General features: G+C 39.2%; 1 protein-coding gene across 2 annotated transcripts; it reads right to left on the bottom strand.

Annotated features, from left to right (window-relative positions):
• Positions 1 to 5,350: 5,350 nt before the first annotated feature.
• MAOB (monoamine oxidase B) lies at positions 5,351 to 118,439 on the bottom strand. 2 transcript variants are annotated; one of them, XM_021673282.2, is made up of 15 exons: positions 118,243 to 118,439; positions 80,438 to 80,532; positions 76,406 to 76,543; positions 38,737 to 38,841; positions 37,611 to 37,702; positions 32,662 to 32,803; positions 31,284 to 31,433; positions 29,190 to 29,349; positions 19,732 to 19,828; positions 18,641 to 18,694; positions 16,998 to 17,055; positions 13,867 to 13,964; positions 8,043 to 8,154; positions 7,385 to 7,447; positions 5,351 to 6,339 (listed from the first exon to the last, which is right to left on the bottom strand). In XM_021673282.2, the coding sequence occupies exons 1-15, from the start codon at positions 118,286 to 118,288 to the stop codon at positions 6,187 to 6,189; spliced, it is 1,563 nt and encodes a 520-aa protein (XP_021528957.2). In that variant the 5' UTR covers positions 118,289 to 118,439; the 3' UTR covers positions 5,351 to 6,186. The 2 variants fall into 2 exon arrangements, with proteins under 2 accessions (XP_021528957.2, XP_021528956.2); XM_021673281.2 differs by lacking the exon at positions 118,243 to 118,439 and adding an exon at positions 91,832 to 92,006.
• Between the last annotated feature and the right edge of the window lie 4,259 nt (positions 118,440 to 122,698).

Genomic DNA, 122,698 nt, shown 5'->3' with positions numbered 1-122,698 from the left:
CCGACCCCTGGGAAGCACTGGACATATTTGGGGTTCTCTTCCCTCCATCAGCAGGATCTTGAGAAAGGAAGCAGTCACCCACTGAAAGCACTCCGGAGGAAGTCAAGGAGAAACAGGAGGAAGAGCTGACATAGAGGAGGTAGGCAGAAGAGTTCAGAGGGTGATGAGGAAGGAAGAATCATTGAGTTTCCCAATATCCTGAAGTCACCTTGTGCTAGTGTTGCCCAGAATTTCATCTTTGGAGTAAACTTTTCCCCCGAGGTAACCACAATTTGATAAAGCTTATTCACACTTAAGTGAGATGTGCCAGGAATCCATTTGGTGGGCCAAATGTGCATTTTGAGAGACCCCAATGTAAGAGATTTCTGATGTAACATTTCAGACAGTGTGACAAAGTGAAACAAAAATATTTTCAGGCCTTGGTCAATAGGTCTTTGCTGGAGTCCCTCGGATTCCTTACCTAGACAGCAGCTGGCCTTCCCTGTGCCCACCTGCTTGTCCACCTTCTCCTCATCGCCTTACTGCTCACACACCATCTCCTTTTGTTTTGTTTTGTTAACTTGGAATTTAAATGTGTTGCTGGATGTTGTCTCAAATTCTCTGGGAAGTAGCAGACAATAAGCAAATACATAAATACAGCAGCAGATTGTTTAACCAGGTGTCCAAACACGAGAAATATAGAACAGAAACGTTTTAAAATTTTTTAAAATAATTATTACATTTTTACATCAGCTTACTATAATCACTAAAAAGCTGCAATAATGGAGATTATAATGAATGATTACAGTGAAATCACTGTAATCTGAGTACATAATTTGTCATAGCTCTTAGATATGTATTTCCTTTTGGGATCACAGCTGTTTGTAATTGAGTAAATAGATATTGAACATTTCAAATTTAATGATTGAGTGTCTCAGGGCTTATCTTCAAAGACTTCTCTGTTTACATTCAATCCCATAGCTTACCAAATTATAAAACCAGCCCCAACCTCTCCCTTGAACTCTAATACGCATAGCCAAAAGCCTACCCAACACCTCCACTTGGATCTTCATGGATCTCCATGGATCTGCATCTTTATTACTCGAGATCACGCCAACAGAACCTTTGGCCTGGACAACTAACTTTCCAGGCCTCCTAGCTAGTCTCCTACTTTCACTCTTACCACAAAGCAGCCTGCTCTCCATATCACTAAGTGTGTCGCACGGTGAATTTTCCGGGAAGCGGACTCAGTGATGGAAATTTGCATGCAAGAAACTTATTGGAATGTGTCCTTGGGATCAACACCTGTGAAGAAGTGAGGGAAGCAAATTGGGCAGAGGATGAAGCAGAACTCTGAGGCAATTGCAATAAAGGCTTTAGCTGATTCCACAAGGAGCTCTGGAACTAAAATAGTTCTTTGTACCCACTCATTGGATTTGGACTACTCCTAGGAAGGGGCATGTTTTGGGGCAGGGGTTTCCTTCAGCCTGCAGAAAGGGACACAACTATGAGCTGTCAGCCTCCCAGCTTCGAGCAGCTGGGTGAATGAGTGCGTCATTTCCAAAGGAAGATTTGGGTAGCACACTACAGTATCAACAACAGACTAATTCTTGTAAAACTTTGACAGACTGTCTACTCCCTTACTAGAAACACTCTAGTGAATTGTCCTCACACTTAGAATAAAAGTCAAACCCTTTCCTGTGACCTAAGACTTCATACCTGATCTGGCCCCCGTCTATCTCTCCAACCTCATTTTCTGCATTTATTTTCTGTTACCATTGCTCCTGCCACACTGGCTCTTTTGCTATTCCTTTAATACTCCGGTCATATTCTCACCTCTGGGACTTGCAATTGCTGTTTCTTCTACCTGAAATGCTCTCCCTGCAAGTAGCATCATGGCTCATTTGTTTACTCCATTTAGGTCTCAGTTTAGTAAAGGTTACTTTCTCAGTAAGGCCTAACCTGACCACTCAATCTACTATAGCCATCCCCTGCCGCCACATCACTCTTTATCCCCTTGCTTTGCTAACTTTTTCTTGATGACATTTCTCATCAACTGAAAGTATAGTTTACACTATTTATTTATTTATTTATTTATTTATTTATTTATTTTCTATTCATTAGAACTTAAGTTTTATGAGAGAAGGGAGTTTCTCAGTTTTGTTCACAACTATATTCCCAACACCCACAAAAATACCTGAAATAGAGCGGGTAATCAATATATATTTGTTAAGTTATTGTTAAATGGTTATCATTCTTTAATTCTTATAATGGAACAGGCGAAAGACCGTATCCAGAAGATATTGGGGCCATATTAGGTGGTAGAAGCAAATGAAAATATGTTTTGGATAGAAAATACCTAAGTTTTGGAGATAGCAATAACTTAGAAAGATCAGGTGCTAGGTGTCTTGGATAAGTAATCTTATAAGGCTGGCCCAGGGAGTAGAGACAGTGAAAAGAACACGCAGAGGTTTAGAGCAACTCTCATCTGGCTTTGAAGGCCAGCTACACCTCTCACTGGTTATGGGACCTTTGCTGTGTCTCTGAGACTCAGACTCCTTATGTGGAAAATGGAAGTGATGGGAGTGGAATCAGGATAAAATAAGATGACGTATAGCATCTTGTAATTAATGTGTAATGAAAGTAACTATTGTTATAATAATATAATTAATAATAAGCATTATTATTATCTAAAGGCAGTCTTATAAGAAGATCTTAAAATTTTGTCAAGTGAGGTGGATGTTTTAAGATGTTTTGGACTGTAACAGAAAACCTATATTGAAAATCGTTGAATTTATTTCTCACATGACCAGACTTCCTAAAATTGGGTAGGCTGGGAGAAGGCAGCTCTCTCTAAAGAGATCTCTTTACAAATATGCCCCTTTGAGAACCCTCTCCACTCCTGTTAGATCCTCAAAACTGGTAAGGGGTTACAACAGAAAAAAAAAACATGTATTTTTTAGATCTTTCCTTTGAAGTTTTCTATTTTTGTCTATCTCAGGTCTCACCTTGGTAACTGATATTTAATGTAACTTGGCACTGAGGGAATGTGCTCTCTTTCTGGGTCCACAAGGGGGTATAGTTTTAAGGGTAAGAACTTCCCAGTGCCATGCCCCTCTCCCATCTCTCTCCATCTGGGAGACAACAGTCTCTGTTTTGATTTTCGCGCGCTGGAAAGGGTCAAAAGTCAATCACTCCAGCGGAATTTTAAGGGAACTCTTTTCATTGGCCAAGGGGTCTTGGAGAAGGTGCGGTTCCTCCCAGGTTCAAAGTCCCCTTCTTCCACACCCCTTCAGACTCCATGTTTGGATCCCCTTCCACCCTCGTGGAAGCTGTCTCTCTCTCTCTTGGATTTTTCCCTCTGGAATCCCCTTCCACACTCTCTCGTGGAAGCCTGTCTTCCCCTCCTAAACTCCATCTCTTTCTCTATTCCCTTCCACTCAGTGTGGAAGCTGCTTTCCTCTCCTAGATTCCGTCTGTCTGGTTCTCTCACTGTGAGACTCAGCTTTTTCTTTCTCTCTCCTCCTGTTTCTCTTTCTCTACTTAAATAAATCACTTTCTACAAACACTTTTGAGTCCAGTATTTACTGTGCACTGTGCTGTGGTCTCCTCTCCCATTCGTGGGGGAGTGATAGACCAAGAACCTGGAAAAATGATCTCTCAGGGGAATTGAGGGCTCCCCTGAACCCCAAAACCCAGAAACAGCACCTCAGTCAAATCATGTAACTTAACAAGATGACACAATGGCAACATCATGCGGTCAGCACAGGACAAGAGGTCAATGTATGTGACATTGGGAAAACAAAGAAAAGGCACTCCTCACTCAGCTGGAGAATGAGTGATCTAGGAGATTTTTGGAGAAGGCGATTCTTTTTTTTTGAGACAGTCTCACTCTGTTGCCCAGGCTGGAGTGCAGTAGTGTGATCTCGGCTCACTGCAACCTTTGCCTCTCAGGTTCAAGCAATTTCCTGCCTCAGCCTCCCCAGTAGTTGGGACTACAGGCACGCACCACCATGCCCGACTAATTTTTGCATTTTTTGTAGAGATGGGATTTCACCATGTTGCCTAGGCTGGTCTCCTGAGCTCAAGCGATCTGCCTGCCTCAGCCTCCCAAAGCGATAGGATTACAAGTGTGAGCCACTGTGGCCGGCCATTGACTCTTTGATAACAGATGCATTATAGTTAGCCATATGATCAATTTTTAGGGAGACTTTTTTGGAAAAGATGCTCAAGAATACTCCCTCATGCTATGTATATTTTTAGACAGTTTTAAAAAAAATGATTACAAAGAAAATCTTGGTGGGTTCTTTAATTTTCTCATTTAGTCTCTGCTATGGATTGAATGTATCTCCCAAAGTTCATGTGTTGGAACTTTGATCCCCAGTCCAGTGGTGTTGGAAAGTGAAAACTAATAATGAAAGATGTTTGGACCATAAAGGCACCACTTTCATAAATGTGTTAATACTATTATCGTGGCAGTGGGTTTGTTATCACAGGAGTGGATTCCCTATGAACGGATGACTTTAGCCCTCTTTTGCTTGCTCTCTCTCACCCATGTGATGCCTTCTGACACACAGCATAAAGGTCCTCACAAGATGACGGTTCCTTGATCTTGGACTTCTCAGCCTCCACAATCATGAGCCAATAAATTTGTGTTCATTATAAATTACTCAGTTTCTGATATTTTGTTATAGCAATACAAAATAGAGTAAGACAGTCCCTAAATTTCCCATAAATTCATATATGTTAATGCTGCTGTAAAATCAGAAACTCTATACTATTATTATTCATCTTGGGAGAGTTCTTAAATTTCACTTGTGCTAAGAATAAACTTCATTTTTTTAAAGAAGAGTATAAGAATGGCCATTTATGGATTTAAAAGACATCCCTATGGAAACTGACTATGGGAGTCTAGAGGCGTGAGTGCTTTGAGATGATGATATCATTTAAAAAGTAGTCCAAATAGGATTTAATGCACTGTTAAACTGTAGTTTTAAATTAATGAGTGTACCTAGTAAACAGCTTTGCGCCAAGAAAGAATATGAAATGTCAACCGAAATATTGTCATTAGCTTAATAGTTTAAACATCTTGCTTATCAATATGTCATTTATTTTGACAGGTATTTTTTGGGGTAGTGAAGGCAAGGAACTGTATCTTTTAGTGTTCTTACCATATCATTATAAATCATTTACAACATGCTCACACATATGCCACCCATGATGGATTATGCAAATATAATGCATGCATCATCCAGGCTTCAAGGAAATTTTGACTAAATGCTTTAAAGTCACAATTATATACCTAATACTGGATCTTGACTTGATCTGTCCAAAGCTTGAAAGTCATTACCCAAAAAGAAAGGACAGCAGATATGGTCAACCAAATTTTATTTTTAATTACCCAAGTGTGTACTGTACTTTATATGAAGAAACAATGGAGGATACAAAAGGAAGAAGAGATCAACTTTCTACCATCAAAAAGTTAAAATCAGCTGGAGACGCACTGCACAAAACAGTAAGACTTAAGGCTATATACTGAGTAGCATTTGAGTAGTGTAAGACAACTTAGCACAGAGTAAACCCACACAAGGGGACACCATCGGTGACTACCACAGGGAGTGAAGGAGGGTAACTGGGGAATACATTCAGGGAGGTGGGAAAAGCATTGGCTTTGTGTTCTAGTCCTCCAGATACCAGTAGCTTATTGTGGCTCTTAGGTCATTAAGTTCCACCTCTATCGGCTTCAGTTTGCTTAACTCTAAAACAGAAGGTGAGGACTAAATGGTCTTTAATGTCTTTCAGCTGTAACAATACAGTGTGCTAAGAACAAATGCAAAGAACTTTGGAAGGTGAGGCTATTACAGGTAAGAGGAAGGACAAGTACAAAGCCACAGTGGTAGGAAAAAACTCATTGCTTGTGCATGGGCTAGGTATGTTGCAGGGCAGCAAGAACCTTAAACAAGCCAATTTAACTATTCTAAAGGTTCCGAGGGCAATACAGAACACTAAGCCAGGTAAGGGACACTAAGCAGGGGCCACAATGGAGAAAGAGATACCATGTATTTTACAGTCAGAGTTGGACTTATCTTCACGCTCCCCGACTCACTCCACATTATTTGTCTTCATGGAACTTGACTGCAACTCCTTCCGCAAACCCATACCCCAAATACAGCATGAAGAGAGTCTGATTACAGACACGCTCTCTCTTTAGACTCGCATGAGAAGCCCCCTTTTGTGGGCCAGGAAGCCAAGAGCCGTTGCTGAAAAGATGGTGGTCAATCCAATCAGCCTGAGCAGGCCTGGCACGGAGGGCAAATGTCGCTCCAAGAAGTTTGTGGTGATGGGCTGCGCAGGGACATCCTGGATTCAGAGAACACTGGGTGTTAGTATAGGGCTTGTGCACTTTAGAAAGTCTGTACTTCCTCCAGCTCTCTGAACATGACCCATTCTTGCCAACCTCTAGGCCATTAAACACAATGTTCCCTCTGCTTATACTGTTTACCCCGTCTTCCTCACTGGACCCTTCACTTCCTCAGGGAGGCTTTATTATTTCCTGGGCCCCCAGCCTAGGATGACTTTCTCCTTTTGCATTTTTTTCTCAGTATGCCTTCTTCACTGTTCTGTACTTTTTGATTATCATTTGCATTCTCCACCAGATGTTGAGCTCCACTAAAATGCTGCTGTGCATTTACCGCAATGGCTGATGCAGAACACGTGTGCCATAAATGCTTGTTAGTAAATGAATCCATGGTCCCCACAGCCTACAATCCCATTCCTAGCAGAAGCACTAAGAGAATGACTTTGGAGTGGCGGGCCTATTTTCTTTGACTTCACACTTAAAAGGATAGAGCAATAACTTTAACCTTTTTGACCTTGTCCTCTACAGTGTGTTTTCACTCTAACCTCTATGCATCCCTCATTCCAGCCAGGAAAACTTTCTAGGATTTTATTGCAAGAATGATAAGTATGTTAAAAATAAAATTTTAATCTCAATATTCTCCATTTCATTCCATCTGTTTGTCCCTGGACTGGAGATGCTAACACACTTTCCTTTCTTTTCCTACCTCTTGTTGAGAATCACCAGGCTAGATATTTATTCAACAGGCGTTTATTGAGTTATTATTTTTAGAACTCTCTGAGAAATCTCTCCCTCCTCATCAAAAAATATTTTTTCCTAATAATCCGTAACGAAAGTGGCAGCTACAAATTTATCAAAGTTTGTCTCAATCTCTCACCTCTGCCCTAACCCACGATATTTATTTAAACATTCATTTTTAAATCACTTAGGTAAATCACTTAGTTGAATCACTTAGGAAAAGGTATATGTGAATATATACAAGTGTTCTTGCAAATAATGGGTTTTAGAGAAGAGACATCTAAATTCATGAAATAAAACATAGCCTACCACAGACTCTGGTTCCGACTGCCAGATTTCATCCTCTGGAATCTTCCCCATAGCATGCAGGATCTGAAATGAAAGAGCATATTGGCAAATAGCAAAAGTGACACCATCTTTCTTCTAATCTGTTCTCTAAATAAAGGACTAAGTAACAGTTTCTTGAGATATCCATCAAAAACACCATGGTAAAGGCCAGAACACTCCATTCAACCTTTAAAAGGCACCAAAAGGTCTTTCCACTCTGGTATAAGAGGTTGCAATCATTAGGCTTATCATAAATTTTAATAGTTGTGAACACACCTCAAATAGGCATGAGATCAGAGGAACTGTCGGAAAAATCTTTCCTGTGAAATGAATTGAATTTTGAGTCCTAATAGAAGCATGTTTGGTCCTAGAAGATCAGACCTGGGTTATCTTTCAAGTATAGTCAGGTTGATCATTTGCTCCATGAACTCTTTTTACCTTCGGTGACATGTTAGGTATTTTCATTATGACTTCGGGCTAAGGTGTTCACTTCACCTGAGACAACTGTTCAGATGGTATTTTATGAGTCTTGAGATGGGGGTTACTGGCGAGTTGGTCTCCAGGCTCTGAGATATCTTTGACCTACATGTTAGGACCATGAGTTTCCTCCTTCCCCATAATCTGTGATCCCAGGCCCTACCTCTCGGGCCGCTCTCTCCCCGGCCTCTACAGCCCCCTCCATGTAGCCGCTCCAGTGTGTGGCAGTCTCAGTGCCTGCGAAGTAAATCCTGTCCACTGGCTGGCGTAGAACCCTTGGAACAAAAGCAAAGAGGCACAAATGGTCGGTCTCAGAGAGTCAGAGAAAAGATTTCCCACAAAGACCAAGGCTGATCAACTTCTTCAGATTCTGAACAATCAAGGACACTGGCAATTTTGGAATAATGTTTGTTTATGTGGTTCCTCCAGTTCCTGCATGATCCTTGTCAGAAACAAAATGGAATAAAAGCCAAAGTTCACTCCTGCACCAAGAGTTGCAAGTGAAGGAGCTGACATTAATGGAGGTAAATTATTTATCTGCTTCACCAACATGAAGTGTGGGACTGTATAAGCCCAGTCATATGGCTCCCTTTATGGCTCACTAGCTCTGGGCAAGGTGATACATGCCCCCAATTCCCCACCTGGTTATTCCACTAGTGAACATGGCAAATCGCTTCCTCTCATTGAGCTCTGGCTTCCTCGCCTCTTAAAGGGAATGATCCACCGATTTATAAGACCCTTTCCATCAGTAACATTTAACAAATCTGTGAGTCTGACTATGGCTCCTTAACTTCTATTCCTTGAACACTTGCCTGTACTGGTGAGGTCGGTACTATTATTATCCCCATTTTGCAGATGAGAATATGGAAGTAGACTGTGGTGGACATTGTGATGAACCACACAGGCCCCCTTCAAGAATCAAAGACTTATTCCCAGCTGCTGGGAGTGCTGCCGGAAGAGGGCCTACCGATGTCAGCCCTCTTTGGAAATTGCCTGTGCTGAAAAATCACCTAGGTCACGCCTCCTTCCAGCAGCAGGTACACCCAGTGACTGGTCACCATGGGGTGTAAATACCTGATTCCCAAGTTCCAACTTGAGACCACTCTGAAGGGCCATTCTAGTTCGGGAACTCCCTCTGGGGTCAGCTGAGGCCTTCACTGGAACTGCATTACAGCCTAACTTCTCCCTATGCCCACTCCTGCTGCCTTCTCTCTTTCACAGGTGCCAATCCTAAGGGCATGCCTTAATATATATCCTGTTGGCTAATTGTTGTTTCAGGGCCTGCTTCCCGGAACCTAACCAGCAACAAAGACAAAGTAATTTGCTCTTGGTCACAGCTAGTAAGTGGCAGAGTTGGTATTTGAACTCAGGCAATCTGACTCTGGAACCTACGGTCTTCACCACTTAGTTTTACTTCCTCTGTATACTGCACTGTTTCTTCAATCTTTTAAAGAACTCTGTGACATAGCTACTATCATCATTATCTCATTTTTCACACGAGGAAACTGAGGCTTGGAGAAATGTTCAGTGATATGCCAAGAGCCACACTCCTAGAAAATAACAAAGCCAGGATTTGAACCATCACTACCAGATGTCAAAGTTTGTGTTTTTATCTTATATTCTTTGCCTGGTGTATCATCACCCTATAATATTTAATAGTAGAGTGCCAACATGCTATACAAGGGACTGAAATGTCACAGCACATGGCCTGTAAGAGGGGCAGTTCGTTGTTTCTCTGAGAAAAATACCATAAGGAAAGCACCATCAACATGCATTATTCATCCTGTCCCAGGATTCTCTTATATCTGATAAGTGAGGTCAAGAGCTAACACTCATGCTCCATCTTAGTCAACACTGTACAGCACTGGGCCTTCTATTAGAAAACCAAACGAGCTGGCTTGCATTGGTGTGTTTTCTTTCACCTGCTGTAATTATCATCATCAAAATAGGAGAAGAAAATATAAGAAGAGATATTATATAGAATACAGATGGTCTCCAACTTATAATTTTTAATTTTATGATGATGTTAAAGCAATATACATTCAGTAGAAACCATACTTCAAATACCCATACAACCATTCTGTCTTTCACTTTCAATACCGTATTTAATACATGACATGAGATATTTAACCCTCTATTATAAAATACATTTTCTGTTAGATTATTTTGCCCAACTGCAGACTAATGTAAGTGTTCTGATTATGTTTAAGGTAGCTAGGCTAAAATATGATATTTGGTAGGTTAGTTGCATTAAGCAGATTTTCCATTTATAATATTTTCAATTTATGATGGGTTTATTGGGATATAACCCCATCATATTTTGAGGAACATCTGTATTAGTATGTTGCTGACAACACATGAAATAAATCTGTAACTATTGAGAGCCTAAGGTATTCAGGAAGGAACCCTTCCTGCAAAAGAAGGTGGATTAACTTTCACCATGTTGATTAAACAATGCCGTTTTTCACTGCATATTTACATTTTTATTTCAAATGGAGAGATCTCCCAGTTGGAGATCTCTGGGAGGCCTGGCTAGACCTTAGAATGAAATATTGGAAGAAATAAAAAGACTTAGAGAACTAATCATACTAACAATCAGAATATGTAAAAAACAATAATTAATTTTAAACAAAGCAATAGTTTCCCTCCACTTGTCATTTGGAAATTATATTCCTTTAGGGGAAAAAAATAGTCCAATAACCAGACAAGAAAAATACCTGCCCCTTCTTTTGCAGGTGAGTGAACAGACAGTATATATTTACAAAAGATATAGGACATCATAAAGGAGAACACACAGATTTCTTGTGGCTTATGAGTTTTACTGCATATTTACTACAATCATTTTTTTCACTCTGTCCAAAGAAAATTTCCTTAATAAATGTGTATTTAGTTATTTACTAAAGTTGTACTGTTGATTCTGTCTTCTCTCTTCCTTCTGGAAGCAGAACATTTACTGTGAACTTTCAGGGCCCTAAATATAAAACATACTGCAATATCATAAATGCCATGGCCCTGAAGGGTCAAGGGACGTCGTCTGGGCAGGTAGTCTCTGTTCAAGCTGGGAGTTACATTAAGCTATGCTGTGCCTTAGTTTCTACCCTACAAATTGAAGGTAGCTATAGGAAGCCTGATATATGTCCCTGGGGAGGAATAAAGATAAACGAGGGCATTACTGTATCACCACCAGTTCCAGATACAATGGGATTTATCTTGCTTCTCTCATGTGGTCAGGATTAGGCCAGTTCAGGTAAGTGTCCTCTTTGTTCCCCAAACCAAAACATATTTTCCTGACACTCTTTATGAAATTGAGCATAAAACCCACCACTCTGTGCTCAGAAATCTAATCATATCACACTTCTGATTTAAAACGAAGCCAAAAACAAAAGTTATGCAGTGATTGCTGTTCTCTGTTGAAATATCAAGTTTTGTATTGCTGAATGTGTCATATAGGGCAAAGGGTCCTTGCTCCCCTTTCGGTATGATTCTCCATTCTGTCCTTATCACCCATAGCCCATCTGATACAGTTTTGATATTTGTCCCCGCCCAAATCTCATGTAGAATTGTAATCCCCAATGCCTGAGGTGGGGCCTGCTGGGAGGTGTTTGGATCACGAGGGCAGATCCCTCATGGCTTGGTCTGTCTTCGTGATAGTGAGTTCTCACGAGATCTGGTCACATAAAAGTGCATGGCACCTCTCCCCCCAACACTTGCTTGCTCCTGCTTTCGCCATGTGACTTGCCTGTTCTCAGTTTGCCTTCTGCCGTGCTTGTGAGCATCCTGAAGCTTCACCAGGAACTGAGCAGATGCCAGCACTATGCTTGTATAGCCTGCAGAACTGTGAGCCAATTAAACCTCTTTTCTTTATAAGTTACCAGACTCAGATATTTATTTGAAGCAATGCAAGAATGGCCTAATACGTGATCCACGCAAAGCTTTTCCCCTGACCTTCCAGAAACCTGTGAGATCCTAGTGTTTTGCTCATACCATTCTATCTGCCTAGACTGAATCCCCAATAGCCTTTCTCTGCCTCCTACAACCCTCAGGTGGTATGTGCATTATGAAGCCTTCCCAGATTTCTCTAAGTAAGGCTAGCCTGTGCCTGTATGTGTCCCAGTGTTATCGCTATGCCCCTGTATTAGAGCATTTACCTCAGTGGTAACATTCTGAGTGGTGATACAGTAATGCCCTCTTTTATCCTTATACCCTTCCAGGGACATATGTCAGTACTTTGGAGTCAATTTTTGATGTCATGTCCTCTCCCCATCACCATCCTGGCCCTCAACACTGTCAGCTCCTTCTCAGCAGAGAAGGTGTCTTTGGTATTAAAGTTTTCAGCACAGTGTTTGGCAAATGGTTGGCACTTAGCCAATAAACGCATAATGAAACAAATACCATTGACATATTCTGCAGTCATTGATATGGTCTGGCTCTGTGTCCCCACCCAGATTTCATCTTGTAGCTCCCATAATTCCCACACATTGTGGGAGGGGCCTGGTGGGAGATGATTGAATCATCGGGGTGAGTCTTTCCTGTGCTGTTGTGTAACGAATGGGTCTCACAAGATCTGATTGTTTTAAAAATGGGAGTTTCTTTGCATAAGCTCTCTCTTTGCCTGCTGCCATAGACATAAGATGTGACGTGCTCCTTTTTGCCTTCACCATGATTGTGAAGCCTTCCCAGCCATGTGGAGCTGTAAGTCCAATAAACCTCTTTCTTTTGTAAATTGCCCAGTCTTGGGTATGTCTTTATCAGCAGTGTGAAAACGGACTAATACACTCAGCATATCTAAAAATTAACTTAATGACCCAGCAGCTTATCAGGTGCTGCCCTTTGGCTTCAGAATGTTCTCTTGGATAATATTTTGCAATCTTCAAGCAGGTAAAGAAAGTGCTAACCAAAGTTATTTTGTATCTTCTGATAAGCAGGTCTTAATCCTTATTTGATCAGTTTTCATGGACAGATTGATTAGCCATTTCCACTTACCCCCTCTGTTTGCTGCAACAGTCTTTGACTCACTATTCTACATTTCTCATTCTCTTTAGATTAAGCTCTTGGCATTAAATTATTGCTTGGTTTAGTAATACTATAATAGTCATTAAAATTACTGCTATATTATTAGTTCATTTATTGTCATCAAATACATTAACTAAACAACAACATACTTGGAAGTATAATGCTGTGAATGCTAAAAGCTATTGAACTGTGCACCTTTTTGAATAGGTGAATTGTATGGTATGTGAATTATGTCTCAATAAGGGTGTTAAAAAATAACTCACACTTCCCAGCATGTAAGGATTAGGATAAAAAAACCTCATACTTTCTTGAACATACTGATTATTGCTCACTGTTCTTCATTTTGTGCTTTCCCATCCACTTGCTAAGAAAGTGAGGTTCAGAAAGGAGAAGTGACCTGTTTAGGATGACAAAGTTGGTTATTGGTAGAATCAGGGCTGGAACCCAAGACTCTTCATGCTCAGTCTAGAACTCATTTTTTTGTCCCCATGTTGTCAATTGTACAGTGGCATTTGAGGAAGCTTTACTGAGTCCTAACTCAGTATAAGGACACTTCTTCTGACATTGTGGATGAACCCTTGGACTGCTGAAATGCTATGCTTTTTTGATTTTTAATTTTTATGAGTACACAGTAGGTGTATATATTTATGGGGTACATGATGTGTTTTGATATAGGCATGTAATGCATAATAATCACAACATGAAGAATGGGGTAAAATGCTATTCTCACACTGAAACCTTCTTTGGTTATATTGATTGGAATTTCTCTTCCAGAGAAATTAAAATTGGAGAGCAGCACCATGGTGTATAATTACAACAATTTCATTCATAAGATGCACAAGATACAAAGGAAATTGGGGGATTTTTTTTTTTGTATTTATAAGAACCAAGCGAGAAGAGCTACCTGAACCTATTTAGAGTTTGGATTCAGGTGCAGGGGATTTCAGTCACAGCTTAGCATGCTTTTACTCTACCTTCCATATTGAGTCATGATCCCAGGGGGGAAGTAAGTCGTGTAGCAGCCACCAGAGTACTGCTCCTCACACCAGTTCTTCTCTTCATAATGCACTGGCTGCAAGGCAGAGTGGCAAAAGCTTAAAGGAGACACAGAGAAAGCTATCTAGCCTAGAATAAATCCAATAGTTTAGTAGGCTATAGAGTTGCATTATCCTGATGTTTGTGAAGATATGTCTTTGGGCAGGTAAATGTCCTTGATAATAAGCTTCTAAGAAATTCAGATTTTAGAATCTTTTTTCATTTGGTTTCTTCATGTCTTAGGTATTGTTCATAAATCATGATAGTTTATGTCCATTTTTACCTTGGTCTTGCCTATTAAAAAGTCTTACTGCCTAATGGTTTCAAGAAAAGTTTTTCAAAGGATTTATGTTTACTGGTGTGGCTGGATAAGGAAAAAAAAAGGCCGAAAAATATGTCTGCTATGGAAAAAGGACTATCAGGTCCATGTTTTGGTGGAGGTGAGCTTTGTTTAGGGAAACTGAACAGACAAACATGTTTTTGTGGCAAGCAAGCACTTCTGTTGATGGTGGTACTTATAAACAACGATTGATCTGAAAAATATGTTTTTGCCATGAATAGGCAAAATTGGCCAAGATTTTATAAAGCTCAAATGCTTTTTTAAAGTAACTAAACAGAAGCTTCATTATTAACCATTACTTTGAAAAGATAAAATCAACATAGCAAGTTTTAAGAAAACGGTGTTTTAAAAAGAGGTTTTGAAAAATATTTTGTTTAAAAGAATTACAATCACATAGCTGACTTTGAACAGTCATTTGTAAGGTATCCTATTTACAAAGTATGACTATGAGGTTCTGCCTGATGGGTTAAGTGGCTCCAGGTCTTCTGTGGTACCACCATGCTACACTCCCCAGCACCTGATGGCTACATCCACCTCCTAAGCAAGCTTCTCTGGCTGTCTCCAGCCAATCAGAAGAAAGGTAGGACTTTATCTTTCACTGTTTCCTGTTCTCAGGAATTTCTTCCTTCCACAAAATACACACCGAAGTGAAAATAAAACAAGTGGCCCTCTCTATACCAAGAGCAAACAAGGACAGGACCAATTTATTTTTATCATCAGGAATTAATCATCCACACCCTTCTCAGAAAAAGGGACTTTCTCAAATGAAAAATGATCAGACTTTTTCAAAATATGAAGACAAATGCTTTCCTCTCCAACTGATGTTCCCCAACCATCCCACGAATTGTTGGAGGAACTTCAATTACAAACTGCTTTAACCTGAGAATGTCTCAGAATGTAACTTCATAAAGCTTGAATAGCTACCAGGGTGAAATATCTTGAATGGCTTTTTTAAAAAAAATTAACTCCACACTCTTTATTCTCCAGACATACGCCATTGAATGGCATTTTTAAACAGAAAAACTAAAAATTTTTAACAGATGTTAAGTGCTTTTGTAGTGAGTATATACCGTATTTCTTTTTTTCAGACGAAGCCTTGCTTTGTCGCCAGGCTGGAGTGCAGTGGCACCATCTCGGCTCACTGCAACCTCCTCTTCCTGGGTTCCAGCGATTCTCCTGCCTCAGCCTCCTGAGAGGCTGGGACTACAGGTGCGTGCCAGCACGCCCAGCTAATTTTTTTGTATTTTTAGTTGAGACGGGGTTTCACCATGTTGGCCAGGATGGTCTCAATCTCTTGACCTCGTGATCCACCAGCCTCGGCCTCCCAAAGTGCTGGGATTACAGGTGTGAGCCACTGCACCTGGCCGTATTTTTTGTTTTGATACTTAATACCCTTGAGCCTGGAGGCTATGCCTATATTTAAACTTGCTAAATGGCATATGAAAGCAAAAAACAAAACAAAACAAAAAAGCAAAGCACATTCCTCATATTGTTTCCCTAATTGTTTTAGTTTATTTGCTGAGAAAGAATTCCAAGAAACATCAAGAGCGTGTGTTTCACCTATATCAAGTACAGAAGATCTGCAGTGGTGGGATGAGCAGGAAGGAGAGAATTTTGCTATAAAATAGTGAACAAAATGACAAATTCAAAAGACACAGCAACTTGGCAAAGAGGAAGCAAGCCACTCCAAAGCTGAGTGTTAGAGTAATAGGACTAAGCATGTAGCTGCTCGACTAGACCATGGTATATACTACAGAGATTTGGATTTAAGCAGCTTAACAAGTTAAACATTCTCAGCCTCCTCATTATACTTTTCTCACGCATTAACTGCTCATTTGTACATTGGTCTCCATTGTCTTCAAATGTTTCACAGATAATTGGATTTAATAATCACGTTCAAAAGGTGACATAGTCTATGTCAAAACATTAAAATCTTAGCAGTCTGGTGAATGTCATGAGAGAACCGATTCATCATTTTAAATATTGATGAGGGAGGCGACTACGGGTACTTGTTATGAGTACTTTGGGCCCTCTGACTGTCACCAAATGCCCCCTGCCCCCATCCCATCTTTAGCCACCTTAGAGTTCTATTTGATTCATTTGAAGACCACTGTTTCCTCTGGCTACTTCCAAAGGTGTCTTAAAACTCAACTGGCAGACAGACAGATAGCCTGTCTCCTTTACATCTCTCATGTTCAAGGGTAAAACAAGGCAGAAAAGGGGCCATGCAGGAGTGGGGGCAGGTAATCATATTTTTTAACTGTGAGACAGTGGGGGATGAGGTGGGTATAGGTTTACGTACATGAGTGAGACTCTGCCCTTTTTACAAGATCACCAGAAGTGGGAAAAAGCCCATTTCATCCCCATCCTGGCTGCTGGGATCTAGGATCTCCCTACGGGTAGTAGGTGCTCCCCTCTTTTACCCCCTTGACAGAACTGGAAGCAGAGTGGCCCAATGTCCTTTTCCAGGAAGAACTCTGAATTCAGGGACAATGTAGCACCACCTAAACCATAGCATGTTGCAAGTTCCCTGACCTGCCACCAGCACAGCCAGGGCCTGCACTCTCTGGAACCACTTGTAAATTGACCAGTCCTGTGTAGATGCCTCTGCAAATACGTCGGGAAAAACATGAACTTCAGGACCCAATTTGCATCAACCTATCCCTGCTAGCCCCTTGGGGACAAACAAAGGTCTCTTTCCCTTAGTATAGAGTCGGGAAGCAGTCTTACCTCCAGAGCTTCTGGGGAACCGAGAACTTTGGCATAGAGTTCACAAAGTTTCTTCAACCTGTGAATAACAAGAAACAAAAGTGAAAATAAAAGAAAGGAGGGAAGGAAAGAAAAAGTGGGAAAGAGGCATTTATCCCCTCATAAAAAAGATTCCATGAGCCATTGATTCCACTCCAACATTTCATTTTAATGTTTTAAAACAAGGCATTTTGTTCCATTTCAGATGTCTTAAATCTTTGAGGTTGCAAATATAAATCACACAGGATTGCTGATAAATCTTTCAAGAAAGTAAAGTGATGTATTGCCTGAATTATGATATTATTTTATTATTTTAAATCCAGAAGCTCTTTTGTTTATGAACAAAATGTTTATGAAACATGTCTATGAAAATGACTAAGTTCTTCTCCCTCCCTGTCTACCTTCTCACTCTTTCTGTCTTTTTGTTTTTATACAAGTGAAGTAACTTGGCACAAGCAGAGGAATGGCTAGAAAGAGCAAAGAAATAAAATTAAGTACAGAAGGAGAACCAAATTTAGAATTCATAAAGGTGGACATTTTAAACCCACAGGGAAAAGACAGATTTTTAAATAGAATGGCACTGGGACAAATAGCTGCCCATGTAAGAAACAGTTGGATGATTCATTACTTTTTTACACCAAAATATATTTCAGAAGGATCAAAGATTTACATGTAATAGGTGAGACCATAAAACTAATGGAAGAATGGGTGACTTCTAAAACATTATCTTGAAATGAGAAAGTCTATTCTATGCATGATAGACATTCAGAAACCATAGTTTTAAAAAGGACAAATTTGACTACATAAAAAGATAAAATTTTATCATAGTATAAAATGAATAAGCCATAAACAGGATCAAAAGACAAAGTGGGAAAAGACTTGTTCCAGGCATTGGAAACGCAGCAGTGAGCCAATCAGACAAAATATCCTACCTTCATGATCTTATATTCTAGTGGGGACATTTTTAGGTAAGAGGCCCAGGCAGACCACTACAGCCCTGGCCACGTGCAGAGGTGACATTGGTCATGGAGGAGCACCCTGATGGAAGTGGAAAGCACGCATCATAATATAACTCAGGAGCTCTTTCCTGGTAAATAGATTATTAGCAATAGTGTAGGAATGAATAATTGGCAATGGTGAACACTAATTGCAAGAAGAAATTGCCACCTCCAGAGAAACTAGTCCCTCTGTACCTATACTCCGTAATTGTTAAGCATCATTCATGTAGTATGTACAGCAGACTTCCCCGCAACACAGTCATTTGTCTACCTGGTTATCTTCTTCACAAGTAAATTTTCAGCCCCTGAGTTATATCCATTTTTGTATTCTCCATAACCCCTAGCATGCTTTCTTAAGTACAATAAACTCAACAAATACTAATTTGAATACTTTGGTTCTTAAGTTATCAGCACTATGTCTTTTACACAAGAACATTATAATTAACATAGCAAACATGTAGCATTGGCAATACACATATAATTAGGCAGTCTGTAAGTTACAAAGTTAAGTGAAAATGAAAGACAGGCAAGTAGGTAGAAAAGAAGGAAAGAAGGAGAAAAGGCAGGGTGGGACGGAGTTGGGAGAAAGGAAGAAAGGAAAGAAAGAAGCAGCACTTCTTTTGTTACCTTTCCTCTTTGGTAAGACGTGCCAGTTTTCTGGCTTTGTGGGCCAGGATAAATCTAAAACATACAAACAAGAAAAAAGGGGAGAAATGAGTGGTTGCTTTCATCCTAGCCTCATTTCTGTAGCTACACATATGCCCAGTTTACATAGTTAAAAGTCAACCAAAAGAACAAACTGTATACCAGCTTATTTTACGTTCAAAGTTTCATGTCAAATTTCTGACACTGAAGAGTACTGTCTAACTTCAAGGAGTCAAGCGACTAAAAACAGATGACTGGCCATAATTTTTGACTTGGATAACATTATGGCTGACCCACTTCCCCTCACCCAGCTGGTGGTCAATAAGAATAACCCTTGGGCCTCAAATGCCCACTGAAGGCCATGTCTGAGCCTTTGCAATTTCATCCAGTCCTTGCTGTTTGGTTTTGTCTCCACTATGGTGTCTCCCTAGCACCCAACCTTCCAGATTCCATCTCCATTTCTAGCCCATGATTGCCTTCAACTCACAATTGGCTTTGATCTCCCTGTTCTGACTGTTGGGTCTCTCTGAGATAAACTCATACATGTCCTAGGGCCTATCTCAATTTTGGATGCTCCAGGTCACCACCTCTCTGGGTCAGGACATGCTGGCCTTCCCTTCCCATGTGCTGTTCTTCCCTGGAAAGCTGAAGACTAGGCTGGTCTTGGCTCTTTAATGGGACTCAGAAATCTCAGCATCCCACTTAAGTAACATGGATGCCCACACAGCCTCCACAAGAAGTATCTTAGTAAAACACCCCAAGTCAGGTCTTTATATCATGCTTTCAACAAAAGATGGGTCACCAAAATATATCTACCCCAACACTAAATACTAATAGAAAATTAACATAAAAATTTAAAAATGTTATTGGTATTTTGCTTCCATCTAAATATTTATTCAATGGAAGACATTATTTAGAAAAGAACCAGTAATAATTTTTATACTGCTGAATTTGAAAAATAATGCCATTGGGTTAAAAAAATCATTTATCAAAGTTTGGAGCATATTTGTTTATAGTATGTGATTACCTTGTCAACACTGAATAGCAGCCACAGCATCATAATTGTGCCTTACCCCATTATGGCGGCATAGTTGCCATCAGGTTTGGTATCATCCAATGTGTAGGCAACTGGAGCTTCCTCTCCATCAATAATCATGGTTCCACAGTAATCTTAGAGAACAGCAAAATGGAAGAGCATATTCATCACTCTATCAAACTACCCAGGGCAGTTATAATCAAGCACATGTTTTTAAACTTGAGAAGCCCAAAGACCAAATATAGCATATTATACCCCAAACATGTGAAAGCAAACCAAACTGATGTCAAAAGAGGGCTAAGTGGCCAGCAGTTTTTGAAAAAATCAAACCGTAAGCCCTTATCTGCAAAGAATAAAGCGTATGACATTAGAAATTCATCCAAGTCACCATTTAATGAAACCCGGTTTTCCTTGCAGTTAATACTTGGGTTCCCCATTTTATCTTTCATAAGAAATCAGAATAAATCCAAAGATCTATAAAGGAAATACCAGTTCATTACTGTAAAACAGAAGAGACTGAACATTGACATTTTATGAAAGTCACTTATTCCAAGTTGTTCTTTATTTTCTGGAGGCAGAGCAGAGAGGACATGTATAACTAAAATTCATTAGAGTCCCAAACCCTCATTTCAAACATGACGTCCAAAGACTCTTTCCGCATCAAGAACAACTTGAAAAACAATTTCAGCTCATCCTGGATAAGAGTGTCCCTCTCAGTTCCCTCCTGAACAAAATACAGGCACACCTCAAAGATAACGTGGGTTTCATTTCAGATCACAGCAATAAAAGTGAATAAAGCAAATTGTGCCACACAAATTGGTGGTTTCCCAGTGCATATAAAAGTTATATCTACACTATACTGTAGTCTATTAAGTGTGCAATAGATTTATGTCTAAAATACGTACATACCTTAATTTAAACATGCTTTACTACTAAAAAAGCTAAGAACCATCTGAGCCTTCAGTGAGTTTACAGTTGGGTGTGGTGGCTCATGCCTGTAATCCTAGCACTTTGGGAGGCTGAGGTGGGCGGATCACTTAAGGTCGGGGGTTCAAGACCAGCCTGGCCAACATGGTGAAATCCCATCTCTACTAAAAATGCAAATATTAGATGGGCATGGTGGCACATGACTGTAACCTCAGCTATTTGGGAGGCTGAGGCAGAAGAATTGCTTGAAACCCGGAGGCAGAGGTTGCAGTGAGCCAAGATCGTGCCACTGCACTCCAGCCTGGGTGACAGAGCGAGACTCCATCTCAAATACAAACAAACAAACAAACAAACAAACAAACAAAACCCTGTTGTTTAATGTTGCCACCTTTGTCAACGTTTTTATGTAGAACTTCTGGATAACTTGCTGCAGCTTCTTCATCAGCCCTTGTTGCTTAACTCTGCACTTTTATATTATGGGGAGATGGCTTCTTTCCCTAAACTTCATAAACCAAACTCTGTTAGCTTCAAACTTTTCTTCTGCAGCTTCATCACCTGTTTCAACTTCAGTTGAAGAGAGTTGGGGCTTTGCTCTAGATCTAGGCTTTGGCTTAAAGGAATGCTGCGGCTGGTTTGATGTTCTATCCAGGCCATTCAAACTTTCTCCATATATCAATAAGGTTGTTTTACTTTCTTATCATTCATATGTTCAGTGGAGTCCATTTTTAATTTCCTTCAAGAATTTTTCTTTTTCATTCACAACTTGGATATTTAGCTCAAGAGGCCTAGCTTTCAGCCTATCTCAGCTTTCGATATGCCTTCCTCACTAAGCTTGATCATTTCTAGCTTTTGATTTAAAGCAAGAGATGTACAACACTTCCTTTCACTTGAACACTGGGAAGACCACTGTAGGGTCACTCATTGGCCTTATTTCATTACTGTTGTGTATCAGGGAATAGAGATACCCAAGAAGATGGGGGAGATCTGGAGGAACAATTGGTTGATTGAGCAGTCAGAATACACACAGTAGTTGTCGATTAAGTTTGCCATCTTATATGGCTGCCGTTTATGGCACTCCAAAACAAGTACAATAGTAATATCAAAGGGCATTGATCACAGATCATGATGACAAATATAATAATAATGAAAGTTTGAAATATTGTGAGGATTACCAAAATGTAACACAGAGACATGAAGCAAGTACATGCTGTTGAAAAAATGATGCCAATAAACTTGCTCAATGCAGGGTTGCCACAAACCTTCAATTTGAAAAAAGTGCAATTATCTCTAAAGTGCAATAAAGTGAAGTTCAATAAAAAGAGGTGTGACTGTATATGCAATTTCAAAAGACTGTGACAGGGCACTGGGGCAAATGTCAGGGCAGAGTCCGAAACGTTCTGACAATGTATTACTGTGGTGTACCACTCCTCCTGCTCCATCATTCACTTGCAAAATTGAGGTTGTTTGAACAAAATTGTTGTGAAAGACTCAGCGGCAAATGTTACATAGAAAACCCAGTAAGAAGATTTCAAAATAAGGAAGAAAGAGCATAGAAAGGACCTTCCCAACATGTGTGCATATGTATGTGTGAGCAGACACACCAGTAAGCCTTTTAAAGGGAACTTGTCTCTTTCTCTCCTCCTGCGTCCCTCCCCACTGTGCACCTGTTAGAATCAATGTTCCAACCAGCCACTGGCTTGAGGGGTGCTTGAATGCCCTTCAGGTGTGCTGGGGCAGGAGAAGATGTAGAGAAAGACTGAAGTATGTGAAAAAGAAATGTTTAGTCTAAGAACTCAAGATTTAAAAATACAATATCTTAGGAATCCCCTGTTAAAAGAAGGCAAGAGAGAGAGGAGACGAATAAGACAAGATCTGATCAAAGAGCATGAGCATACTGATCATGTAGGGATCAGCTGGAGAGGACTAGCATAGGACGCCAGGCTAGCCTAGGTGGAGGTACTGCTTTCTCAATGGAGGGGCTCCTTGGACACTTCCTTCTCAGAGTGAATCTGGCGTCTGAGTCAAGTGGGTGCGCTTAGTGGAGGTGGAGGAACAAGTGACAGAGAGAAAAGTCATGTTCATGCCAGGACAAGCTACGCAGCATGGAAGGGATTTCTGCCATTTGCAGAAAGAAAGCTCAGGAGCCGCACCCATGCACACAAAACATCTCATCAGCTTTGTAGGGCCTTACTCTTAGAAAAAGACGGGAGATATTCAAGGACATCCAAGCACTTAAAGAAGTTCTTAAAGAATAAAGGCAAAGACAAAAGCAGAAACAAATTCACAACAAACAAACCAGAAAAACTATCATTGGGATAGGAAGGGACCCAATAATTCAGGTAGTAGAAGAAATTTATCCCAAAGTGCTAAGTAACATTCTCAGAGAGAAAAGAAGCCATTGTAGGTCTGGGAGATGACAAAGAGGTATGCTTAGAATAAAATAATTCAATAGAAGCTTTTGTAATGTAGGGGTGTGAAGGCAGGAGCTTTTATGAGATGATAATAGCATTCATCTGGATGAATAACTGAAGAAGTTTACTAAGGACAAAATTAAAGGAAAAGTAATAATAAGAGAATGTCCTACCTGACATATTATAAACATATTATAAAGCTACAGATATTAAAACAATACAATGCTGTAATAGGATTAGATGATATAAACCTGTGCTCTCCAAAGTGGGGGTGTACACCTAGATTGCACATCTAGATCGTGGAAGAAAATACTAGAAATTCTTGTTTTTCAATTTAGGCTTTTTAAAAAGTCTACTTTTCATATGTTTTATAGTTACAATGATACAATTTTTCAGAGATACTTGTGTATAATTTAGGAATACCTGTAATGGTAGTTTATGTCCACATTTTTAAATGAGTAGAGCTTCAAAGAAATGTTGAGAACCCAGTGACAAAGATCAGTGGAATAGAAAGAATCCATGTGTATATGAGAATTTAGTAGGGGAAAACCATCATACAACAAATTGTTAAAAACTGATTCACTGGGAGAAAATATCTGCAACATATACAGAAAAAAAAAACTTTAATGAGCAAAGGTAATTAACAAAATGACAGTTTGTTAATGATAAAAATTACAAATTATAGAAAAATGAGGTAATTTCTCCTACCCGATTGACAGAAAATTTTTAAATATTATTAGCTGGTGTCTTATTCTGCTGGTGTTGCTATAAAGGGATACCTGAGGCTGGGTAACATATAAAAGAAAGAGGTTTATTTGGCTCATGTTTCTATAGGCTGTACAAGAAACATGGCACCAGCATCTGCTTCTCATAAAGGCCTCAGGAAGTTTCCACTCACGTCTGGAGGTGAAGCGAAGCTGGTGTGTGCAGATCACCTGGTGAGACAGGAGGCAAGAGAGAGGGAAGGGAAGTGCCAGGCTCTTTTTAACAACCAGCTCTCATGGGAACTGACAGAACAAGAACTCACTTACTACTCAGGGAGGAGGATGGCACCAAGATGTTCATGAAGGATCTGCCCACATAACCCAAACACTTGCCTTTAGGCCCCATCTCCAACACTGGGAATCAAATTTTAACATGGTATTTAGAGAAGACAAATATGGAACTTATATCAACTGGCAAGGGTGTGAGAAGACAGAAACCCTAACAAAAATTTCACGGGTCTACCCACATCAATTGACTTGACATTCTACAACATTTATCAAAAAGAAATGCTCCTATACAAATCTGTAGAGCTATATGGAGGATGCTGTTTATTGCAGCGTAGTGTATAATAGCAAAAGGTTGGAAACAAGAAAAATGACTATCAACAGCAAACGTCTTGGATAAATTCTGATAAGGCCCAAAATGAGATACTGTTTATTCAGTTGTCTAGAGGGGGTAAATTTAAATGTACTGCTATGGAGAGATGTCCATGACATATTGTTCACAGGAAAAAGCAAATTTCAATATGAGATGTATGACGCATGACATTTTTTAAAAAAATATGTTTTTGGAAAAAATATATTAACGTATTTATTTAAAATTAAAGTTACATTTGTATAAAATATTTATTATATTATTTAACATGTATTCCCAGGATATATAGTTCTCTCTACATATATATAGGGATGCTCACACACATATATTTAAAGTACAGGTTGAGTATTTGTATCCCTTATCTGAAATGCTTGAGATGAGAAGTGTTTCAAATTTTCGTTCTTTTCAGATTTTAAAATTCTTGCACATACATAATGACATTTGGGGGTGAGACCCAAGCTTAAACACCAGATTCATTTATGTTTCAAATACATCTTATACTCATCGTCTGATGGTAATTTTATACAATATTTTAATAATTTTGTGCATGAAACAAAGTTGTGACTGTGATCTGTCACATGTGCTCAGGTATGGAATTTTCGACTTGAGGCATCATGTTGGTGATTCAAAAGTTTCAGAATTTGGAGCATTTTGAATTTTGAGTTTTCAGATTAGGGATGTTCAGTTTGTATTACCTACGTAAACAGCAAATCTTTAAAGATAAACAATCTAAATTTTTAACCGTGGCTTTATAGGGGGAGGAACAATAGAAGAGAAACATTTTTCACACACTTTTATTTTTTGAAAGTTTTATGATCATTAGATTTACTTCTGTAATTTAGAAAAACAGGTACTGCTCCTGTCATTGAAAACATAAATTGATATAAATTAGATGTAAATATTTAAGGGAAAGTAGAAATGGTTCATAGATGAACAAAAGCAAGGAGACCACAAGAATTCAATGCATTGCTAACAGCCTACCCTTTCCACAGAAGTGGGCTAGAATGAAGGGCTGATGCATCCCGTGTAGGGTGGGGTGCTGACGGTGAGGATAGTTAGACTTAGGATATCTCGGTGGAAGGCCAACAAAGAAAAGGAGATGACCCATCCTTGCAAATTCACAATGATGTTACACACAAAGAGACTGGGAAGCATTTCTTGGGATAATCGATCTAAAAGCCATCAGGTGCTCTTAACCACACACAGGAGGTAACCATGTGAGGAAATGGATGTGTTAATTTGTTTGCCCACAAATGATTTCACGACGTACATGTGTGTCAAAACATTATGACATACACCTTAAATATCTACAATTAAAAATAAAAGCAGGGTTTAGCATGACTCTGGGATTGGGTGGGGGGTGTGGAAGGAAGAAGCAATTAAGAGCTGGCTACAGCTGTCTGTATCAAAATACAAAATGTTACTTTCTCTTTAATAACCCAGGCCACACTGTAAAACAAAACAAAGCAACAAAAAAACAAAACCCTCTAGTGATTGCTGACTGTGTGCCTGATATGTGCTAGTCACTGTGCTGGATTGTTGTGGCTGCATAATTCATATCCTTCTATCTTGTTACCTCATATTGACTGAACTTGCATGTTACTAGTTAATTACAGTGTCTTTGGCAGTGACATTTGATAGTCTGATGCAAAGCAAAGATCCTGTTATAAGAGTGAACTTCTTCAGATTTCATCACAGAAGTTTTCAAGTAAGTGTCATTGTGCAATTACCATTGTTGTGCAATTACCAGGAAGACACATTACTGTCTTCTTCCTGAGTCTGGATTTTCTGGGCAACGAAAAGTGCCTTTGAATTCTCAATGCCTAGCATGATGACTGGCATACAACAGGTGATCAGTTGAAGAACTACATTAAAGTTGTTACTCAAAAGAAATCTCAAATGCTTTGGTGAGGCTATCTCATGTCTGCAATCTTTTATTTTATTTTATTTTATTTTATTTTATTTTATTTTTTTGAGATAGAGATGGGGTCTCACACTGTTGCCCAGGCTGGAGTACAGTGGTACAATCATAGCTCATTCACTGTATCCTCCACCTCCTGGGCTCAAGCAATCCTCCAGTCTCAGCCTCCTGACTGCTGGTACTACAGGTGTGCACCACTTTGGCCTGCACACAGTCATTTTTAAAAGTCTTACTCAAGGCTCATTACCAACAAGGACCAAGTCAGATCCTGACGGTAGAGAACCTGGGTTTTCTTTTTGATACTGACGCTTAACAACTTACCCGGCACATAGCAGGCCTAAGATAAAGATTTGCAGGTGTGAATGGAAAGTTAGTTTCTCTGCATAAATAAAGGCACTCACACTCATTAAGAGAAGACTGTATTCCTGGTCCTAAACCTTATTTACTTGCTACCAGCCAGCCATTCAAAATGGGTGACCTGGGCCACAAGAGGAAGTAACTCAGCACCAGTGTGTTACTGCCATTAGATTCAAAGACTAAAATGACAGGGCTCTTTGTGATGGGTCATTGCACTGGACTTTGCAAACAGTAGATTACTTGCTCAACTGATGCACCAATCCAATAGCAGTCCTAAATGTGATTATCTGCAAGGTGGAAAATGAGGAGCCTGTGATGCAGCTGAAAAAGAGCAGCATACAGGAAGAAGCACCCTAAAGCAAAATCGTGGCATTTTCCCCATTTGCCTCTAAACTTCTTTCTGCAGTCTTGCTCCTCCTTGAAGTACATCCTGCCGTTCACCCTCAGTCCTAGGTACTGACTCTTCTTACATGGTCTCCACTTGGAAGAAAAGTGGATGCTATAAGAGCAAATATGACAAGACTCTAGCATCGTGCTGTCTGCATGTAGCTATTTGCATTTACATTTAAAGCAATTAAAATTAAATAAAAATTTTAAATCTAATTCCTAAGTCTCACTAGCCATATTTCAAGTGTTCAGTACCCACATGTGGCTAGTGACTAGTATATTAAAGCAGCTCTAGAACATTCCCATCATTGTAGAATCCAGCACTTTAGTGAGCATCCCTGCAATGTTCTACCCAGTTGAATAGTACACTTGTTGAATATGTGAAAATGAATAAATGAATTGAATTTAATATGGTAGAATCGACACTAGTGAGAGAGAGCCAAGAACTTTTCAGAATCCCAACCATTGTGAATGGCTTTATAAACCCATACTTTAAAACACTGAATTAGAAAAGGTTACTCACCTCTTTTCACAAGATTTTGTGGGAGGATTAGATAAACTTTTTATTGATTTACAAAGAATTAGTTATATCCTAAGGGAAGTTAATTCCATGAGTTTGTGCCAATACATTTTATTTGAAATAATTGTGCTTAGAACCTGGATTAACATTTCATGTCCAGCATTGTAACAAAACAGTTACATGCAAACACATGCCTTTAAGTCCTCAAAAGCAATTGCAACAAACACAAAAATTGCCAAATGGGATCTAATTAAACTAAAGAGCTCTACACAACAAAAGAAACTATCAAGAAAGTAAACACACTGCCTACAACATGGGAGAAAATATTTGCAAACTATGCATCTGACAACGGTCTAATATCCAGAATCTACAAGGAACTTAATTCTATAGGCAAAAACCAAATAATCCCATTGAAAAATAGGCAAAATGCCTGAACAGACACTTCTCAAAAGAAGACATACAAGTGGCCAAAAAGCATATGAAAAAGAGCTCTATATCACTAATCATCAGATAAATGCCAATCAAAACCATGATGAGATACCATCTCACACCAGTCAGAATGGCTATTATTAAAAAGTCAAAAAAGAAGAGATGTCAGAGAAAAAGGAGCACTTAGGCACTGTTGTTGGGAATGTACATTAGTTCAGCCACTACGGAAAGAAGTTTGGAGTTTTTGCAAAGAACTAAAAATAGAACTATCATGAGACCCAGCAATCTCATTACTAGGTATATACCCAAAGGAATATAAATCGTTCTCCCAAAAAGGCACATGCAGTCATATGTTGATCACAGCACTACTCACAATGGCAAACATGTGGAATCAATGTAGGTGCCCATCTACGGTGGATTAGATAAAGAAAATGTGGGCGGGGCGCAGTGGCTCACACCTGTAATCCCAACACTTTGGGAGGCTGAGGCGGGTGGATCACGAGGTCAAGAGATGGAGACCATCCTGGCCAACATGGTGAAACCCTGTCTCTACTAAAAATACAAAAATAATTAGCCGGGCATGGTGGCACATGCCTGTAGTCCCAGCTACTCTGGAGGCTGAGGCAGGAGAATCGCTTGTACCTGGGAGGTGGAGGTTGCAGTGAGCCAAGATCGCGCCACTGCATTCCAGCCTGAGCAACAAAGTGAGACTCCGCATTAAAAAAAAAAGAAAGAAAGAAAATGTTGCATGTATATACCATGGAATACTCTGCAGCCATAAAAAAGAACTAAATCATGTCCTTTGCAGCAACATGGAAGTAGCTGGAGGCCATTATCCTAAGCGAATCAGTGCAGAAACAGAAAACCAAATACTGCATGTTCCCACTTATAAGTGGGAACTAAGCATGGGGTACGTATGGATATAAAGATGGGAATAATAGACAATGAGGACTACTAGAGGGGGAGGTAAGGAGTGGGGCAAGAGTTGAAAACCCACCTATTGGATACTATGATGTTCACTACCTGAATGATAGGGTCATTCATACCCCAAAGCTCAGCACCACGCAACATATCCATATACCCCTGAATCTAAAATAAAAATTGACATTTTTTTTAAATGCGCATCTTAGCAACAAGTTTCTTGGACCTTCTTCTAAAGATTTTAATGTAAGGAAATTACTCACCCTTTTTCCTCCAGAAAGGCTCTTTATAATAAACTATACACTTGATGACTGAACCCAAAGGCACACGAGTGATCATCTGGTTTCTCATCATTGGCAGAGGGGGATTGAAGTGAATCTTCATGAACAGAGAAGGAGGAACAGCACTAATCACATATTTAGCCTGAAAGAAAAGCAACGTGGTTAAACATCGTTGCCCTGTTGCTTTTGTTTTTTCCCAATGATTCTCATTCTATCTACCCTTTTCTCTTTTCAGTCTCTTAAAGAAGTGAGAAGAATTTTGTTGAAACCTAAAGTAGCCCTTATTGTTCCTTAGTACAAAACCTCCAACGACTTCCCATTTCACTTAGAGTCACAGCTAAGGTTCTCACCATCATCACCAGGGCCACACACGAAATGGACCTGTTACATCACTGATCTCACCTTCTGTTACTTTTGCCCTCACTCTTACTTCTGCCATTTTGATCACCTTGCTGTTCCTTGGCCACATGAGGCTTGCTCCCACCTCAGGGCCTTGGCACTGGCTGTTCCATTTTCTCCCAGGGAGCCACATGGCTCAATCTCTTGTCTTCTCGAATTCTCTATCAGATACCACTTCAGTGATGCCTTCCCTGATAACCTTATTTAAATTTGCAAAACCAATTCTCCCACCTCACTTTCTGGTATGCCCTCTCCCCACCTCCCTGCTTGATTTTTTTCCACACTAATTATCACTATCTGGCATACTTTATATTTTAATTATATGTTTCATAACGGTCTTTCTCCTTCACTAGAACAAGAATTGTATGTGGGCAGAGAATTGTATCTCTTTTGTTCAGGGTTATGTTCCTGACTTCTATAATAACGTCAGGCACATAGGAGGTGCTTGATATTTATGAAATAAATACTTTCTATGTTTTTCTAATTACATAAAAGCAAAATACAGAGGATTGACAATACCTTTATATGTTTTTTTATTGTACTTTAAGTTCTGGGGTACATGTGCAGAACATGCAGGTTTGTTACGTAGGTATACACGTCCCATGGTGGTTGGCTGCATCCATCACCCTGTCATCTACATTAGAATACCTATATATGCTTTTATAAATCTTCCCCCACCCCAAATGTTCTGGTTCTCTTTTCTCATTTTTCAGTTAGAAGTAGCTTTTTCACTTTTGGAAAAAAGACTGTGAAGTATGAAGTATTCTCAACTTCATTTGAACTTTGAGCCTGTGGCCTCTTCCCACTTGTTTAAGTGTCTTGGTTACTCTGAGTGGAAAAAAAAGTCATACCAAAGTGCTTTTTCCATTCTCTCAGTCAACAATGACCACCACAGAAGACTTCTGTGACCAGATGTGAGGTGAGTTTTCCCCACACACGAAGCCAGAAAGCAATTCTACAGCAGACGCCAGATGTGTGTCCTCTGAATGCAATTCAATTCTGACAGTATCTAACTGGAGACAGCTTCTGATCCTACATGTTGAGGGCTCAGTCTCCAAGACAGTCACCCACCTTCAGATGTCAGTCACAAGTATAGCTTCCAGATCTTCTGATCAATCCGCTTCAAGCTGATGTTTCTACACCCCTTCTTTGAGTTTGATTAATTTGCTACAGCGGCTCACAGAACTCAGGGAAACATGTTTACTGTTATCTTATAAAAAATATATATTGCAAAAGATACAGATGAAGCGGTACATAGGACAAGGGATGTGAGAAGGGGCACGGAATGTCCATGCCCTCCCCAGGCATGCCATTCTCAAAGAACCTCAAGTTGTGCAGATATCCAGAAGCTCCCAGAACTCGGTCCTTTTGGGTTTCAATGGAGGCTTCATTATGTAAGCATGATTGATTAAATCATTGACTACTGGTGATTGATTCAACCTTCAGCCCCTTGCCTCATCCCCTCGCTGGAGGCTGGGGGTGGGATTGAAAGTCCCAACCCTCTAATCCTGCCATGGTCTTTCCTGTGACCAACCCCTCCTGAAGCTACCTAGGGGCTGCCAGCCATCAATCATTGGCATCAAAGGACATCACTTTGGAGGTTCTAAGAATTTCTAAAGTTGTATGCCAGGAAACTGGGATGAAGATCAAATATATATTTCACAATATCACAGGTACCTCATACATCTCATGGTTTAGGGTCTTCACAAGCACATATTCTCCTGTCTGGTCAATGCAGATCACAGGCCTCTCCAGCTTCACTCGGTCCCCAAGGAGGTCCATTATCCGCTCAGTCACTTGACCAGATCCGCCCACAAATTTCCTCTCCTGGAAAGAGAAAAGGAGGTGGATAAGAAATGCAGGAATGGGCATAAACTTCTAAATTGCTAATTGTCCTCACCTATCTTTACTCTGAGATGTATAACATTTCATTTTGCTGCTGTGACTAGTGTCTGTCACCATTGTTTACTAACTAGGAATTGCTGTCTTTGGACAAAATTACAGGATTTCTATGTTACTTTATAAGCTATGCTCTTGTAGATTCCTAGGCTCCAACCTTAGCTGGACATCTTCAGAGTGATCCTTGTGTTCCACTTTTCTGGTCACCATCCCTGCTGTCTGTCCTATCTGTAGTCATTTGTTGGGAGCTGGTCCTGGTGAAGCTGGATCTAAAGCTCTGCCCTAGCGTGCCTACACAGGCCTAAGCCTCCTTGCTTTGTGGCTCAAGTGCAGAACTTCCCTGCCTCCCAGCATGTCCCCTTCCCCCAGGCCAGCCTACTCCTTGTGGCTGGCTGCCCATCTTATCCTGGGTCAGGTGCCTGCTGCCTCTGTAGTCACTGAAGTCATTTCACCTCACTGTACGCACTTGCCCTGAGCCTTGCTAAAACTTCCAAATGTTCTACCTGGCTATGCACACCGTTGACCTGACTGCCACCTCTGCAATTTCAGTTCAGTTAAGGTCAGAGAAGAAGGAGAAAAAGAAGGAGAAAAGAAGGAGGAGAAAGAGGAGGGGGAGGAGGAGAAGAGAAAGAAGAGGAAGAGGGAGAGAGAGAAGAAAGGAACATGACAACCAAGCAGATTATCTAAGAACTCTAATCTGTTCCCACTGTGCCTAGCACAGTGCCTTATATAGTGCCGGGGCTCAAGAAATGGGCATTGAATGAATGAATTCCATGCGTAGTGTGTGTTTTAAATTGAAAAAGCATTTCTGACTTTCCTTTAGAAACCCTCCAAGAAGTGCTCAAGCTAAGCTTACTTCAGATGGTCTCCTACAAACTTGCCAAATAATAATTGAATGTATATCTAGATGGAAAATGGCAACAGTGCATAAAGAGAGATAAGCCTAGTTTTACAATTACATTGTACACTGGGTTCTCGAAGTGGGTACCTGACAACAGACTGTGCCTTACAAGAACCACTTTAAGCTGCCATAGTAATGCTCTAAAAGCCACAAGTTTGCTTCCCACTTCAGCAGTTCATGATTGAAGGAGGGTGTTGATCTTTCATTTTAGTAGCAGTGTTTTTCCATTGGGACGGTGGGGGAATGGGTGGGTACCTGTCCTCCATTGGTTGTCGAGATGACTCTGGTTATGCCTCCACACTGTTTCACATACCACAGGAACCAGAGAGCAGAGACCTCATGGGTCTCTGCGGTGACACACAAGTTCACAAAGAGAATGGCAAGCTGCTTTGCAGAGCTGCACAGGAAGAAACAAGAAGAAATTGGCAAATGCAGGAGAGCAGCTTCTTAATTCTCTAAAAATTATTTGGGTAATAATCCATTTTCTTGGTTAAGTTTAGGACAATGTGGTAAGATCAAAAAATTGTCGCTAGAATCTAATATTACAAAAAACGACATCAGAGGTTTTTGAAATATCAGATTATTTTCCATGTAAACAAAGCACCTTACTCAGAATCAGCTTCTATTCCAGAGTCTGCTTTCATGATTTCTCGCTAAATACCTGCTGCTCTTCCAGTGATCCCCGTCTCAGTAAAAAGCACCACCATTTCCTCAATGACTAAAGCCAACACTCTAGAAATCAAACGTTATTTCTCTCTTTCCATCAACCTTCCCCTATCCAATTCATTGGGAAATCCCATTATCTCCCACCACATCACTCCACCTTCACCACAAATTTAGCATCCATCTCTTTGCAGGAGTGTTGCAATTACTTACTCCAGACCAGCCTCTCTGCCTCCATTCAGCCTCATTTGGTATCTATTCATCACAATCAAAGCCAGTGGCTTTTCCCTCCCTCCCTATTATGGTGCTGTCTCTGAAGTGTAAATCAAATCATGTCATTTTCTGGCTTAAAAAACCTCCAGTGGTATCCTGTTAAAACCAAAATAAGATTCAGATCTTACACCAGGGCTTCCAAAGCCCTAAGTGATCTAGCCCATGCCTACCTTTTCTGCCTCATCTTGTACCCGCTTCTTTTAATTCTAATGTTTCCTTCAAAAGCCACGTTCTTGTTTGCTTATGAAAATGACCACTGGCTTCCATATTCCCAGCACCCTGACATTCTCTATCATTTTGCTACTGTATAGTATCTTTAGAACTCTTTTCATTGTCTAAAATTGTTTGATTATGGGTTTTTTTGAATTGCTGCCTCCCCCCACTAGAATATCAACCTATGAGAACAAGGACCTTATGTTTCTCACTCACCATAGTGTCCCCTTTAACAAAATAGTGCCTGGAACATTGTAAGCACTCAATAATTACTTGTTGCATGATTAAATGAATGAATGAATGCATGAATGATGAGAAATATCAGTTAAACATTATTTTTTAAACATTGATCACGTGCAAAGAATATGCTATATGCTGTACCAAAAACAAAATTAGTCACAGTTATCTATTCAGTTATTTTACTGCCTAACAGAAGACAAGCTCAAATAATGGATGAGGGGACAAGCAATTAATAGAGCATAAATGGGTAAGCTTTTGCTTAGCATTGGCAGGTAAATGGTGACAGGTTATCACCTATCAGGAAGCACACCAGAAATCAAACAATCTCATGCAATTTCAAGGATTCCATTATATGGAGCATACCCTAAAATTCACCAGTAGTACTGTGCACTCTGGGATATCTTTAATAAGGTCCAATCCCCTTTTGACTTTGATGTGAAGTTTACATATTGTTAATCTGGTTATGTCTGAGGCAGAATTTTCCACCTGGTAATGCTGACAATGGGTGGAATAAATGATACTGCCTTCCATTTATTGAACTCTTTCTACACTCCATTGTCTTTCAAATTATTACCTTGTTAAATTGTTGCAACAACACTATCAAATATCTACTATTTTTCCACAGTTAACATGCTAGAAAAGTGAGTCTTGGACAGTTTAGGAATACATAATGGTGCAACTCCAAACCAGATCATACATATTTGACTCAAAACTCATGCTTTTAATACCTCAAAATGTTTTCTAATTAGTCAGCTGGCAACCTTGGAAGTGCAAATACTCACCAAGGGGCATCTCTCTACTTTACTGTATCTTGACCCTAGAAATTTGTAGAATCATGCCTAACACACATACCAGTTATTGACACTATTTGCAGCCATAACAACCTGACAGCCCATCTATGACAGTCTCCATCATTACAGCCTGTAAGATGGTGTCATATATACATTAAAGTGACTTACAGTTAGTTTTGTAAGATTTCTCATGATAATTGAATGAATGAAAATTGCTAATTCATGCCTTCCTTGCAGAAGCAATTTGTAATATCTAACTAAAACAAATATCCAGAGGTCTATTTAAAATACTACTTCAAAGTAGTATTTTATTTCCTGCGTCCTAAAATCCTATTTCTTTTGTTCCCTATTTTATAGGTGAATTTAGGGGCGTACAGTAAAGGGAGTAATAAATAACTAAAATTTAACATTGGTCCGCTGGACAATTTTTAACGAAAATATTGCTGCAATTCTAGTTGTTGTTGTTGCCAATTTGGTGGGAAAGAAATAATTCTGGTTTGAAATAAAGGGAGATCTAAAAGTAATTCTGAAGGGCCAGTCCATTCCTAATCCTTTATTTGAATTTACTCCAGGAGCTTCAGTAAGAAAAGAAATAAGAACAATATTTGAAGGATGGAAGGTCAAGGAAGCTAGTGCAATAATATTTCCGTATTTTTTGCCCTGTTGACTTTTTAAAAGATAAATGTTATAATATTTTCCTACATGAAAAATACATACACATTATATAAAATTTGGAAAGTTTATAAGATAAAAAGATGAGAGAACGAGTATCTTCCATATTTCTGCCCCTCCAGAAGATAATTATTAGTCTCATTTTGATGCATTTTTTTCTAAGTATAGGATTTTTTAAAAAATGTTTTTACATAGCTATGATCACATTAAAAATACAATTCATGTTTGTGAAGGGCACTTGGTAAACAATAATAACTGAAAGAAGAATCAACATTAGTGTTGGAATGTATGATTGTGCTTTAGTTTAAATAAAAATAGGTTGGATATTCTGGGGATTACTTCATTTAAATACAGGAAATAATACTGTGTGTATCTTGCTTGGGAAGAGTTAGAAGATTGTCTTGTGTTCTTATATTCTTAACATCTCAGAATACATTATTTTGTCAAACGACAACTTAGAATATTCACTAAGTGGAGGACTAGGCCAAGGGCTATGATAGAAAATGTCAGGTCCCTGTGATCCCAAAGAAATATAATTGATTTTATTGTCAAGAAACTTAAAAGTTCTCTGGGGAGAAAAGACCTAACTGAATTTATTAAAAGCTTTTCATAACAGGAGTTATAAGACAAAATGCAGATAATTATATACTTACTATATTTTGAAAATCTAAAGTATATAATTTAAAAATAAATACTATAATTTTGTTACAATTAAAATAAATTATATTGCAAACTACATTCTCATAGAAGTGTTAAATAGCATTAGATAAATGTTTAAAAGAATATAATTAAGAACAGGCATTGATTTCATGACATAAAAGGATTTTACTATTCCAGCATTGGTTGCTTTCAAAGGTTGAAGACATAGGAGAGACACAAAGATGTTTACTATAGAGTATTGTACAATAATAACAAAAAACTGAAATGGTAATGTGTTCAACACGATGATAATGAACAAATACATTATACATTCACTTTCCAAGGGATATTCTAGTACCATGAAATATGATGTTTAAAAAATAATTTTTAATGATGTAATGGTTTAAATATTTTTAAAATAAATGTTTGCATGGTAATATTAAACGTTAAAAACATTTTGATGGATGTCCATTGCTTTTGCAGTGCATAAATAGTTGTTTTTAGAAATGAGATCATACACCATACCACAACAGCCTGCTTTTCTATGTGTTTAATATTACTATTTTCTTCAGTCACTAAATATTCCTCTACAACACGATTTTTTAAAACCCTCGAGTATTCCATTTTTTAAATGTTTAATACTTCATTTTGCCAATCTTCTCTTATTGGGCTTTCAGATCGTCTCTTTTAAAAATAATGATTTGAATCTGTCTCTTTCACTCTTTCTCCCTCTCTCCTTCTCTCCCTGTATGCCTCTCTCTCTCTTCTTTTGTCTCACTTTCTTAAAGCTAAATTATAAGAAGCTGAATTTTTATATAGAAAAGTATATAAATTTTATGTCTTTTCATTATTTTCATTCTTTAGATTCAGATATTCTAAAAGCTTGTTTTTACTTATAGTTGGCAGTGAATGAGTACCTAAGAATGAAGAAATTAACCCCAGAGCCAAACATATTCTCAACTAATGCTCTTTAGCAAGACAGAACAGTCTCCTTGAATTTGGCTTCCATTTCTCTTACATTGTTTACCACAAATTTACCGTCTGTTTGAATTGGAACCCTCAGAATCCTTTCCATTTTCCCTGCTGTCCAAGAGCAGTGTGACCTCTCCATGTGGTCTGTCCATACTGCCTTCACAATTTCTCTACAGTTTCCAGTTCTGCCAACAAGAATTTAATGCTTAACTTATGCGTGCTTGTTTGTTCACTAAAGGGAAGCAGCCCTCCAGTCACACATTTCCCCTGTAGTTGGGAACTTTTTAGACAAAGGCTTTAGAGGTTCTTCTTTAACTCCTTGAAGAGTTGCACTACATCACATAAGGTGTTGCAATGCAAATGCGCAGGCTAACCATGTTCACATTTGACCACCACTGAGGAATACAAAAATTGTCCTACATCAACAACTTGACAAATGGGAGCTTTAAGCTGATGGTCTTTAAGCTGTTTTAGATAAAGAAGGTGGTACCTTCTAGTCCGTTCTGAGGACTTCGTAGGGTAATACCATCTTTGCGATATAAAACCATTCCAAAGAAATAAGTTGTATGTACAGATATGTTTAGGGTAGAAGCCAATTCCAACGTTTTTCAGCATTCCACTTGGCTGGCGGTGTGGTTTTAGACACAAAGCAGCTACTTGTCCCATACTTGTTGAATGGTATTACTAAGGAAACCTGAAAGGTGGTCACAATAAATGCCTGTGCCTAATGGCAAGACTTACTTAGTCCAGCAGACCTTGTCCAACAACTCCTTCATTGTCATGTGGTCCCATTCTTCTGCATGGGGAGCCTTCCATGGGGCATCACTGGGAATCTACATTCAGATGAGGATTCAAAGGAGAAAGACAGATGTAGTTTTCCATGTTATTTTATTTATTTTTGTAATTTTCCATTTTAAATAACTAGTCAAATAGTATTAGAAACTAACTTCAAGAAGAAAAATGTTGTTTTCCAAATTCACCCAATATTGCTTTTACTGCATAATCAATGCTGTCTATGTAGCTTTCCTATTATAAATCCGTACCACTCAAGCCATATTTAATTTATGATAACACTTCCTGCACAATAAATAGAGGCATGTTGTAACTGGGCTATTTCTAGATACAGATTCCTAAGTTACTAACTTCCAGAGAACATTCATAAATTTAACTCTTTAACAAGGATCACAGAGCTGCAGCAAATCATATCTATGGAGTTTTCAGTTAAGCTTTATGTGTGTTCAGGAACAGAAAACCAAACACCACATGTTCTCACTCATAAGTGGGAGTTGAACAATGAGAACACATGGATACAGGGAGGAGGACATCACAAACTGGGGCCTGTCGGGGGGGTGGGGGCAAGGGGAGGGAGAGCATTAGGACAAATACCTAATGCATGCAGGGCTTAAAACCTAGATGATGGGTTGATAGGTGCAGCAAACCACCATGGCACATGTATACCTATGTAACAAACTTGCACATTCTGCACATGTATCCCAGAACTTAAAAGAAAAACAAAAAAGCTTTATGTGTGCTTCCTTATGACTTGTTTGGGCATCGTGGTGAATCAAAGACCCAGAAGTCTAATTTTGCTATGTACCCAAGATTTACAAAATTTGAAACGTAATTCCAAGAAGGCTGAGTGACATCCAATCTCCTCCCCACTCATCATTAGTATACAAATATCAATCTGTTTGACATCTTATTCTTGTAGAGGTTAGAAACAAGTTCATTCATTCATTTCACAAATCTTTACTAACTGTTACCATATGCTCACAATGTGCTAGGCATTAGAGATATATTGTACTTTCTTTCTTTGAAGGACTAAACTTATTACAAAAAAATACAAATACAGTCAAAGAAGTTTTACCTCTCGCCCCATGTCATCCAATGTCCTCAACAGGTTGTTACAATCTAAGTAGGTAATTGGATTCCATACAGGTGGGAGCGGCCCTCTGAAGGGGTATGATTTGCCCTGTGAAGTACAAGATATTTATAAAGGGAAATATTTACAATGTAAAAGTAGGTAATCTGCTAAGTTGGTAAATGCCTGCAAGCAAAATCATGTGAGTTATCAATATGTGATATACACTCAAGTTTTTAGCTCCTTGTGTCCTTAGAACCCCATCTAAGATTTAGGCATAGAAATTTCCAGCAAAATTCTCTGTTAGGTTCACTATCACACCAAGCACAGTAAAGAGATTTATCTCTGAAATTGGAGCCCTTACCATATAAAATTTAAATGCCAGTATATAAGTGAAGTTAAACTAAGGAAATCTTATTTGCCAATGATACTTGCAAATATCTCAGAGTCAGGAGCCTCTGTGTGCCTAGAGAGCCAGCAAATTATAACTATAAGCATGAAACAACTTAGAAGCGGATGAAAAACCAATTACAAGAATGCAACCATCTGTTAGAAGAATCACAAAACAGGGCTGAGAAAGCTTTCCCAAGGACTCAGATGTGCTAGGTCAACACAGGAGTTCCCAGAGATCAGCAAAGTCAAAGCAGAAAGATTAGACAACTTCAAGCTTCTCTTCCAGACATGTTTAAAACATCACCTGGTTCTTCCTGCGGGGATAGCTCAACACAGAGGTAAAGGGAACACATTGTCCAAGGATTAAAAATAAATAACCTCTGGGAGAATTAACCTGTTGATGGTGTTTAAGAGACATACAAAAAAACCACTTTGTATCGATTTAAAAACCTGACTCAGAAGCCAGGCTGTGCATTCTGACAGCATCTTTCAACCGAATCAGAATAACTTAAGGTCCTTAGTCAATGGAAACTTCCCCAAAACTCTGAGTCATCCAACAAAGAAGCACCTTGTGTTGATGTTGTAGGCAGAGAAACTAGAATTGTGAAATAAGAGGTTTCATATTTGTTCTTGTATTAATTCTGTGGCCATGTTGGTCTTCTCTCTCCAACAAGGCCATAAGATTCTTAGGGAAGGGTTGAGATACAGCCTTACGTTTCTTCTCAGCCAGGATTCCTTAGAGAAACAGAACCAACAAGAGATAGATAGATAGATGGTTAGCTAGATAGATAGATACATACATACATACATACACAGATACATAGATATAGATAGGTGATATAAATATAGGTGGAGAGAGAGACAGAAACAGAGAGAGAAACAGAGACAGAGAGAAGGATTCAGATTTATTTTAAAGAATTAGCTCATGTCGATTGAGGGGGATGGCAAGTCTAAAATCTGCAGGGTAGGCCACGGACCCAGGAAAGAGTTGCAGTTTGATTTCAAAGGGAGTCTGCTGGCAGAATTCCTTTGGCAGAATTCCCTCTTTTCCCGGGAGACGTCAGTCTTTTTCTCTTAAGGACTTCAACTGATTGGATGAGGTCCATCTGCATTACGGAAGGTAATCTGCTTTGCTCAAAGTCTACTGATTTATATGTTAACCTTATCTTAAAAATAGCTTGACAGAAACATTAGAATAATGTTTGTCCAAATATATAGCCAAATTGACACATAAAATTAACTGTCACACTTCTTTTTTTTTTTTTTTTTTGAGACGGAGTTTCGCTCTTGTTACCCAGGCTGGAGTGCAATGGCGCGATCTCGGTTCACCGCAACCTCCGCCTCCTGGCTTCAGGCAATTCTCCTGCCTCAGCCTCCTGAGTAGCTGGGATTACAGGCACGCACCACCGTGCCCAGCTAAGTTTTCGGTTTTTTTTTTTTTTAGTAGAGACGGGGTTTCACCATGTTTACCAGGATGGTCTCGATCTCTTGACCTCGTGATCCATCCGCCTCGGCCTCCCAAAGTGCTGGGATTACAGGCGTGAGCCACCGCGCCCGGCCACTGGCACACTTCTTAATTAACATTATTGAGGTGTAATTTACATACAATGTACTCAGTTTAGTTTCCATATTTTTTTATAGTTAAAATTATTCTTTCAATTTTAACCTGCCATTTAAACTGTATATATTTATAATGTACAACATAATATTTTGAAATATGTATACCCTGTGGAATGACTAAATTGAGCTAATTAACATATGCATTACCTTAAATACCTATCATTTTGCGAGGTGAGAACAAGTAAAATCTATTCTCTTAGCAATTTTCAAGAGTACAATACATTGTTTTTAACTATAGTTACTATGCTGTACAATAGATCTCTTGAACTTATGTCTCCTATCTAACTAAAATTTTGTTTCCTTAGACCAATATCTCTTCAACAATGTATCCATATTAAATAATTTAACATGCAATTTGGAGAGTTTCGACATATGTATACACCTATGTAACTACCACTCCAATCAAGATATAAAACATTTCCATCACTCCAGAAACTTCCTTCTTTCTGCTTCCTAGACAATCCCTGTCCCCTTTCTGGCCGTGGGCAACCACTGTTCTGTTTTCTGTCACTATAGATTGTTTTTGCCTGTTTTAAAATTTTTTATATGGATTCATACGACATGTACACCTTTGTATCTGGCATCTTTTGCTCAGCATGATTATTTCTGAGATTTGTCCAAGTTTCTATTTGTCCCTTTTTATTGCTAAGTAATAGTACGTTGTATGGATGCTCCATGGTTTGTTTCACCTGTTAATAACTATTTCTAGTTTTGATCCACTGTGAACAAAACTGCTATGAACATTCATGTACAGGTCTTTTTATGTACATATGTTTGTTCTTTTCTTGGCTAAATGCCTAGTAGTGGAATGGCTGAGTCACATGGTGGGTGTAGGTTTAACTTTTGAACTTTAATAGTTTTCCACAAGTGTTGCACTGCTTTACATTACCAACAGCAGTGCATGGAAGTTCTAGTTGATCAGCATACTGACACTTGCTGACTTTCTTTTATGCTTTATGTTTTAAATATAGTTTCTATTTTAAGTAATGGTTGTTTCACAAAAAAAGTTGCAAAGATAGTACAGAAAGTTCCCATATACCTTTCATCTAGATTTCTCTAATGTTAGCATCTTACGTTACATGGTACATTGATTACCGAGACCAGGAGATTGATGCGGGTACATCACTATATACTAAACTTCAGATTTTATTTGGATTTCATGCACGTATCCACCAAATATCCTTTTTCTGTTGCAGGGTCCCATCCAGGACATCACATTTCACTTAGTTGTCCTGTCTTCTTAGTCTCCTATGCTCTGTGATAGTTTCTCAGTCGTCCCTCATTTTTCACAACCCCCGAAGTTTGAAGAGCACTGGTCAGGTATCTGGTAGAATATCCCTCAATCTGGATCTGTCTGAAGTTACTTTTTTCATTTTTAGATTAGGACTATGAATTTTGGGGAAAACTACCACAAAGACCAAGTGCTCTTGTCATCATGTCACCTCAAAGGGCATGTGATATCAATATGACTTATCATGGATGATGTTAACATTGATTCCTTGGTTAAGGTGGTGTCTTTCAGGTCTCTCCACTGTAGAGCTGCTATTCACCCATCTTCCATGCTCTGTTCTTTGGAAAAGAGTCATTAAGTTCAGATCATCCTCAAGAGGGGATGGTGGGAGCTAACCTCCACCTCCTAGAGAGGGAGAATCCCCACACATTTTTGAATTATTTTCTAAGGAAGATTTTCCTCTTTCCCACCTTTGATTCACTTATTCAATCATCTATTTATAACAGTGGACATATATATGTGTGTGTGTATATATATATATGTATGTATGTATTTTATACCTTGTATTATAATCTAATACTATATTACTTGTTTGTCGCTTATTCTACCTCTGAACACTCCTTCAAGTAAGCGCCTGTGTCCCTTTGCCATGCCTTCATCCTTTTGTCTGTTGAGCATTTTTTTTTTCATTTCTGGCACTAGAGGATTCTCCAGATTCATCTTCTGTTTTCTCTGTCCAAGCCCTAAATCTGTCATTTGTCCAAGAAGCCTTTCCTTTTATCAAGAGAATGGTATTTAGAAGCAACTTCTGGCTGCTGAGTGCATGCTGGGTTTGTTTTATAATCAGCTTTATTGAGAAATAATTCATGTTCCATACAACTTGCATGCTGCCCTGAAAACCTCCACTTATCCTTTCTCCATCAGAGTTCAATACATAATACTTGCTCAGCAGAAACCTGTGGATTGATCCAGGGATCATTCTTCACAAAGGAAAAGTCAATCCTCATTCTATCTCTGCTTCTCCTAAGCTGACTGGCATAGAGTAAGACAGTTGTGTAATCTTCCAGGCCCCAGATAGCAGTCTTTGTAATTCAACATCTATTGACTCCATCATCTTCTTCCAGAAAGTATACCCAGCTTACCATAAATAGTTGGGCTAGGTGGTCTTCTCAGTGCCCCAGAGCTTTTTGTTTCTCTTTCATCTGCCACTAACTCCACTGCACCAGTTTCATGCATGTACTATTCTATGTCATTCATTGGGCCCTGCGTTGCAAGAGTATGGGCTCTGGAGCCAGTCTCCCTGGGTTGAGTCACAGTCTGTCACTCACTAGCTCTGTTAAGTTGCTTAACCTCTCTGTGTTTCAATTAACTCACCAGTGAAATGTGATCATAGTAACTATCTTGGAGGCATGTTAGAAAGATGAAGTGTGTTCATACACGGAAGTCACTTTGAACAGTGGCTGGCATGTTGTAAGTTCTCAATCAATATTATTACTGCAGATGCTACTATTGTAATTATAATCTTTGTATGCCTAGGACCTGCTGGCAGAGACTGCTGGCACAGAGTAGGTTCACAGTACATGCTTGATATCTTCTCAGCTGTGTGACCTTGAACTTGTCATTTATTTGAGACACAATGTCCTGATTTTTAAACTGATCTTTTGTACTTTGGTTCCTTGTAACTATCTATCCTACTTGTTTTTAAGTCTCCCCTTGAACCCAGACCCACTCTGGTCTCTGCAGATCCCTATCAGCAGAGTAGTGCCCAACCCTTCCTCCTCAACATGATGCACTTGTACAAAGTGGGTGTGGGACAGAACTCAAATAGCAAAGAACCAAATCAAGCTGCACATTGAGGGCAATGTGCATCTACTACTGGTGCACACACTCATCTTTCTGGACTATCAGTGTGGTGTTTTGTCCACAAGTAAAGGGAATCACAAAGAGATAAAACCATAAGCAGTTGAATAGCCACATCATAAGTGGGAAGAACAGCACATTTTTGCTTGAAAATCCATTAAGAAAAAGATAGAGTGGAAGAAATTAGTATTCAGCCAGGCAATTTAATTATATAGGGTTTTTCGTTTGCTTGCTTTCACAAACACATTGGTTATCCCAGAAATCACCACCAGATGATTTGAAGCAGAATGTGAGCCCAGCAGATGTGGTTAATTACTGTCTGTCTGTCACTGCACAGGGTCTGCACCAACAACCATGGCAGCTCCTGGAAACATAAAGACAATTGATTCAGAAAGTGAGAGCTCACTCTAACACATGGGGCTTGGCCTGGGAAAAGGTGAAGGACAGCTTTTGGATCAAGGCAGAGTTAACTAACTGACCATGACCAGCATGTGGAGCCCTGACCAACAAAAGCATTCTGAGCATCCTTCTATATATGTGTGTGTATGTGTGTGTGTGTATATATATATTTTTTCTTTTTTTTGAGACAGAGTCTTGCTCTGTTGCCCAGTGTGGAGTGCAGTGATGCAATCCACTCACTGCAACCTCTGCCTCCCTGGTTCAAGTGATTCTCCTGCCTCAGCCTCCCAAGTAGCTGGGAATACAGGTGCACACCACCATGCCTGGCTAATTTTTGTATTTTTAGTAGAGACGGGGTTTTACCATGTTGGCCAGGCTGGTCTCAGACTCCCAACCTCAGGTAATCCACCCACCATGGCCTCCTAAGGTGCTCAGATTACAGGTGTGAGTCACTGCATCAGGCCACATCCTTCTATATCAACCTTCCACCAAGACACATAAGATAGGCACCCCTCCACCATTCCTCCTTCCTTTTTCCAGAGATAAGTTATTTGTACAGTACATGTCATATGGAAGTGCTGTGATGAAGGTAAGAAGGGGCCCCTTCCAAGACTGTATTTGACAGATCCCAGCTGAGTAATCCAGTTGAAATGTCATCTTAGCTGAATTATAAGTATTCTCATTCAATGGGGTCCCCAAAACATTGAGGGTTGCCCAAATAGCATTAATTCCAGTAATGCAATGGTGTCAAAAACCAGGTGTTAAAGCCCTCCTAACTTAGGAATGCTCTTAGAAACGAGGTTTGTTCAAAACTCTAAAACCAAAAACAAAATAAATGGAAACCAAATAATATGTAAAGAAAACTATCAGGAAGCAGAATAAAGCACTTTACCTTTTAACATCCTTGGTGTTTTATGTCTAAGCAGGCAACAGTTTAGTTTAGCTAAATTCATAAAAGCAAGTGTTCTTTTATAAGATTAGGGAAAACTTCTGATAAACACAGGAAAGAGCTATTGTTAGACTCATAAAAAATCACAGATCTTCAAGCTTCAGGGAATAAGTAGGGTAAGGAGGAAACGTCTAAGTTTATAAGATTACACAAACAAAGGCACAACAAGAGTTTCGGGCCTCAGATTTGGCCATGATAGAAACAGTCCAGGGATTGTTAGTGTTTTGAACATTGTCCAGGGAGGCTTGTTCTTCCGAAGAAATCATGAGAAGACATTAGAATAAGTCCTCATCCTAGGATGCACCTAAGTTACAAAGTCTAACTACATACAGCATTTTTCTTTGATCATTACAGCATCCCTGTTAGGTAGGCCCAGCAGAAGTTATTTCTTCCTTTTACAGGTAAAGAAAATAAAGCTCAAATAAGTTTAAATGACTAGATTGGGATCTCATAGCTCATGAGTGGAAGCTATTGGAAGTTCAATTTGATTCACAGTATCTGCCATGGTCACTGTCTTCTATCAAGCCAGATGTGTACAAGATATGCAAAATGTAAATTAATGCCACTCACTCATTTTGTTTGCTTTAGAAAATAGTTTTTTAAATAAAAATATATTTTGTTGACTTACAGTAGGGTTATTATTATTTTAAGTAATTAACTTATGTCAATAAATATTTTTAAGATTCTCAATTTCAATTTATAATATGGCAAGTAGAGAGAGATAGAGTCACAAAAATAAAAGTTACTTGGAATTCTCCATAATTTTTAAGAATGTAAAAATGTTAGAGGTTCTGTACTAGAATCTAATGAGAAGGATTACAAGATGTCTTTATAGAGACCAACAGAACTGAGTTGAACTGGCTCTTCAAAATAATAACTGTATGACTACAGGCAAATTGTCCAACGTTTGTAAGCTTCAGTTCTCTTATCGTTAGAATTGGAATCATGATACCTATCTTGGGTGTACTGTAGGAATAATGGAGATTATACATGGTACACAGGATGCATGCACTAAATGGATATTGCTAATGGTTTTGTCATCATTATGAATGCACTGTCATTTATACAACCACTTCTTACTCATAAATCCATGACCACACTTTTGATAAATCTCCTTTGGATGAATTCCTAGCATCAGAATTCCTGGCATGTAGATTTATTTTTTGACTTTTTAAAGCAGACTTTCTGAAAAACAGTAACCAAACTGATTCTCACATGGCCTCAGTTTGGAGCCTGTATGTTCAGTTAAAACGTTTGAACTCCATGTTCTATAATTGTCACCTAATGAGTAAGTGGCTCTTAGAAACAGGCTGGCTGGGTGACATGTCCATTACTATTGTCAGCATTAATGTTCTACACATCCTGCTCTCCTCCTGACCTATGTTCTAGAGACAAAGACCCCACACCCCTTCTGTCACATTTGGGAAGCCCTTTTGCTATCATATTCTTGATGCTGGACCCAGTTCCTATCAGTAGAAACAGGTGGCCTGGTCCTTCTCAGATTCAGTTCCGGAGGAGTGATCTTTTTCTCTCAGAATGTCTCCTCTGATGTTCATGGGAACCTTGCCTTTCTAACCATTGGGAGTCAGGGTAAGCCACCCTCCCCTCAATCAGTTTTACAGTTATGAACAAGGGTTGTTTTTGGGTTATAAACTAATTTGAAGGAACAAGCTTTTCTTTTGACCTCTACTTCCAGTCTGAGAGAAAAAAATTACTCTCTCCCATCAGGGAGGAGAGGGGAAGTCCTGCAAACTGTACTTGGGTAAATGGTTGTTTTCTTCTGTTCATGTGCCTATTTCATGACCCTTGTTCACATTTCTAATTTTTAAAAAATTTTAAAAATTTTTAAAAAATTTTCTGGGTATATAGTTGGTGTATATACTTGTGGGGTACGTGAGATATTTTGATGATACAGGCATGCAATGTATAATAATCACATCATGGAGAATGAGGTACCTATCCCCTCAACCATTTATGCTTTGTGTCACAAACAATCCAATTATACTCTCGGTTATTTTTAAATGTACAATTAAATTATTAACTATAGTCACCCTGTTGTACTATCAAACAGTAGGTCTTATTTGCTCTTTAACTATTCTTCTTTTGTACCCGTTCACCATTCTTACCTTCCTCCCACCACCATCCCACTACTCTTCCCAGCCTCTGGTAAGCATCCTCTACTCTCTTTGTGCGTGAGTTCAATTGTTTTGATTTTTAGACCCACAAATAAGTGAGAACATGTGATATTTGTCTTTCTGTGTCCAGTTTACTTCACTTAACATAATGATCTCCAATTTCATCCATGTTATCTCAAATGACAGGATCTCATTCTTTTTATGGCTGTATAGTACTTCAGTGTGTATATTTATGACATTTTCTTTATCCATTCATCTGCTGATGGACACTTAGGCTACTTCCAAATGCTGGCTATTGTGAACAGAGCTGCAACAAACATGGAAGTGCAGATACCTCTTCAATATGCTGATTTCCTTTCTTTTGGGTACATATCCAGCAGAGGGATTGCTGGGTCATACAGTAGCTCCATTTTTAGTGTTTTGAGGAACTTCCAAACTGTTCTCTATAGTGGTTGTATTACTTTATATTCCCACCAACAGTGTGCAAATACTCCCTTTTCTCTACATCCTTTCCAGCATTTGTTATTACCTGCCTTTTGGATATAAGCCATTTTTACTGGGGTGAGATGCTATTTTATTGTAGTTTTGATCTGCATTTCTCTGATATTCAATGAGGTTGAGCAGGTTTGAATATGTCTATTTTCCATTTGGATGTCTTCTTTTGAGAAATGTCTATTAAAAATTTTCCCCATTTTTTTGATCAAATAGTTAGATTCTTTTCCTATAGAATTGCTTGCTAAAATTTCGAAGCACCCAGAATTGGCACTGACACTGTCTTCTGATTGCACCATCGCATAGGTGAAACTGGAGTGAGGTGCAGACAATGGCAATGTTACATTTTTGGAATCTTTCAGCAGCACCATAGCATGCGAAAGGTCTGGGATTGTCCACATAGAAAGAAATGGTGAAGGCAAGGGTGGTAGTGGCTGAGAAACCAGGCAAAGCCCTCCGGGAATAATAAGAAGAAGCAATAATGACAACAAGTAGTATTGAGTGCCTACTCTGTTCAGGCCCTGTTCTGTGCATTTCATATATATTGACTCAGTCTTCACAGTGACCTTATGAGATAGGGACATCTTGTCCTTTTCAGATGAGGAAACTGAAGCATATAGAGATGAAATAATTATATTTTGCCTAAGATTTCACAACTAGTAGGTGGCAGCAGGATTTAAATTCAGACATTCAAAGGCCAATGCTCTTGATCATGAAGCTTCCCAGCCTTTCCTTTTAATTATAATGATTGAACACCATTTTTCAGACACTGGGCTAATAGGTTTAAGTTAACTCACTTAATCCTCACAACAACCTCGTGAATAAGCTGCTGATAGTTTCATCTTGCAGATCAGTTTCGCAACACAGAGGGTTGAGTAACTTGTCCAAGGTCACACAGTTGCATACTGCAGAAAATGAACTTAACTTCAGCTGTGTGTATGTAGAGCTCAAGTTCTTTGTTCTTAAACAGCTTTATTGCAGCATAAGTGACATACAATAAATTGCACATGAGAAATAGAGTTCACGCTCTTGTCAGGTCTCAGCTCTATGAATCACTTCTCATTTGGTCCAAAGATGGTCTCTGGAAGGCATTTAGATCAAGTAACCACTTGAGATTTTTGCAAACTGGATAGAAGCTAATGATGGGCTCAGTGATCAGCCAGATCATTTTTGTGGCTGTTCCTCCTGTTCCCATGCAAGGCCTAGTCCAGTCCATCCTCGAATGGCTGTCACATCAGTTCCTTCGTTCATTCAACAAATATTTCTTGAGTGCCTCCTGTGTGCCTGGCACTGTTCTGGGCACAAGAGGCACAACAGATAAAAGTCTTTGCTCTCCTGGAAGCTTATATTCGTGTAGGTTTAAACAAAAAAAGAACCCTAAAAAAATACACTCTACACAAAATAAATAAGAAAATCATGTAGTAGATTAGAAGGCAAAAAGTGCTATGAAGATGAAGTAGTAGGGAAGGCAAAGAGGAAGTGTTGGCAGTTGGAGGTTGGTTGCAATTTTAATTAAAGTCATGTTAAAGAAGGCCTCAAGGAGAAGGTGACAGTTGAATGAAGAGATGAAAGAGGTGAGGGGGGAAATCATGTGAATATCTGGAGGGGAGAATGCTCCAGGCAGGCAGAGACCCTAGCAAGTGTCTTCAGACGGAAGCATGAATGGACTGCACAAAGAACCAGAAGGGGGCAGCCTCATCCTAGCTCTTCTGCAAATGGACTGTCCCCTTGCTCACTGGAACAAATTCAAGCTCCTGTGCCTGGTTCTCAAGGTTGCTAGAAGAAGGTGACTGCCAAGAAGAAAGTGCCTTCCAAGAAGAAGGTGACTGCCTCTGTACTCTGGTCAAGCAGTTTCCCTGATGTCAGCAGGCTATCCTGATCACTGCATCATCACTGCATCTTTTCCTCAAAGGCTTTTTATCTTCTAATACCCATCAGTGCAAAGTATAAACAACTTTCTTTGCACGGCTCAAGACTGACTTCTTCAAGAAGCCTTCCAAGCTTCACCTCACCACCCATCAGTGCTCTGCACATCAAGTTCACTCCATTTTGAGTCCCTACCATCTTAACTTGTACTTGCCCATGTTATCTTGATAGTACTGTATTCTCTAGGTATTCCATGTAGGTATGTCTTCTCTCTCCAGCTATATTAGAAAAGGAACCAATCATTTGTATCGTACCATAATGCTTAAGAATATTATATATTGAATTGGTGTTTGACGAGCATGGTATGGTTGGATGGATGAATGGATGCTTGGATGGACAAATGTAAGGATGGAAATGGATGGGTGAATGAATGGATAGACAGATAGATAGAGTCTCCAAAATTAGTCCATACATTGACCTCAAAGAATAAGGGTGTGTTCAGAAGGATGCAGGGTTTTGTGAGCCTAATTCTTTGCTGCTTGTATCAGCCATTTCCAGCTGTATCACATTTCTAATCAGGACATGCCATCATGCCAAGAGGTCGTTTCCAAAGCAGAATAATGCCCATGACTAAAATCTGTTTTCCTGTGCCAACTTTCTCACTCTTTCGGTTTGTAAACACATAAGTGTTTATTTGATCAAATAGCACAGGCACCTAAAGTATCTCAATAAATATCACCCCTTAATTTAGGGCATGTAATTTTTGGATATCTCCAACATGTTGCTCAACATGCACACCAGCATTAGCAAAACTCCAGAGTGCTCTGGCCTTGAATAATGTGCTTTTCAAAAATAGAGACAGCTACACAGCAGTATCAGCTTTTCCAGGAGAAATCTTGGCCCAAATAAAATGCTGTTTCATCACAGTATTAGAGATTATAAGAAGGCTGAAAACTGGAAGTGGTGGTTTTAGCCCTTCTCTGGAACAAGGGTCCCTCTGAAAATTTGTTGCAAATCATGAAGTCTCTCCAGCAGAGTGCATACATACAGATAATATAACACTGGGAGAAGGTACCTGACGCTTACTCAGGGGCCCTCTTGCCAGAGTCCAGGAAGATTAGGTTGAGAAAGCTTGATGACAACACCGAGTGTGGGTAAGGTAAAGAAGCAACCAGAACCCTCATATCTTGCTAATGGGAATGTAATGTAGTATATTCCTCTTCAGAAAACTGGAAGTGTCTACTAAAGCTGCATATACACATTACTATGACCCACTTCTAGGTATATGTCCCAGAAAATGTTCTCCAAACATGAAAATGTCAAATATCCATACATGAAAATGTTAAATATCCATCAATAGCAATATGGTCAAAAAATAAATTATAGTTCCTTAATGGTACACTATACAGATATCCATCAATAGCAATATGGACAAAAAAGAGAATTATAGTTCTTTAATGGTACATGATACAGCAAGGGGAATAAATCATCTACAAATACTCCTAATAGCATGAGTGAATTTCACAGCAAAAATTTACAAAAGCAGCTGACACAAAGACTACATACTATATGATTTCATTTTTATAAAGTTTTAAAACAGGAAAAATTAATCTATGTTGATAAGAGTCAGGGTACTGGTTATCCTTGGGAATGGGTAATGCCAGTGAGGGAACATGAGGAGGCCTCTGGGGGCTGTAGCAAGGTGAAAGCTGGCTTTATGATTATGTTCATTTTGAAAATTCATCAGCTGTTCATTTATGCTTTGTCCCCTTTTCTATATGTATGTTATACATCAACAAAAATGTACATACTCAGAAGAGACTAAAACTCCATTGAACTGTACACTTAAAATGATGAACTGTATGGTATGTGAATTAGATCTCAATGAAGCTGTAAGTAAATGAATGGTTGATATAACTTCTGAGTTCAGGGTGAGGGAGGTTAGCAGCCAGCAAAGGAGCCATGGAATGTTGTAATATATAGACATATACAGTAGATTCATTAACTACTTGACTAGAAAGAGACTTCAGCTTTCAACTTGCTACAGCCCGCACTGCTCTATTGTTATGGAGAAAAGTTTCGAAACCAACCTGATGCACTGTAAATACATCCATATCTCTAAACAAGGTAACTTTCCTGGAAAGGGATATTCAATGTCCACACTTGCTGTGGGTGACTGACTCCCTCTGAGAGAGAAATAAGAGGAAGGGGTTTAAAAATCAAGTTCCTTTTTGGATTCCAGTGGCATTGGATTTGTAATGGTCACTGTAATAGCTGACATAGGCATTGCTGATGTGCTGTACCAGGCTGGTGGTTGCTAGGCTTCCCTGAGGAAAGAGATCCACATTTCTCAGAATCCAGAATGGACTGATCCTATGTTTGATTCCTTCCAGCAAAAGACACTTTTTCTTTAGCAGATGAGCTTCAGAAGTTTCCAATGCCATCTCCAATGACCATCAACAAGAGCCTGAGATCTAGTGTAGCATTTCTTCCTCCCAGAAGTTATTTTTTCTCCTTCTTTCTCCTCTTCTTCCTCCTCCTCCTCCTTCTTCTTTTTCTTCTTCTTCCTCCTCCTCCTTCTCTTCTTCTTCTTCTCCTCCTCCTCCTTCTTCTTCTTCTTCTCCTCCTCCTCCTCTTTCTCTCTCTCTCTCTCTCCCTCCCTCCCTCTCTCTCTCTCTCTCATATCGCTCTGTTTTAACTACTGACCAAAATGATTCTTTGGGGAATCTGGAGAATTTCACTGACTCCTACTCTTCTCTGTATCCCGCACCCCCCAACCATCACTTTTACTGCTAGACAGTAATAATCCATTCATCTGTAAACCACAGATTGCCTGAAATCAGCTACATAGAATTTCGTTGCTTGACTTCTTTGTTTTTCTCCTATCTCATATATAATTAGCCATCAAAACTGCCAGTTCCACATTCAAAATATATCTAGAATCCAACCACTTCTCATCTCCTTGACTGTTACCTCCCTGCTCCAAGCCACTATCAGCTCTAACCTTTATTACTGCATTAACTTCCTAAATTCTCTCTTTGCTTCCACCTTTGGCCCCCAGAATCTCCCAGCAGTCAGAGTGCGTTTTGTAAGATATAATTCAGAACATGTCACTCCCTTGAGAAAATTCTTCTAATGGCTTTTTGTCATGCTTACAGAAACTCTAAAGTCCTTACCATAAGCAACATGGTTTTTGTACTTATCTTTCCCCATCTACCACTCTCTCCCTTTGTTCATTGCCTCCATGATGTTCTTTAGACACACAAACTTATCCCTTCCGGAGGGCCTTTGCACCTGTCATTCCCTCTTTCAGGAACATTCATCTGCCAGATATTCACAAGGCACTATTCCAGTGTCACTTCCTCAGAGATGCTTTTCCTGTCAACCTTTTATTATTCTTCATAGCAACTGAGATTATGTGGTACATTTATTTATATATAGTGCTTCTCCATTCTGGAATGTAATCCCCATGAAGGTAGAAATCTTGTCTTTTTCACTGGTATATTCCCAGTACCTAGGACAGTACTCATTCAATAAATCTTTGAAGAATAAATAAATATCTGATAGTTTTGATTTGCATTTCTCTAATGACCAATGATGATGAGCATTTTTTCATGTTTGTTGGCCTCATATATGTCTTCTTTTGAAAAGTGTCTGTTCATATCCTTTGCCCACTTTGAATGGATTTGTTTGTTTTTTTCTTGTAAATCTGCTTTAGTTCTTTATAGATTCTGGATATTAGCCCTTTGTCAGATGGGTAGATTACAAAAATTTTTTCCCATTCTGTTGGTTGCTGGTTCACTCTAATAATTGTTTCTTTTGCTGTGCAGAAGCTCTTAAGTTTAATTAGATCCCATTTGTCTATTTTGGCTTTTGTTGCCATTGCTTTTGGTGTTTTGTCATGCAGTCCTTGCCTGTACCTATGTCTTGAATGGTTTTGCCTAGGTTTTCTCCGGGTTTTTATGGTGTTAGTTCTTATGTTTAAATCTTTAATCCATCTGGAGTTAATTTTTATATAAGGTGTAAGGAAGGGGTCCAGTTTCAGCTTCCTGCCTATGGCTAGCCAGTTTTGCCAACACCATTTATTCAACAAGGAATCCTTTCCCCATTTCTGGTTTGGACAAAGGAAACGTGGTACATATACACCATGGAATACTATGCAGCCATAAAAAACGAGTTTGTGTCCTTTCTAGAGACATGGATGAATTTAGAAACCATCATTCTCAGCAAACTGAAACAAGAACAAAAAATCAAACACTGCATGTTTTCACTCATAGCTGGGTGATGAACAATGAGAACACTTGGGCACAGGGAAGGGAACAACACTCACTAGGCTAGGTGAGGGGGTGGAGGGGAGGGACAGCGGGGGTGCGGAGAGGATGGGGAGGGATAACACTGGGAGAAATGCCTGATGTAGGCAATGCGGAGTGGAGGGGGATGGAGACAGCAAACCACCATGGCATGTATGTACCTATGCAACAATCCTGCAGGATGCAGGATGTGCACATCTACCCCAGAGCCCAAAGTATAATAAAAAATAAATAAATTTTTTAAAAAAGACAAAAAAAATCTGATAGTGTGTTCATTTGAAAATATGTTTAGAGGCCAGAAGAGATTCATAGCAAATAGTAACAATGCTCATATAAACAAAGTCATACAATAGCCATCATTTTGTGTCTGATTTATTTCACTTAGCATATCTTCAACGTTCATCCATGTTGTAGCATGTATCAGAATTTCATTCCTTTTTAGAGCTGAATAATATTCCTATATATGCATATACTATATTTTGTTTATTCATTCATCTGTTGATACACAGTTGGGTTGTTTCCACTTTTTGGTTATTATGAATAATGCTGCTTTGAACATTTGTGTAGTAACTCATTTTACAGATGAGGAGACTGAGTCTTAGGATAAATATCTTTGCCAGGATTACACAGCTGATGAGCAGAATTCAAATTCAGGTGTGCTTAACATCAAGCTAGTTTCCTAGCACCTTCTTCTTCTCATGCAGCAGGAGATCCAAGTTCTGGATAGATCCTAGCACACAGACAACAGCAGGCACCAACATTGCCCACCTCATCACCATTCTGCTCTGTGTACTTAAATGTAATTGTGACTTTAAGAGTGTTAGGCAGAGGGACAAAGCAAAGGATAACCATCAAGTAAGAACTAACACTGTATTTGGGTAACTGATGAAGACAATCAAAACTACTGATAGGCTTGGACAGGCCCAGGAAAAATCTTTAAGTGCTGCTAACACTTAAACAAAATGGAGTAAGCACAAGTTGTGAAACAGACACTAAGCAATGCTCTGAAGAAAGAGAAATTAAATAAGACATAGTTCCAGGCTCAAGAAACTCCAAAGCTCTGGAGAGGCAGGTCCATGGAAACAGAGAATTATGGCATCATAATTATATTATTGCACATGGCCAGCTTCATGGCTTTGCCTGGCTATGTGGCTGTGTACTGAACAGTCCTTTGATGACAGCCCTAGTCTTTGGATAAAGGAAGTTGTTTCACGGAGAGGGCAGTCAGGAGGATTCATGACTCTATTTACCTCACCAGACACCCCTATGCTTCTCTGTCCAGAGCCACTGTGTCATCTAGGTGGCAAGGTCTGCAAAACCCCCAATAAATAAAGTTTTGCCTGGAACTACTAAAGAGAAGAGAGGAGTCCCGAGTGGTTAATGTCGCATATGCTGTGATGAGCGTGCACAGATTGCCCTTCAGAAATTAGGAACTTATTACTTCAGTTATTCAGAGTGCTGTTGGCAGGCAGCCCTTGATTTTCAGCCTCCTTTAGAGATTATCCCAGCTGCAGAAAATCCACTTTGCCTAAGATCATGTCACCTTCTCTGGGAACCTCACTTCCAGTGACTGATCTACATGAGAGTAGAAAGGCCTTGCCCTCTTGCCCTACTCAGGACAGCTCCGAAGGGCCATCTCCTCTTCAGAATCCCTTGCCAGGTCAGCTGAGGCTTCCGTTACAACTACATCAGTTTGACTTCTTCCTCTGGCCACTCCTGCCTTCTTGCCTTCCAACAATCAATGGCTGTTGATCCCCAGAGCACCCACTAACAAACCACCAACATTATTCTCCATCTCCAAGTCTGTATCCTAGGGAACCCAACTGCAACAGTCATCCATTGGAATGGGCACAGCAGCCTGTAGCAATATCTAAAAAATCTCAATCCCAGGGCTCTGGGGTGACCCAGACCTCATGAGAAACTTCTGACACCAGGCCTAATGGTACCTCATATGAGAATTGAGGTGTTTTCTTTTGAGGCGTAGATTGGTGGCAAGGTTGCAAATGTCTCCACGATTCCTATCAGAACCTTGCTAAAGGAAATGAGAAATGCAGCAATGGCTGCTACAAACATACTCAAATAGGGGAACAGACTAAACTGAGAGAAGAAAGTCTGTAATCAAAGCTAAGGCCCACAAGACAAACCTTATTTTTGCATCATAGATCATAATTTTAAAATACCATTAATGTCCCTATAAAGGCTTGTGCCAGCAACAAAAGTGAATTTCCTGTTTTAAAAATGTCTCCAACCTAAACAACAATTTTTACTATACATTTTGAGTTGTTTAGGAAAGGACCTTGGAGTTAAAATCCACTTGATCTCCAAATTCCAATAAATCTTAAACAAGTCTAAATATTGAAATCTTGTCTTCCATGCATTTTTAACATGTTCTACCAGCTGCATTAACTTAAGTACAATTCTTAGAGAAAAGATCACTCCACTTTTAGTCTTACTACAAGACTTTCATAAACTCCTACCAATAATTTACATAGAAGGTAGTTTCCTAGTTCTAATATTCTAATTTTATTAATAAATCTAATGTGGCTTTTTAGCGACAAAAATATCAAAAAACAGCTTGTTTAAATAGCTGTTATTAAAGAGTTGTAAAATTTCAAGTTTATATAGATATGTTATGGTTTGGAAAATTTCACTACAGACATAAAGTGATTTTTTATGGTGATTTCATTGTAGAGCAGCAAAGAAATAAAACCAAATACGATAGCATTTGCAGAAAAGGGACACTCAGCTTCACCATAATTGTTGCAAACCCTTATTTTATAATATTCAAACACCAGAAACCATTAGAAAAAGGTCCGTTTTTGCCTACACATACATGACATTAGATGTTAGAGGTGAGAGCACAGCTTGTGATGTTCAACCATCCCAATAGGTAACCATAAACTCAGGCATGCAATAAACTGGGCCTCTGTATGTAATGCGAATGTAAATATAATAGAACCAATGTCACGATATTATTATGGGTGATCAGTGATATTACACATACACATCTCAACATAGTGACTTGACTTGCACATAGAAAATGCATAGATATTGACTAATATCATCCTTACTATCACTACGCTTTTCTTTCTACAAAAAGTATTGCCAACTTTCATTTAGATGATGGAAGCATTGGCTCAAGAAGTGACTGATTCTAATTCTATGACCTTAGGTAAGTTACATCTCTGACACTTTCATCAATGTAAAATGTAGATACTAATACCTACCTCCAGGGCTGTGGCAAGGATTAAATGAGAAAATATATGCAAAGTTCTTAGAAGGATGTTAGTAGTTGTTGTTATAATGATTTTAATAAATACCACAAAGCCCTTTCTACACACACCTTGAGCCTCCCATGAGGCAACTGCCTCTCTCTGGGATAATTGTACCGTGTGAGCTAGCAGATGACTATGCAGCAGAAACCTCAGAGCTTTCCACCATTACAGCATCACTGAGCATGCTGGGATTTACCAGCACAAAAATCCATCCCCAAATGCTGGCCCCAGCACCTCCTTGTCATGGAAGGTACTCGTTTAATCGCATTTTCCAGCAAGCCCTCTCTGAATCTCCAGGACTGGACCCTGAACTCCAGCCTCAGAGAGCAGATCAGCTAATCCAAAACAACTGCACCACTTTCCTATCCCAGCTGTAGCCTCACTGGGGTCACAGGTGCCGGATGACAGGTGCACCCCTTGCCTTTCAAAGATATTATACAAATGCTTTTGATGCCTCTGAAATGTAGAGAGTAATGAGAAGATGGAAAAGTTCTTGGTAACCTGGGTACATTCCTTAGTACAATATACAAGGAGGGATGGGGTGAGAGAGGGAGGGAGAAACTGACTTCTAAAATAAATGATTTTTCTCAAAACAAGTTCTTCCTTAAATGTCAATTATTATCTTTGGGTTATTAGATCATCCTTTTGAAATCTGAGGACGTGTGATTATCTAAGTTGAGGAAAATGGTGTCTAAAAAGCAAATTGCCAAAAAATTCCTTCCTAAAGAGTTTCTCTACCACATAAGATCTTAAACATGATGAATTTATGAGATATTCATAAAGTCATTTCATATATTATCATATTTAATTTTCAAGGGAACACTTGGAGGTTAGAAACTAATAATCCCATTTTACAAGCTAGAAATTGAAGCTTCTAAGAAGCATTAAATTACATGCTCAAGGTCCATGGTAAAGTTATTGAAGCTCCAGGAGTGTAACAGAAGTCTTTGACTCCAGAATTAGCATGTCTTTCTCTACAGAGAGAGCCTTATGATACAGAAATTCATATTCTTTAATTTATCCAAGCACAACATGTTTTCTCTTCTCCATTGAATAACTCATCCAGTACCAAAGTCAGCCTCTGATTAATGCTGGTGCAGGTACCAACTTTTCACTCCATAAATTGTTTGAGAGAAGTGTTCACTTTCTCTAGTGATACGAGCCAAAATGATGATTCACTTAGATGAGTCAGAATATTTCTCCAAAGAAAGTCAATGCTTTGAAATAAGAACTCCACTTTAAAATAAATCAAAGGAGACTTTATGCACAAATAGAAAGCTTTCCTTGGTCCCAAAAGGAGCTCTGTGGCTATGAACATTAATCCCTAGTGTTGAAATTGTGTTGATTTAAAGGAGATTCACTTGTTGAGGGAATAAGAAGGATGCCGGGAAGATTCTGATTAGAAGAATATTATGGAGACTAGTCGAGAGATGACACAGCAGGAGAAACCTGAAGTGAGATTCAGATGAAGGAAGAGGCCAGTTTGGCCAAAAAGTTACTTATGAAATTTACATGGAATACACCCTGGGGACACTTTAAGATAATTCAAACTTTACCAATTGGACTGAGATGAAAAGAATATCAAAGACGCATCTGTTTATTTGAAACAATTATTTTCAGGAAGAAAAAATTTCAAGGAAACTCACTTAAGGGGTACTTTGAATTGACACCCATATGCTTTTTGAAAAGCCATTTCGAAGGAGAAGTCATGAGCAAAAAGAAAGTGGATATGAGAAATAAGGATAGTGATAGGTAAGTATCATAATTACCATCATCATCACCACCACCACCACCACCACCAGTATCACCATCATCATTACCACCATCACCATCATCATCATCATCGTGGCTAATACCTTTTTTACATTTGTTGCTTACTAAAATCCTTTTAAAGATTTCATACACTTATTTCATTTATCTCCCTCAACAACTCTATAAGCAAAGTATTATTATTTTCATTTTTTAGGTTAAGAAACAGAGGCACAGAGAGATTAGGAGCCTTGCCTCAGATCACACAGCCAGTAAGTAGTGATTTCAGTATTCAAATCCAGGCCCCACTGGGTTGTAAGCCTATGATCTCAGTATCTATATTATAACACGCATGGTTTTTTTTTTTTTTTTGAGACCGAGTCTTACTCTGTCACCCAGGTTGGAGTGCAGTGGCATAATCTCAGCTCACTGCAACCTCCACCTCCCGGGTCCAAGCGATTCTCCTGCCTCAGCCTCCCAAATAGCTGGGATTACAGATGCGTGCCACCACGTGCAGCTAATTTTTGTATTTTCAATAGAAATGAAGTTTCACCTGTAGGCCAGGCTAATCTCAAACTCCTGACCTCAGGTGATCTGCACACCTGGGCCTCCCAAAGTGCTGGGATTACAGAGGTGAGCCACCATGCCGACCTACAGATGCATGTACTGTTATATCTTTCAACTTCCCCAAGAAAATACATAGTCACATATGTTGTTCAAGGCTCAGAGGAGCTTTGATATGACGATGTCCACATGTTTGGGCTGCTAGATATTAGCAAAAGACCGCTGAGGGAAAGGCTGTTTCTTTCATAGCTAGGAGAGAAACTCTTTAGGATACATTATATAATAATTCATGGATTCTGTTAAATTTGTAAGCATCTGTCTCTTTCTCCTTCTTGACATTATGTTCAGCTATTTCACCTTTTCCATGTTCAAGCCCATGTATTTGTGCTCAGGAATTCTGTCACTGTACTAGTATTTTCTCTTTCTTTGATCTGTACCATTTGGACCCACCCAAAATTAAACTTTTAATTCAGAAGGTCCCTTCCCCCAATACCATTCTTATGTACAGCTTCAAATCTAAAATTCTTTTCATTGTCTCATATGATGGCTTTAAATTCCAAAGCAGGCCACAAGGTGCTAGCTAACTTATGCTGACCTAAAGTAGGGTTCAACAATGACCGTGATAATGAAAACTGCAGGTGCAGGGTGGTCTAAGTGTAGTTTCAAAGTGCTCCTCTTCAAAATTTTTGAATAACTACTGACAACCCTCCTATTTTTCACACATACATACATGAGTTTGAATAGAATGCTGTGAGTTTCAAAGCTAGAGAGCATGCAGGATCCTAAGAATACTTCCATCACCAATTGATGAGATGATGTAATAGAACGAATTGTGATATGTTAAGGCTTCACACATGTGCTGCATTTCACTTGTATGAGAGGCTCTATGGTTGAGTGAGCCACATAGTCTTAAAAATCATGATAAATATTGTCATTTTTATTTCAGGGTTAAATGCCTAAATGAAGACAGAGGATTGCCCTTCAATCCTCTGTCTTCATTTAGGCATTTAAGTACTGGGACTACAGGCTGGGCGTGTTGGCTCACACCTGTAATCCCAGCACTTTGGGACGCTGAGGCGAGTGGATCACCTGAGGTCAGGAATTTGAGACCAGACCAGCCTGGCCAACATGGTGAAACCCTGTCTCTACCAAAAATACAAAAATTAGCCGGGCATGGTGGTGGGCCCCTGTAGTCTCAGCAACTTGGGAAGCTGAGGCAGGAGAATTGCTTGAACCTGGGAGATGGAGGTTGCAGTGGCCGAGATCATGCCACTGCACTCCAGCCTGGGCAACAGAGCGAGACTCTCTCAAAAAGAAAGAGAGAAAGAAAAGATTTGTATTCTTCTTTTGTATCTGCCCCCAAAGAAATCAGAGTAGCAGCTTGGGTAAATTGCCATCCATGGAGAAGAAATAGACACAGACATACGTGTGGCCATGTGCACATCACACACACATGCACATATACACACAATCTATTTGCTCATGAAGGAGCTTCTGCAGAATAGTACTTTACAAAGGAAAGTCACAACATGCTAATTCTCTACTTCAAACCTTCCAGTGGCTTCCCATATCGCCCAGAGTAAACATCAATGTTCTTATAATTGCCTACTAGGCCCTATGCCATCTAGCCCTGTTCTCTCTCGGACCTCCTTATATTGTGTTGGAGCCTGTGCATACCGGGTCATGAGAACCAACTCTGTTCATCTCTTCCCAACTCTGTGTTCAGTGATTGCAAGTTGGTAGCTTGACATCAGCCATTATGTATTTACAACATGAAAACCCTAGAGGAGAGAGGTTTTTTTTCTTTGGTTTTTGGTTTTTTTTTAAGAACCACTGCTTCCTTCCCCCCAGCTCTCCTCTGTCTACTTCACTCCAGCCACAGAGGGCTCCTTGCTGTGCTGTAAGCATAAGCTTCAGGGATTATTAACTTGTCATTCCTCTGGCTGGAACTCTCACCCAAAGAGCCATTTTTTACTCTCTCGTCTTCTTTAGTTTTTAGCTGAAATGTTACCTTCTCAGTGAGGCCCTCCTTGACTACCCATTTGAAATTGGATCCCACCCTGTCACATAACCCCACACTCCCATTCTCCACAGGACTCATCACTTTCTAATACAACACATATATATTTTTTCCAGTGTGCCTGGGCAGGTACTGTGTTATACATTGCTATTAACATAATAACATCTTATACATGTGTTTAGGAGATTTAGCATATCTGGTTAAAAAGTTCAAAGCCTCACTAACAATTACTAAATCCTGACAGGGGGAAAATAGATTTTGAAAGCCAACACTTTTTGCATAATTCAGCAAGTTATTGGTTAACTGAACTTGAGCTCTAAAATATACTTGAAAATCAACTCATATCGCCATTAGAATTGAGAGTGTTAAATTTAAAGTTGCATATTTTAAAGTTTCAAGGAACATAATATATGATTTTTTGTTACATCTGAATTAACTTCATTTAAGAAAATCCATGTTTTATAGCATAATTTTATTCTGCATATAGCCATATTTCTTGATCGTGCTTGTCACTGCAAGTGAAAAGCAATTATAAAATCAAACATGACTAATTCTAATTCTATTTTAGGCATACAAATTTTTTTCTATATATTTTATTTGTTTGTTTATATCCTCCCCAGATAACACATAAACTCCACAAGAGCAGGGATTTTTGTATGTTTTGTTTGCCTCTGTATCTCTAGTTTATCTGTAACTCAACTGTGGACAAAGAAAATAGTCTTTATTTGTGGAATTTGGGTTGGAGCTGGTGGTGTTAAGTGTTGAGGTGGGGAACCTTCCTGGTTACTTGACACCATTCTAGGTGGCACATATTTTCCTGTAGGACTAGAGTATTTGTGACTAAAACATTTCCATTTTCTCTTAGGAGTGATGCCAAATAAAGGTCTGCCCAAGTGTGCTCTAAAAGGGACAGGCTCACATAGGGGCAGAGACCCATTCTTTCAATCACTTATGCAAGAAGCATTTACCTAAAGCCTACCAACTGCCACATCCTGATCCAAGTGCTGGAGATGCAGCAGTGGATAAAATATAAAAAAAAATTATGTTGTCTTAGTCCATTTTATGTTGCTATTTTAGAATACCACACACTGGGTGATTTATAAGGAAAGGAAATTTATTTCTCATAGTTCTGGAGGCTGGAAAGTGCAAGATCAAGGTGCTGGCATCTGGTGAGAGAATTCTTGTGGCATCATATCGTGGTGGAAGGCATTACATGGTGAGAAATCACACTTATAAGAGAGAGGAAAGGGACCAAACTCATCCTTTTATCAGTAGTCCACTTCTCTGATGACAATTCCACTCCCACAATTAACTAACCCACTCCTGCAGTAACAGGAACAATTAATGAGAGCAGAGCCCTTATTACCTATCACCTCTTAAAGGTCCCACATCTCAAAACTGTTGCAGTGGGGACTAAGTTGCCAACACATGAACTTTGGGGACATATTCCAACCAAAGTATCTGCCCTCATGGAACTTGCATTCTACCAGAAGACAGTGAAAAACAAATACACGTATAATATGATATACATGATATAATTTATAAGTGCTATAAAAATAATAAAGCAGAGAAGGCATAAATTAGGAATAGAGAATGCCAGTGGGGGTAGGAAAGCCTACTCTGGCCTCTCTGAGAAGGTGATACTTGAGTTGAGGCCCAAGAAAGGGCATTCCAAGTGGAGGGACTAACAAGTGTGCTTTGCTTATCAATGGCTACATAAATAAATTACCCCACATTTTAATGGCTTAAAGCATCAATCTATTATTTTCTCTCACGGTTATGTGGGTTAACTGAACTCAGCTGAGCAGTTTCTTGCTTGAGTTTACTTATGTGGCTACGTCAGATGGCAGTTGGGACTGGAGTCATTCAAAGGCTCAACTGGGCTGGATGTCTGACACAGCTTCACTCCCAAGTCTAGTACCTTTGTAAGGAGAGTTGGAAGGCTGGATGTGGCTGGGACAGGTGAACAGAGTGCCTACATGTGGCTTCTCCAGCATGGTGGTCTCAGGGTATTGGACTTCTTACAAAGTATAACTCAATGTTTCAAAACTGAAACCTGCCAGTTTCTTAAGGCCTGGGCCACCTAACTGAAATAGCATAACTTCTGCCATATTCTCCTGGTCAAAGCAGTGATAGAGTCCTCCCAGATTCATAGAGAGGAGGCGTGGAACTCACCTCTCCTTTTCCATGGGAAGACTGTCAAAGAATGTGTAGCCAACCCATCTTTAATCTGATTCAAAGTGCAATAGCCCAAGGGGAAGGAATAAACTTGGCACACTAGAAGGCAGAGTGGCTGGACCAGGGTGAGCTGGGTCAGGAGGTTGTCGGGGCATATCACTTAGATACTTGAAGGTCATGATGAGGATTTAATTTTATTCATTATCTTTCTAAATTATTTATTTTTACTGCTTTTTCTCCCAGGGTTCTACAATCAAGAAACCTTAGCTCCAGCCTGGATTCATAGACAAGATGTCAACAGATATCTGGGAGAAATGCCTGGAACCAATCTGGGAGAAATATGAGGTCCCTAAAATAGCAGCAGCACAACTATCCTGGCCTCATAAAGAGAAGTAGCAGCTTAAAAACAACCTGTTGTTTTTAGATGGACTCTCATCCTTTCTAATCCAAAGGATCAATGTTATTAGGTATCATAATGACACCCTTTCAATTGCCAAAACATCTACTCCACATAGATCATCCTTAAATATGTAATTTTATATTCTCCTTTCTGCCTAAGCATGAAGTTATACAGAAAGCAATGCTTCTTCTAATCTTACTATGTTTATACTTTGCAATGGAAACATGAAATAAACCCAAGAAATGTGTATGGCTGTCTATTCTTACGTTTATCTTGTGTGACACAGAGTTCCAGCATTCTCACAAGAATGAGCAGCTTTAATACTTTTTTAAAATTCCTGGACTAAGAATGAAATGCGAGAATTCAATGTCTCCCAATAGTCCTTGATGTAACCAAATAGATGATTCATGTCAAGTGTCCTCCACTGGAAGATCAAGTCAGTCACAGGAGGTCCAAATGGAGATAAAAAGAAAAATCAGTGATAGGGCATAAGACAAAAAAAAAAAAAAAAAAAAAAAAAAAATTAGCATTAGGAAGCAAGAACCTGAGCAGAAAAGGGAGAAGGGTTGAGGGCCTGCCCTGCAGTTCAGTCCTCAGCACCCTTATCCTTTTCCCTGTCTTTCTTGAGATTTCACCCTCTCTTAAGTATGATCTCTGTGTTGGCCTGCACCTAAGCTGAGTTGCCAAATCCCTGGATGGTGGAGTGAGATGGATCAGGGTTAAACACCCCCTTCATCACTTACCAACTGGGGGATCTTGAGCAAGTTGTGTAAATGCCTTGTGCTTCAATGCTCTCCTTTGTAAAGGAGAAATAATAAAAACCATCAGACTTTTCTGAGTATTAAGCAAGATAACACGTAGAAACTGCTTAGAATGGTGCTTTGTATCTAACAAAATCTCAGAAGATGTTGGTTATTGTTATTATTAAATTAAGTTTGGAACAGAATTTCCAGGAGCCACCATGTACATATGAATTTGGTTTCACCCGTGAGACTAAATTATAGGTAACTGTGAATTGTGATGTTTTTTCACGATTTTCACATGACTAGAAGCTGTCTGTAGCAACCCTTAACATTTGCCAACTTTAAAAAAACGTGAAATAGTAAATGTCAGCAGTAAAACGCTCCAGGTTGCTCTGCAATTCTTTTGCTCAGAATTTTGCATGAAGCATGTGTGCTAAAAGATGAAAAGAATAAATAATCTTCCATTGAACTATAGGCTTACTTCTCTACAACTCATTACTTGTTGGACTCTTCTCTAACTGTATTTTAAGATAATCACTATTTATAGCACTTTGGGCCAATTCTATTGTTTCTCCTGAATTAGTCATAGTCAGGGACAAATGAGCCAATGTATTAAAATAATGACACTATATGAAAAGTCTTTATGCATTCCATAAAAATATTCCCTTGAATTTATTGAACAGTGTCTTTTAAGGTTTTTGGAAGTGTTCAAAGCATTCTCTTATGGTAGTCTCTCTGACCACGTCAACCTCAATTACTTCCAGCTTCCTCACTTCCTATTGCATTAAAATCACAGGACATAGCATCTCCCTGTGTACCTAGGATAGTTTTCTCAAAGTGATTCAAAGTTTTCCTGCCCTTAGGAAGTAACAGGCACATAAGGAACTTCACTCATTGTTTACTTCTGGATTCTTTGTGATGACAGAATTTGACGTTGCTAGAATAAATGAAGTTGATTTGCGATTTACTGTAGGGTCTCTGTTGTGAGATTTAGACAAAAGTTTTGTATGGGTTTTTTAAACAAATTTAAGATAAATTAGAAATGTTCGCAAAAATACACAGGATCTACTAACCTTTTATGCCTGTGCTATCCAATACAGTAGCCACTCACCATATGTGGCTATTAAGAATTGTATGCCTGGTCCGAATCGAGATGTGCTGTGAGTGGAAATCACACATCAGATTTTAGAAGCTTAGTACAAAAGAAGAACATAAAATATTTCATTAATAATGTTTTATGTTGATTACAAGTTTAAATAATATTTTGGATATACTGGGTTAAATAAAATGTGTTACTAAAATTAATTTCATCTTTTTCACTTTTTTTTTTTTTTTTTTTTTTTTTAAGACGGAGTTTCGCTCTTGTTACCCAGACTGGAGCGCAATGGCGCGATCTCGGCTCACCGCAATCTCCGCCTCCTGGGTTCAGGCAATTCTCCTGCCTCAGCCTCCTGAGTAGCTGGGATTACAGGCACGCGCCACCGTGCCCAGCTAATTTTTTGTATTAGTAGAGACGGGGTTTCACCATGTTGACCAGGATGGTCTCGATCTCTTGACCTCGTGATCCACCCGCCTCGGCCTCCCAAAGTGCTGGGATTACAGGCTTGAGCCACCGCGCCCGGCCCTTTTTCACTTTTTAATATGGCTACTAGAAAAATTAAAATTATCAAGGCACACATTAAATTTTGATTGGACAGTGCTGTTGCAGGCTCTCTTAGTATTTTTAGATTTCATGCATATATAAAAAGAGATTTTTAACGTAATATATTTTACTTCCTCTGAACTTAGGTTTTCTTAAAGAGTGGTAAATCCTGAGATGCCACCTTCTTTCTGACAGGAAGAGACATTCCTCACTCTACAAGAGTGCCACCATGGCCAATTAGGGACCCCAAGGGAAGGATCTCAACTGAGCGTACTAATAGCCATTTCCCATATTCTAGGGTCTAAAAAAATCTGACTGGAGCTAAAGGAAACTTAGAAGGTAACACAGCCAGAAAAAGTCACTTTATTTATCTTTCCTATGATCTATTTAGCCTGTTTGGGCATGTGAGTTTAGTTGCAGCCGAATGCTTCTCTCCTAGCCTACTAATAATACAGAAAAAAAAGAATACTGGATTTTAAGGGGGAAAGTTCATAGTTCAGTGTATAAGGAGCCCATGAAAATATTTTCAGGATGAGTTTATTGGACTGGTCCTCTTTTGAAAAGAATTTGTAAAGTTTCTCATAATTTACATTCTTACTTGCTACTAAGAATTCCCAGAACTGATTAGAAAAGTTTGTTTCCAAAGGGAAAGTAAACAAACTCTCTCCTTCCTATCAAAATGTTCTTAGGCTCTTCAGTGTATCACAGCTGCCTCTTGACAATGATGTTAATCAGTGTCTTGTTAACATCTTGTTTCTTGAATATCCTACTTAAAAACCTCAAAGTCCTAAGTGGGACAAGTACAAACATCCTTCTTTTCAAACAGAGACATCAAAACACAAAAGCATAAATAACATGGCCAAGGACACACAAAAGGTCAACGATGAAGTGTGTGTGTGTGTGTGCGCGTGCATGTGTGTGTGTCTCTGTCTGTGTGTCCGTGTGTTACTCAGAAAATTCTGCAGCACAGTAATACCAGGATAAGGGCCTTTGAGGTTCTGCATTAGAACAGCTGCTTTGGGATCTAGACTGTCTGAACTCAAAGGATCTAAGCTCAGTCACTAAGCCTAGCTGGAAGCAGTTTGGTGATTGTTAATGGATATGTAACCCAGGAGACTGCTGCCCAGGCAGGTGAGAGGCACAGAGATCTGCTAGAAACACTGGGCCTAACCTCTTTTCATAGATCATGAGCTTTCCAAAGTAAAGTCTGTGTCTAATTACATTTTTAAAAATAAAAATGAGAGGAGCTCTTTATAAAATGTTTTGGCAGTACTAAAAAGTACAAAGAAGAAAGCAACAAATTACTCCATGTTGTACCGTCGAGTTAAGAAAAAAAAGCTGTAACATTTGGTGTATGACATTTCAGACCTCTTATATAAGCATCTACAAGATAGAAAAATGAATAGATGGATGGATGGTTGCTATGGATGGATAAGAGAACAAATGGATGATTGAGAGAGGGAAGAAGGAAACAAAAAACAAGAAAGAAAGGAAGGAAGAAGAAAAGAACAAAGAGAAAATAAAAAATATGAGAATTGAATCATTATATTTGTTATTTTAAATGACAGAAATATACTTCAATTTAATAGACGCATAAACTGAAGGAAGTGCTAAACTTGAAATAAACGTTTCACACTCCCTGAGAGATATTAGTTCCTGAATGAGTTCTGTTGTATTAAATCAAAAGATCATGAAAATTATTAAGAGATTTGAGTCTTTGGTTTTTTATTAACTACAAGTTTAATTTTGGTATGGATTGATTCATTGCTATGAAAGATTTAAGCAGCTGTTACCTCTCTTATGCATCTTCCTTTCTCACCTTCTCTACATTCTGATTTTGTTGATTATGTAATTTTTACCATATAAAACTTTTAATAACATTGACATAAATTACTATGATTGTAATTCTTCCATTTCTTTAAATCTTTATTTAAATATGTTTCATGTTCAACACCAATTTCACCAAAGCTGATCCCTTCCTGAATTCTTTATTTGAGTTATCACTTGGTGATATTTTGAAGTAGAATGCTGCTGTAACAAAATTTCTAATTTTGTGCCACTGTCTTAGTGGACAGGTTGCATGTAGCCAGAAAAGAGGTATCACAGGACTGACAGGTAGAAAAAAAGATAAAGCATTGTTAAAACTGTTGCAGTTTTACTTGTACATCAAGTACAATAATCTGGATAATTTGGAAGGCAGACCAAGTACTTACCAACCTTAAATCTCTAAGAGAAACTGTTAGAAAGAATGTCAGTGGTTGTTAGCTTTTACTTGTAATGCATTTGCTTTTTTGCATGCATACACAAAACATTGACCCCTGAACAACGCAAGTTTGAACTGCATAGGTTTTCTTCTAAGTGAATTTTATTCTGCTTCTGCCACCCCTAAAACATCAAGGACCTAGAAATAGAAAACCATTTGACCCAGCAATCCCATTACTGGGTATATACCCAAAGAATTATAAATTGTTCTGTTATAAAGACACATGCATATGTATGTTCATTGCAGCACTGTTTACAATAGCAAAGACCTGGAACCAACCCAAGTGTCCATCATAGATAGACTGGATAAAGAAAATGTGGTGCATATACACCATGGAATACTACGCAGACATAAAAAATGATGGGTTCATGTCCTTCATGGGGACATGGATGAATCTGGAAACCATCATTCTCAGCAAACTGACACAAGAATAGAAAACCAAACACTGCATGTTATCACTCATAGGCGAGTGTTGAACAATTAGAGCACGTGGACAAAGGGAGGGGAGCATCACACACTGAGGTCTGTAGTGGGGACTAGGGGAGGGAGAGCGGGGATGGGGAGGGTGGGGAGGGATAATGAGGGGAGAAATACCAGATATAGGTGATGGGGGGATGGAGGCAGCAAACCACATTGCCATGTATGTACCTATGCAACAATCCTACATGATCTGCACATGTACCCCAGAACCTAAAGTACAATTAAAAAAAAAAAACAGGAAGACCAACTCGTCCTCTTCCTCCACCACTTCTGCCTACTCAATGTGAAGATGATGAGATGAAGACCTTGATGATGATCCACCTCCTCTTAATGAATAGTAAATATATTGTCTCTTCCTTATGATTCTCTTAATAACATTTTCTTTTCTCTATTTTTATTGTAAGAATACAGTATATAATTAACACAAAATATGTGTTTACCAACATAATTAACAGCAAGCTATTAGCAATTTTGGGGGAGTCAAAAGTTATATAAGAATTTTTGACTGCATAGAGTGTCAGCACTCCTAACCCCTACATTGTCCAAGAGTTAACTGTTTATGAAGTCTTGATATACAAGTAACAGAAGACTATTTATCCTACTCTAAAACAGGCTTTTATAAAGAATAATCAGGAAGGTGAGGAGGATACAGGGCATTGGAGGGAACTAGTAGAATAATTGTACTCAACTGTGGAAAATCCTAAGGAAAGGAGGATCTTGAACTTGATTTTTCCAATATAAGAGAGTACAAGTTTGGCAAGAAGAAAGGCAGGCCAGCTGGGTGCTGAGGCTTAGAAGGAAATCACAAAAAGTAGTCCCCAACCAGCAGACAGTGAGCTCTGTGTGGCATGTTCTTGACACCCAAAAGCCTCAACTCATGCTCTGACCCCACTACATCTTGTCATTTGCAATTAATCTCTTTAACCTTTAGATCCTCACCTGTTAAATGGGGACAACACTTCTAATTCACAACTAAATAACTCACAGTTATTTGGGATTGAAAACACTTAGTAGTTTCTAGATGTCCATATAAGAGTAATGTTGCCACTGTTATTACTTCTTGGTGGTTGCAGAAACCAAGAAAAATGCTCAGGATATATAATACACAGCCTGGGAATCCATGCCTGAGCCTTTCTGCAGGCTGCTACTCTGCCGAGGACATGGTAAGGCAGGCTAACACATTTTAGGCCATCTTGTACTTCCTGTCAATCTCTTGGTACCGCAAATTGTCAAAGCTCTCTTTAATCTGTTACACGGTCCCCTTATTAGTCACCATCCTTTGGTGAGCTGGGTCCCCTGTCATTGCAGCTCCTTTGGACTACTTGGCAATACCGCATGATCCCATGGTATAGAAGTTGTAAAATCTTGCACAAGATTTAAGCTATATCCCTGTTTCCCTTAGTGAATTTCACTATCATAACAGAATTCCATACATTGCCTACCCTCCACTCCCAGCAAAATTTAAAACTAACTGTTACCCACAACCATAGTCACTGTTAAGTTTATCCAGATATGTGTGTGTATGCATAGAAAATATGTTTACTGATTGTACCATATTTTAAGTTCCAAATGGAAACCTTGGAGGCAGAAAATGAGTTCATCTCATATCCCAAATGTTGCTGCAAATCCAGCCATCGAAGGCATAATTTTCAGTAAATTATTACATGCCAGGCCGGGCACGGTGGCTCAGGCCTGTAATCCCAGCACTTTGGGAGGCTGAGGCGGGCGGATCACAAGGTCAAGAGATCGAGACCATGGTGAAATCCCATCTCCACTAAAAAATACAAAAATTAGCTGGGCGTGGTGGCGCGCACCTGTGGTCCCAGCTACACGGGAGGCTGAGGCAGGAGAATTGCTTGAACCCAGGAGGCAGAGGTTGTAGTGAGCTGAGATCGTGCCACTGCACTCCAGCCTGGCACCTGGCAACAGAGCAAGACTGTCTCAAAAAAAAAATTATTACATGCCAAAGATCTGCCTGCATTCTCTAAAGAACACAAATGGGCACTTTGGTTTCCAGAATAACAGCTTAAGCTTTAGAATGATCACTAGACAAATGTGTTTCAGTTACTAGAGAGAAAATTACTATTCTCCACATTTTTTACTTGAAAAAATCTTCCATAATAAGACAAGTTTGTTTCAAACAAATAAGAAATGAAATGCAGTGTGGGTGGAAGTGGTAGAAAAGGTTTGTTAAGCCCACCTCAGAAAGGGCAGATGTGCAAAGCCAGTAAGCTCAACACGGCAAGTGTGAAGTTCATGTAAAATGGGCAACTGTTCCTGAATAAAATACAAGAGTTGGTCTAACCTGTTCCTGGAGACTTCTGTCTTGAGAGAAGCCAGTGTACCCTGGACTTTGATGCAGCCTTCGCTGGATTAATCAGATTGGGGATAGGAGTGTGCGGAAGGGAATATTGAGGGCCTGGAGAAGACTGGATACTTCTGGTCTGTTGATCTCCAGAAGACGCCAAGACCTTACACAACAGGATGATTTCCATTTGCTAAATGCAATTAACATTTGCATATTTTATGTCTTAATCTTTCTACTCAAATTCTGTTGCTGTTCCTTAGTACTGAGAGGCCATTTAGACATAGAGACAAACTGAAATGGCATTGCAGATAAATAGCTATGGTTTCCCCTCTCTGCCTTTATGTGCTTTTTGGATATCATATTTTCAACTGGACTTCAGAGTCGTCAGCAAGACTGAGGGGTTGTGCCAAATGCCTCCTCCTCTGTGAGGCTGCTAGAGCAACAGCAGCTAAGGCAGCAACAAGTAGGCGATATATTTGAGAGATGTCTCCTCATTCACGTGTCTTTAGCATTGAAGGCTGACCATACGCAACCCAAAAAGGACTTTGACAATAAGCTTCATTTCTGCCTACTGGGAAGTAGGTTAAGACCAAAATGTCCTTTTGCTCAGCTTCTCCAGATAGCTGAAGGTTGGAAATAAACCTCAGTATTAAGTTGGGCTCTTAATTTTCAGTCAGACTACATCTTTATATTGGTAAAACTCTTAACAGTTCAACCTTCAGTCCTAGAGCAGTTTCATGGGTGCTTTTATTAGACTTTAGTTTCAAATTTCAGACTGATGAAAACTTCTGAGACAGATAAATGTTATTTGCCTAAATTGTACTTAACCTTAGAATTTTCTCCAACTTCTTCAAAGAGCCCAAAAGAATGAAAACAACTACACACACATGCACATGTAAACACACAATGAAAGAGAAAGAAACGTAAGTCAAAATATAGCAGGGTTCCTTAAGAAGCTTTTGTTTTTATCTTTTTCTTTTTAATTATGAAATATTCTTAAAAGAAAACAATTTTTGCAAGTTACTTCCAAGACATCTAAACAGCTGCCTTCTAAACTAGATCAGTGAAAATTAGCATGCCTATTTGTAAAACGGATCAAAAATCTCAGTAGATGTTTAACAATAATTGTAAAGTACTAACAGCTGCATCACTGACTTTAGAAGTAAAGAAAACAATTTCTAAATTACATAGATTTGAGCTAAAGTGATCACTTTCCCACTGATAATTAAATCCCAATACAGTTTGGTATCGCGTCTTTTATTCATGAATTGGTCTTTGGAAAACCCTACTTTAACAACATATAACAGATCTACTGTAGCTTTAAAAATTAATGCCACTCAGTAGATACAAACATGTCTGACAGATCAGATTGAGACAAGGGCCCATTCATCACAGCACACCAGTGGTTTAAGGACGTCTATTACGGGGCCAGCATGAACACACCTCCTCTATCAGAAGAATATTTCTATGACAACTGCCACAGAACTGGTGATACCAGGAGTCAACCTCTCTTGAGGAAAGACACTCTTTCATTTGGGTAGTTAGCCCACCATGAGCTGCTGTACCCTTCCCCTTTTCTGGGTAGCTCCATTTCATTCATTTCAATATCAACCAGCATATCCAAGTTCCTTCACTTAATTTATTAAGGTTGCACATAAAACTCCATTTTCCATTATCAGTCATGTAAAATATTTTATAAACAGGTCCCTTTGATAGCAGGATCTGACAATATGGCAAGTAGCATACTTGAGCCTCTCAGGATTCAGATTAAGAAATATATGCAAGTTCGCTGAAAAAAAAAAAAAACAAGGCCCAAATATACTATCTACTTACACGAACTGTAGTTTGCACTTGGGAAAAGTAGTTATTACAATAGGTAATAGAGGGCAATGTTCAAATTCCCAAGGCACTGCCTTCCATGACAGAGGAGATACATTTCTCAATTGCATTCTCTAGTACGTGGTAGGAGATAGAGTGTCAAAGTTCTTGTTAATAATTCCAGAAATGAATGTAGCCATCCGAGATGCTTTTTACAGGTCAAAAATGAGAAAAATTACATACACAAAGACACGGAAGTGGAGATGGTAGAGAACAAGTACTTAGTTAGAGGAGGACTTCTTAGCTATAAGGTCGTCATCTTTTTTTTTCTTTTTCTTTTTCTTTCTTTTTTTTTTTTTTTTAGACAATCTCTCTCTGTAGCCCAGGCTGGAGTGCAGTGGCATGATCTCAGTTCACTGCAACCTCTGCTTCCTGTGTCCTATTCTCCTGCCTCAGCCTCCCAAGTAGCTGGGATTACAGGCATGTGCCACCATGCTGAGCTAATTTTTTTGTGTGTTTTTAGTAGAGACGGGTTTCACCATGTTGGCTAGGCTGGTCTCGACCTCTTGACCTTCTGATCCACCCAACTTGGCCTCCCACAGTGCTGGGATTACAGGCATGAGCCACCGCGCCCAGGCAGGTCTTCATCATTATGTATTATCATGCAGCTCTTCACTGCATTTGACTGATCACGAGGAGGCCAAATTGCCACCTTTGTCAAGGCTACAAAAACTTTTGTTTCACAGCATCATTATTTTTTCAATTTGTCTTATTAGTGATAATTAATCTGAGAGTAAGTTAGTATATAAAGCATATACATATACGCATGTATATACAATTTTTTTAAATGCACTGATATTTCCCATTTCCTCCAGCAGAGGTCAGAAAATAGCAATACAGGAATAAGAAAATCTATGAACCAAAAAAAAAATAAAATAGAGCGATCTTCTCAAGATAGTATTATAAAGGGGTTTGTTCTCTGTTCTTATTTATCTATATTTTCTAATTATATTTTCACAATAAACATGCTTTATTTTTGTCATAATTAAAAAGCAATAAGACTTCTTTTAAGTATAAAGAGCATTATTGGCATATGTATTTATCCTGTATTAAGTAATGACTATGGCTTTATTTTCCTAACCGTGCATAGAGTACCAGAAATAGTGAAAAAGCGGCACATTTGGCCATCACTGCGAAATATCATTAAAGTGTAACATTCTTCCTACAATTGATGACTCAGCAATTTCTCTCAGCCAAGGGACAAAACAAAGGAAAAAACAAAGCATCCTGGACAGAGCACTGAGCTGAAAATAATCTCTGCACACACACAAAGACAGAAAAGTGAATATAATCTCTAGGTATCTCCTTTGTCTAGAGAAATTTAAAATATCCTAGTGTTCTGAGGAGTCAATCTCTGCAAGCCTTACATGTAGAATAAGACATAAGAAATCGGTCAAGAAAACCTACATTTCAAAAAGCAAAGAATCCAACAAAGGGTTTTAAGAACTGCTGATTGATGTTCAACAAATCACATTATCACCATGCTAATTTTCATTTCTAATTCATGTGTCTCTTTTTCTGCTACACACATAGGGAAGCAAAGTGAAAAGGCTTACAAAATAAAATTTGAAGGTCAACCAAAACATTTATTTATAAATTAAGGAAAAAATTTACCCACATTATAGCAAATTAAGTAGATGCTTAGTTCCTGTTTTATTAAATGTTTCACGATTTATGGTCAGTTATTTGTCGTGATATTATCACTCACAAATAATATAAGGCTGTAAAAATTGTTATATAAATCAAAACTGACTATTGCTAGTTTCTTTGGTCTTCTAAGGGGATGTTTTGTACCAGGGAGGAATAAGTTCCTATGCTGCTTACTTCCACCTATGGGAGCAAGTGAAGATGAGAAAGGAAAGACTGAAATTGAAAACCTCTGCCAGTTCTTCCATGACTCCAGGATAGGGCTCAGATTAGGTGACTGTTTGCTTGTCAGAGAACATGAGTGACTTTGTGGATCAAGATGAGGATGCCGGAAAAACAGAGGAGCAGGGAGATGAGAAGAGAATCTGAGGACCAGCAACATGGAGGGAGACTGGAATCTGCAGAGAAATGTGACCAGTGAGAAATCCTCGGGGGATGCTTTGATCTAAGAGGTTATTAGAATGAATGTCCAATGTTCAGTTCTAATCTGTTTGTATTTCTGCAAATGCAAGAGCCCCCCCACTCCACCCTATTGCTCAAAACTTCAGTCATGTTTGCTTCTCACACATGCTTATGGTGGTCTGAGAAAAATCAGGACAAAGAGGTGAGTGTGAACCCAGGTTGGCATAAGCAAAGAGAAGAAAAGAGTCACAGGCCATAATATGTGAATGAACAAAGCTGTCATGGAAGCCAGAACCATGAGCCACAAATGATCACAGGAATGAGAAACCCAGTAAATTCACAGAAATCTTGGGGAGAACAATGAAGCTTCCTTGCAAAAGACGGGATCTGGGACTTGAACCACTTTGATGTCAATCTCCAAAGAAGAATAACTTTAGCTGATATATAGGCCACAATGATAAAACTTAAGAATATTCCATCAGGTATATTGCAAATACTCTTTACAATGTGCAGTCTAGGGCAGCATTTTTAAAACTTTGCACAGATTTTTGTATAACATAAAAGAGTTTGAGGTATTTAAATAGATATTTAATAAATAAATCACAAATTTTTTTTCTCTATGGGTTTTGTTAAACATTTTACCACATAGACAATACCACTTCATCAATAACCTTCCTAAATAGATTTAGAATTCCCACCTAATTCCCCTTTGATAATAGTGAATGAATCTCAGAGTGGCTGAAATACCGTTATAAAATACATTTGCATCATCCAGAGATGTAGAAGATTCTCTGAGAGAAAGGTCTGGAACTTGCATAAGGAAACATCATAGAAAAGTTTTCAAATCCTTCAAAGTCTGGCCTGGTCTTACCTTTACATGGTGGATCAGACGCTCAACTTCATTCACTTTGTAGGTCTCCAATCCTAGCTCCTTAGCTAATCTCAAGATACGATTCTGGGTTGGTCCAACATAGGATCCGCCAAGGTCCACATATTTAACCATTTGGTTCTGTTTTCCCATGGATGAAAATAGAAACAAATATTTGTAAAAAATTTATAAAATAAAAAAGTCCTGAAATAAACAAATTGACATTTCACAAGTTATAGATACATCTTAAGGTATATCCATGAAAAACTAGATTTTGTTCTCAACTCTACTGTATTCACATGACTTAGTTATTAAATCAGTCTTTAAAGCAAAATTGAATGCTGAATAGGCACGAGCTTATAAACCTCATTATTTACAATATACCATAACATGGTTTGGTTTTTAGTGCTTTGAATTTGTGAGCTGTGAATTGTTGAGGAATCTCTTTACTCAGTACTTCAAGTGAATGTTGAGGGGCCTAATGCTAGAGAAAAAGCAAGAAAGAAAATTATCACTTCTTATGTGATTTGTTAATCCAGACATTTAAAAATAGCACTAGGGAATATTCGGTCATAATTTGGACTTTGAAATTGCTTTTATCCTCAACAGTATTTTTATGTAGTTTTGAATTGGCTTCATTTCCAATGACTTAGGGACAACCTTTAAAAAATGAGTAGAAAAGTTCCCTATTTCTGAGTATGTATAAGAAAAACCAGGTTGCTATTAGTTAGAAACAATAGAAATGGTCCTTCTTTTCTGTTTTTGTTTATTTGCTTATTTTTTGTCTAACTTCCCACTCACCTCTCAAAAATGCAATTTTCACAAAGCATCTTTGTTTTATTCACTAAAGTATTCCAAACACCTGTAGCAGTTGTCCAGTAAATTTTCTCAAATAAATGAGAGAAGAGTGTTTTTAAAAATTCAGCACCTAATTGTACTAAACCAGCTTCTTTATGCAAAAGGCTCTTTTACATGCCATATTTTGCAAGGAAAATGAAGACTTGAAGAACTGCAGGAGATAAGATGTACACAGGTAAAAACCTGTAAAGCAACATATAATAATTGTCCATGTATGGAACAGGTAAGGTCTTTGATAAAATTCAACACCCCTTGATGCTAAAAACTCTCAGTAAACTACATATGGATGGAAAATATCTCAAAATAATAAGAGCTATTTACGACAAACCCACAGCCAATATCATACTGAATGGGCAAAAGCTGGAAGCATTACCTTTGAAAACCGGCGTAAGACAAGGATGCCCTCTCTCACTACTCCTATTCAATACAATATTGGAAGTTATGGCCAGGGCAATCAGGCAAGAGAAATAAAGGGTATTCAAATAGGAAGAGAGGAAGTCAAATTGTCTCTGTTTGCAGATGACATGACTGTATATTTAGAAAAGCCCATTGTCTCAGCCCCAAATCTCCTTAAGCTGATAAAAAAAATCATGAATATAAGATGTCAGATATATATCATTGATGAATCCTTCCAAAAGAAGAGCTGTGAGTCAGAATTTTATATGTCTTATCTCTCTGGAAATGAAAATAGTCTGTAGCATCCATATCTATTATTCAGATCTTGAATGTATGTGGAAGTAGGGCATTTCCTTGCAGAGAAATTTGCTTTACTTGACTCTGTCTTTAAATAGAAAATCATTAATTTTAGGCAACAGTGTCCAAATTGAAACAATTGACTAGCAAATAAAATAAGGATATTTATAAATTGGTAAATAATTATTTAAAAAATATAAAAATAAGCTGAAAGAAAAAGAAGGAAAATTAGGCAGGTAAAAGTTTAGTTTATGTGAATAAATAAAAAGACATCCATGTTCCTGTATTGGGAGAATTAACAATGTAAAATATCCATAGGCATAGATTCAATGCAATTCCCAACAAAATACCAATGTTATTTTTCACAGAAATAGAAAAAACAATCCTTAAATTCACATGGAACTACAGAAGGCTACAAGTAGCCAAAATAATCTTGAACAAAAAGAACAGAGATGAAGGCATTATACTACCTAGCTTCAAAATATATTATGAAGCAATTTTAATCAAAACAGTATGGTAATGACATACAAACAGACTTACCAACCAATAGAACAGGAAATAAAGCTCAAAAATAAACCCACAAATTTACAGTCATTTGAGTTTTGATGAAGATTCCAAGAGCACACAGTGGGGAAAGATATTCTATTCAATAAATGGTGCAGAAAAAAACTGGTTATCCACATGCAAAAGAAAGAAAGTAGGACCTTATCTTATACCATATACAAACACCATACACAAATAACAAACTCTAAATGGAGGAAAGACTTACACATAAGACCTGAAACCACAAAATTGAAGAAAACGGGGAAAGTTCCACAACACTGGTCAGGGAAATGATCTTTTGGATATGGCCCTGAAAGTTCAGGCAAAAAAAAAAAGTGAAAACAGACAAACGGGATTGCATCAAACTACAAAGCTCCTACACAGCAAAAGAAACAATTAACAAAATGAAAAGGCAACCCACAGAGTGGGAAAAAAATACTTACAAGTCATACATCTGATAGGAAGTTAATATCCGAATTATAAAGAAACTCAAACAACTCAATAGCAAGTGACAGATAACCAGATTTTTTAAAAATGGGCACAGGAACTTAACAGACACTTCTCAAAAGAAGACATACAAATGGCCAACAGATACATGGAAAAAGTTCAGCACCACTATTCTTTAGGGAAATACAAATTAAAACCAAAATGAGATATCACTTCAGACCTGTTAAAATGGTTTTTCTCAAAAAGATGAAAACTGACCAGTATTGTTAAAGATGAAGAGAAAAAGGAACCCTTGTACACTGTTGGTGGGAATGTAAATTAGTACAGCTGTTACAGAAAACAGTATGGAGGTTATTCAGAAAGCCGAGAATAGAAAACTAAAGATAAAACTACCATATAATTCAGCAATCCCATTTTTGGAAATGCCTCCAAAAGAATTTAAATCAATATGTTGAAGGGATATCTGCACACCTATGTTCACTGCAGCACTATCTACAGTAGCCATGATACGCAATCAACCTAAGTGTCCATCAGTGGATAAACGGATAAGAAACACATGGTATATACACACAATGGAATACTATTCAGCCTTTAAAAAGAAAGAAATGTCATTCGGGACAACATGGATGTATTTGGAGGACATTATGTTAAGTGAAATAAGCCCGGCTCAGAAACACTTATAAGTGGAATCTAAAACATGTTGAATTCATCAAAGTAGAGAGCAAAATGAAGGTTATCAGGGATTAGGGGTTTGAGAACTGAGGGAATGAGGCGTTGCTGGTCCAAGGGCACAAAATTTTAGCTAGACAGGAAGAATGAGTTTTGAAATCCATTTTACAGTAAGGTAACTGTAGTAATAATAAGGTATTGTATATTTCAAAATAACAGAGTAAATTTCAAATGTATCGCCACAAAAAAATGTCAAGAAAGTGAGGTGCTGGATATGTTAGTTAGCTTGATTTAATCACTCCACATTGTATACATATGATGAAAATGTCACATTGTACTCCATAAATATAATACAATTATGACTTGTCAATTAAAAATAAAATAGAATTTTAAAAATGAATTTTAAAATAGGAGAAAGTCTCTCCAAAGAAGTTTAGTTTGTATAACTGGAATGATTGTGTTGCTGTAAAAGAAGCCTCGAAGTTAGGAGTAGAAAGTACAGATGATAATGTTATTTTTCTTCCTATTTCACACACACACATACAGAAAGAGAGAGAGAGAGAGAGGCACACACAAATCTGCCCATTTCCTTCCTACTCAATCCTAACTCTATGAGGTCAAATATAATGAGATTTTCAGACAAAAAGAAACAGAAGAATTGAAAGGAAGGCAAACTGGGAGAGAGGCTGTGAAGAATGTTTCAGAGTTATTTTCACCCTCTCAGAGTCAAATGAAATTGAAGACTTTCAGGGAAAATAAAACAAAAACGAAACCCCAAACTCAGCTTCAGTCCCTTGTTTGACCACCAGATCCTTAATGCCTTACCCTAAGAGTGTAAGTCCTGCCTCCCACACGGTCCCGGGCTTCCAGAACAACAACATTCAGTCCAGAATCATGCAGAAGTTTGGCTGCTGCCATACCTGGGAGAAAAGACAGTAAGACATCAGGATCAAATACTTTACAAGGACGCCAGGCAAGGCCTCATGCTAACGGCCAATGAGAAAAGTCCATGCTAGCTCACATACACAGCCTACTGTTACATTCAACTTGCAAGAGGATACGGTTTGTCAATAGAGGCCCAAAGTCTGGTATTTCTGGAAACAACAATAGGAATTTCATTTTTTGGTAAATTTCTCAAATCTTAAACACATCCTCTGTCACTATATCAAAATGTCTATTTTAATGACTAAATTGTATGTCTGATAACATACATGAGAACAACAAGGCCAAGCTCAAGAGAAATATACAAGCCTCAGACACAGGATCAAGTCCAGTAGCTGACTTTATTCTCAGGATAAATATGAAAAACCAGTAAACTGAGGGACAGTGGGCCTTCAAAGCATGTGCCAGGAACTGGGATTTACTATTAAAGTTGAACTTTTAGAAGTTCACACAAAGTTTCAAAACCAAGGACATAAAATTTGACCCCTTATGCATCTTGATTTCCTGATGCGATCCATCGCTGAAGAATGAAATAATTCCATTCATGATTAATTTAACTATTAGTCAGAAATACTTATTGAATGTCTATTACATTCTCATCACCATGAATTTAGCTCTTAAAAAAACCCACAGCTTTACTGGGGTAAATTTACATGCAATAAACTTTACCCATGGTGATGGTTAATTTTAGGTGTCAATTTGGCTGGATTGTGGGATACCTAGATGGCAGGTGAAGCATTGTTTCTGAGTGTACCTGTGAGGGCGTTTCCAGAAAAAACTGGCATGTAAGTCGGCAGACTGGGAGAGGAAACCTGCTCACAATGTGGGTGAGCACCATCCAATCCAATCGGCTTGGGACCCTACTGGGACGAACAGGTTAAAGAAGAGAGAACTCTCTCTCTCTCTGCCCTCTCTCTTCCTTCCGGAATGGGATGCTTGTTCTACTCCTGCCTTTGGACATCAGACTCCAGGTTTTGGACTTTGGGACTTGCACCAGTGACCTCCAGGGGGCTCACCAGCTTTTGGCTTCTGACTAGGAGGTGCACCATCAGCTTCCCTGGTTCTGAGGCTTCCAGACTAAGCCAGCTTCTCCCATGCTCCAGCTCGCAGTCAGCCTATCACCGGACTCCTCCACCTATGTGACGGTGGGAGCCAATTCCCCCAATAAATGTATCCTATTGGTTCTGTCTGTCTGGAGAACCCTGAATGATACACCCACTTTAATGCAGAGTTAATACGTTTTGACAAAGGACAAAGCATAGTGTGGAGTACATGTATAAAGTTTGGGGTACTGATCCATCCTGGATGTAGTTTTTGACCTCAAAGCTCTTAAAATACTGTATGTTTGAAAGCACTCTTACAGAATTTAGCAAGTTTTCTCAGAGAACAGAAACCTGGTGCTCTTCCCATGATGAGCTGAATGTGCTCAGTTCCAATTACCTTACTCATTTGCTTTATGAGACCAAACACCAAGGACATGCCAAGATGCTCTCATGTCTTACAACATAAATAAAACAGCCTCCATCTTGTCTTTCAAAAATAATAGTTCTGTGACTTTTAGACCCCACTACTGCAAAAATTTAAAAGATTCCTATAAAATAGCTAATACTCATATTATATTGGGTTCTGAGTGTTTCAATAAATTAATTCAATGAACTTCTACACCCCCATGAGATAAGTACTGTTGACATTCCCATTTTATGGCTGAGAAAATCGAAGCCCAAAGAGATGTCCAAGGTCACACAAGGAGTAGGTGACAAAGCCAGTTAGCAGCATCTGTATTCACAGCCATCATGCAACACTGTCTTCCCTGGACCCCCATGGCCATCCTCTTCATTGATTACATCTTCCAATTTTTGCTACAGGGAGAAATTACACTTCAAAAGATATTTCTCACTTTTTTGGATCAACTTGTGTTTAAGACACACTTGTATCTTGTGGTTTAATAAGAATCCATATAACATAAAATATGAGCCCACATTAAAAACCATAATGAAAAGCCAAGGCTTCAGTCACCATCTATCGGTGATCTTAAAGGAGGAATTCCCATTTTTTAGAGAGGCTGATTTGACATTTCATTATTTGAGTTAATCCATCTTCCCATCCCTGTCACTGGGGGCAGGGCCAATGCTTCCAGTTGCTGGTGGGGTAACAGTTCCAAAGTCCACAAACCCCTCGCAGTGCACACAAGCATTGCACAACCTTGATTTAGGAATACAGGGTATAGGATTTATTACCCCAATTTCCTACTTCTACTTAAATTCAAAATTGAAAAGAATTCAATGACATTTTTCTTATCAAGCATCAATTCAACAAATGAAATAACATGCAGCCATAGTAACAGCTGTTATCACTGAATTCAGACAAGCTGCTTGAGCATGCTGAGGCTTAAACAAAAGGGTTCAGAAGGAAACACATCACTTGTATACACTAGCATTTTATATTCCACAAAACGTACTGTCTTTTAGTGAATGCAGTTACCCAATAATATCTGATGCTAAATATAAAGTTGTTAAACAAAGGGCTTATCAAATCACTGAATAAAGTTCTCTATGCTCATGTACCTTAAACAATTATAAGCAGAAAATTACAAAAATATCTTTAAAAAGGGCAACACAAAAATATGTTGCTGGAAATACCTTACAATTTACCTCGCTAATGTTCATAGGGGGTAGTCAAGAGGCTCGTTGGAAATCAACTGACAAAAATTGATTTGAAAAAAAAAATTGGTCCAAATATCAGTGGCTTAGGAAAGTATGCAATTTAGAAGGAGGGAATTTTCGGGTACATGGGAAACTGAGTTGGAGTCTGGTCAAGAGGTGATTAAGATTGTCTAGAAGAGGTTGCTCAAAAGCCTCCCTCAATAATGACTGATAAGAGGACTAATGACTTGACTGCTCAAGGACTAAGCAAACAACTCTACAAAGCATCCCTCGCTTACAAGACAGTTATTTCCCAAGAGTTCTCTTCTATGTTGATTGTTTGGAACTTTTAACACATTTTGCCATAGCAACAAAAATATGAGAGATGGTATATCCTCTGGGAAGTATGAAACTGTTCAAGTGCAATACTATTGCAAAAAAATGATACAACAGCAGAAATACATTTGCCCTAAAAACATCAGACAATGTAATCACCACTGTTTAAACACTTATGCAATAGTTTCCTGATAAAACGCAATTAACAATTTGTTTGTTAAAAAAGTACCAGCCGGGCGCTATGGCTCATGCCTGTAATCCTAGCACTTTGGGAGGCTGAGGCAGGGGATCACCTGAAGTCGGGAGTTCAAGACCAGCCTGGCCAACACAATGAAACCTCATTTCTACTTAAAATACAAAAATTACCCAAGTGTGGTGGTGGGAGCCTGTAATCCTAACTACTCAGGAGGCTGAGGCAGGTAGAATTACTTGAATCTGGGAGGCAGAGGTTGCAGTGAGCGAAGATTGTGCCATTGCACTCAAACCTGGACGAAAAAGTGAGACTCTGTCTCAAAAAAAACAAAATCATAGTAATAACAGCCACCATCATAAAGCATGAAGCACTTTGGTCTAGGTGAAGTGCCTTACACAAAAAGCTCAACTGATCCTTACCACAATGCTGAGGAATATTATTGTCTTCATTTTAAAAAGAAAAAACTGGTAGCTTAGAGACATTCAGTGACTTACTGTACGTTACACAATTAGTAAGTGGCGGAGTCAGAGTTCAATCCAAAACCTGAACTCTTAGCCACTATTCTTGGACCAAAAAGAAGTAATTAAAAACACAGTAACTCTATATATACACTGATTGATAGAAAGTGTCTTAAAACATTCTGCTATCTGTCTGAATATAAGAATCTTAAATACCAGCTTTTCTCTTAGATATTTAACCTTTGCAAACAATTTAGGAGGAAGCTTATCATCACTTCATCTTTTTGAAAAGCTAATGACACTTGAATTTAACATGCAGTATCAATTGTTGTCTCACAAACAAATGGTAATGTGGCACTTTCAGAAGCAGTCCCTATGTCCCCATGACAGGCCCTTGGATGAATAATCATAGCACAGCACACACAAATAATGGTAGACTAATATTTAATGTCATGAAATTATAAAAATATTGCATCTCTCTTCTGAGAAATTTACTTGGAAAAGGTTTCATCAAAGTGATGACAATTTCAATTATGATTAGACAGTCAAATTATTTTAAATACTTAGAAATCAGTGATGTGCAACATGATTAGAGTTCTGCACTTCTAGTTTTTTGCCAAGGAAAATGACCCAAGTTAAGATGCTGTAGGAGACTGGGAAATACACAGTGGTGGTAACACAGAAGTGACCTCTTTTTTTTTTCTTTTTTCCTTTTTATTTTTTTTCAGATGGAGTTTTGCTCTTGTTGCCGAAGCTGGAGTGCAATGCCGCAATCTCGGCTCATTCCAATCTCTGCCTCCTGGGTTCAAATGATTCTCCTGCCTCAGCCTCCTGAGTAGCTGGGATTACAAGTGAGTGCCACCACGTCAACTAATTTTTTTGTATTTTTAGTAGAGACGGGATTTTACCATGTTAGCCAGGCTGATCTCGAACTCCTGACCTCAGGTGATCCTCCTGCCTTGGCCTCCCAAAGTGCTGGAATCCCAGCATGAGCCACTGCGCCCAGCCAGAAGTGACCTCTTTATAGTGTATTAAGGGCAGTTGGAGGAGTCAGTATACAAAGGAAAGGGTAAAATAAAAATCACCACCTGCTTCATGTGTGGCTTCGCCAATCTGTTTCATACTCTTCATATCAAAATTTGATATTTAACAAAACTTTTTAAACAGGTTAAAATGCGAAGTTAATTGTCGTGAAAATGCTATATAAGGACTCTTTCCCAGTTTAAAGTTATCAAAAAAGAGAGAGGGAATCATGTTAATCAAAATTGAAAATGAAATTCACTATACCTTAAAGAATCCCTGACTTATAACCCTGGTAAACTATATAGGCATTCCTTCGGGACTGTTAAAAGCCAAGAATATGCAAACATCCCTCATCACCTGTGTCACTCTGACAAAACAATGGTTTTATGACAAAATTCTAAAAACAACCAAGTCACCTTCTGATCAAATGACTGGAATTATTCGATTTCTCTGAAGAGAATGCTTTCTAGTCATTTAACACAAACACACCAAAAAGGTCTGAGGGAAGGAGATACATATCATTAATTTGACATCAAATTCATAAAAGAAAAGTGGTTTTTGTAGGTAGAATTCACATGTTAGTTGTTGAACTTTTCAATACAGAGTAGCAAGGAGATCCTGAGCAGTAAAGCCATCACTGAAAACAGCTAACATTTTGAGCATTGACTGTGTGCCAGCTTCTATTCTACGTGTTTTAAGACTTTATTTATCCTCCCCATAACTATGAGGCAGGCAGATGTAGAAAATGAGGCATAGAGAGGCCAAGTAATGTGCACAAGGGTCATACAGCTAGCAAGCACCAGAGCCAGTATTTAAATTCAGGCAACCTGACTCCAGATAACAAGCACGCCAGCAGCCTTTGTCATACCCCACAATGAAACCTTGCAAATCTTCCCTTTAACATCACGGACCATACAAGCATGAGGGCCACTGTTAGCACACTCATGCATGCCTTTGTATAAACTGCAAGAAGGCACAGACTCCTGGCTAGTAAATTTCCAAAACATGTCCTTCCTTCAGGCGAATGCAGCTCACAAGGTGCATGCAAATGGCTTGACTGGCAGAGTCGGGGACTGCAGTACACCCTCTTTCCAGTTCATCAGCTCAATGCCTTTGGGCAGGGCACCACCTGAACAGCTCATGCTGTGGCCTTGAAGCTCAGAAAACTTTTATTTCATGAAAAATAAGAATTTAATTGTCTATTGTTTGTCTCCTCAATGCTAGTACACAGTTGGCACTTAAATGTCTGTTGAATGAGCTTATTTAATAACTTCTACAGAGATGATTACTGAGTCAACAAATAAATAAATGGCTGTAGCTATCGATGTCTATGTAAGTAAAGAATTTTAAATACAGCATAAGAAACTAAAATACTTAGACATACTGAAACTGATTTCCTCTGGTCATGCCAGAAATGGTAACATAAACTCTTAACGTTTTCAAAGGGAAAGAAAGACAGCCAACCAATAATAATAACCACCTTACATTTGTACAGCATTGCACAGTTTCCAACACTCACATATATTCAATCCTTAGCAATAATGCCGTGAGTCTGGCATCGTTACTGCTATTTGTCGGATTAGTAAAAGGAGGTTCAGAGAGATTAAAGGGCTTCCTCACAGTTATACAGCTAGCAATGGCAGAGCTAGGTCTGAAACCTGGTTCTGTTTCTGTGTCCTAATGTGTGTTTCCTCAGGCTTATTACTTCCTATAACATACAGAGATTCATGTTGCTAAAACAAAATTCTCAAAACATGCAGAGTTTTAAAATCAGAATGTTTGAATTAAATTTCTTGGAAAGAATACATTGATAAAAATCACCTGCAGTCTATCAATGTCCAAAGCCTTAGGACTGTATCATTAGAGGAATATTTGAAGGCATGTCGAATAATGCAGCACTTTCCAGGGCAGCTCCAATAACTACATATTAAGAGGTGCTTTGGCCAAACAGTTCCTCTTCCTTAAGTTCAAGCTGACTTCTCTTCCTGAGAATTCACCAGTCACAATTTTGGGGAAAATCTAAACAACACACGACATAAACCAAATATGCTGATGTGTACCATCATTTTGATCACTGAGAAGCAATGCTTCGAATGATGTTATTCACATCTTGTCCTCCAAAATGAAAAAAAAAAATAGACTCCAAGCCTTCCCGGAAGCCTAGTAACCTTTGTTCTGTTTCCTCTAAGACAATCAAAATACGTAACACAAAAACAAATGGCGATAGCTTGTGAAATAAAGGAGACCTTTACTGAAGCCTCAGGCCGTGGGATGATTTACGCTCTTGAAAAAGATAAAAAACATCAAGCTTTCATAAGTTGCCATAGAAACCTTTCTCCAGATGCAGCCGCTTTGAGATACTAGAATGAGATTGCCTTCCAAGGTCTTTCAGAATATGTCTAAAACCATAAAAATTGTCTCTTCATCGCGCTTTATATGCAAATGACTGCATTTTCTAAAATGTCAGCAATCGTAATAAGTCTTGTTTAATAACCAAGCTTTTGTCTCTCCCCTTTGTTGTTTGAAAGGAGTTGAATATCTTTTATGTATTGTAATTGTGGTAGACAAAATTTGTTTTTGCTTTACCTAAACATAGTCTCCCATGAATAAAGGAATCAAACCCAGAAATTACAGCCTTGTCTTTCTTGGGTTTGTGTGCTATTTCATTTATTATAAAAACAGTTCAATAAAATGAAAGTTTTAATTTACCTGCATCAAATCCTTTTGGGAATTAGAGGAAGTGTGTCTGAATAAATAAACATACACTCTTTCAAGAAAATTGCTTTTTTTAAGCATAGAAGATAATTATATAATGCCATGATCATTTCCTTTTTTATTTTTTATTTTTATGGATACTTAGTAGGTGGGTATATTTATGGGACACATGAAATATTCCGACACAAGCATACAATGTGTAACCATCACATTGAGGTAAATGGGGTATCCATTTCCTTAAGCAACTGTACTCCCTCAGTTATTCTAAAATGCCATAATCATTTCTTTGATGGGGATCTGAGGATGAAATATTTCACTGCTGTGATAGTAGCCCTCCTACGGATTACCAACACAATTTTTAGAATCAGAACATCTTTAAGGAAGAATATAAAACTGAAGAGCTACTATTTCTGCTTTGGGTCACCCCCTCCCTAGATCTCATTTTGTGATGGGTGTCACAAATGTCATGAAGAGGGTTAGCGGTGTGCTGAAGAGTACATTGACTACCTCTCCACGAAAACATCCCCTTTCACCAAAAAGGAGAAGACAGATTAGGAAATCTAGAAAAAGAGGACAAAATGTGGGAGCTGTCAAGGAAGGAAAATCTGGGTCTGATGTAAGCAGTGATTGGAAAAAATAAAATTGCAAAGGAGTCATTCAGTGATGCCAAAGCTTAGCCCTGCTTCCATATTCTAGAAGCCTAGTAAGCCTGCCTCAACACAAACCTGTGAAACAAAGACCAAAGTAGTCAGCCATGTGCAAGGACAGAATGGAAGGAAAACACCACCTGGTCAAGAACAAGGCTGGACTTTGCCCTTCAGTAGAAAAAGCTTTATGCCCAAAAGGCCACTTCCTGGCTGCATAACCTCAGGCAAGAGTCCTCACCTTTCTGGGACTCGCTTTCCCCATCCATAAAATAAGGTGATTAAATTAGGCCCCTTTCAGTCTGTGATTAACCTAGATGAAACAGGGTGGCAATTTCACATAAGCTGAGATTTCATTGCAGAGGTAGTCTCTTTATAACCCCAAAGCATCTAGCCTAAAGTCTGGGTGGAGCTTAAAATTTGGGTGTCATCAATAGATGTGAATAAAAATACGTGATTTTTGTGTTATATACGATAAGGAAATGGTGATTTAAACAAAGCTCGTTAGGGATAGATGTGCTAAGATAATTAGGGATAAAATGTCATGATGTTTGTAACTTACTTTGAAATGCATCAAAAATCAAGAGGGATTGATAGATGGAAAGAGGAATAAATAGTTGGATACAGTAGAATAAAGCAAATATAGCAAAAACATTAATTGTGGAGTCTCGTTGGTAGGTATATGATTGCTGACTGTACGATTCTTTGAAAATTTTCATAATGAGAAAATTCTGGAAAAACAAAAACTGGTTTCTATTCCACTGGACTTGTTCAGAGCCCCAAGTTAATGTATCACACAATCCCATAGAGATGCTATATACTATTTATGTAATTTCTTAGTCTTTATAACTTATTGGGAACAGGGGATAAAAGTGATTCTCTTGAGGGCAGAAACTTCTCCTTATATATTTTGAAGAACATACCTAAAGCAACTGGTCAATTTGGTCAATGTGGTTAAAACTAATGGGTTGGTTAGACTGATGTCCAAAACACGGTGTGCCGCTAGGAAAGAACAAAGCCTAACAGAAGAGGCATCATGAAGGCAGGGAAGAAGGTAACCACAGGTATTTGGAAAGGGAGCTTCCTGGGGAGATCAGAAGTGCATTAGGTAGAGTCAAGTTACAGAAAAGTAGAAAATGATAAAATGAGAAGGAAAAGGACAGGGAAAGTTGCCTCTTTCTTTTTTCCTGGACATGCAGTCTGGCAGGATTACCCAGGCAAAGGTACACCAAAGATAGACCTGGGGGCAATGCCCTCAGCTAAAGCAAGGAGAAAGGGAAAATGTGCTGCAACCTCTGAGGAGGTGGAGGGTGGCCAGATGAGTAAATTTGGGTAGCATCATGTTACGGATTGAATTGAGTACGCCTCAAAATTCACATGTCGAAGTTTGAACCCCCTAAAACCTCAGAATGTGACTTTATATGGAGATAGTCTTTACCGAGGTAATCAAGTTAAAATGAAGTAATTACTGTGGGCCCTAAACCAATCTGACTGGTGTCCTTGTGAAAGGAGGAACTTTGGACACAGATACGTGCACATAGGGAGAACTCCATGCAAAGATGAAGGCAGAGATGGGATGATGCTTCTATAAGAAAAGGGACACTAAAGATTGCCAGCAAACCACCAGACACTGAGGGAGAGGCATGGAACAGATTCTCCCTTAGAGCCCCCAGAAGGAACCAGCTCTGCAAACACTTTGATCTTGGGCTTCCGGCCTCCAGAACCACATGGCAATACATTTCTGTTGTCATAAGCCACTTAGGGTGTGGAAGTTTGTTACAGCAGCACTAGTCAACTAATATACATGGGAATGTTATCTTCCATACTAAGTCAATTAACTTCACTGTTAATTAAACTTATCTGGGATAACATGCTGATGAAAACCCTAGGTAGCCAGTCCAGACTTGTGTTTTTTATGTTTCAGTAGTTCTGAGAAGTTGAGAGAGGGTAAGAGAGTAGAGAGGGAGCTCCTAGCAGAAGCAGTATTTCAAGTGACCCATTGGAACTGGGGAATGGGGCATTAGCCCAAACAGATGTTAAGTAAGCAGTTGGGTGAGCCTCATAGTGACAAAGCTAAAGAATCTGAGTCCAACCCAAATGCCCATCGATGATAGACTGGATAAAGAAAATCTGGCACATATACACCATGGAATACTATGTAGTCATAAAAAAGAATGAGTTCACGTCCTTTGCAGGGACATGGATGAAGCTGGAAGCCATCATTCTCAGCAAACTAACACAGGAACAGAAAAACAAACATTGCATGTTTTCACTCATAAGTGGGAGTTGAACAATGAAAACACATGGATACGGGGTCCACGTCCATCAAGACAAGTGCCCTGTGGAAAGAAGCAGGAAGGGGTAATGGAAAGGGTGTGCTTTCTTAGAAGCTGCTTTCACAAGCAGATGGCTTCTGTCCCAGTGCTATGGAGCTAAGTCTCCCTGCTTTAGTTGACAGTCAGTGTCTCTGGCAGCAGCCTAAATCTAAAGAGACAAAACATATCTTCCATCAGCATGGAGAAACAGCAACCCTACCCAGCATTCAGGAATTTGCCCTTGACAAAGCAAAAATAAAAAAATAAAAATAAATACAAAACTTACATAATATTTTAAGCAGCGTTCAATTTTTTTTTTCTTTTTTGGAGATGGAGTCTCGCTGTCACCCAGGCTGGAGTGCAGTGGCACCATCTCAGCTCACTGCAACCTCCGCCTCCTGGGTTCAAGTGATTCTCCTGTCTCAGCCTCCCAAGTTGCTGGGATTACAAGGGCACATCATCATGCCCAGCTAATTTTTGTATTTTTATTAGAGACGGGGTTTCACCATGTTGGCTAGGCTGGTCTCAAACTCCTGACCTCCGGCGATCTGCCTGCCTCAGCCTCCCAAAGTGCTGGGATTACAGGCGTGAGTCACTGCACCCAAACTCTCAACTATTTTAATTCTAATAAAAGACCCTGCTGAAATCCTAGTGTTTTACAAATTCAATTACAGTAGATTTCACCTTCTGCTTATATCTATAGTTGACCCTTGAACAACACAAGGGCTAGGGACATCAACCTCCTGTACAGTTAAAAATCCATGTATAACTTTTGGCTCTCCAAAAACTTGATTACTGATAGCCTACTGTTAGCCTTACTGATAACATAGACAGTCCATTAACACATACTTTGTATGGTGTATGTATTATATACTGCAATCTTACAATAAAGTAAGCTAGAGAAAAGAAAATGTTGCTGAGGAAATCATAGGGAAGAGAAAATATATTTACCATTCATTAAGTGGAAGTGAATCATCATAAAGAGTTTCATCCTTGTCGTCTTCATGTTGAGTAGGTTGAGGAGGAAGAAGAGGAGGAGCTGGTATTGCTGCTCCATGGATGACAAAGACAGAAAAAATCCACATAAGTGGACCCATGCAGTTCAAGCCTGCATTGTTGAAGGATCAACTGCACTTTCACATTATTTTCTCTTGTTCCATTTAACTAAAATTTAGATTTTTTTTTTCTTCATTTAAGGTAAAAGCATTGGATCCAGGGCCTTTCTGCACTGCTAGCATCCCATCACCAACAACATTGACTAGAAGCCTCCTCCAGCCCCTCAACACAAACTACCTATCCTGTGATCATTTCCACATAAAAGTAAATTTTGTGGCAAGGCTAGCATCCCCAAAGCACTTTCCTGGAGTCTTCGGTCCATCCCACCCTGGCCTCTACCTTGCTGAGAAAGGAAAGACCCTGCCAATATGGCTGCAAAGAATTTCCTCCCCATTTTTGGCTGCTCTGAAAACTACTTCCACCTCCCACCTTCTGAGTGCTAGCCTCTGGAAGTTATGTTGCCTGGGCTTGTCTCGGAGTCATAGATATTGAGATTCTGGCAAGATCTCTTCTTCATTTTTCATTCCAAGTTAAGACTTGGAAACCCAAAAGTCTCAGGGAGATGGGGAAAGTAGTAGGTAAAGTGTGAGACGGGCAAGTGTAAAACAATAGCCAAGAGCAAGAGTTTTGGAGAGCTGAATAAAAACACTAAAATTAAATTTTCAAACACTGGCGAGCCAGCCCCAACTTGTGAGAGATTTGGTCCATGCGGCACCAACTTAAAACCTCTGCTTTAAGCTACCAACTAGGCCTTATTCCATTAATAGGAATGTGGCTTTAAAAAGCAAAGGACAGACACCATTTTCCTGAGCACCCACAGATTCAAGTCAGCTGCCTGTATGGTTCCAAAGATGGAGGCTGTTCCTATTCCCCAACAGGGCTTTATATTAACCCACTGAGGAAATTCTTTCTTCCTGTATGTGAAGCATATTTACAACGTAGGGGTCACTGACAAACCTGAACCAATATGTGATCAAATCCTACTCATTTTCCCAGGTCTGCTTCTGCCTTATTACTTGAGCCCAGTCATTGGGCTAGGAGCTCAAACCTAAATCCTGAGCTTCACACTTCAGTCTTTCAGGTTCCGTATCCCATCTTACACATAATACCCTGCAATATCTAGCAAGACCTGCCCTCTGCCAATCTCTCTAGCCTCTTTTCCTTCTGCTCCACATCCTACACGCTGGCAACACCAAGCTACTTTCCCTCCACTGTGGTTCCTTTCACTGTCCGCACTATTCAGTGTTTGCCTTCATTCTGCTGAGATTTCACGTAATTCCACCTCATCCCCCAAAACACAGTTCAAGTGTCACTTTTTCTAGAGATTTTGCCCTAACCAGGTTAGGGGTGTGTTACGACTCCCGAACAGTAATAAATAATTTCTCCTTTACTGAATCACCCACAATGAAAAGGAGGAGGAGACCACGGCAGGCTAGGACAAGGCAGACTAAGGCAGAGTTTGCATCTAAATCCACAAGAGTCCTTTGGGGAGCTCCACAAGTTTTAACTTTTCACTGAAATTATTTTTGGAAAGAGGCTTTTCCTGTTATTTCATACCAGCAGATGGAAGATAGGTTGAAACCTTTCCATTTCTGGCCAAAACCCAGCTCATGGTTTGATACAAAGATTTAACAAAAGCCAAAACAAGCTGGCAAGTTTGTGAAGACAAAACCTCAAACGGAACTCAGATGAAATTACTTATAATTTTATTAGGTTCAATCCCTTTGAGATAATTTATACTTTAAAAAAAAGAACCATTCTAGATCTCAGTGAGAGGCCCCTGGATGCAGTTGTCAGGGTCAAGTATCAGAAGAAGACCCAGCATACAAAAGTTACCTAGTGCAAAGATGTAGAGAAAAACAAAATATCTATTGCTGGTTGGGCAAGTTATTCAGGGTTGCCTGTGGCTGAGATCTAGTTCTCTTTAGGACATCTGCTGAGTCACCCCAAATCAAAAACAAATTCAGGTGCTTTTAGTCAGAATGTCTAGATGTCATGCTGAGTGGTAAGCCCCAATCCTTGCCAATTGAACTGTTTTAATTAATTCCTTATGTTAAATTGGGTTCATATGACTTCAAAAAGAAAATTTTAACATCTGTGCAAAAATTAGACATCTTTCATATTTTGGGTCTGTCACAGACTGGGTGATAAAACTTGTTCCTTCTTTAAACTTCAAATTCCTGATCTGTAAAAAAGTAAAAATGGTTACTCCTACCTCATTAAGTAGGTGTGAAAAAAAATGATGTAACATACATAAGGACCTCAGCACGGTGTGCCTATTACATGGCAAATACCCAACAAATATTTGTTTAATCAATGAATGAGTCCAACATCTTAGAAAGTATTTGGTTTGAAATTGGAAGACTTAGGTTCTAACACCATTCTGTCTCTGAGGCACTGTGGAATCTTGGGCAAGTGATTTCTTCTCCTAATTTCAATTTATAAAACTGGGACAATACCTTCCAGACAGAGTCAATACAAGATTATATGTGTAGAATTACTTGCATATATTGGGCTTGCTGCTGCTGTCTCGTGATAAGCAGGCTGGGCTTGGGAATTAATTATTCCTCTACTTTTCCTTCACATTCATCTCCCTACAAATGATTATTGACAACTTGGGACTTTTTACAGCATCTTTCATCATCCTTGGATTCAATATAGATAATTTATCTACAGATCAAGTCTTACAATAGTGGTATAACCATGTAGCTTTTAATATTCCTTCAAACTATGCATCACGCGCGCACACACACACACACACACACACACAAAATTACTGAGTCTAAAACCACTCTCTTTTTAACCTAGAGCAAAACAAATGGATAACTTGTATCATGGATTGGATGAATGTCCATCAATGATAGCAGAAAAGAGGTAAAGCAATTTTTTCTCTGTTGATAACATTTCTATCATAATCCTGGAGCAATGTGAGCAGTACTTCTTGCTTAATCATCATCAGAAAGACTACTTTAACATATCTTTTATGAAATTAAGGTCACTGTATTTGACAGATGCCTTCCTACAATTAAATGAATCATATTTCTGAACATTAGTTTTTAATTTTCCACTGTACAAAATGGCTGTTTTATATCTTTTCTTCTTAAACTTCCTACATGACACCATCACATCTCCATCCCTCTTCAGCTGGTGATCATGTCTCATTTTTTATGGAGAAAATAAAAGAACTTTTTCATCTTTCCATAATAAACCCACTTCTACACACACCTTCACCTGTGCCTGTATGTGAAGCTTTACTTCCTATAAATTAAATAAAGAGTTCTTTCTTTAAGGAAGCCAATTCTCCCCACAGTTTTTAGATCCCATCCCCATCAGACCTTTGATCTTCTAATCACATATTTTGTCTCCTGCATCATCAATTTCTTCTTCTGTCCTTGATCATTACCATCAGTATATAAGCATGTTCTGGTATCTTCCATCTTCCAAAAATATGTGCCCAAATACCTCCCTTTCCCTTTGAATCCCTTCACAGCATTTCTTCAAAGAACAATCTATATACACTGCCTCTATTTTTGCACCTGTATTTCCCCATCTCACTCCAGTCAGACTTTCATCTCTACTATTTCACTGAGATTGCTCTTGTCAAAGATGTCAGTGATTTTCATATTGTCAAATCCGGTGGACACACTTTATCCTTAAATGACTTGTTCTCTTAGCAGTATTTGGTCACACCTTCCTTCTTGACTCACTGTCTTTGCTTTGTTTCTGAGTCACAGACTTCCATGGGTTTCTTCTTCTCTAAATCATTGCTACTTCTTAAAAGGCTTTCCTGGATTCTTCTCTTCCCCAACCTCTAAACGTTGGAGAGTCCCAGGACTCCATTTGTGAGCCTCTTCTTTTTTCAATCATTTGCAGGTGATCTCAACCAATTCCATAGCCTTGAAGTTTCAGACTGGATATACAAACTGCCTATTTAATTATGCCTTCCTCTATGTAATAATCATCTCAAATGTAACATGTCCCAAACAGAGCTTTTGAGTTTCCTCTCCCAAATCAGTTCCTTTCTAGTCATTTCCATCTCAGTAATATTACCACAATTCACCCAATTGTTCAGGCCAAAATCCAGGAATTGTCCTTGATTCTTTTTCTTCCTGACTACTCTGGCCTCCAATCAATATACCAGCAAGTCAACGTCACCTGGATACAACCATTTCTTAGCACTCTTAGTAATACCATCTTGGTCCAAGACAATATCGTCTGTCCTTGGAACTATTGCAAGAGCCTGCAACTCCTTCAATTCTTGCCTTTCTAAGATTTCAAATTACACAACTCAGAATATCTTTTAAAACAAAATCAAACTCATGACAGTGCTGTATTTCAAATCTTCTAACGCCTTCCATTGCAAACAGGCGTCCCACCCTGTGACTTAACTTACAGGGCCCCATATGACCTCACTCTTGCTTAGTTGTCTTTCCTACAACCCTTTGCTCATTCTACTATAGCCACATTGTTTTTCTTTCTGTTCGTTGAAAATGCAAGGGCTGTTCACACCTTAGGGGATTTGCAGTAACTGTTCCCACATCCTGTAATGCTCACCTCCCTGATATTTACATGTTCAGGATCGCAGATCTCAGTTTAAATGTTCTCTCTAAGGAAGAGACATTCTCTGACTTTGCTCTGTTACCGCATCCTATTTTACTTTTCATCGATTAACTTATCACTAGCAGTGCTTTGTAGGTAGGTAAGTATTTATTTTGTTGGTTCATCTGGTAATTTATTATGTGATCCCACACTAGACAATAAGCTTTGTGAAAGCAGAGATCTCTGTGTTATTTCCGGCTTTATCCCTAGCACCTAGGAGAATATCTGGCATGTAGCCATCCTCAATAAATATTTGTTGCTGGCATAAAATAATTCAGACAGGTCAACTAATTCACCTAAGAATAATGAAGAGCGACTCATTTTGCAAAGAACTTACTCTAGTGGGTCCATCAGAATGCATTTCTACTCAAAATCTGATGTGTCAAAAATGTATTTGAATGTCAAGGTGACTGTTTGATCACAGGTGTCTTCTAAAATTTTTAGTCCCAAATTTTCTGTTCCAAATGTTTCTTTAATTACAAATTTAATACAAAATTTTGTCAAGAAAAAAAATTAAAGTACCAGTGCAGAACGGTAGTCTTCCACCTGGACAAGGATTTAAAACAGACCCCCAAATATCAATCGCATAATGTCAGCTCCATAACTTATCTGTCTCATGTCTAAATTCTACAGTTTCCTTTCATCAGTAACACTATTTGGGGCACCTGTCAGAAAACTAAAATGCTTCCCCTGTGAAGGTCATGTAAGCACCTGAAATTTTAGAGTTATTTTCAGGGTTTTGTTAATTATTAAATCCTCAGGGACATTTAAATTCTAGGCCTGCACAGTTAGATTATTGAAAAGAAAGATACCTGTTCAATGCTGTACTAGCTACTTACAGAAATTTTTTACATTTTAAATGTATTTTAGAATTATGCTCCAGCTGAAATGTGTGTGTGTGTGTGTGTGTGTGTGTGTGTGTGTGTGTGTGTGTATTTTTAAGTACTTTGAGCAAACTCTCTGTACTCTCAAGCTTTGGGCATAGTCCAAAATTGTCATATGAGTCAGCAACCCAAGTTGAAAGGTAAAACCTCCTGTGATGGGAATGGCCAATTCCATTATGTTGAAGGGAGGTATAATCCGGACCTGAGAAACCTGTGCTCCTTTACAAATTCCTCCTAGACAAAGAAGTAAATCCTTTGCCAACTCAAAATGGCAATGTCACCACTTACACCCACAGTTGCAAAATTACAACATTTTATATGTCTTTAGTGACAAAATTCTAAATCCAGAAAATTATGCAGTGATGTTATGTTCTTCTGTGTTTCTTTGTCCCTCTGGGTTTATGTTTGACTCTATTTCATGTACCCTGTACTGTATCGTTGTATTGTATTATTGTATGTATTGTATTTTGCATATTCTTAGTGCTATGTCTTACTATGTCCATCTGTTATCTCATGCTTCCCCAATTCCTTGCCTCTCTTAACTGACCCAAATTCAAAGCCCAATAAACATTTATTTGTTTTCATATTTGTTAACTTAGCTAAAAATATACAGAGATTTGGGAGTCATCTTAGGAAAAATGAGCTTTGAATCCACTGAGTTTCACTAAAGGTTTGTGAAAGCAGTAGAATCACAACACAAATTTTACATACACTAATACCACACAGAAAATATGTTCAAGGAAGTCTACTTATTGGATTAGGCCACTTTAATTGCACTATCAGAACTCACCCTGTATTAGCCATACACCTGGGTGTAAAATCTGTACACTGGAAGTGGTTGAGACACTCACTGAATATATGCACCAGAAGGGCAGAGAAAGCAACGCAACAGCTTGGCTAAAACATTTCTTTTATGAGTTACCTATCCAGTTCAGAAACATAAACCCAAGGCAAGCATGAATAAAATTAGGTTAAACGTAGCATGTGGCATCGCAGTCTCTTAGAATTTGTTTCATTTATTTTAGTTTATTGAATTTTGTCCGTATCTTCAGTTATCCTGTTTGAAGAAAAAGGACAAATAAAACATGGCCAGTAAAAAAAAAGAAACATAATCATAAATAAACACTGGTTCACTCAGAAAGAAGAATGAATTCAACCCCATATTCTAACCACAAGTCAAAAAAATAGCCTTCCCAGAAAATATAATTAAATAAGAGACACAAGAAAAATATTTAACTTTGCCAGCAATTAAAAATGAAAAATAACCATTTTTCACCTCCCAAGTTGAGAATACCACATTCACTCTCAATCTGAAAAGGACTCATAAAGCAAAAGATGCTATTAAGTGATCCCAACAGTGTGATGAAACAAAGCTGGCTAGAAGAGTAATTGGTAAAGTACTTGAGAAAAACAATTTGGCAGTATCTGTCAAAAACATTAAACTGTCCATATTTTAAAATCAGGAAGTATTACCTTATGATTCAATCCTAAGGAAATAATACCAAATATGGGGGAAAGTAATTATTTCTGAATATCTTTAATGCACTGTCATTTGTAATAACAACACACACACATAATACATAATGCCCAATAGTCTGGTATTAGTTAAGTAAGCTATGGCATGCCTTATTTAATGTTACTTAAATTATATTCATAAAGACTGTAATAATAATATGGAAAATGCTTATGTTAGAAAATCAGGTGAAAAGATATAAAATCTTGTCTATACTATGACTGCAAGTAAAAATGTGTGATACACGTGTGCACCCACACATAGCCAAAACAAATGAATGCATTTTTAAGATGCTGGTAACAATATATACCCAAAGTTAAGAGTGGTTGTCTTTAAATGGGAGGTCTTTAAAATAAATTTATACCATATGGACAATGTCATTTAGTGGACTATTTACTGAACGTCTTTACAAATAATCAACTTTCTTTATAAATTTATACTTTTGAGATACCTAAATTAAGCATTTAGTCACATAATTGCAAAACTTCTCTGTAAATCACAGTCCACCTTCCTTTATATTGCTTCCAACTCTCTCTATTTCAGAAAAATAATGGATACAAGTAAATTGATAGAAATGCTTTCCCAAAAGTCAACTACTTGGTATTTTATGAAATTTACTTCAATTACAAGCTAATGATCAGATTGGGAGATGGAGGGAAAGATGCACATTATTCTTTCAAGGCTAGGGAGCTATTTATTTTAATTGCTTTTTTAACACCACCAATACATCTCTATTAGATTACAGTGTAAATCTCGGAATTTAATAACATTGTTTATATTATGCTTTTTAAACTCATGAATACCACATAATTATTGTTCATCAATTAAGGAACTGAACTTGGCATCGCTGTGACTCTAGACTAAGGAAAATACTACATGTTAAATATAATGTCTAAATAGATGTACTTATAAATATATTCATGTAAATTAACACATTTCATATGTGCATACACTTAAATATGTATTTATTTTCTTTAGCAGTTTCCATGTGAATGAAGCATTTTATCTTATAAACATATAAATATATATACAATATATACATACATTATCTGTGCACATATATAATATTACTTACCAAATGCTTATTGTTTAGGATAATCTTTTTCCTAGTGATAAATGTTTTATCTTCATTGGTTTTGTGCCATTTATGAATGGTAAACTAGAATGTGTCTTAATTTCCATTTAGTTTGCATTTCATTACTGAAAGCTTACCTTGTTTCACATTATTTTCCAGGAATATCTACAATCCAGGAAATGATCACCTCAAACAATAGATGGATAAACAACATTTTGACGAGTGGATTTATTCCTGCCAGTATGATATCTTATTTGGGCTTTGGTCTTAACTGCATAGAGGACGTTTAGGTTCAATTTCAAAACTGACGATGGCCCAGAGTCAGCTTTTAAAGGATGGGAGTGGTGTGGTTTGAAACAGTACGTGGATGCCCTACTTAACCTTTGAAACTGGGTCAGAACTAGCCAGAACTGGGTCAGCCTCAGGACAGCATCTTGCCTAAAGAAGCTGAATAGACTAAGAATTTTTCCCAGAGGATCTCTCCCAGCACCAACCATCTCAGAAAAGCATATGAGAGGCACAGGCAACCCAGTAATCCAGACATCTCTACCCTCTTTCCAGGAGGCAGCACAAAATAATGACTTTGTAGGTGTACCTGCACTACGTGACATTCAGTAAATCATTGCAGATCGTACTTTAAAATCTTAAGAGGGTGATCCTCAAAAGGTTAAACAAAGAGTGACCATGTGATCTACCAGTTTCACTCCCAGGTATATACCGAAGAGAAATCAAAATATCTCCACATAAAAACTTGTACAAGAATGTTCATAGCAGCACTATTCATAATAACCAAAAGGCGGAAACAACCCAAATGTCCATCAACTAATTAAAAGATAAACAAATTATGGTATACCCATATGATGGAATATATTTGGCCTTAGAAAGGAATGAAATACTGATACATACTACAACATGGATGAAACTTGAAGACTTTATGCTAAATGAAAGAAGCCAGACACAGAATACCACATAGTGTTTGATTCCATTTGTATGAAACACTCATAATTGGCAAATATCTGGAGACAGAAAGTAGATTAATGTCTGTAAGGACCTGAGGGATGACGGTGGTGATGGGGAATGAGGAATGACTGCTAAGGGATGTAGTTTTCTTTTGGGGGAACAAAAATGTTCAAGAATTACATTGGGGTGATGATCATAAGACCCTGTGACTATATGAAAAGCCACTGAATTGTACACTTTAAATAGGTGAATTGTATGATATGTGAATATCTCAACAAAGCTATTATTTAAAAAATCTTATGAAGATAACATTTTAGAACTCAGTAAAGTTGGTTATTATTACCATTACTTTTTCAAGTGATTCAGAGGTTTTCATGAAAAATGTTGTAGCAGGTATTGTCGATGTTGCACTCATATTCCCTCCTCATTCACTTCTCCGAGCAACCATTGTTTACTTGAACTACTGTGACTGACTGTTTGCCCAAAAACTTTTTTTTTCTGGCTGCAGGCACTAATGTAGTTCACACAGGTCTATCAGACAAGAGGAAGGACTCCCCAAAGCGAATTTTAAAATGTATTTAGAAGAATGATCAAAAGTTACCTAAGTCTGGGGGTGGGAGGGATGAGAACTAGGAATACCACATGTGAGAGAAGCAGGTACAAAGGCCAGAGATTGCAGATGATTGAAGAACTTCAAAGTGGATCAGTGTAGCTACAGAGCCCTAGGAAGAGTCAGGGGAAACAAGGCATCCAAAGTAGGTAGAGTTCAGGTCTGCAGTGTTTCTGGGCCATAACCATCATTTCAGACTTTATCCCGAGGTTATTTGGGGGCCATGGAAGGATTTGAAGCAGAAGAGTAAACCTCATGGGACTTACATTTTAGAAAAATTGCCCTTCCAGGAGAAACGCATGAAAGGAAACATACCAGGCTGTTAACGCAGGTTACCTCAGGAGGGCAGGAATGAGGTGAAGGTCGACAAATATTTAGCTTTGTCTTTGAACAACTTTGTTTGCTTCACTTCTGACAATAAATATGTTTTGTGCCTAAAAAATATCAAATCTGAATTTTTCCTATACACACATTGTACTTCCTTTACTGTAAGAATGAACTAGAAGGATGAACCTCGAGGATATTATGCTAAGTGAAATAAGCCAGACACAAAAGGACACATTCTGTATGATTTCACTCATATAAGAACTGAGAGCAGTCAAATGCATAGAGACAGAAAGTAGAATGATGGTGGCCAGGGGCTAGGGAAGAGGGGTATGGGAAGTTATTGCTTCATGCGTACAGAGTTTCTGTTTGAGAAGATGAAAAAGTTCTGGAGATGGATGGTGGTGATAGTTGTACGACAATGTGAATGTACTTAATGCCACTGAACTGTACACTTAAAAACAGTTAATATGGTAAATTGTATGTTAGGTATATTTTACCACAATAAAAAAAACAGAATGGACTGGAGAAGGACTAAACAGAATGATGAGACACAAATGAGCAGACTGTGGGAACTACAGTGGTCCATGTGGGGAGCACCAGATTCAGAATGGGCATGGAGACAGTTAAGTGGTTACCACTGTGGGCAACTGTGGGAAAATCTGGGAGACAGTATGGAACACACTTTAGCTATCCTAAGAGATGAGGAAGATGGGTTGCTCATTCATCAAATCGTGTTAGTCATAGACTGATGACTGCTTTTGAGGGGGCATTAACCCCATCCCCACTGCTCGCCTGCCTGGATATGAGCCAAGAGGAGCTCCAGTGGCCAGAGAAAGCCCGCAGGCAAAAGCTTGTAGCAGACAGAGGCCTTAAGTTCGTGTGTGTGAAAATAAGTGCTAAGGGGATTTGGTGGGATCCCTACAATGTCTGCTACAAATGTCAAGGCTCTTGGCTTGAAACCTGGCCGGAATGTGGTTCCATTTCCTGAAACAGGAAACATTACTGGCCAAAGAAGTAGGAACAGGCAGGGGAAGGGAGCTGGCAATGGAGACTGCTGGAGCAGCTAGTGATTTAGGAGGGAAGCAGGAAATTGTGCTATCATGGGAGGGATGAGGAGAAGTGATGTTTTAGAATGCCCAGTTAATACATAGCACAAGAAACTAGAAATTCTTTTCTTAGATCATGGCAAGTATTTTAGAAAACAGTATTAGTTAAGTAACAGTTTATAGGCACTAAACACCTCATACTGCACTATGCTACAAAACTCAGATGCCAAAGATGAAAAAAACAATATTCAACTAGAAAGCAGTATAAGTGTTTCCACTCCTCATCTTTTTCTTTCCTTTTACTTAATGTATGAATTATACAAACCAATATACTATACATACCACCTTATAGGAAGGCTGTATTTGTTGAGGAAAAAATTTACTTTCCTTTTCTTATCATGTGTACAAGAATTATAGGTAACCAAAGTCCTTTATAAATACCAGAGAGATACTGCTGTTATTATATTTGGCACATGTATTTTGTTTGTTCTTCACATATAGCTATAATTACAAAATTGAATAAGCTCTCATTTAAAAATTACTTGCAGACATCATTCTTCACCTGTCATTGAGATCTTCATTGCATTTAAAAATATTGAAAAATGACGCTAAAATTTACATATAGGATGTATAATTTAAAAGCTTCTTTAAATTCTAAGTGTTAATACTTCTTTTTTAAAATCCCTTTTTTCCTAAGAAAAAGTATTCAAACATCTTTGCACATACATATATATTCAATAGAATTTCAAAATTCACGAATGCCTTTAATTTTAGAGATTAATTTTAAATTTATTCTCAAGCAACCTTTAAACCTACAGTCTCCTTTCAAATAAATTTATCTATGGGGAAGGAAGCCAGATTTTAAAAAATATGTTTGGTGAAGTATATTTTTTAAAGAACACAGTAGGAGAAAAGAAATGCTTTCCCACTTTCATCAGCTTCTGCTCATTTTCTGATCACAAACTAAAACCCAGAAATAAAGCAAGCGCACGCCCCAAATGATTTTTCTTCTACATGCAAAATGCTTTTACCTTTCCTACTTACTGTCATCTCAACCTCTTTGTATTTTTCCCCATTTCTCAGACCTGTTCCACTGGAAGCTCAATACTGTGGACTGGCCAACTGATTTATCTACGGAAAATTCATTGCCCCCTTGGACACATTCTCTATGATATCAGAGAGAAAGGAACAAAGGGAGAGAAGCAGGACACAGGTGGTATATTTTGGATGTTCTGCCTTTTATCAACTAGGACCATGTGATTTCCTTTCAGATATTGACCGTTCCTGTGTGCAGCCCAATTTCTGTTAACATAAAAGGCACGTACGATATTCTACTTATACCCCGTATAAGGCTAGAAGTATCATACCACCTATGAGTAAAACTAAAAAAGCTAGCAGAGGACAGAGACTTGGAAAGCAAAGCCAAAGTGATCTTGTCCAAAGGTAAGCTGTTTCAAGGCACCAGGAGGCTTCTTTCATTTAAAAAGTACATTTTTGTGCATGTGCCAAAAATAAATAAGCACAGAAAATGTCATTTCACATCAGTTCTTGTGTGTGTGTGTGTGCATGTGTTGAACTGGAACCTGATTGTTCATTCCTAGAACTTAGCATACAGGAGGCATTCAGTTAATGTTTTCTAAATGAAAGCCTTGTAGCAGACAGACAGGGATAGAATGGCGTGTTGCCAGCAATGATTTCGGGTAGATAGTAAATATGAGGCTGAATCACCGGGTTGAAAACTAGCCCGCAATTTCCTTTTACAGACTCTTCCATAAACAACAGGCTTTTGCTTTTTCAATCAGAGAACAGAATTCTCAAAGTGCTACTGGTATCATAACACTAATGGTCCAGCTGCATAAAGTGTAGTTTGATGGGGTATGGGAAGGACAGGATTTCTCTCTCTATTATAATTTGTTTTGGAATAGGACAAAGTGCTGTTCCCACTGGACTTTAAATAATGCTAAATTTTGTACAGCCTCTGACTTTTTTCTATGCTTTTCTAATCATGTTCAAGAAAACAAGCTGAGAGATAAAGCCTGCCTTTGTCTCCCAGCTGCTTTGCATTGCTGTAGTGTGAGCACCTTGCTTTGTTTCCCTTCCTCATCCTGCTGTACATCACTCACATAGCAAATCAGCAGTGGAGGGGTTAGCTTCCCCAGTGACCTGCATGCAATTTTAACAGAGACCTACTTCGAATCTTTAGGACCTCAAAGTGTGCGATTCCTGCCTTTCTGAATAAAACAGAAGGACTTTTCAATCTCTAAACTTAGATTAAAGGGATAGTTGTCTCTTCTGCCTTGATGTAAAACCAATAGCAGATTAGTAAATAAAAAATAATATGAAATAAAACCATTTTTCTGACTCTTAAATTATTTTTTTGAATCACATAGAAAATGAAATCTCTGGACATGCTGATTCAAATTTTGCAACTGATTTAAACAATGGTAATTTCCAAGTAGTACAATCAAAAGCTTGATTGTCAAAACCCTACAGAGCACCCCCTCGCAATCATGATTTCCTATCTTTCTAGTTCACTTGCTCAAATTGCTCTAATATACATATTCTTTAACAAGACAAAGACCTCAAATCTAGTAACGTCTCCATTTGAATCTATAAACCAGGTTTCTCCCTCATAACCTCCCTTTCTCCCTTATCCATCAAGAACTCCACTGTCTATTTTTTATAATCACTTTCAGCATTTTCAACACCCTGTGAGAAATCCTACAGGAAGTTGCATAAAATGGTCACAGGATAAGGGGAAGAATATAGGTATGTGCCAACAGCACTATTTTTCTAAGAACCCAGAATCTGAGCTGGATCCAAAATGGTGGATTGGAATAGATGGACAGCTTCCAACCTTCTGTAGCCGGTCTTCACAGATTAAGGCTGTCTGTTTCATGATTTCTCTCTTAGCTGTACTGCCACAGATTTCTCCAGTAAAGAAAGGAATCCATATTTCAAGCACTTCCAGATCAGAAGCCCTAAGTTTCAGCTCTGAATCAGCACACAGAGCAGTAAGAGAAGAATGGGATTCTCCAGAGAGTGTTTGGGCCAGCATAGTGATCAACCTCTACCTTTCACCCTTACCTTGGGGGCTCTCGGGCACCAAAGAGTGATTATCCAAAACTGATGAGGCTAATCACTCTCCCCAGGCCGAACCGGCCTCTTGCATCCTTGGTAGAGGCCGTTAAAGAACATGAAAAAGCTCATGCCCTTTAATTGCTTTTCCCTCCAAGTGATTGAAGCATCATGATTAGAACATCTTGTGACAGAGCAAAAATGCTGTTCAATCATCCTCTGTCTAGCTTAGGGTCCCCTGGGTTTGCATATGGAAGCTTTATCAGGTTTCAACACATATAAAGAAGGGAAGCAGGATTGGGCAGAGAAAGGAGTTGAACTGAGAGATGCAATCACAACAGAGAAATCAGTCAGTCCTACAGTGAGCTCTCAGGGTAATATGGCCCTTCAGATTTGTCCCGGATTAAAGCAAGAGGGTATGAAGGCCTGAGCGAGTCAGCTCCCTTCAGTCAAGGGTGACTTTTAGAGAGGGACTCAGCTATGAGCCAGCAGCAGACAACACTCTCAGGAGGTCCTGAAGGTAGTAGGATAGCCTAGTATAGCATCCACTATACAAACAGTGAAAGTGAAATTTCAACACTCTATGTACATTAGAATATAGATTTAAGTTCCAACCACTTAAAGGTATATGTCAAGGAAGAATATTTGAATTTGCTGGTTATCATCTCTCCAGTAAATTCTATTGCCAAATCCTCCTTCAAGGCCTCTGAGGCCTTAGAGGTGAAGCTGCCACCCTCCTCTTCTCTGTCTCATCTGATCCAGATAAGCATGTCTTTCTCAGCACCCATCATCCCTCAGAACACTCACCTGTACATGTCTGCCTCCTTCTGCTTGGTGTACCCCTGAAAGATGGGCACACGTATTACCCATCTGTGTATTCTCACACCTAGCCCAATGTTTGGTAAATAGGCACTCGATAAGGGTTTATTGAATGACTGAATGAATTAACGAATGAACACATTTCTTTTTCTTCCCTGCGGAAACAATGACATAGGGAAATACATTTGATGAAACGAGGACAACTCTTTTAGTGCACGCCTTTATGTGTATTTATCATGGGTGGTTAACAAGGGCTGTTTGATTTTGACTAACTGGCACCATATGAAAGGGCTATTCTGAAACAGTCAACTATATCTTATGGGTCTCCTAAATAAACTAAACTCTATCACAGGATTTGAATGCAAAATAGAGAAGAAATTAAAATGTAAAACATGAAACAGCTGTTTGATCAGCTGTTTCAATAGGCTGTGAACAAAGGCTATATTCATGTTTTATCTAGATGGGTAAAAATAATTAATCGTAGAAAATGGTTTGTTACAGGGCTATTTTCTTTTCTTTTCTGCACGGAAACACAACAGTTATCTAATTAATGATGCCAAACTTCTGGAAGCACAGGCTAGATGGTACCCAATAAATTTAAAAGTACTATAAAAGTATATGTTCCCGGTAGATAATGGTAGTCATAAGGTAATAATTGTGAAAAACAGCTTCCCTGAATGTTACAGAGGGCAAAATTTACTTGCCGTCACTAATATGTTTCAAAACTGAAGATGTTTTTAATTTGTAGTGCCTACAACTTCATTAAATTACAACTACAAACTGGTGAAGAATCTTGATTATTTCTGTACTGTCTGGGGGATGGTTGAGTGGGAAGGAAATGTTGGTTTCCTATTGAAATGGCTAAGAAGTCCATTATTACAATTCCATCATAAGGTAAATTGGTAAAATTTCCTTGGGGTGACAATTTTGCAATAATTATTAAATGCCTTAAAAGGATTCCTAACATTTATCTCTGGAAACTTCCTAAAGAAACAATCAGAGTGATGCACAACAATTTAGGTTCATAACAACTTTGTTGAAAATGGCAGAAATTTTGAAAAAAACACAAATTTTCAGCAATAGGAGATTGATACAATCATCCTATTGACTATAGAATGAAGGAGTTATAATAGAATCATATAACTCCTATAGGAGTTATAATACAATCATATGAACTAATGTTATAAAATTATGGAAAAACATTTAAGACATGGTTAAACATTCATAATATGTTGGTGTCTATTTTTAAAAGGGATACAAATAAATACAGTAAATACAATAAAGTTTGCATAAAGAAAATATAGGTGGCAATAGTAACAATGGTGTTTTGTGGAGTTCAATTATGGATGATTTTCATTTTCTTTTTGCCATTTTCTGTAATTTACAGATTTTTCACAATTAATATGTATTATTTCTGCAATTCATGTTATTAAAAAAGACATTCACATCTCTCTAAAAAAAATCCTCAAACCATAGAACATCAAGATGGAATGTGATTGCATCTCTCATTTCTCGGTGACCTTTCTTCTTACAAAATGTTTGAAATAATTTTGGTTATTAACTAATTTGGTTATTAATTCTTCACTTTAGCATTCTGAAAAAAGATGCTTTGATGGATAACAAAAGCTCTTCCAATGAGCTTGTTTCTTTAATGTGGAAAACTGGAAAATAACCCAAAGAAGTGAGATAAAATTAAAGACAAAATTATCAACACACAATTTAATACACACACACAACTGGGATCATAGGAATAAAAAGTAGCCCTAACTTCAAAATAAGAAGTCAGAATTCCAAATTCAATTAAAAGAATCATTAGAAATGTTGGAGAGGCTAAGCAAAAGAGAGGATTATTTCAGCCAGAAGGAGAGCAAATAAAACTAAGGATCTAGTAGGACACCTACATCATTGTGTAACTCCGATAAATGTTGATGAGAAAGAGACTAGAATTAAAAACGGCCTAGCTAAGAGATGCCTAACATAAGATCAAGAGCTCAAATTTCAGATATGAATTGGAAATTAGATAGTATATGACATTTAAGATGCCATTAAATGGAGACTATGGTAAGATGACTAACATTTAAAACCTACCTGAAGATGTTTTCTGATCTCACAAAACAAAAGGTTTCCATGACAGGTTTTTGTTTTTTGTTTTCTGGTTTCTGGCTTTTTTTAATATATATATTTTTAATTTTTTTTTATTGCATTTTAGGTTTTGGGGTACATGTGAAGAACATGCAAGATTGTTGCATAGGTACACACATGGCAGTGTGATTTGTTGCCTTCCTCCCCATCACCTATATCTGGCATTTCTCCCCATGATATCTCTCCCCAACTCCCCACCCCCCGCTGTCCCTCCCCTATTTCCCCCTGATAGACCCCAGTGTGTGATGCTCCCCTCCCTGTGTCCATGTGTTCTCATTGTTCAACATCCACCTATGAGTGAGAACATGCGGTGTTTGATTTTCTGTTCTTGTGTCAGTTTGCTCAGAATGATGGTTTCCAGATTCATCCATGTCCCTACAAAGGACACGAACTCATCGTTTTTGATGGAAGACAGTGTGGCGATTCCTCAAGGACCCAGAAATAGAAATTCCATTTTTTTTCTGTTTTATTTTGAGATAGAGTCTTGTTCTGTCACCAGGCTGGAGTACAATGGTGCAACCTCGGCTCACTGCAACCTCCGCCTCCTGGGTTCAAGCAATTCTCCTGCCTCAGCCTCCTGAGTAGCTGGGACTACAGGCACAGGCCGCGGTGCCCAGGTAACTGTTGTATTTTTAGTAGAGGTGGAGTTTCATCATGTTGGCCAGGATGGTCTCAATCTCCTGACCTTGTGATCCGCCCTTCTTAGCCTTACAGGTGTGAGCCATCGCGCCCAGTTGACAGTTTTTATATAACAAATAAGATGAACTTTCGGTTTGAGATTGCCAGAAATACACATTTTATCATTTAGTGAATTGAATCATAGCTCTTCTTGAGAAGAAAATCTCTGTTTTTATTTTTTTAAAGAAGTCTCTCAATTCCAATGATAAAACTTTGGAGGGAAGACATTAGTCATTGTTTGTGATATTTCTTTTCTGGATAGGCTGCCAGAAAGACAATGAAGAAAGCAAATTGCATCTTTGAACACTTCCTTCTCCTCATTCTCGCCTTCTTTCTATCCCCATTTCTCTTGAAACCTCCCTTGGGCATTCAGAATAACCCAATACATTATAATCAGCTGACCACCTCTCAACCTGTTCCGGAATTTCTGTCCATGTCTTGGCTTCCCTGGCCATCAGGCACACGACTGTCCACCTTATCTTTATAGCATAAACTGTCAATGGCTCCCTATTTACGACCGCAAAGAAACTTAACTATTCACTTTGTTTTTCAGTCTCTCATTTTTGGATCCTGCCTGCCTCCTACTAACTTTCCTCCACATGTCTCCCCATCCTTTCATTCTAGACAAGCTGGACTTTCTAGAATAACATGCCTGTAATCCCAGCACTTTGGGAGGCCAGGGAGGGCAGAACATTTGCGGTCAGGAGTTCGGGACCAGCCTGACCAACATGGAGAAACTGCGTCTCTACTAAAAATACAAAATTAGCTGGGCATGATGGTGCATTCCTGTAATCCCAGCTACCCGGAAGGCAGAGGTTGCAGTGAGCCGAGATGGCGCCATTGCACTCCAGCCTGGGCAACAAGAGCAAAACTCTGTCTCTAAACAAATAAATATCACCTGCCTCTGGCCCTATGATTTAAATGATTCCTCCCATCTTTAAAGTCTCTCTCTTCTCTACCCTCCCAAACCTGGACTGTTCGTCAGAACCTGCTAAATTCTACACCCTTAATGAGACCTTCTCCAACTCCTGGGGTCTTTAATGATTCTTCTAACTTAGTCCTTGGGTCCCACAGTTCAGAATTCAATTACATATTATTTTTAATTGTTCCTTATTGCATGTGTATGCTAGTCTTGTGTCTCCATCTGCATTTTCAGTTTCCTGAGGGTAGGAACTTAGTCTTACTCTTCTTCTATACCTTCCTTCAGTAAATAAATGTATGCTGACTTGGGAAACATTGCTAACAGGGAGTCGGCTTTCTGTATCTTTATTTACTGAGTTAATGGAGGAGGCCAAAGATGGATCCATTTTGTGAACATGAAAACAGAAAGCAGAAATAGTGCATTCAAAGTATTAGTGATTCTAACCTCTCACCCAGCACCATTTGATCAGGTTTTCCTTCTGTTTGCATTTTCTCCTAAGGCTGAGGGCTTATCCTTCAGAACAGTAGTTTTATTCAAAAGAAGTGGCTGTGAGGTCTGGAGCCAGCCCTTTGCCCTCTCAAAATGTGCTTTTTCTTGGATGTAAAACCAAGCGATCTTAACTAGTAGGTAAAACTGTAAAGATGCTTCCATCTTCAGTCACCAATGATTCTATTAAAGCAAAGCATATTTTAGCTTGGAAGAAGTTTGTTCTTTGAATGCTCAAAATCAGGAAGGAATTTCATACCATTATGTCCTCCTCTTAGGGGAAATAACAACTTTTACGCAGACACATTACTAATAAGTTAAGCCCAGCTTATGAATGAGATCCTTGCAAAAGCGTAATGTTGCACATTTAACCTGAGCAAATTTCCACAGCATTCTCTTATGGGGCTGAAAACACTCTTTTTTCAGACACACAATACACTTGAACATGGCTCCTCAGTTTGGCTCACTTTTGCACCCTACACGGGTATTCGATCTTGCAAGATTCCAGAGTGCCCTCGATTAAGTACTGCCCAGTAACTTGTAAAAATAACAAAGTTAACATTTATTGAGCATTCTATGAGTTAGCCCAGGGACATTCCCCCACTTTTGAAGTACCAAGACAAATCGAAGAAACTTGGCTGAAGAAATACTAACACGAATTGAAGAAACAAGCTCTTCGGAAGAGCTTTTGCTATCTAGCAGGGCATCTTTTGCAGAAGGATAAATTGAAGAATAATAACCACATTCATTTATTTATTTATATGAGACAGAGTCTCACCCTGTCACCCAGGCTGGAGTGCAGTGGCACAATCTCGGCTCACTGTAACCTCCGCCTCCCAGGTTGAAGTAATTCCCCTGTCTCTGCCTCCCAACTAGCTTGAGACTCAGGTGTGTGCCACCACGCCTGGCTAATTTTTGCATTTTTAGTAGAGACAGGGTTTCACCATGTTGGCCAGGCTGGTCTTGAACTCCTGACCTCAAGTGATCCACCCACCACGGCCTCCCAAAGTGCTGGGATTACAGGCATGAGCCACCGCATCTGGCCAATAACCACATTTATTAATAACGAAATTTCCCTCAAATATTTTTAAGAAGAAAGGCCACTGATATAAATGAAAGATGCAGTCACATTCCATCTTGATGATTTATACTTTGAGGAATTCTTTTAGTGAGGGAAGAGTATGGTGTTTCTGGAAACATGAATTGCAGAAATAATACATATTTACTGTGAAAATCTGTGAATTACAGAAAATGAAAAAAAATGAAAATCATCTGTAATTGAACTCCACAGAAAAACTAACCACCATTACTACTGCCCAAGTTCCACATTTAAGGGAACAGATGGGATTCGAACTCAAGCCCCAGGCCTCAAGTGCCCTTGTGTTTAACAGCTGTGTTATCCTCCTTCCTCTTCATATAGGAATGTTTTGCATTTATAGTTTCTGACATATTTATCTCTTAAATATATATTAAAATAATTAGAGTTAAAGCTTTCTTTAAAAAATTAAGCTACTGACTTTCTCACATCATCTGTGTTAGCAAATCATATACAAGCCAAGAAAACAGGGCTTGGAAACAGCATCCCTGTTACAGGCTAATGTTCCCTGAATGTGTGTGTGTGTGCGTGTGTGTGCATGTTCATATGTGTATGTGTGTCAGTGCATTCACATGCACAGCCACAAACCACTTTCTCAACCCAAAGTTTGACAGTGAGGAAGCTGGCACACTGGCACATCAGACCACTAGTTGCTAGCGGACGTCTGTCAGCCTGATGAACAATAATAACCAATATCTATTGTGTGTCTGCCAAGTGCCAAGCCACATCCCAAGCACTTGACATGTATTTTCTCTTTTAATCCTCTCAGCCACTTTATGAAATAGATACCATTATTACCCCCATTTCCAAATGAGAAAACTAAGGTATGGGAAGGTTAACTATTTTGCCCAAGTTGGAAGAGCTAGTTACTGGTGGAACAAGGGTAGATCCCTTGCTTTTAACCCCTGTGCTCTACCACTGCCCCTGTGTGTATGGCAGGGAGCCTACACCTCAATAACCAGTCAGAGGAGAAGGAAATTGTGGCCATTGTCAATGGTCAAGCCAAACCTCAAACCTGCCCTGGTGACTTCTGATTCATTCAATGTTCATTGAATGAATGAATAATGAATGAATGAATGGTCCCCTCCCATGGCATGCAGCACCTTCTACCTTGTATTATCTAAGTATCCCATCTCCCTTCTTGAATTGACAAGTCTTCCAGGGCAAGAGCAACATGATCATTTTTGAATCCCCTACCACAACCATCTCTGACATTCATCTGACACATAAGGGCCTAGAAATTGTGACTCTAGTAACAACTGGCTATGCTCACACAGCCCACCAACCGGCCCCATCACTGTGTCCCAAGTGTATTAGAATCAAGCAGAAAGAACAAGGTTTTGTCATTCTTAACCTTCACAAAGCTTTTGTCATTTTAATCAAGCTTCTAACACTTTGCACAACGTGTAGACAATGCTTGATATGCTACCTTTCTTATCATTTACTATTAAATAATATTATTAATGCATTTATCTTCTATTGTAGTTAAGACAGGAATCAAGTGGCCAAAATGAAGACCAGATCAGAACTGGAATAACAGCCAGGTTGAGGTGAGGCTGAAGTACAGATCTAAGGCTTCCAAAATACATCCTGATGAGGAACCCTGTAGGTCCCAGAGCCTAAGGTGAGCCTAAGTTCCTCAGGCCTCTTGCAGGGAGATAAAGGAATGGGCTGAGGCAGGATGAGGCTGAACTGATGCCTACATGTATACATAGCATCCTGTTGTCACCTTCTCTATGCTGCACATCCAGAAAAACTATTGGTTGGTGAAAATAAGTGATTACCTAGAAATGCCTGTTTCTTGCTCCCTTAGATTGATAAACTCTATAAGACAAAGAAGGATATATTTCCAAAAAGGTAGAGTATGGCAACTATAAGCCAAAGTCAAAGTGATCACTGTTTATGGTCCTGCATGTGCATTCTTTCCAATCCTTGAAACAAGCCTGCCAGTAAGGCATTATGAGTCTCATGTTAAAGATGAGGCAGCTGAAATACAGGAAGGTTATGTACCTTTTAGGGTTCCACATAGGTGAGCATAGGAAATGAGATTCATAACCAGTTTGTTTAACACTGAATAATATGAATCAAGCCTATTCTCCCCACTCCCGTCTTTTTTTATAGACAGTCTTTGTCTGTGGCCCACGTTGGGGTACAATGGCATGATCGCAGCTCACTGCAGCCTCGAACTCCTGGACTTAAGCAATCTTCCCACCTCAGCCTCCAGAGTAGCTGGGATTAAAGCTGCATTCCTCCATACCCAGCCATTTTTTATTTTTATTTTTTTTTTAGAGACCACGTCTCCTTATGTTGCCAGGGCTGGTCTCGAACTCTCAGGCTCAAACAATCCTCCCGTCTCAGCCTTCCAAGTTAAAGCGTATGTTCTTTTAATATTACTGCATTACCTCTGTGTATTCTTTCCTTGACTAGAAGACACAAATTTCCAGGCACATCTATATAATTATTATTTTTTAGGATATTCAAGTGGGGTACAGGAGCCCGGGGAAGTTCTCTATTTTTCTTCACAAAGGTGAGGAGGCTTTGCCATTAACACATGAGCCACATCTGCCCACCACAAACCTCAACTCATGACCCCTTGTGAGCCATCTCTAACATTCCCTGCCCAGGCCAGTACCTCTAGCCTGCAGCTAGGCTTGCTCTCCTTGCCACAAAGATCACCTTCTAGGTATTGGTTACAATTTGGAAGTCTGGTTCCATCACTTCCAGGGATCTCAAACAAGTGCCTGCCACCCTCAAATGACCAAATCTCCTCTCCCAAGCCTGGCCAAAACTTTCTTTTTTCTGCTTCAAGTTGCCTTTTTTAGCTTTTGGGGATTGAACAAGAACTATTCCAGAATTGCAAAACACAGTTCCCATGGTTCCACCAACCCAAACACTGAAACTGAGGGATGCAGGACAGAAGCAACGTGCTGCTGTCCAGTTCCATGTGGGATATGTCATTGCTCTGCCAAGTCTCTGGAGATGACCTGCCCCTTGGGTAAAAGAGATTTCAGCGAATGCTCATTTCTATACCATACACATTTCTAAAAAGCTGGTCTACAACAATCCTGGAACTTTTAAAATATTAAAAAGAAAGTTATATATTAACAAGCTATCCTCCCAGTACATCTCTGTTTATCCCAAAGGGAGTGATTAAAGTTTGCTGACAGCTTTGAAAATTATCAGGGAGTTGCCAGAATGTCCCAAGTTTAATTATTAACAAAGTTTAGAACACAGAGTCAAATCCAGAGACTTTTAAACATAAATCATTGTGTTGGTCACCTACTAATTCTAAAATCCTACACACTACACTCTTGATTTTGGCCATTTCATCTATTAAAACCTCTGTCATACACATTTGTAACCCCAATTTCTTTCCTAGGGCTAGATTTCTCTCCCTGGGTGTCCTCCCAGAACCTCCAACTCTAGACGTCCTATCTTTCCCCAAATCCTTCTCTCCCTCTTCTTCATATCCCTCTTTTTGCTATTATCACCACCAGATGTGACACATGTCATTTGATGCATGGCACTCTGTGAATAAAATATCCGTGCTATTCATTGACCACAGAAAGAGCGAAATCGTTCCGACATACAAGGCACCCCACAATTCATCCCAACTGACCTTTCTAGCTTTCTCTCCCACCAGACCCCTCCGCCAACTCTCCGCACTCAAGTTCTTAAGTTTTCCTAAACGCGTTACCATGTTCCTTCACACGTTTGTGGTTTTACGCAAGCTGCTCTTTAGTTTAAAATGCTTTCTTCATCTAGTCTTCTGGTGAATTCATATTCATCCCTTAAGATGTAGTTCAGATGTCACCAACTCTGTGAGTTCTTCTCAGATTTTCTCAGAGTTTGATGTTCTCTTCAATCACCTTCCCTAGAACATTTTATATGCACTACTAAAACACCTATCATAGGCCAAAGAGTAGTAATTATTCGTGACTGTCTCCCACATCAGCTTGTGAGGGCCCCAGGAACAATGGCCCTGTATAAATAATCTTTTAGTCCTTTTGGGACAAAATGTGGAACAGGAAGTAAATGTTCATTGAATGAATGAATAGTGAATGAATGAATGGACCCCTCCCATGGCACACACCACCTTCTACCTTGTATTGTCTGAGTATCCCATCTCTTTTGAATTGACAAGTCTTCCAGGGCAAGAACAACATGATCCATTTTTGAATCCCCTACCACAGCCTCCCTCAATTCCTATTGTCTGAATAAATGGGTAAAACTCTTGAGGGGCTTGTGCCATATTTCAGACTCTGAAAAGCTATTTTGCTAACACTGTTTCACTTGCCCTGTAATCTAGCAATGACTAATTAGTGTTATCCCTGTGTGGCAGATAAAGCATTGAGCAAGACTGGGCCTTGGAAGCCTGCTTTCTTGGTTCTTAGAGCAATGCCTGTTCCGTGGAATGTTCTTGAGAAAAGTCAGACCTACTCATCAGTACCTTGTTTTGATTCAAGTTTAAGAGGATGAATGCAGACATTTCACCATTGCTTGCAAAAATAGCTAAACCCTTATCTACCTTTTCCGTATGAGTCTAACATGAGTAATGTGATCGAAACTGAAAGTTTGGAGTATGAATCACAAAGGGACAAATCACGAAGGGAAAATAGAAGACTCTGAACCCATCAGGCATACTTTCGTAAGAAAATGACTTTGGGGGCCTGAAAAGAGAAGCTTCAGCTTTCATAAGATGGGGTGCTATGCAAGGCAGCATCAAGAGGCACTTAGTAATAACTTTCTAAAACATCTAGTAGGTATGCTTTTAAGTCCAAGTTCCTCTAGGAGAGAAGATGACAAAAATGCTGAAAGAAAACTGAGTTTATACACAGCCTTGGCCAACGTCAGCATGCTGTGATTACCCATCTATTGTATCTGCAACACCAGGCACGGGGCCTGGCATGGGTGAGCTCACCAGAGCCAGCTAGACAGACACAGTAGCCTGAGATCCCACCCAAAGGGGAGGAAGGCTGGAGCAGAGGCAGGAGCACAGGACCAGAGTCAGCACCAAACATTCAATGCCTTGGTTTTTTCTCCAGCCCATAGGAGAGTCAGAACAACTCTGCCCTGCCATCCTCTCAGGGAGTACGACCCCTACTTCCCGAAGGCTACTTGAGAACTCCTTAGAGCAAGTCTTAGACAACACATCCACGGGGTCTAGAGGTGTCCTAATTACTGCTCAAGTGCCAGGCAGCGTTAGGAGGTGGGCCAGAGCATGCCCAGGGGACCATTAAACAGGTCGAGCTGAGGACAATGCTGATTCCCACTGACCCCATCCCATACGATCTGCCTCATCCTCCACAGAGGGTAAGTTCCCCCACTACCCCTCTCCCTTCTTCTGGCTTCTATTTTTTGGTGCCCTTGGTGTCCACAGCCCCCTGTGGCTGAGGGGGTAGTCTCTGTCCCCATCCTTGCCAAATATGGGCTAGGCCAGAAAGCAAAGCTGCAGCTTGGCCATCCTGCGCTAGGAGTGGGATGGGGTGGAGTGCGGGTGGGAGAGGGATAAGAGGAAAAACACGCATTTGCCAAGAAGACACTGCAGCCTCGGGTTAGATCCATGACAATCACAGAATCTCAGAGAATCAGGAGGGCCTGGAAAGTCTTTGGCAATCGATTGGCCAGGCTCCAGCCTCTTCTGTTCAAGGTCGTTTTCCTGATGTCAGGACAACAATACGATGTGGCACATGCTTGCTCCAAGTGAGAATGCGGAGTGTTCAGGTCCAGTTGGAGCAAACGACTGACCTTTGTGCCACCTTCCCAACCCTTTTCCTGGCTTCGAAAATTCCAGCAAGCGAAGGCCTCCCTTGGGGGAAGAAGTTTAATCTGGCCCCAGACCTGCAACAGGCTTCCAGCCTCCGGCCTCTGCGTCCAGGAACTCACCCAAAATTGCCCCCAAAGGAGGGTTCAGTGCGCGGCTCTCCGGACCCACTGGAACCCCCCCCGTGCATGGAGAGTCTGGGGGCTGCAGGGTCAGTCCCTGCCCCACGGCCGCCCCGCGCGCCTCTCCTAGGCGGCCACCTGTCCGAGCGCGCGAAGGGGAAGGAGGGCGCACAGCCGCGACTGACCTGAGATGCCGCCCCCCACCACGACCACGTCGCATTTGTTGCTCATGGCGCTCGCCCCGTTCCAGGCCGCCCTGGTGCCCGCTGCTCCGGTTTCTGGGCCTCGATCCCAGCCCTGCCTGCCAGCCAGCCCGCCCGCCTGCCAGCCTGCCTGCCGCGCGCTGCCCCCGCGCACCAGCGCCTCAGCGAGCCGCTATATTACCCGCCCCGGGAGCCGGGACGCGCAGCCCCGCCCGCCCGCCCGCCTACGCGCAGGCCGGGTGCAGCACCGGGCCACCGCCCCCGCCCGCAGCTCTGCCGCCTAGGCCCGGGGAGGGCGGGTGCCTGGGCGGAGAGGTCACCTAGGGCCTCAAAGAGTCCCGCCCCAGAATCACCACTCCTCAGCCTTCTGCACGGTATTTAACCGTCAGCTCCTTAGTGCACTATTAAGCTGGGCGGCTGAGAGGATGGCAGACTGGGGTGTCTTTCTTCAGGGCCCCAATTCCTCCTTGGGTGTGAGGCAAATCATAAGAAACTTCCATTGAATGGTTTCACGGTACCAGGCACTGTGCTCAGCGCTTTAAGCATGATTCCTGTTCAAGCTTCCAACAATCCATTTTGCAGATGAGGAAAGCAAAACATAGTGAGTGACAACATAAGATAAAAAGTCAGAAAGAAAAAAAAAAAAGCTAGGAAGATTCCAAGACCCACTTCGATCCAGCACACAGGAGTACCATTTCTTGGCATTCCTGGCTCACCTCACCCTCCTTCCAAATACCCACTTCTTTCCCCACTCCCCCTGTGCCATTAACTCAGGAAGGCTCCTCCCTAGCATTGCAAATGCAGCGTCTTAAATACACTCTTAAGCAACGCAGTGTGTCCTTGGTGGAAGCTGTTGAGGCTAGACCCCAGGAGACTGGTGGCAGCAGGGAAAGAGGCCTTGGACCGGCAAGGTAGATTCAGAGCCCCTAGAAGCAGCAAGCCAAGTTACCTGTGTGACCCTGGAATGTGGTCTGAGGAGCCTGGTGTAGCCAAACACAGCAATGATTCAACAAGATTATAGGGCTTTAAGCTGAGATGACTCCATGGAAAACAGAAGTTTATTTCTTCTGGACAGTAGGAAAACCACCTCTGAGAACTAAAAGTGAGAAGCAGCAGCCTACGGTGGCTTTTGAAGAAATAAACAGGTGAAGTGCTTCTGTTCAGGCCTGAGGGAGACTGGCTTCAGATCTGGGGAATTTGATGAGAACCTGAAGCAAACCTCTGCCTCATCCCACACCATTCCCTGTATCTACCTACTGCCAAGGTATGCTGAGCTTCTGCGGTCCTCACACCAGAAGACAGTTTGGGTACTTCTGTGACTGAGTCACAGGTGGCAGGAAAAGTCTTCGTCCAGCTCTGACTTCCATCTGTCCTGCTTTGCTATAAAACAGTCAGACCCTGTGCCTGAACTCTGATCCCTACCTCATGTCCCCACTGCAGAGAATGAAGCTGTCTCACCCTGTAGACAGTTTGTGCTAACCTCCTCCTTGCCATCTTCTATCTGGTCCACCTCTGTCCACAGGTCCCTGAAGCTGTGGGCTTCTTGGCTGTGGACACTGTGTCCCCTAACCTAACCTGCATGTGAATTAGGTGTCAGGTGAGGTAGGATGAATGGAGAGGATCTGCTACGGTTTAAATGTGTCCCGCAAAGTTCACATGTTGGAAACTCAATCCTCAATGCAACGTGTTGGGAGGTGTTTAGGTCCTAAGGGCTCCACCCTCATGAATGGATTAATGCCACTATAAAAAGGGCTTGAGACAGCAAATTTGATCTCTTGCTCCTTCTAACCCTTCATTGCCCTTTCTGCCATGGGATGACACATTGAGAAGGCCCTTACCAGATGCCAGCCCCTTGATCTTGGAATTTGCAGATACTCCAAGATATAACCATGATATAACCTAGAACCATGATATAATAAATTTCTCTTCAATGTAAATTACCCCCTCTTAGGTATTATGTAATAGCAGGAAAAATGGACTAACATAAGGTCGGATCTTCTTGGAATCTCTTTTTGCTTATTTCCAACAGTACAAGTCAGCCAGGGCCCTGGGGATCTAAGACTTTGAGCAAAAGGCAGACTGATGATCCCTTCTCTATGTCCAACTGACAATGAGGCCAAGAGAGGAACCACACACTTTGATCACATTCTCTACTCCCCATCATTTTGAGAACCAGTTCCATTCTCTAGAGCCCCTTACCTATCTCAAGGTGCTCTCTGTAAGAAAGTGTCCCTTCATTATACCAGCATTGAACACCTGCTATGCTGAGCCCTGAGGAAGAGATAAAAAGGATGCCTTTTTATCTGTCTGTCCCTGCCTTCATGGGGCTCACGCTCTTTCAGGGAAGACATACAGGAAAAGTGATCACAAGCATAATTCTGAATATTGCCCTGGAACATAAAGCAGGGCTAATTAACCCAGCCCAGGCAATCACGGAGGACCTCCAGGACGAAATGACATTTCTACTGGGTCTTGGAGGATGAATAGGAGTTAATTAACTACTGAGGAAGATGAGCACTCCAGGCAGACTAATCAGCAAATGCTAAATTGAGAGGTAAGCCTGAGGCTGGGATAGTAGAAGAAACAGACACTTACCTTCTGCAAAGGTAGAAAGAACATCTTTGACCACCTTTATGACTTATCACAAATACCACAAAATTAATAGTGAAAAATACAATGATAACAGTAGATGATTAACAATAAATAAAATGATAGGAATCGTCACTTATTTTTGTGTTTGTGTCTTCTTTTCCCAACTAGATAATAAATTCCTGCAGGAAGGGATGATGCATTATCCTTTATTCATCCATTCAAGAATAATTTATTAAGCAACAACTCTGTGTCAGACATTGTGCTCATCATTAGATATATGCCATTATAAACAAGAAACGATGTGAATTCTGGGAAAACTAAATATGGAAACAGACAATTACGATAAACCTAATTCGTGTTCCAATGGAGTATTATTCAGCACCTCTAACCAAAAGGTACAGAGGAGCACAGTTTGCCCCTAGCAGTGTTTGCTTGCCTTTTCAACCTGATGAAATCTATGTCTCATCAATTAAAAGGAACTTACTTTCCTTTCATTTTTTTATTAGAAGACTACCAAAGAGATAAAATGTTCTCATTACTTCTTTCTTACTGTCCAGCTTTTCATTAACGGATATTTCAGTGAATGTCTCATGATGCTACAGGAGGTTTCAATAACGAAGTAGGCTGTGCAGAACAGGGTTCACCAGATATTATCTGGGTTGTACATTTTGCTTTTTTTTTTTTCATGCTGGAGGCTTGACAGGGGATAGAAAATTTGTTTTAAAATTAGATTCTTCAGAGCTTTCCATTTGTTCCCCCAATGACTCTGTTAATCTTTTAAAAAACACATCTAGAAGGATAAAGTGATGAAAGGGTCAGCCGTTACAGCCAGGATAACTTTTTAATAATGTTAAATTGGAAGCGTTATAGGGCTCCTGGTTCTGCCCAGTGAAGTGTTCATCATCAGCTTTGATCCTAATCTGAGGGCATCCATCTCTTTCCCTTGAGAGCAATGAGATGGTGGTAGGGGACCCTTCGATGGGCCAAGACCTTGCTTTTGGACCCAAGGACTTGTTTAGGGGGATCACATATCCTCAAGCAGCACGAAAAGTTGGAGGAGCCCAGCTTCAATCTAAGTCAAGGCCCTTCACAGGAAAATGGGCTAAAGAAACTAGGCCCAACTCAAAAGGCCACAGGCTGGTTTAAGATGGCAAAGGAAAGACCTTCCTAGAGCCAGGGACTGGTTAGGTACTTAATCAATGTAAAGTTGGCAGGGAACAAGTCCAGTGACAGATGGGCACTCACAATTCACCTCAATAGACCGACAGACATGTGGAGGTGCTCACTTGGCTGATAGAGACAAGGTTGAGATAGACAGAAAAATGGCACTTACTGCCCAAAGACCCAGAATATGGCCCTTTTCTTTATGGCTCCATTGTCATAGTATGGGCAGAACAGGGAACATAGGGGCCTAATACACAGGGGTTGGCCCCAGAGCATACGATGTCAGGCAGAGACACCAAGCCACAAGTCTTCAGAAAAACAGAGATCATCCCCAAACATGCTGTAGAGCATGATGAAGAAAAACAAGACTTTATTTGCATTATAAGTGATAAGCAATCTGCACCCAAAGCGATGTTTTTTTACAATGACTGATGTCAAGACTAAGAATATTTCTACAATTAGGCAGGGCATGGTGGCTCATTCCTGTATCTTAGCACTTTGGGAGGCTGAGGTAGGCGGATTGCTTGAGCTCAGGAGTTTGAGACAAGCCTGGGCAATATAATTAGACTTACCCTCTAAAAAAAAATTAAAAAATAAATTTAAAAAATAAAAATGTAAAAAGGTAATATTTCTACAACTCATACATAGGGCCCTAAAGAAGGAATGATATATCAGAACAGAT

This window comes from Aotus nancymaae, unplaced genomic scaffold, assembly GCF_030222135.1.
Source record: "Aotus nancymaae isolate 86718 unplaced genomic scaffold, 86718_ANA_hifiasm-v0.15.2.pri h1tg000058l, whole genome shotgun sequence".
Classification (NCBI taxonomy): Eukaryota; Metazoa; Chordata; class Mammalia; order Primates; family Aotidae; genus Aotus; species Aotus nancymaae.
This window is presented reverse-complemented; position numbering and strand designations above follow the sequence as displayed.

Coding starts and splice junctions, on each gene's coding strand:
- MAOB (XM_021673281.2), bottom strand. CDS start 91,937: ATGGAGCAGCAATACCAGCTCCTCCTCTTCTTCCTCCTCAACCTACTC. Junction 76,544..80,437: donor GCAGGACTTACACTCTTAGG/GTAAGGCATTAA, acceptor ATGGGAAAACAG/AACCAAATGGTTAAATATGT. Junction 19,829..29,189: donor GCCTTTCTGGAGGAAAAAGG/GTGAGTAATTTC, acceptor CTGTTCTCTAAG/ATTACTGTGGAACCATGATT.